We start from the raw sequence: 144,179 nt of genomic DNA, 5'->3' as shown, positions 1-144,179 counted from the left end.
CAAATCACAACAAAAGCACGTCGCCCAATCACCGTAGATCTGAAGAAGGTATACAAATTGTACTTTAGCTGTCCAGTGGGTGACCAGGATAAGTCTTGGGCTCCACATAGCATCTGTACCAGTTGTTACAACAGACTTTGTGACTGGCTCAATCAACGAAAGGCAATGATGTCATTTGCAGTCCCAATGATATGGAGGGAACTGCGAAACCATATTAAAGATTGCTACTTTTGCCTTGTGAACACAAGTGGATTCTCAGCTAAAACTAAGCACAAAATTATATAGCCGACTCTGGATTCTGCTATTAGGCCTGTCCCTGTACCTCCACAAGATGGAGGTACATCTGTGGAACATGATAAGGAATGTGATGATGATGGAGCAGTTGGTCACAATCCAGAATTATCTAATCCAGAGCTCAATGATCTTATTCGTGATCTAAATCTTTCAAAAGAAGAAGCAGAACTTCTTGCTTCAAGGCTTAAGCAAAAGCACTTGCTTACAAAAGATGCTAATATAACTCATTACAGAAAAAGGAATCATAACTTAACAACATTCTTCACTGTAAATGACTCATTGTGCTTTTGTCATGACATCAATGGGCTCTTCCATGCATTGACAAGTGCATTGTCCAGATGAATGGCATCTCTTCATTGATTCTTCACAGAGACGCTTGAAGGCAGTGTTACTGCACAACGGAAATTCCAAATCAAGTATACCAATTTCCCATTCTGCTCATCTAAAGGAGTCTTATGAGAATAAGAAGAATTTATTAGAAGCAATTAGTTATAAAACACACCAGTGGAACATCTGTAGTGATCTGAAGGTCATTGGCATTCTAATGGGAATGCAATGAGGATTCACTAAATACTGCTGTTTCTTGTGCTTGTGGGATAGCACATTTATAGCTGAACATTATGTCAAGTATGTCTGGCAGCTGATGGATACCTATAACCAAGGGACAAGTAGTGTGAAACTTATGCCATTGGTGGATCCTCATAAAATATTTCTTCCACCTCTTCATATCAAGCTGGGGTTGATGAAGAACCTGGTAAAGCAAACTCACCAGGTTTTCAATATCTTGTTAAGAAATTTCCAAAAATCAGCACTGCAAAACTGAAGGAAGGGCTATTTATAGGTCCACAGATCAAGTCCGTTATGCAGGATGAAGATTTTAAACAATCACTCTCAGCAGCTGAGCTTGAAGCATGGGAGGCATTCAAGTGGTTAGTGGAAAACTTTCTGGGCAACCATAAGTCGTTAGGTACGTTAGATAGATTGTGAGCCCACCGGGACAGAGAGGGAAAATGCTTGAGTACCTGATTGTAAAAACCGCTTAGATAATCTTGATAGGCGGTATATAAAATCCTAATAAACTTGAAACTTGAAACTTGATAAGTCCCCTTCATACAAGGAAGAGTTCAGAATCTCCTTGACTCATATCAGAAACTTGACTGTCACATGTCATTAAAAATACACTTTTTGTACTCACATCGTGATTTTTTTCTGGAAAATCTTGGTATGGTGAGCAAGGAGAACGTTTTCACCAGGACATTCAGTTAATGGAGTGTCGGCTACCAAGGTTTCTGAAATGAGAGTATGATGGCTGACTACTGCTGGATGTTGTGCCATGACAATCCAGACACAACTCACAAAAATAAATCATACTCTAAGCATTTTTGAAGAAATATTGGTTGATAAGTGACACAGTCCAGTATAATTGTGCTATGCTGTGTGCTTATTTGACTTTGGACCAAAGATACTGCAACCAGTGTTCCCTCTAAGCGGGCGGGTGTTGTGAGCAAACTTTTTTCACCGTGAGCCAAAAATATCGGGCGCCAGCAAGTTATGAGCCAACTCGCCCGATTCTCCTCTCGCCGCCCTGCCATCTGCCGTACGCCTCTTCCGATCGTGCGCTGTGACGAGAAACGTGTGCGCTGCGATGTAATATTTTGTGCGCCAGCGCACGCCAGCGCAGCTTAGCGGGAACACTGGTTCAAATGGTTTTATTTATTTCCCCAAATTTATTTTTGTTATACGCATTGAAAATATTTGATATTGCGTTTAAATCAAAATCTCAATAAACTTGAAACGAGTGCCCGTGAGATTGTGGGAGGGTTAAATACTCAAAACTTAGAAGTTTTTGCTACGCCAGCTTTCTGGTATCTTTACATACAGTGGCGTACCTAGCATATGTAACATCCGGGGCCCATCATTTTTTGACACCCCCCCCCATCTGTAAGAAAAACATGATTTTTAGTAACAAACCACACGTCACACATGAGTACCTAGGAAAAGGCAGCATCTTACATATTGCAGTGAGCAGTACATCAATACACCCATTGTAAAACTAAACAAGCCAGACCAGCACAGATCAATCCTACACCGTCAATCCTAACAGAAAACCATGTCTTTCGAACACACAGAACACAGAAAACACCTTCGCCTAGTAAGGAATATGTAATCACAAACTAACCCCTCCCTCTTTTACAAAACTGTAGTGTGGATTTTAGCTACGGAGGTAACAGCTCTGATGCTCATAAAATTCTGAGCATCAGAGCTGCTACCACCAAGGCTGGTGCTAAAAACGCTTCACAGTTTTGTAAAAGGGGGGATAAAATAAAAATACATAGACAAAGGTTAAATTGAACCAGCAAGAAGCTGGACTCTGCATACAATGCTTCACAGAAACAGTGACACATGTCTCCTAAAGCAATAAATAAATAGAAATTTTTTTCTACCTTTGTCTTCTGTGGTTTCTCCTTTCCTCATCTTCTTGTAACTCTCTTCCTTCCATTCACTGTCTGCCGTCTCTCTTCCCCTATATGGCATCTTCTCTCCTTCTATGCCCCTTCCAGAAACTGTATGCCTCCCCCTTCCATCTCTCCTTTCACCCCATTGGTCTGGCATCTCTCTCCTCGCCTTCCCTCTCCCACACCTCTCCTCATAGTCTGGTATCTCCCCTTCCCTGATTCTCTGGCATCTCTCTCCTTTCCTTTTCTTCCATCTTTCGTTCCCCCTCCATGCTCTCACATCTCCCCCTTCCTTTTCCCTTAGACTGGCATACCTTCCTCCTACGCTCCAAGCCCTGGCATCTCCTTTAATTCCCTCCCTCATCTTCCTTCTCCCTCCAGCTGGGTACCGCAACACTCTTCCCTGCAGCTCTGCACTTCCCCACAATTGCCATGCTTCGGTTCCTCTTCTTCCTTCCTTCCTCCCCCCCCCCCCCGCGGGACCCTGCGGCACCATCAACTCTTACTCCCTCTAATGTCGGCCCTGCAGCTCCAGACTTCCTCGCACCTTCTCCCCTCCCCCTTTGGATCGCTATTATTTTAAATGTTATAGCCGCGGAGCTGTATCCATCAGTGGAGATGTCTAACCTCGGCCTGCCCCGGAACTCTTACTGCAGCAGCCGCCCGTCTAGGCAGGAACAGGAAGTCACTGTTGCAGTAAGAGTTCCGGGGCAGGCCGAGGTTAGACATCTCCACTGATGGATACAGCTCCGCGGCTATAACATTTAAAATAATAGCGATCCAAAGGGGGAGGGGAGAAGGTGCGAGGAAGTCTGGAGCTGCAGGGCCGACATTAGAGGGAGTAAGAGTTGATGGTGCCGCAGGGTCCCGCGGGGGGGGGGGGGGGAGGAAGGAAGGAAGAAGAGGAACCGAAGCATGGCAATTGTGGGGAAGTGCAATCCCCCCAATGCGTCCCCTTACCTTACCTCCCCTTACCTTTGCGACGCGTGTGTGCGCTGTGAAGAGAAACTTTGCGCTGCGATGTAATATTTTGTGCGCGCGCGCAGGCCAACGCACCTTAGCGGGAACACTGACTGCAACATTTCTTTAAGTTTATGCTTCAATTCTTAAAACCTTACATGCTAAAACGCTATAAACTAACATTAATCATAACTTTAAAAGTTTACGTGACTGAAAAAAACCTAACAGATCTGAAATCAGCATGAAAAACTGATTTAGAAAAATGTGCTGAAAATGATTCTGAAAAATGTTTTTTTGTGTAATAAAAATGGTTTTTATGTAATCAATAAAAATTAATAAAATACAATAACAGTGAAATATAATAATATAAAAACAACCCATAACACCACATTCACATGAAACCAGTCATCTTTTAAAAACACTTATTATTTAAGAATGCTCAATACCACAATTAGATTAACTGCTCAAAACCTGATCTTTCAAACCCACTCTCTCGGTCCTACTGCAATTGAAAATCTATTCACTAACCATTTGCCAAAAGCCCTCGTTATATTAGGGAAATGCTTTTATCCAGGACTTCAATCTTGTCTTGAATTTGAGGTAAGAAATTTCCAACAGTAAATCCAAAAGGAAGAACAAAAGAAGGAATATTAATTTCTATATATAATAGAGGAGGAATCAACAACAAATTTCCCTGAAAACAGAGAAGGTATCAAGTAAGGGGCTCATAATAATAATTTTTAAAAAGTCCAAAAACCGGCCTAAGTCGGTATTTGGACGATCAAAAAGACAGGTCGTCCAAGTACCGATAATCAAAACTGGTTTTAGACGTATTTAAAACCAGCTTAGGCCTTTTCACTGCCTCTGTGCACCCAAAGTGAAAAGGGGCAATTTTCGAGGAGTGGCTAGAGTGGGAGGTGGACCAACTTAAGACTTAGTCATCTGGCAGCCATAACCAAAAAGGTTTGACAGGTTGCCAGACAGAACTTATACGTTTTGACTTAGACGAAGTCAAAACAGGCATAAGTTCCGGATTGGGCTGCTGAGCTGATTGCAGCTGCTGCAATCAGCTCAGTGGCCCAGGCAACCCATCCCCCTGCACCCATAACGATTGGGGCACGAGAGATGCCCAATCTCTCCTACTGCCATCCACTGCGACCCCCCTAACACATCGTAGAAGGAGAGATGCCCAATCTCCCCTGCCGGAACCCCCTCGAACTGGCGTGCTCTTCACCAGCAAATCAAGCCCATTTGGACATGGGAGGGACCAGAATCTTAAAAGGATTGGCCACATAGACATGCCAACAGGGCAGTCAGGCACCTTAGGGGGCACTGCGATGAACTTCACATAAACAGCAGTAGGTACATATTTCACCAGAACTCCCTTTTAGTGTATGGTGAGCCCTCCAAAACTTACTATACAGCACAGTTACTTACCTGTAACAGGTGTTAACCAGGGACAGCAGGCAGATATTCTCACAAATGGGTGACATCATCCACAGAGCCCCGCTATGGACAGTGCAAAAGTGTATTGTCACTTTAACTTCTTTAGAAGTCTCAAGACCATCCATACCGTGTATGCACGCGTGCTTTCCTGCATAACGTTGGCTTGCGGGACCATCAGTTCATTAAAAAAAAAAAAAAAAGCTAAGAAACCAACTAGGGAAGGTGGGAGGGTTGTGAGAATATCTGCCTGTTTTCCCTCGATAACACCTGTTACAAGTAACTGCTTTATCCCAGGACAAGCAGGCAGCATATTCTCACAGATGGGACTCCTTAGCTAATATGAAAGGGATGAAGGGAAGCTGGTGTCTAAATGGAGAATAAATTTTGTAGAACTGCTTGGCCAAACTGACTATCCTGTCTGGAATGAGTCTCCAGACAGTAATGGGATGTGAAAGTATATATTGAGAACAAGGTGGCTGCTTTACAAATGTCTTCAATAGCAGTGGAATGGAGAAAAGCTACTGAAGCTGCTATCACTCTTAACATTATCTGCTGTGATACGACCTTCAAATGGTAGCCCAGCCTGAGCATAGCAGGAGATACAGTACACCAACCATGTAGAAATTGTTCTTTTAGATACAGGAGTTTCCAGTCTGTTAGGATTAAATGACAGGAACAACTGAGGGGAGACTCTGTGAGGCCATGTCTAATCTAGGTAATAAGCTAAAGCACATTTATAGTCCAATGCAGCTTCTCCAGGATGGGAATCTGGTCTTGGGAAGAAGACAGGCAGAACTATAGACTGGTTGAGATGAAAGTCCGAGACTACTTTTGGTAGGAATTTTGGATGAGTGTGAAGGATAGTTTTATCATGATGTATAAGGTGGATCTGAGACAAGTGCTTGGAGTTCACTGACTCAGCATGCTGAAGTGATGCAAATTAAGACCACTTTCCAAGTGAGGTACTTGAAGGATGAAGATGCAAGTGGTTCAAATGGTGGCTTCATTAAAGTAGAAAATATAATGTTGAGGTTCCAAGCAACTGGAGGCGGCTTGATTGGGGGTTTGGAGTCTAACAGGATTTTCATGAATCTGGAAACCAATGGGTGTGTAGCCAGTGGTTTATCGTTGAGAAGTATGTGAAAAGCACTGATAGCACTGAGGTGCACACTCACTGAAGTAGTCTTTAGGCCAGAGTTAGAGAGATGCAAGAGAGTTAAGAGAGATGTAAGAGGTAATCTAGAACTGATGACAAGAGGACATGTATCTGGAAACAATGTTTATTGGTTACACCACAGGGTAAACGGGGTCCACTTGAAATGGTAACAGCATTGTGTGGACAGTTTTCTGGAAGCATCTATTATAGCTGATATAGGAGCAGAGAGATGGAATTGATCTATCTGTTGGGAGAGGTAACAGGCTGTGAGAGCTAGTGAAAGTAGATTGGGGTAGAGGAGGGACCTTTCATTCTGAGTCAGCAGAGTTGGAAAAATCCATAGTGGAATGGGTTCCTTGACACTGAGTTGAAGGAGAAGGGAAAACGAAACCAGGGTTGCCTCGGCCACCTTGATGCTAGGAGAATCATGACAGATGGCTCCTGTTTCAGTTTGAACAGAGTCTTTCCAATTAGAGGAATTGGAAGGAACATATACAGAAACTTGTTCATCCAATCTAGGAGGAATGCATCCAACTCCAGACGATGAAATGAGTATAGTCTGGAGCAAAAGTATGGAAGTTTGTGATTGATGAGAGACACAAAAAGATCTATCTGAAGGGGCCCATGTTGAGAAGATTTGACGTACTATTGTTGAGCTCAGTGACCACTTGTAAGGTTGAAGAAATCTGCTCAGTATGTCTGCTAGTGTGTTCTGTTTACCTGGACAGCCTTGAGAAAGATGTTTTGTGGAATGGCCCAATTCCAGATTCATGTTGCTTCCTGGGAAAGGAGGTAAAAGCCCATCATGCCCCCTTGGTTTGTTGATATAATACATGGCGACTTGATTGTCTGTGCATATTGTTATCACTTGGTTGAGAAGGCGATCTTGAAATGTGTGAAGCACCATGTGAATTGCTCATAGTGCTAGAAGATTGATGTGAAGACATCCTTCCTGAATAGTCCAAACTCCCTGAGTGTGTAGACCATCTAGGTGAGCTCCCTAACCATACATGTCGTCAATATCTTCTGATGTGGAGGTATATGAAACTGTAGGCCCCTGGATAGGTTTGTTGGGTTTAGCCCCCACTGTAGGGATTGACAGAGTAGGGAGTTGACTGAGTTGAAGGGAGAGTGGATCTGTGGCTTGTGATCACTGAGAGGCAAGAGTCCATTGAGGATCTCTGAGATGAAGATTTGCAAAATGGGGTTACATGGACTGTCGATGCCATGTGTCCTAAAAGTCGCATCATCTATCATGCTGTGATGGAGAGTAAATATGTGCTTGCAGAGGTGAAGCAGAGTGTCTAGTCTCTGCTGAGGAAAGTAAGCAGGAGACTGAGTCGTATCCAACAGCACCCCAGTGAATTCGAGGTTCTGGGTTGGCTGGAGGTGGGATTTCTGGTAGTTGACTGCAAATCCTAAAAACTCTAAGAGACGTATGGTTGAGTTCATTGCTGATTGAGCAGCTTCAAGTGACAATGCCTTTATCAAACAATCGTTCAGATAAGGGAATACATGAAAGACATAAGAGCAAACTACAACTGAAACATTTTGTGAATACTCTGGGTACTGATGCTAGGCCAAAGGGTAACGCCCTGTATTGGAGATAATTGTAGGTACTTTCTGTGGGCTGGAAGAATGGGGATGTATGTATATGCTTCCTTGAGATCCAGAGAGATAAAGTCAGTTGTTCTTTACTAGAAAGGGGTTAAAGTGCCTAGGGAGAGCATACAAAACTTTCTCTTTGACTAAATATTTGTTGAGAGCTTGGAGGTTGAGAATTGGGTGCAGTCCTCTGGTCTTTTTCAGTATGAGGAAATATTTGGAGTAGAACCCAAGGCACTGGTTTGATGGCATCGAATCGCAGGAGGGCCAAAATTTCTTGTTGAAGAAGGGAAGTCTGCTGAGAGTTAAGAGAGTACTCTCTTGGAGGATTGTTTGTAGGTTTTTCTTGCAAGTACCGATAATCAAAACTGGTTTTAGACATATTTAAAACCAGCTTAGGTCTTTTCACTGCCTCTGTGCACCCAAAGTGAAAAGGGGTGATTTTGGAGGAGTGGATAGGGTGGGTGGTGGACCAACTTAAGACTTAGTCATCTGGCAGCCATAACCAAAAAGGTTTGACAGGTTGCCAGACAGAACTTATATGTTTTGACTTAGACAAAGTCAAAACAGGCATAAGTTCCGGATTGGGCTGCTGAGCTGATTGCAGCTGCCGCAATCAGTTCAGCAGCCCAGGCAACCTGTCCCCCTGCACCCGTAACGATTGGGGCACAAGAGATGCCCAATCTCTCCTGCTGCCATCCACTATTACCCCCCTGACACATCATGGCAGGAGAGATGCCCAATCTCCCCTGCCGGAACCCCCTCGAACTGGCGCGCTCTTCACCGGCAAATCAAGCCCATTTGGACGTGGGAGGGACCACAAACTTAAAAGGATTGGCCACACAGACATGCCAACAGGGCAAATCCATGTTTCAGTTAGAGCAAGTAGGTGGAGGGACTGGGAGATAAAGAGGTCATGAATGTATGGCAGTTTGTTGGAGGCAGAATGAGCATTCCATAGGGCACGAGAAAGGGAGAGAGGAAGATTGAAGGAGAGGAATAGGTATAAAGTTAGGGCGGTTACACACGTGGGGAAGCAACTGGCATGGAGGGCCAGGGTTTGGATTCACATCTCCAGCACAGAGCAGGAGTAAGAGAGTGCGTCAAAGCAAAAGGGAATAATGACGGCAATGACGAAGACGGGAGGTGCTCAAAGAGAAAGGAGATGGATGAATGGGAGAGGGAATGTTTGAGCTTGAGTGCAGTGAATAAGGTAGATGACAAGATGGCTGGTGAGCGAATAGGAAAAGGATATTGAGGGCTTATGGTATGGAGGGGAAAGGGAATAAGATTGGGGAGAGTATTAGAAGCAGAAAGTGAATAGGGAGCCATAAGGAGAGGAACAGAGAATGGAAATAGAGCTATACAAGAGAAAGCGAAAATATGGAGGCATCCAAAGGAGGCACACAAAGGAGCAAGCCACCCAGAAAGGGTTCAAATTAAATAGCAAGGCTAGTGAGGTCACCTGAGTGCTTGCTTGGGAGGGGCTATAGACAGCCAGTCAGAGGCAGCAGGGGGAGGGCATAGCTGTGGACTGCAAGAGAGATGGGGGATGGAGAGATCAATCTGCTTGCTGACCACCCAGTTGCTGGAGGAAAGATGAGGCCAATCAGGACAGAGGCAGATAAGTCTTCAGGACGCTTCTGCAGCGAGCACAAGAGTCTACCCGATGCTCAAGACCAAGGCACTGAAGATGCCAGTTGTGTGGGTCGGTGACTGAGATGGTCCTGTTGTACCTAGTACACTTCTTGAAGCCACTAGAAGGCTTGGACATCGATGTAAAAATAGCTGCAGAGAGGTTGAAGGACTCAATTTTCCCGGATGTGGTAATGAATGAGTCTGAAAAAGGTTCGATGCCACTGGCCTGAAAACAGGCTGATGGGGGTCCAAAGGCCCAAAAAATGAAAACATAAAAATAAAGTATAACAAGGTAATGAAAAAAACGAGGAAAATAAGAAATTTTAATGATGGAAAGGCATGAAAAGAACAAAAAAGTGCACTTGGAGAGACTCCAAAATATACAACTTCTTAGCTCCGTGGAACTGATGATCCCGCGAGCCAACATCAGGTGGGAAGGCACTTGGCACATATGTGGTGTGGGCAGTCTCAAGACTTCCAAAGAAGTTAAAGTGATAGCACACTTTTGCGCCATCTGTACTGGGGCTCCATGGATGTCACCCATCTGTGAGAATATGCTGTCTGCTTGTCCTGGGATAACCACCTGTCTACCACCCCAATAGCCCTTATGGCTATATGATAGTACAGATTTTAAGTGGCCTCATACTTTCCACCATAAATGTAGTGGGTAGTGTGGGATATGGGCCTGGAACCCCCTCTCTCTATGGTTCACTACATCGCACACCAGGCTACTCCAGACAACTGTTTGCAGCTCTACTAGAACTAGTACTAGTAGTTATGTCCCATAACTACAGTTGTCAAAACAGCTGGCATGTACTATTTTATTTACATCTTTAGGGGGTGAGAGGGGGGGTCAGTGACCACTGGGGAACTATGGGGGGCCATGCTTTCATCCCTCCAGTTGTCATATGTTCATTCTGGGTACCTTTTTGGCACATAGACACTTTGAAAACAGGTTTAACTGAACATCCAAATGATACCCTGGACGTTTTGAAAGAAGGTTTGATTATAATTAAACCTTCTTTCAAAACATCTAGGGTGTCATTTGGACGTTCAGTTAGACCTGTTTTCAAAGTGTTTAGTGCCAAAAAGGTACCCAGAATGACCAGATGACAACTGGAGGGATGAAAGCACCCTCCCATACTCCCCCAGTGGTCACTGACCACCTCAAAGTAAGCATGACGTAGGCTTTAAGTTAGGCCCCTACATCGGTATGTCTAGCCAGTGGAAGTATTTAACAATCAAGTAAGAGGCTAAATTGACACTCAACAACTCTTAATTAGCACTGATTTGAGTTAACTGAAAGTTAGGCGCCTAACCTGTTAGGCGTTTCTACACCAGTTAGGCGCCTAGTATAAAGTGCATAGTTAAAAGTGGGTGTAGTTAGGGGCAGATCATGGGTGTGTTTTTGAGGTAGGAACCTGAGTGTACCCATGCCATTTGCAAAAGTGACAGGGCACACCATATCCTAACTACAGTGTGCAGTTCATGCCCATTCTCTGCCCACAATTTGGCCAGTTCCTGTCCCCTCACACAGGATTGAGTTAACAAGTAAATTAGTACATCATGTCATACCACTGTGGTAACAGTGACTGTGATCATGTAGTCTAAATATTTGGTGTTCTCATTAAGGAAGGAATCCATGAAAAGGCATTAAGTGTGCGCTAATTGCTACAGACATCCATTATATTCCTATGGCCATATTTAGCAGTTAGTGCATGCTAACATGATTGAGTGTGCTAACTTGCTCAATGCCCTTTCAGGGGGGAATTTATGCCATTAATTTTTAAAAAAAGATTATTTTCATTAGTCAGAAACATTTTAGAAAACAAAAAAATACTGCTTACTCGATACAACATTAATAATAATATATTTTAATGAAAAACTGTAGCTTCATGTCTTTATCCAAACACACTCAAAACTAACATTTTTCCTTAATTTTGACCTATGATGAGACCAATTTTTTTAGATTTTAAAACAAGTTGTATTTTTTTTTTGTTTGCATTTTTTAAGATTAAACAACTAGGCTAGCAAAAAGTACCCAATGCATACTTCTCTTATATCAAACAAACCTATTATTTCAGTACAGTGTAACTATACAGAATATATACATGACGCATATGATCACAAAAAGCAAACATTACAAGGCTCAGAACGGAGTTTAGAAAAAACATGATATTCACATTGACTACAATAACTCGTAAAATGATTGTAACATCGGAACGGCACTTTTTTATCCAAAAAAAATGGTCACAAAAATAGATAGCCACCAAGAACAACGGGCTCTTGTAAAATACTAATAGCCAGATACTAGTATATAAAATGTTAACTGTATTTAAAATTTTGTATACATTTAAAAGAAAGTCCAGGAACATGCTGAATATTCAAGCAGTGGCCACTGCTGAAAGAGATGAAACTGCTGGACTGAGTTAGTGAGCTGAGAGCTTAAGGACTTACAAAGGGATAGCTAAAAAAAAAAAAAAAAAAAGACTAAATGCAACTGGATTCCTTTCTGCCCTCCCCATTACGCTCCCTAATCAGTAGTCGGATGTGTTGGCAAAAATCAGTCAAGTGGAAAGAAAAACATAACTGTGGAATTCCAAAGGGACAATTTTGCAGCATTCAAGTATAGAGTAGAGATCCTAATTGACCTACCACCACTTCATAAGAATTATTTTTAAGAGGCAGCAATGGTTGAAAGCTTTATGGTGGGTAAACTGGCTAGGATTTTGTTACTGCATGATGTGGTACTACAGCAGATAAGTCCATCTTTCTTTATAGGAGTTGGATCAATACATGACGGCTGTAAATTAATCTGCCGCAGTATGACATCTGAATGCAAATTAAAATAGCTCATTTTCTTTGCTACTCTGCTGGTTTTAGGCAGTATTGTTACAGAAGTACAGCAAGCCCCAAGTAGGAAATAGCTGGCTCAACTTGTAAGAGTTTTTTTTTCCACACTTTTGAATTTTGCAATATTCAGGCAACAAATGAAGTAACTTTAAAAAAAAAAAAAATAAAGCAACTGCTGGCATTTTTGCAGTCATCTATGCTTGCTTGGACATTTCAAATTATATTAAAATAACAACCTTATGGAGAAATAGGTAAACATTTTCAATCCCTCATCTAAAATGATTAAATAAAGTTGTGTGTTAGTCCACTTAAACATGCAACAATAAAGGTCAGAAATTGCTACACAGGACCTTTATTTTAGTGCTTTGTGACTAGGTTTTGAGAACTACACCTCTCCTTTAAGTACAAATTGCAATTTTTTTATTGACTTTTACTGTTACCTAACTGGGTAAAAATGGGCCCCTAAGAGCTGTGTGAATCCAACCAGAACTATAAGTACAGAAGGCCCAATGGACACACAATACATGAATTTGGCAATGCCACCAGTTTTAACACAAGATTTTAACATCACTTAAGGCCATTTCTGATCAGGCCTTAAAAATGAAAATAAGGCCGCAACAAAGACTAGAGGAATGCATATTTACAGACTGCTGAATTTCATGGCTCTCCTGATTACAATGTGTAGCAAGACAGCATGGAGGAAAATTAATGATGATATATGAACAACTGACACGTAAATTGTGCTGTTTAAAATTAATGTGTTGCTGGGGAAAAATTCTAAAGCAAGGAACTTGATGTTCAGCCCTTCATCTTTTCTCCATTATGCAGTTATTAGTCAATGGCAACATTATAAAATCTAATATTAAAAGGTTTCCCTATTAAAAATACCTCTTGTCCCTTAAAAAAAATGAAGACTTATTTCTGATAATCCATTTTCTTTTAAATTCTGCTAAAAGAAACTTGCTCCTCCTGCCAGTCAGCTTGTGGAAGCAAAGGAAGTATGTACATCTTATTTCAAAGAACAGCCATCTTGTAGAGAGTACAGGAGTCGTGTACTTCTGAATCTCCTCTTTTTTATAAAGGCTCACTAGTAGCTGAGTACTCAAGTTTTCCCCCCTGAAAAACTAGTCTGTTATCCCAGCACATGGTAGTAACCACTAATGGTACAGACTAGTAGAAACACTGTAGACTATATACTATACTAGAATGCATTGACTGAAAACTTGGGTAAAACATGCTTTGACACTATTTGAGCTCAAGAGTATAACGTTGGTGCGAAGCCCCAACTCTTCCAGTCCACTTGCTGACAGTAGGCATAATGAGCGCCTGATTTTTGGGCAAGGTTGCTGCTTGGACTTAAATTAATGCTGGTCAATCTTTCTGTGGCTGCAATCCCATTCACATGGCCACAGAAAGATTGCAACTCCCTGGAGGTGCAAACCAATGATATGTTAATGGAGAGCCCACCAGGGTTCACAACCCTAAACATGGTTTTGCAATCCCATATTCCTTTGTTAATGTATGCCATGCACAGTGTATATATAAGTATAATACCATCACTTAGCACTTGCTGCTTTCCTTAGTTCTAATGTAGCTTACTGCTTCTTCAAACATTGGGAAAAAGGTTTGCCCTGGTTAATTAATGCTGTTTCTTATTGCACTTAAGAATCTACTAAATGAAATAGAGGTTGGGTTTAAACCAATTTCATGATTACATGAGGAAAAGAATATAATGAATGATTTAGTATTAGGACTTCACAGTCAACTCAAGTGCTTTTCTGAGGGTATACAGTGCTATTTTATTGTACTATCCACTATTAACAATTTGAAGAAAAAAAAGTTTATAAGTTTATTTTAATTAGTTAAGTATTTATAATACTATACATCCTCAGAGAATCATACTTGCCTTCATTCTCTTATACCACATAGAAACATAGAAATAGACGGCAGATAAGGGCCACGGCCCATCTAGTCTGCCCACCCCAATGACCCTCCCCTACCTTTCTCTGTGAATAGATCCCATGTGTCTATCCCATTTGGCCTTAAAATCAGGCACGCTGCTGGCCTCAATAACTCAAAAGCAACATTGCTCATGAGTAACAGGTGTTCTGTGAACACAGCAGTTTACTGGTCACATTTGGGTTATGAAATGGAATAGCCATAGGTGAACCACACACCTCTCTTGCCTCCCTCTGCCTTAGTTTTGGAGACACACCTGTGCCCTATCTTGTCAGCAGGTGATGTCAATATCCTCACTGCCTAGGGTCCACCCACATTAACCCTGGCTCTGCTACTGGGATTATGCAACTATATTTGGCATTAGATTTCTTCAGATTTTCTGGAAAAGTATAAAAAGACTTATTTGGCTCTATTTGGTAATTCTTGTATTGTCACAGCTCCCCTCAGTTTAATTAGGAAGAGGGGAGGAGTTTTGTGTGACTGTGAACAGCATTCTTCAGAGAACATTTGTAAGCAGCTTTGGTTTCTCTGAAGACAACCATTTCACAGAATCACATACATGGGACATTCTAGCAGAGGGTTATTTTAAATAAAAAGGGTAACAAGACACCACTAATGGATAGAATTTTTTCTGTAGTTTAAAAAGCCTTTTCTTATTTTGCAATTTCTTATTTTTTAAACCTAATTTTTACTGCAATCTGTTCATTGTTACAAAAACCCAATCAAATAACAAAAATCTAAAAATCTTGCTAAAATCCATTAATTGTATCCTTCAAGGAATATAGAAAACAGATAATCCAAATCTACTATACCTTTAGGGAGACTAGATAGCAATAGGATGGGAATAAACAAACTCACAACCATATACATCTCCTTAATGGAAGTAGATCTTAAATGGAAAACTGATATCGACATGGTCCTAACATCATACGAGTCTTAACACCTTCTCTAGGATGATGCAATTTCCTATCAAATTATATAATGGTATATATTATGCTTATAAGGATCAACAGAATAATTAAAAAAAAATGACTAGGTGGTTGCTCCCCTTTTTGTATTTTTATTAAAGATTTATTTTTCTGTTTATTTGGCCCCTATAAATTGTGTACTACATAATGATTGGTTTTCTTAAGATGGTAGTGTCTACCTTTAGATTTTCTTGATATTCTTTATCTATATTCTAGTTGTATCACATGATGCTTGTTTTGTTTGTTAAAATTAAAAATTAAAAAAAAAGACTGTGGTCTTTCTATTAGCTTGTTGTCTGTTCTAGGTAAAAGGTGATAGCTGTCTTGCAATTCTGAAAATGGCCTTTTCATTCTTATGGAAATTAATGATTAATATTGGGAGGAGAATTGACTAAGGTTATAGGACACCACCATAGTTAGGAACTTGAGATGTGCACAAAATATTACCTTACTGTGATAAATCTAAGACTGATAAGTGAATAGGACCTGGAACTTGACACTGAATTTTCCAACTCAGGTTCTTAGGCTCAAACTGAAATCAGCTGCATGAGAATCACTACAAAAAGCTTTCCAAGTTCAGAAAGAAGTTTCTTCCTATATGATCATGAGCACCAACTGCTCTTAGATGAGCCTTCTACATATCTCAAAGCCTGGCCTAAAAACTAATTGTACTCTCACCTAAGATATTCAAGCAGTTTGTGTGAAGTTAAGAGAAGCATGCTAGATTGTACCCCATACTAGATGGTAAATTTCCTTAAGTCTGTACGACTGCACGGTATATTTCTTTCTAAAAGAGAGAATGATTTTAGACTCTTTTTGGAAAAAATGAGACATTGCGCTATGTTATTTCTATCAAATGAATGCCAAACATTAAAGACTGGGGGGTGGTGCAACATTTCCTGGTTGTATGTGACTAGAGATGAGCAAGTTTCCAACTTGACTGGCTTCCTCAAAGTCAAATTACAATTATGGTAAACCTGTCTTGGCCTGAAAGGCATGATGGAACATAGTTTTTTGGTCACTTCTATGTCATGCTAAGGTTTTGGCCACAGAGATATGGGACTATATATGTAAGACCTGCTCCTCAATGAAGGACATACAAAGTACGAACTCTGCCCAAAATATCAGGAAATGTAAAAGAGCAGAGATGACCAAACAAAATATATTACTGTGCCAGAACATATTTATTAAAAGTAAAACATATACATTACATCCAAAAGGATTTGACACGGGTCATATTTAGGTATGTCTGCCTGCACCAGGGGTCCAGCATAATCTGAAATGTACATGTTCAATACAAACTGATCAATTGATGTAAACAGCAGCATAATAGAAAATACATAATGCAGTTTCCAGCAAAATGCCTAATAAAATTCAGTGGCTTCCACCAAAAGTTTAGAGTAATAATAATGAACTTTTGGCGGGGCTGCTGAATTTCATTAGGCATTTCTCTGGAAACTTTGCATTATTTTTTTTCTTTGATGTTGTTGTTTACAGTATGTACATCAATTGATCAGTTTGCAGTGAACATGATTTCAGATTATGTTCTTCCCTGATGCAGGCAGGCAGACACACTGACATATGGCCCTTGTCGAGTCCATTTGGATGTAATGTAACTGCTACATTGATAATCACCACAGTAGGACATTTTGGTCGGTCATCTCTGCTCTTTTATTCCCCAGTGAAGGGCAACACAATCCACTACTAGCCTGCCTACTGATCTTTTCCTAGTGCAGAAGATTTGCACATTCCTATCCTGGGCCGTTGCAAGCATCTACCTCAGATTCTCTAGGCCACTTTCTGAGCCAAAGGACCACTTTCAGTGGTCAGGGGTGTCCAACCTCAGCCCTTGTTAGGTTGGGTTTTCAGGATTTCCCAAATGACTAAGCATGAGATCTATTTACATACAATGGAAGCAGTGCATGCAAATAGATCTCATTCAAATTCACTGGGGAAATCTTGAAAACCAAACTGGATTGTGATCCTTGAGGACCGATTTTGGACATCTAGATTTTGATGGAGTGCAACTGTCAGCATATTATCTGTTCCTGGCAGGTATATGGTTCTTAAAGAGTCATCTCATAAAATATAGCCTTATTCTACACCTCGATGACCTTCCATGAAGCTAGTTATTCTCTATTCCAACAGATTACTACTAAAAGGCTAGCAATTTGACTTGGAGGGTCCAAAGTCCTGGGGTGAAATTTTTGTGGCTGAACTCTTCAACTCGGACTAGACGTATCTAGAGTTCAGACAATTTGTTATAAAGAGATTTTGAAAGGTACATGCTGGGTAAATATGGAATTGGAGAGCTTTGAGGGACAGAGTCTGAACTCCCCTATGACAGAAATACACTCTTAGAAATCTCCGTGTAGCTTGGATCCACTGGGATGTGTCTACTAGACTTATCTTATATGGTGATATGTCATGGGAGTTACATGAACTGTGGAAGCCATAAAGCCCAACATTCATAATACAGACCACGGAGATCTGCAACTGAGTTACCCCTTCAACTGTGATAACCATATTGCTGGATATACTGGTTGGGAGATAAGCCCCTGCTTGAATTATGTTTAAAAGAATCTCTATAAAATTCCAGAAATTATGGGCTCAAATTGAATTTGACAGTAACAAACTGTAGTGGCTGCACCACCTAGATGCTATTATACATGAATTCACCAATTCCTGCCCTTTATGTACATTTGACTAATTAATCATCAAAGTAGGGAGACACATGAATTCACCAACTTTCATAAAAATGCCACAATATCAACAAAGAGATACTGCAAATACTCTCGGTCCTGAAAGTAGGTCAAAAAGGTGTTTTCTTCCTATTCATCTGAGATATTCCCTCTAACTGGGTTATATCTGAATGTGCAGGTGTATCTCATCCAAAGAGTGTAAGTTGCCTTTGCTTAAAATGAGAATTAAAGATACCAGAGTAAACATCTTGAAATTTTAATTTATCCAAGAAATTTGTCAATGGTCCTTAGGGGATGGGACCAAGATGTACCTGGAATAAAATCCCCCCACTCTCTCTACTGTGGTGGGACAGATTCAAGTCACTCTCAGCAGCAAAGAGCAAGACTTTCCTTTGATATGATTCTGTTTTTGAGTGAACCTCAGTGCTTCAAAGGTCTTCCAAAACAGAACCTGGGATTCTCTCTCTAGGTTCAATGAAAGGCCCATCTTAGCTCTGACTGGAGGAGCTTTAAGCTCCATACAGCCACTCAATTTCAATAGCCCATGGTGAGTTAACTGGAACTTGTCAAATTCCTCGGTTGTTTAGGCATGATATTTCATAGGATAAGGTGGTAAACACAAAGTATAGATTCCGTACAAACATAAGGAAGTTCTTCACCCAGACAGTGGTAGAAAATCGGAACGCTCTTCTGGAGGCTGTTATAGGGGAAAACACCCTCCAGGGATTCAAGACAAAGTTAGACAAGTTCCTGCAGAACCAGAATGTATGCAGGCAAGGCTAGTCTCAGTTAGGGCACTGGTTTTTGACCTAAGGGTCACTGCGTGAGCAGAATGTTGGGCACGATGGACCACTGGTCTGACTCAGCAGCGGCAATTCTTATGTTCTTATTTGTGTTTGTGTGTGTTTTTGTACACAATGGGAGGTAGGAGAAGACCTTCATCCTCCTGTACTGTACATCCTGGAAAAGAAGGTGGACAATTACTGCAAACAACCTTTTATCAGGCATCCAGGTGATTTGAGGCATCTGAGAAGTGTCTTGGTTGTCACCCTTCTCCTGCAACTCAAAAGAGGATGGCTTTAATCATCTTATGGACCACGTCAAGGAAGGAAAAGTCTTCATAGCTTGCTGTATGACATCAGTTGAATCTCTCTCTTTGGAACATAATTCTAAGACACTGGACTCAGAAAATAGTGGTTGAATGTATGACTGATAATATTTGGAACTCAGAGCTTAGAATCTATGTAGCATAAAACTCAGCTTTTTGAGTACAAAAGATGATGTTGACCGATAGGAGAAACTTCTTGCTCCAAACCTGTTCAACTCTGACTCAACATGAATTCCACTAAAGCAGGCTGCAGGCACTTTTCACCTGATTGGGGATGAAATGCTCAGTACTAGAATCTTGATGCAACTGGCATGCAAAACAAACACTTTAACAATTCTGTCTCCAAGTCTGCCTTAAAGAATATGATGACTAAAAACACCAACATAAGCTTCATAAAAGAGTATTGGGCTGAGAACCAGCAAAGCCAGATTTAAATCCCACTGCCACTCCTTGTGATCTTAGGAAAGTCTCCTAATCCTCCAATGCTTTAAGCCTTCCAGCAACAGAAAAATATCTATTATATCTGAATGAAACTCACCTTGAGCTACTGAGAAAGGTACAAGTTTGAATCCCTAATACGTGTTATTTGAATGCTCCGAAATGGACCACTAAAGGATGCCAAAGCTTTTCTCCAGATGCAAATATTTTGGATGAGGCCGTATCTTCCTACTATTGAAGCCATGAATTAAAGCAAAGTGTCAATGCTTGAAACCTCTGCTTGAGGCTCAAGTGATCCAAGACATGGACTTGACTCAAATGTAAAATTAGATTTCTTGATTCCTAGCCCTATTTTTGGACTGAGGGCCCCTCCGGCACAGCCTAGTTGCCAGGAATCAGTTCAAGCAGCTGGTAACCAAATCATTCCAATCCTGAACTCCTTTGAGTGATATCTTCATGAAGATGTCATAGCTGGAGGCATCATGACCTTGTACTTATAATAAACTATAACCATTACAAAAATGTACATGTTTTTGCAAATGGGGTAGAACTTGATCAAAGAAAGAAAACACACATCTGATGGCCTTGGTGGTCAGGATGCACTGAGAAAGCCTTCAGGTCCTGATAGCTCAAAAATTATTGTGCCTAAGCAATGGAAAGTTTTTATACCTTTTTAGAACGTTTTAGAATAAATTTATCCATTTAGCAAAGGGCAGTCGCATAATGTATGCCTAACTACATTATACTGTCCTGTCTCCCTGACTTCTACATATTTCATATATTCACCAGCTGCACTATATACAAGATGTACATGATAGAGCAAACTTCTTTTGTAATAATAAAAAAATTGCTTTAACACATCTAAAAATGCTAAAACCATCCGAAATGAAGCAAAGTAACAGGTTTTTCCTCTTTTTTAGTGAGCATTAATGAGCCCCTGCACTTGAGTATCCACTTTTAAAAAAGAGCAACAGATACTAAGGAAAATTCCAGAATGCTGCAATATTTACAAGTTCCTTAACTGGCAGGACTAGGTAGTATGAGCATAAACCAAAATTACTTACCTGTAATTATTTTTAAATAACAGCAGCTCCATATTTACACACATGGAACTAGGTATTTTGCTCTTACCTCATAAGAGTTGGAAAGCTTAAAGAACACTGCAAGGTCTTTTATAAGAAGCCCCACATGAAGAATGCCTGCATAAACCTGACCAATAAAAATTGGAAAAAAAATCTGATTCCCTTTCACAAACTGGTGGTAACAGCCACTACAGTCAACAATAAAGAAATTGGACCCAATCCTGAAAACTATTAACCATTCCTAGAGCACATTTTCAGTGGCACTTAACTGGTGAGTACGGCTGAATATCTACTCTGACTCCCATGGCACTCTCTGGTTAGTGCCAGGGTGGTCTGGAGGCAGAGTTGGGACAGACCTGAAGTTATTAGAGAACTGTCAACTGGCATTGAGTGCCTGGTTAACTATCCAGGCAATTAGGACCATAGAAAACAGTTGCTCTAACTTGCGTAGATAGTTGTGTCTGGCATGCAAATAACTTCTGGTGGCTGGGAAAGACCTGGATATCTAATCTAATCTAGAATTTGGTTTATATACTGGGTCATCTCTCATTGGAGCTCGACTCAGATATTCATAAGAACATAAGAATTGCCACTGCTGGGTAAGACCAATGGTCCATCATGCCCAGCAGTCCGCTCATGCGGCGGCCCTCTGGTCAAAGACCAGCACCCTAACCAAGACTAGCCCTACCAGCGTACGTTCTTGTTCAGCAGGAACTTGTCTAACTTTGTGCTAGTGCCTGGATTAGGATGGAAATTAAACATCTAAGGTCAAATCCATGGTGGTCAGCACCTTAAAAATTACAGCTGAATATCGAGACTGGATATTGGCTTTCTAAAAAAATTTTTTTAACACACTTTGAAAGTTGTAGAAGATATTTAAACATTTTGTACGGGACAAGGAAAATACTTCCCCTCACACCAATGGCATACTGCCTACATTTAAGCCCAAAAGCCTACTAGAAAGATTCTTCCCATGAGAAAAAAAAGGATCAAAATCATCAGCTCAGGTACACATGAACAAAATTTTTTGAACTCTGCATTGAAATTGTAGCATCTAGTATTAAAACTGCAGTGTCTAACAACTGCAGGTGTAAGGAAACAACAAGGCAAATGATCTACTATATCCCTAGTGGAACAGAAAACAAGCAAATCATAGGAAGAAAAAGCTTGTGTTTAATCAAATGCTTCCAGCAATTTGCCCACATGGCTGCGTTAGGGGCATACAACCAGCTGCTGTCAAAAACAGCTTCCACCAACGCTGAAGAAATAGTCTTGGCAATTGTTACAGACATAGTTTTTTCTTCATACAATCTGCTTGTTGTCTTCTGTTCTGTGTATAACAATTGTCTTGCAAAATAACTGTGCATGAAGCGTATTTTTAAAAGGAAATTCTCCACAGACTGTTCCTTTAAAAGCCAGATAGCCGACTGGTGCCACAGGACCTTGAATGCACAATTTACATGGAGTAAGCCAGCAAAATCAAGTGCAGAAACAGCAAAATGAAATCCTTATATCTACATTTGTTGTCCTGCCCTAAACTAATCTCGCTTGTCAATGAAAAATCTATCCACACTAAGGGCTCCTTTTACTAGGTGCGCTAGGGCTTTAACGCGCGGAATAGCGCGTGCTACATTGCCGCACACACTAGACCTTAACGCCAGCATTGAGCTGGCGTTAGTTCTAGAAGCTTAGCGTGCGGTAATTTCCTGCATGCGCTAAAAATTCTAGCGCACCTTAGTAAAAGGAGCCCTAAGTAATGGGGGAATGCAGGCAATCCTCAAATGCATTCTCCACGAGTAAATGGATATTTACCCATGGATAAGAACCCTTTGAAAATTTCCTGGACATTGCCTTTTCAACATTTAGGCTGTGAAAGCCAGAAAGTAATGTGTCTTTATTCCAAATACATTTTAGAGAGATCTTAGCCTAATTGCTTCTGCGTTGGATATCTCCTGCATAAGAGGAAGCTACATCTGTCATGACAAATACACTACTTTAAGAATCAGAGACTTCCACATCTGAGTATTAACCAAGCCTTAGCAATAAGAGGCAGAGAAATAAATGCACACAGCAGTACTTTTCCTCAAGGAAGGGAGAAGATACCTAATGCTAGACTGCCTTGTGATCTTTTTCTGTTCTCTCCTTCCCACCCCACCTTTCCCCATGAGATTGTCCTTAGTGTTTTTGTTTCAATTACATATTCTGATGTTATCTTTTGCTCATTTCTGACCTGAAGAAAGCAGCATTTTTTGAAAGCTAATCAAATAAAAATGTATTGTTAGTCCAATCAAAAGGCATCATTTTATCTTTTTTAAAATTTCTGTTTATTTCCTGAAGCAGAAAACCAAAAAGTTTTCTATTATTTCCGGTCATAAACAGATCCAATTCAAATAAGTGCTACTTGAGAAATATCATGTTTGCTAGTTCCTAATCCAGGGATTACTTGAGAGGGGAAATCACCATCTCTCATCCCATTTGTTTATTATAACATTTTCTTTTTGTGCTAGGTAGACAGCAACTGTGGTAAAAAAGGATTGCTCAGTTCAACTCTATATGGCATCCTGACACAGCAGGGCCCATTTTCCTACTTGTTAAGACAAAACAGGACTATCTGATTGGATGGTCATTTTCTCTACCATCATTTACTAGAGTTTACAAGTTCCCTGTTTTAGGAGAGAGACTTTTTGGCCACTGCAGGTTTTGAACTTACAATGTGGTATTTACAGCCATCAAAACAGGGTTGCCCGATATACAGGACTGACAGATGTCCTTGCTGGACTCAGGTAACTTGGTAGATTTACATTTATGTTACTATATAGCATAATGCTATTTCTAGACATCATGAGTGCTAAGTATGTATTCCCTAAAGAAACATCTTCATAAAGGCTCATATACCATAATTGTTTTAATATTAAGAGCATGCTAACTCAAGTGTGACAGATTAGAAGAGTTTCTATGTCAGGAAGACAACTAGCTTATGTCTGACCTGAAACTAGCCCTACAGCTCCTGATGGCATGTTTTAACTTCAGTGTCCACTAGGTTTACATAATCTAAAGATGTGTTGTGGGATTAATCTGTACTGTGGTTGCCATCTGGTCTAGTCTGTGATTCTAGACTCCTTGGACAGGGAAATGTATATTCACTCTAATCCTGCCTAGCACAATCCTAATAAATTCCAACTGGAGTAGTGGGAGGAGACCGGATTTGGCAAAGCTGATCACAAATACTGATGATGACAATTCATGAGTGATGATCTACAATTTTTTTGTTCCTAAGACATGCTCTTAAGCAGCTCAAATGTATAAATGATATGTAAGGAGGAAGTACTCAGCAAATAAAGTTCTAGAACAAGCAACTTAAACAAGTGGAGACTCAAACACTAAAAAATACTGCAAGGGTGGTAAATGAATGGCATGACCTCCCAATAGAGATGATGGAGGCAACAATAGTAGCAGAACTTAAGAAAGTACAGAGCATCCATAGTTAAAAAGTGAATAGAAAGCCACAGATAATTTGAACTGTAAAAGGAAACAAACTGACCATTATAGTAACAGTAAATGACATATTGAATATTTCTGTTTTATAATCCATGGAGTCCCTAATTAATCTTGCTTTCAAAAACAAAGGATGTCCGATTAAAAAGCTGAGCAACTCTAAGGAAATGGGATAATTTGTATTTCACTTACATTATTGGTTGGTGCTACATAAAGTAATATGAGTTACACTAGATCTCTCACAGACAAAAGAGCAGATAAACACAACCAGCAGATAAAAGTGCACTTATTTCTAGAAAAATGGGCTTCTTCTAAGAAACCTTAATGTAAACTTAACAGCCATCCCCATTCCCATTTTTAGCTGAGTTTTAAAAATTCCTTTGAATTCAACTGAAATAATTTCAGCTTCATTGACAGGGAAAAAATTATTGGGAAAATTTACACCGATATCAGTTTAGGGAAAAAAAGTCCTACCTGGTAACAAAATTTTAAGCTTTGAAGAAGCCAATTAGAAAAAGTGTTTGAAATGTCATTTTATATCAGATCAAATCTAGTCTAGTTAGATATTTAAAGTTTATGTAAGCAAAAATTGTCACAAAAACCGTATCATCAGAGCTTTTTGCTTATCAACATGAAATTGTTGATCTGCTGTTAATGTAAACTATCACTAAAATCATTCATAGCACCTGAAGATTGGAGGGTGGCCAATTATGCCTATTTTTAAAAATGCTTGGAGAAATAGCACAGTTACTTACCGTAACAGGTGTTATCCAGGGACAGCAGGAAGATATTCTTGACTGATGGGTGACGGCACCGACGGAGCCCCGGTACGGACAATTTTAGAGTGATTGCACTCTAAGAACTTAGAAAGTTCTAGTAGGCCGCACCGCGCACGCGCGAGTGCCTTCCCGCCCGACAGAGGCGCGCGGTCCCCAGTTAGGATAAGCCAGCTAAGAAGCCAACCCGGGGAGGAGGGAGGGACGCAAGAATATCTGCCTGCTGTCCCTGGATAACACCTGTTATGGTAAGTAACTGTGCTTTATCCCAGGACAAGCAGGCAGCATATTCTTGACTGATGGGTGACCTCCAAGCTAACAAAAAGAGGGATGGTGGGAAGGTTGGCCATTAGGAAAACAAATTTTGCAAAACAGATTGGCCGAAGTGTCCATCCCGTCTGGAGAAAGTGTCCAGACAATAATGAGATGTAAAAGTATGAACTGAGGACCAAGTAGCAGCCTTGCAGATTTCCTCAATAGGAGTGGAACGGAGGAAAGCTACAGATGCTGCCATGGCTCGGACTCTATGGGCCGTGACAGAACCTTCCAGTGTCAGTCCGGTCTGAGCATAACAGAATGAAATGCACGCTGCCAGCCAATTAGACAACGTACGTTTAGAAACAGGACGTCCCAATTTATTCGGATCAAAGGACAGAAAGAGTTGGGGAGATGATCTGTGGGGCTTAGTACGGTCTAAATAGTAAGCCAGAGCCCTCTTACAGTCCAAAGTATGTAGAGCCTGCTCTCCAGAATGAGAGTGAGGTTTCGGAAAGAAGACAGGCAGAACAATGGATTGGTTGAGATGGAATTCAGAGACAACCTTCGGGAGAAACTTTGGATGTGTACGCAAAACCACCTTGTCATGATGAAAGACCGTAAAAGGTGGATCCGCCACTAGTGCATGTAGTTCACTGACCCTCCTGGCAGAGGTAAGAGCAATAAGGAAAAGTACCTTCCAAGTGAGGAACTTGAAAGAAGCGGTAGCCAAGGGTTCAAATGGAGGCTTCATTAAAGCGGAAAGAACTACATTGAGATCCCAGATAACAGGAGGGGCTTTAAGAGGTGGTTTCATATTAAAAAGACCCCGCATGAACCTGGATACCAAGGGATGAGCTGAGAAGAGTTTTCCATGGACTGGCTCATGAAAAGCCGCTATAGCACTGAGATGGACTCTGATTGAAGTGGACTTGAGGCCAGAGTCTGACAAAGAAAGAAGATAATCCAATAAGGTCTCCACTGCAAGGGCAGTGGGATTATAATGACGAAGAAGACACCAGGAAGAAAACCGTGCCCACTTCTGATGGTAACATTGAAGAGTGGCCGGTTTCCTGGAGGCATCCAGAATTGAACGAACAGGCTGAGACAAAAGCGTATCATGAGAAGTCAGCCCGAGAGATACCAAGCTGTCAGGTGCAGAGACTGTAGGTTGGGATGTAGAAGGGTTTCCTGATGCTGTGTAAGCAGAGAAGGATACAGTGGCAGAAGAAAAGGTTCCCTGGAACTGAGTTGAAGTAGAAGGGAGAACCAATGTTGCCTGGGCCACCTCGGAGCAATCAGAATCATGGTTGCTCGATCCCTCTTGAGCTTGAACAAGGTTCTCAACATGAGAGGTAGAGGAGGGAAAGCGTACAGGAACAGATTGGACCAGTCGAGGAGAAATGCATCCGCTGCTAGACGGTGAGGAGAGGAGAGTCTGGAGCAGAAAAGGGGCAGCTGGTGATTGTGAGGAGCTGCAAAGAGGTCTATCTGAGGAGTGCCCCATTGAGCGAAGATTGATTGTAGAGTTACAGGATCGAGTGTCCACTCGTGAGGCTGGAGAATTCTGCTGAGCTTGTCCGCTAAGGAATTCTTCTCTCCCTGAATGTAAATAGCTTTCAGGAATAGATGGTGATTTATGGCCCAAGACCAGATCTTCTGGGCTTCCTGGCATAAGAGGCGGGAGCCCGTTCCACCCTGTTTGTTGATGTAGTATATCGCAACTTGATTGTCTGTGCACAACAGGACAACTTGAGGAAAGAGAAGATGCTGGAAGGCCTTGAGGGCATAAAACATCGCTCTGAGTTCCAGGAAATTGATGTGATGCTTCTTTTCCTGGGCTGTCCAAAGGCCTTGAGTTTGGAACTCGTTCAAATGAGCTCCCCATGCATAAGGAGAGGCATCGGTGGTGATGACTAGTTGATGAGGAGGTTGATGGAACAGAAGACCTCTGGATAGATTTGAGTATACCAACCACCATTGTAGAGACTGACGAAGAGATGACGTCACAGATATGTGACGTGAGCAAGGATCCGTCGCTTGGGACCATTGAGTAGCAAGGGTCCATTGAGGAGTGCGCAGGTGAAGACGTGCGAGGGGTGTGACATGAACTGTGGACGCCATGTGACCCAAGAGAATCATCATTTGCTTTGCTGAGATGGAACGCTGTGGAAGCACCTGCTGACATAGAGATTGAAGCGTTTGAAGACGGTTGGATGGCAGGAACGCTCTCATGAGGACTGTGTCCAAGACAGCTCCTATGAATTGAAGTCTCTGAGTGGGGATGAGATGAAATTTGGGTAGATTGATCTCGAACCCCAGAAGTTGAAGAAACCTGATGGTTTGGTTGGTGGCCAGGAGAACAGTCTGAGATGTATTGGCCTTGATTAACCAGTCGTCCAGGTAAGGAAAGACCTGAAGGTGGTGAGATCGTAGAAAGGCAGCCACCACAATCAGACATTTGGTGAACACTCTCGGAGAGGAGGCAAGACCGAAGGGCAGCACCTTGTATTGGTAATGACAACGATTGATCATGAAGCGTAGGTATTGTCTGGAGGCCAGATTGACCGGTATATGAGTGTATGCTTCTTTGAGATCGAGGGAACATAGCCAGTCGCCTTGATTTAGAAGAGGATAAAGAGTGGCCAGAGAAAGCATTTTGAACTTTTCTTTGACCAAACATTTGTTGAGATCGCGGAGATCTAGAATGGGTCTGAGATCTCCTGTTTTTTTGGGGACTAAAAAGTAACGGGAGTAGAATCCCTGCCCCTTTTGATCTAGAGGAACCTCCTCTATGGCGTTCAGAAGGAGGAGGGATTGCACCTCCTGGAGAAGAAGGAAAGACTGAGGAGAGTGCAAAGCAGACTCTTTTGGTTGACTTGGAGGAGGTAGAGTCTGAAAGTTGAGAGAGTAGCCGTGGTGGATGATGTTCAGGACCCACTGATCTGACGTGATAAGTTCCCAACGGCTTATGAAATAAGTAAGGCGTCCTCCTATAGGCTGTGGAAGGTGGGTAGAAGGAACAAGACTGGCTATGTTCTGGAGAACCAAGTCAAAAGGGTTGTGTAGACTTTTGTGAAGGTGTAGGTTTTACCTGCTGCTGTTGTTGAGGCTATCTAGCAGCTGGTCGTTGTTGTCTCTGATGTCTAGGGTGTTGTGCAGCTTGAGGCAGAGGACGAGCCACAAATCTACGTTGGTAGGAAGATTGTGGACGGAAAGGCCTGGTTGGTGGAGGCTTTTTAGTTTTAAGAAGCGTGTTCCATCTGGTCTCATGAGCCGATAGTTTCTGAGTAGTGGAGTCCATGGAATCTCCAAACAGCTCATCCCCCAAGCAGGGTGCATTGGCTAGCCGATCCTGGTGATTGACGTCGAGTTCTGAAACTCGAAGCCAGGCTAGCCGTCGCATGGCCACTGACATGGCTGTGGCCCTGGAGGTCAGCTCGAAGGTATCATAAATGGATCTGACCATAAATTTACGAAGCTGTAAAAGAGAGGAACAAGTTTGGTGAAAAGCAGACTTTTTCCGATCAGGAAGATATTTCTCAAAAGCAGTGAGATTTTGAATCAGCTGCTTAAGATAGAAAGAGAAATGAAAGGCGTAATTTCCTGACCGATTGGCCAACATTGCATTTTGGTACAGCCTTTTTCCAAACTTATCCATGGATTTGCCCTCTCTGCCAGGAGGGACTGAAGCATATACACTAGCTCCCTTGGACTTTTTTAAGGTGGACTCAACCAAAAGGGACTCATGAGGCAATTGGGGTTTGTCAAACCCAGGAATAGGAATGACCTTATACAAGGAATCCAATTTTCGGGGAGCCCCAGGAATAGTTAAGGGAGATTCCAGATTCTTATAAAAAGTTTCTCTCAAGATGTCATGGAGAGGTAACTTAAGGTATTCCTTTGGAGGCTGGTCAAAATCCAAAGCATCTAGAAAAGCCTTGGATTTCTTTGACTCAGCCTCCAAAGGAATGGAGAGAGAGTCACACATTTCCTTTAAAAAGGAAGAAAAAGAAGACACTTCTGGTCTAGAGGAGGGTCCTAAAGCAGACTGGTCCTCATCACCAGAAGAGCATTCTCCCTCAGAAAGAATAGGATCCTCTGAGTCACCCCATAAGTCAGGATCCCGAACCTGAAAACTCCTGTCTCGAGACTCCGGTGTGGAAGGCTCTAAATGACGGGATTTGCGAAGAGACTTCCCTGACCTGCCTGACTCGGTACCAGGAGATGTCACTGTACGTACCGGAGCCGAAGTCTGTACGGCTTGATGGTGAGCTCTCGGCTCCGGTGCAAGAATCGGCATGGACACAGAGGAAACAGATTGTACCGGTACCGACAAAGTGGACGTCGATAAAATAGGACGGTCCATTATCGGTACCGGTGGCTCAGACCGAACTGGTACCGGCAAGTTCGGTGCCAGGAACGAAGGCAGGAGGTGCTGCAATTGTTCTTTGAGTTGCGCCTGCAGAACAGCAGCTATACGGTCCTCGAGGGAAGGCACCGGTACCGTTTTTTTTCTTTAATGGTACCTGCGGTGCCGCTCTACGCCCCGAGGATGAAGACCCCGATGTAGAGGGGCTCACCTCTATTGGGGCGGAGCGCTTCCGTGGGCGCCTCGAGGTCGGCAGGATTGGGCTCGCTGCCATCGAGACCGGAGGACGCTCCAACGGGGAAGGCTTCTTAGCCGGCTTACCTGCAGGAGTCGACACCGACGTGGTATCGCGTGGTGTCGATGAAGTGGGTGCCGACTGCGCCGGTGCCGATGTCGGTGCCGGTGTAGAATCAGACATTTCGGCACCAAACAGTAATTTCTGTTGAATTTCTCTATTTTTAAGAGTTCTCTTTTTTAAAGTAGCACAGCGGGTGCAGGTAGACGCTCGATGGTCGGGACCAAGACACTGGAGACACCAATTATGAGGATCAGTTAGTGAAATTGGTCGTGCACACCGCTGGCACTTTTTGAAGCCGGGTTGAGGGGGCATGAATGTAAAGACGGCTTCAGCCAAATCGAAGGCCGAGGCCTCGATGGTGGCTAAAGGCCCCGCCGGGGCAAAACCGAAAAAGAAGGAAAAAAACAATTGTTTTTTGTTTTTTTTTTTAAAACAAAGAAAATAAAGAAAAAAGGAAAGGAAATAATATTTCCTCAACAAGTTTACGCGAGCGGGAAGTTACACAAAAATTCTCTCACAACGGCCGTTGAAAGAGACGCGTCTTCTTAGCTCCGTGGAAACTAAGAAACTGGGGACCACGCGCCTCTGTCGGGCGGGAAGGCACTCGCGCGTGCGCGGTGCGGCCTACTAGAACTTTCTAAGTTCTTAGAGTGCAATCACTCTAAAATTGTCCGTACCGGGGCTCCGTCGGTGCCGTCACCCATCAGTCAAGAATATGCTGCCTGCTTGTCCTGGGATAATAGATAGTTCTAAATCTAATAGATGCTGGCACTGTCATCTAGACATAGGGACACGGAATCATCTGTTGTTCTATTGTCCTTTGATACTCAACTTTTGGAAGTCAATATGGGGACAGATTAATATCATACTGGCGTCATCGATTCCATTGACATACGAGGTAGTCATATGTGGGATGATATTGCATCTTAAACCCTCATTGGATAGATATAAATGTCGGCTTTTCCTTATTATGACCGGGATAGCCATGCAAATGATTACTCGTAATTGGAAAAATTGGGATTGTCTTAGTTTTACTTTTTGGTGGGCAAATTTATGCTTAAGTTATAAATATGAGAAAATGAATGCTGACATGCTGGGGCATAATAAGTTATTCAAATTAGTTTGCGGTCCATTGACGTCTTTTGTAGAGTTGTTATAGTTATTTTTTATTTTTATTTCCCGTTGTTTTAGCAACCACACATCCGGGGGGGGGGGGGTGTATATTTTTTGTTTGGTATTATTCCCTGAAGGAAAATGTTGGATGGGAGAGGGAGTTTTATTTTTGTATTGATACTGATTGATTATAAGTGCTTATTTGATTATTATTTGTATGTATATTGCATTGCACTTTTTGTTGGCTTTGAAAACTAAATAAAGATTTTTTTTTAAAAAAAAGCTCCCAGATGTGATCCAGGAAATTAGAGAGTAGTAAGCCTGACTCAGAAAAGATATAGCAGAATTAGAAATGGTTCAAAGAAAAGCGATCAAAATGATAAAGGGGATGAAATACCGTATTTTTCGCTCCATAAGACTTACCTCACCATAAAATGCACCCACCTGTAGAGGAGGAAAAACCAAGGAAAAAAAAATTTTGAACCAAATGGTGTGCCCTGTACTTTGTCCTCCTTCTGGTGGTCTAGTGGTAGGCCGGGACAAGGTGTGCACGTGTAGTGGCAGCCAGCCCACCCCAAACCAGCCTGCCCCCCCAGCCTCCCCCCATATCTTTTTAAATCATCCCTCCCAGTATTTTTAGATCAATCATCTACCCCCCAGTACTTTTAGATAATCCCCCCAGTATTTTTAGATCATCCCGCCCAGTATTTTTAGATCAATCATCCCCCAGTACTTTTAGATAATCCCCCCCCAGTATTTTTAGATCAATCATCCCCCCAGTACTTTTAGATAATCCCCCCAGTATTTTTAGATCAATCATCCCCCAGTACTTTTAGATAATCCCCCAAGTATTTTTAGATCAATCATCCCCCAGTACTTTTAGATCAATCATCCCCCAGTACTTTTAGATTATCCCCCCAGTATTTTTAAATCATCCCCCTGTACATAAGAACATAAGAATTGCCTCTGCCGGGTCAGACCAGGGGTCCATCGTGCCCGGCAGTCCGCTCCCGCGGCGACCCCCCCCCCCCAGGTCAATGACCTGTAAGTGTTCCCTACCTAACCTAAATATCCATACCCTATTCGCTTAATGTCCTGGTGGTCCAGCGTGTAACCCTCCCTCGCTAGCGGTGCACAGGTCAGGAGCGCGGACGTCAGCAGCAAGCTTTCCGTGCTCCCGCTTGGGCACGCGCTGTTTTCTAAATGGCTGCGTCAGTTCTTGAGAGTCCCGTGAGAACTGACAAAACATTTAGAAAACAGAGCGGGCACAAGCGGGAGTGCGGAAAGCTTGCTGCTGACATCCGTACTCCTGACCTGTGCGCCGCTAGCGAGGAAGGGACACACGCTGGATCACCAGGGACTACAGCGACGATGACGAAGGAGGCAGCAGAGGGCGGGTAGCTGTTTTAAAAGGAGCAGCTACGGTGGCGGCAGCGACGAAGACGGGTGGGTAGGTGGGTGTTTTAAACGGTATGGCACCAGGGAGTTTTAAAATGGTGTGGCTACGGCCGGCAGGTAGGTGTTTAAAACGATGCGTCAGTGGTTTCAAAATTGTACCTTCGCTCCATAAGAAGCACCGAGATTTCCACCCACTTTTGGGTGGAAAAAAAGTGCATCTTATGGAGGAAAAATACGGTACCTCTTATACGAGGAAAGACTAAAGAGGTTGGGGCTCTTCAGCTTGGAAAAGAGAAGGATGACGGGGAATATGATTGAGGTTTACAAACTACCGAGTGGTGTAGAATGATTTTTCAACCTTTTAAGTACAAAAAAACAGGGGACACTCAAAGAAATTACATGGGAATAACTTAAAAACAAATAGGAAGAAAATTTTTTACCCAAGGAATAATTAAGCTCTGGAACTTGTCAGAAGATGTGGTTAAAACAGTTAGCGTAGCTGGGTTTAAAAAAGGTTTGGACAAGTTCTTGGAGGAAAAATCCATAGTCTTCTATCGAGATAAGCACGGTCGAAGCCACTGCTTGCCCTGCATTGGAATATTGCTACTATTTGGGTGTCTGCCAGGTACTATGACCTGGATTGGCCTCTGCTGGACAGGAAACTGGAAGAACCCAGTATAGCTGTTCTTATGTAACTTCAGGATCAACTTAATTTTCATTAAAAATTCCCCTTACGATAAACTTTTCTCTTGACTTTCTATTTTATATTGGGTTGGGGGGGGATGGGCGATTGTTATAGTGGACATGGCAAAATGGAAAGCAATTACAGCGAGAATATTCATGTCTAATTAAAATAATTCTGATATGATAAAGCACAGTTACTTACCGTAACAGGTGTTATCCAGGGACAGCAGGCAGATATTCTTAACGTATGGGTGACGTCACCGACGGAGCCCCGGTACGGACCTTTTTAACTAGAAAGTTCTAGTTGGCCGCACCGCGCATGCGCGGGTGCCTTCCCGCCCGACGGAGGAGTGCGTGGTCTCCAGTTAAGATAAGCCAGCTAAGAAGCCAACCCGGGGAGGTGGGTGGGTCGTAAGAATATCTGCCTGCTGTCCCTGGATAACACCTGTTACGGTAAGTAACTGTGCTTTATCCCAGGATAAGCAGGCAGCATATTCTTAACGTATGGGTGACCTCCAAGCTAACAGAGAGGGAGGGGGGATGGTTGGCCATTAGGAAAATAAATTTTGTAACACAGATTCGCCGAAGTGTCCATCCCGTCTGGAGAAGGCATCCAGACAGTAGTGAGTAGTGAACGTGTGAACTGAAGACCAAGTGGCCGCCTTGCAGATTTCCTCAATAGGCGTGGAACGGAGGAAAGCCACAGAAGCAGCCATAGCTCTGACCCTGTGGGCCGTGACAGCTCCTTCCAGCGACAGGCCGGCCCGAGCATAACAGAACGCAATACAGGCAGCAAGCCAATTGGACAGCGTTCGTTTAGAGACAGGACGACCCAGACGGTTGGGATCGAAGGTCAGAAAAAGTTGAGGAGAGGAACGGTGAGCCCTGGTACGGTCAAGGTAGTAAGCAAGGGCACGTTTACAATCCAGTGTGTGTAACGCCTGTTCTCCAGGATGAGAATGGGGTTTCGGGAAGAAGACAGGCAAAACAATAGATTGATTGAGGTGAAAAGCCGAAACCACCTTGGGAAGGAATTTAGGATGGGTACGCAGAACCACCTTGTCATGGTGAAAAACAGTGAACGGTGGATCGGCGACCAGTGCATGCAGTTCACTGACCCTCCTGGCAGAGGTGATGGCAATGAGGAAAAGCACCTTCCATGTGAGAAGTTTGAGCGAAGTAGTAGCAAGAGGCTCAAAGGGAGGTTTCATGAGGGCTGACAAAACCACATTTAGGTCCCAGACGACAGGAGGAGGCTGTAGAGGTGGTTTGATGTTGAAGAGGCCTCTCATGAACCGGGAAACCAGAGGATGAGCCGTGAGAGGTTTTCCGAGGATAGGCTCATGAAAAGCAGTGATGGCACTGAGGTGAACTCTGATTGAGGTAGACTTGAGGCCAGCATTGGACAGAGAGAGCAAATAGTCCAGTACGGTCTCCACCGCCAATGAGGTGGGATTGTGATGATGCAGGAGGCACCAAGAGGAAAACCGGGTCCACTTCTGATGGTAACATTGGAGCGTGGTGGGTTTCCTGGAGGCATCCAAAATGCGACGGACAGGCTGGGACAGATTCCCTGGAGAGGTCAGCCCGAGAGAAACCAAGCTGTCAGGTGGAGGGAAGACAGATTGGGATGCAGTAGAGACTGATGCCGCTGCGTAAGTAGAGTAGGAAACACAGGAAGAGGAATGGGCTCCCTGGAGCTGAGCTGAAGCAGGAGGGAGAACCAGTGTTGTCGGGGCCACCGGGGAGCGATGAGAATCATGGTGGCCCTGTCCTTGCGGAGTTTGAATAAGGTCCGCAACATCAGAGGCAGTGGAGGAAAGGCATAGAGGAACCGATCCGTCCAGTCGAGCAGGAATGCATCTGGGGCCAGACGATGCGGAGAGAAGAGTCTGGAACAGAACTGGGGTAGCTGATGGTTGTGAGGAGCTGCAAAGAGATCCACCTGCGGAGTGCCCCAGCGAGCAAAGATGGAGTGGAGTGTGGGAGGGTCCAGAATCCACTCGTGAGGTTGAAGGATGCGGCTGAGCTGGTCGGCCAGGGAGTTCTATTCGCCCTGGATATAGACCGCCTTGAGGTAAAGATTGCGGGCCGTGGCCCAGGTCCAGATACGGAGGGCCTCCTGACAAAGGAGACGAGATCCGGTGCCGCCTTGCTTGTTTATGTAGTACATGGCGACTTGGTTGTCCGTGCACAGGAGAAGAACCTGAGGGTAGAGGAGGTGCTGGAAGGCCTTCAGGGCATAAAACATGGCTCTGAGCTCCAGGAAATTGATGTGATGTTGACGCTCCTGAGGGGTCCAGAGTCCCTGGGTGCGGAGATCTCCTATGTGAGCCCCCCATGCATAGGGGGAGGCATCTGTGGTAATGATCATGGAATGAGGGGGCGGATGAAAGAGGAGGCCCTTGGAAAGATTTGAGGAGTTCAACCACCATTGAAGAGATTGCTGAAGAGACGATGTCACAGAGATGGGATGAGAAAGAAGATTCGTGGTCTGGGACCATTGGTTGGCAAGGGTCCATTGAGGTATCCTGAGGTGGAGTCGTGCCAGAGGAATCACATGGACTGTCGAGGCCATGTGGCCCAGAAGGACCATCATCTGGCGAGCAGGGATGGATGGATGGAGGAGCACCTGCCGGCAGAGGTGAAGCAGAGTCCGGTGCCGGTCGGCAGGAAGGAACGCCCTCATCTGATTGGTATCGAGAACTGCTCCGATGAACTGAAGGCGCTGCGTGGGAAGCAGATGCGACTTGGGATAATTGATCTCGAACCCCAAAAGATGGAGGAAAGAGATGGTGTGATGAGTGGCTTGCAGCACAAGTGGGGATGTAGTTGCTTTCACCAACCAGTCGTCCAAGTAGGGGAACACTTGTAGGTTGTGGGACCTGAGAAAGGCCGCTACCACAATCAGGCACTTGGTGAACACCCTGGGTGATGATGCGAGACCAAAGGGCAGCACCTTGTACTGATAGTGATGATTCTGTATCTGGAATCGGAGGTAGCGACGGGAAGCCTGATGGATTGGAATGTGAGTGTAGGCCTCCTTGAGGTCCAGGGAACATAGCCAGTCGTGTTGAGATAGAAGAGGATAAAGCGTGGCAAGGGAGAGCATTCTGAACTTCTCCTTGACCAAACACTTGTTGAGGTTCCTGAGGTCGAGGATAGGACGAAGATCTCCCGTTTTCTTGGGTACCAGGAAGTAGCGGGAGTAAAATCCCTGACCTCTTTGGTCTAGTGGAACTTCTTCGATGGCATTGAGGAGGAGAAGGGATTGGACCTCCCTGAGGAGGAGTGGAGTTTGGGAGGAGTGAGAAGCAGACTCTACGGGAGGATGATCTATGGGAAGAGTCTGGAACCTTAGTGAGTATCCGTGACGGATGATGTTGAGAACCCACAGGTCTGATGTGATGGCCTCCCAGCGTTGGAGAAAGATGGTGAGGCGGCCTCCGATAGGTTGAGGAAGAGGCATGGAAGGTTGGAGACTGGCTATGCCCTGGAGAAAGGAGTCAAAAGGGCTGAGGGGGTTTAGTCAGAGGGAGAGGCTTGGTCGCCTGGTGAGACTGAGAACGAGCCTGAGTGTGTTGTTGTTGTTGGCGAGGCCGGCGGGATTGTTGCTGAGGAGGATTCAGCGGTCTGGCAGAGAATCGACGTTGATAAGAGGACTGAGGCCTGTATGGTCGCGCAGGTGGAGTCTTCTTTTTAGGCTTAATGAGGGTGTCCCATCTGGTCTCATGAGCCGAAAGCTTTTGTGTTGTGGAGTCTAGAGACTCCCCAAAAAGTTCGTCCCCAAGGCAGGGTGCGTTGGCGAGGCGGTCTTGGTGGTTCACATCAAGGTCAGACACTCTCAGCCAGGCTAGGCGTCGCATGGCCACAGCCAGTGCGGAAGCTCGAGAAGTGAGCTCGAAGGAATCGTAAATCGAGCGCACCATGAATTTTCTGAGCTGGAGGAGGTTGGAAATCTGTTGTTGGAAGAGTGGGACCTTACGCTCAGGAACATATTTTTGCAGAGCAGAAAGTTGTTGGACCAGGTGTTTCATATAAAATGAAAAATGAAAGGTGTAGTTGTTTGCCCTGTTAGCCAGCATGGCATTCTGGTACAGGCGCTTTCCAAATTTGTCCATTGTCTTCCCTTCTCTGCCAGGAGGGGTGGAGGCATAGACACTGGAACCCTGGGATTTTTTGAGAGTGGACTTTACGAGGAGGCTCTCATGGGGCAATTGGGGTTTATCAAATCCCGGAATAGGGATGACCCGGTATAAATTGTCCAGTTTTTGGGGGGCACCCGGAACAGTAAGGGGATTTTCCAAATTTTTATAAAACGTTTCCCGTAGGATATCATGTACGGGCAGTTTGAGAAATTCCTTGGGAGGTTGGTCGAAGTCCAAGGCATCTAAAAAGGCCTGGGACTTCTTAGAGTCGGACTCAAGTGGTATCGAGAGAGCCGCAGACATCTCCCGAACGAATTTGGTAAAGGAGGATTGCTCAGGCTTGGAAGTGGTTTCAGTCATGGAGGGTTCCTCATCTGTAGAAGAGGCATCCTCCTCGGTACCGAGTGGGGATTGTTCCCATAAGTCTGGGTCCCTGATGGCAGGCTCAGTATGGCGGGTTTTAGAAAGGGACTTGCCAGAGCGCATGGATACGGTGCCGGGAGATGAAGACCGGCGTCGATCCCTGTCCCGGGAGGAATGGTGCCGATCCCGGTCCCGGGAAGACCGGAGTCGATCCCGGGCTCGGGAGGGGTCCTCTGCCGAGCAAGTCTGAAGTTCAGGCTGTGCAGATAAGACCGGCATGGAAGTGTTCATCGGTACCGAGGGGGTGGACACCGATGGAATGGTGCGAGGCTCGGGCCAGTCTGGTACCGTAAGGAGCGGTGCCAGTATAGTCGGAAGGAGCTGTTGGAGTTGCTTTTGTAGCTGCTCCTGTAGTTTGTCCTGGAGGATGGCCGAGATGCGGTCCTCCAATGGGGACACCGGTACCGTTTTAGTTTTCTTCGGTACCATAGGTGCTGCTCGACGCTCCGGCGATGAGGAGGCCGATGACGAGGCACTCACCAAGATCGGAGCGGAGCGTTTGCGGGATCGGCGGGACGCCGGAAGGACCGGAGTCGCCGCTGTACTTGGAGGGCGCTCTAGGGAAGTGGAAGGCTTCTTAGCCGGCTTACCTGGCGCTATCGACCCCGAAGAAGGATCAGGCGGTGTCGATGTGGTCGGTGCCGATTTAGGCGGTGCCGTCGACGTCGGGGCCTGATCCATGGCAGAACCGGTGCCGAAAAGGATATTTTGTTGGATTTGCCGGTTCTTAAGAGTGCGTTTCTTTAGAGTAGCACAGCGGGTGCAGGTGTCAGCCCGATGCTCTGGACCCAGACACTGAAGGCACCAATTGTGTGGGTCAGTTAGAGAGATCGGGCGTGCACACTGCTGGCACTTCTTGAAGCCCGGTTGGGGGGGCATGAAGGGAAACACGGCCTCCGCGAAATCAAACCCGGAGGCTTGTATGATTACAACAGGCCCCGCCGGGGCCGGCTGCAAAAAACAAAGAAAAAGACACGAGGTTTTTTTTTTTTTTTTTTTTTTAAAGGAAATTAAAGTCGAAAGACAAAATATAAAACAAAAAGGGATCAAAAAATCGCGAGCGGGAAGGCAAAAATAGAGTTTTCAACGGCCGTTGAAAGCACATGCGTCTTCGCTCCGTGGAAACGAAGAAACTGGAGACCACGCACTCCTCCGTCGGGCGGGAAGGCACCCGCGCATGTGCGGTGCGGCCAACTAGAACTTTCTAGTTAAAAAGGTCCGTACCGGGGCTCCGTCGGTGACGTCACCCATACGTTAAGAATATGCTGCCTGCTTGTCCTGGGATAATAAAAATAATCACAAAGAAGCAAGTTCTGATCTAATGCTGTGACCAAAGTCGGCCTTAAAAAAAAACCAACATCTGCTGCATTTATCCATAATGCATTGAACAGACTGACTAGAACTGATATTGACAAAGAAAAGAAAGAGGGTCCACTCTAGAAATGTAGACAGCAATAACAAAACGGTGAAGAAAGCTAGAGAAAAACAAAAACAAATAAACACCTCACATTAGCACTTAAGTGTATGAATTACAGATAGTGACAATCATCACATAAAGCAGAAATTAAAACATGAATCGCAAAGAAATCAAGTGGGAAGGATGAGATGTCTCCAAAGTCTTTTATTGAGAGCAGGGATACAATTCTATAATTTCACGACTCAACACTGCAAGCTTTTCGGTACTTTTACACATTTTTTTTCTTTCTGAAATAGTAATTTTTAAGAAGTGTTCTTACACTATCCTGTAGAGGTGGAACATTCCAGAGTCACTAAACATATTTTTCATAATACCAATTCTAGAATTAAATACATTTTTGAAGATCTGAGCTCTATTCAGATGTACTTCTCTATTACATTCACTTGCATATTTTAGTCATTTGCATGTATGCCTTGTAGTTATTTTTGTTCCTAGCTTTTATGTATGCATTATCACATTTACATATGTATATTTTATGTTTGTCTATAGACCTTACAGTGTTTATCTTGTTTTCATTTTATGATGTATGTTTTATATTTTAACACTTTTAATGTTTTTATATTTGGTACTTCTTGTTCATGTTGTTGCATATGTATAATTATATTTTTGATTTGGTTGTAGACTCCTGAAGTTTAGCTGTACTGAAATGCCTGCAGCATTGGGTCATGAATTATAGAAGTGTATCCCTGCTCTCAATAAAAGACTCCCCAACCCTTTTACGAAGCTATGTTAAGCTTTTTTTATTACCAGTCGTGGCAGCATTAGCTCTGATGCTCATAGGAATTCTATGAGTGTTGCGGCCGGCGATAATAAAGCCTAACATGGCTTCGTAAAAGGGGAGGGGAGGGGGTTGATGGAGACATCTCGTCCTTCCCACTTGATTTCTTTGTGATTTACATTTCTGTGGGAACTGTACATTGCTTTTTGAAGTGAAAAACTTTTTTTGTGCTACGTAAACAGAAAAAGAAATGCTGCTGCAAGATGCTGGTAAAAGCTAAAGCAGCATCTCTAAACACCTGTGAGCATCCTGAGTAAAACCAGCATGTCAAGTTTTAAGAGAAGCTCTTTCAGTTATGGTTAACAGTGGCCTGCACTAGCATTTATTAAACAAGGCTTACCTTACTTTTGTAGCTAGGTGAATAAGATTCTTTATGAATATCCTATGACTCCTGACACAAAATATTGTTATTAAATACGCTTAACACGGCCATACTGTTGGTTGGATATGTATTTATATGGTTGTTTTAAATATTTATAACTAATACCCTTTATTAATATGCTTTTCTTCCCAGCTTCCTTCATTCTTTTACATTTTGCACATTGCTCTCTAGCCTTTCGCTTCCCCAGCTGTATTATATATGTAGACAAATAGCTTTCCCTATCCACTATAATCAGGCAACAGAGATACTAAACTTAATCATTACATAATAAACCTTGTTGTCAAAGACAGAAAAAGTTCATTCTGAGTAAGGTCCAGTATTTGTAACAAGTTTAAAACTAACCTATACAAGTTGTCAGCAAATTGCTTACTTGCATTGCACACACTAGCCACAACTCTGGGGACATCAGTGCATTGGTCTGGCAGTGCTTTTAAATATTTTAGAAGAGGGACATATTGGTTATAGTGCTGTTTTAATAAACCAACTAGTTTTGGCTTTTACAAAATAATTTCTATTTCCTCTCATTTAAATCACACTACAGTAATAGCTGCCAATGGTTCAATGTGCATTATGCAAAAAGAGATTGTTATACAGCGAATTCTGCCTCTGAAAGTGTTTCATTAGCAATGTATTTTGTATTGCTGATATTTCAAGTTCCTACAAGGTTTCTGATCAACAGGAATAAAAAAACTATGTAAAATGGGAGAAGGGAATAAAAGCATTCAACTCTAAACCCAAAAAAGAGAGGAAAAGAAAAGTTCATAGTAAAAATGTACAGTCACAGGCCAGAAAAAGTGACATTCTACACAAAAGATTCCTTTCAAGAGAGCTTGCTAAGAGAACAACAGTTACATGGCCATGGAGCTGGTTTGTATAGTGTAATTAAAATAGTTGACTATGTCCATGCTCAATTTCCCTTGCAAAACAATCATAAATATAAATGCAGATAGGGAAAGGTTATTTAGTTCAAAGGCTTTTGAGCTCTTTCCAACCGTAAGCCCATTAAAAGCCAACTCAGTGCCCAGAAAACAAGCTTGTTCGAAATCAACACTTTTAAAGAAGTTTTTCAGGCTTTAAATGATATAAAACTAAAGTTTCAAAATTTCAGTTCAACTAAGGCTAAAACCAAAAGTTTGTTTTTAAACCTGCAGTAGACAAAGCTGTTTCCCTGCCCACCAACAGATAAGATTACTGTTAAGTGTCTTTACAGGTCTCCAATCACAGTAAGAGAACCAGTGAGTGAAAAAAAAAGGCCTATTTCTATTTGAGCTGTACAATCTTTTTGAGACATGTCTATTTTCATCTCACCAAGAGCCCTTTCTGTTGACTTAGAACTGTCTGCACTACATTTAACCTGTGACATAGCATTCCTTGTAGACCAATGATCAATATCTACTCAGAAAGCCTTCCGGTATCACATTTCTGGACACGTGCTGCTTGAAATACATGGATAAAATTAGGATTTCTTCTCTCTCGGAATCTACTGTGATGTAATATGGTAAAAGAAGAAAAGATTCATGGTTTTTAGCTTGGTGTTTGTTAAGAGGAACAAGTCTGTCACAGCTTCAATGATTTGTCTAGGGAAGATTGTTGTGCATTCTGTCTTCAAAAGGTTTTTCCTCCCAAAAAATCTAAAACTTTGAAAAAATTAAACATTAAAGTTTTCTGTTTCATTACATAGCTTAAAAACTTCTTATTTTTAAAGTCAACATTTTCTTTTTTTCCTTCCTCATTTATAAAAATTAAATTAAAATGTACAGGACCAAACACAGGCACTTTCCAAAGAGCCAAAAGAATTATTTAAAAAATACAACCAAACTGCCACTATTCGAGGGCAACAGACAGCTCCGTTTTTGGGGTGTCATCTCTAGGGTTCTCCGAAATGGCACTAGGTTTTGGCTGCTCTGGTAATTCTTCTTCTTCTTCCTTTTCTACCAGCCCTCCCAGAGACACCAAGGGGAAAGTGTTTTCGCAGTTCTGTGTTGAGGAGACTTGAGAAATGACGGGCATTTGGACAGAGGCATTGCTCTCAAAACTATGCTCCGCTAGCTCATAGTGCCCAAGGGCCTCCTCCTGCTCCTGGTTTAAGTAATCCGGCACTAGGAAATCACTAGGAAGAGAAAGGGTAAAGGATAGGGAAGAGACAGAGATTACAATTCAATACAGCAATAAAAATATTACGGATGACTTCAGCAATATTCAGAAAACTTGCAAACTAATTATATGGAGCTGGACAGTAACATGGTTGAGGTTTTCTGTTTCTAGACACTGAGCATAAATAGAGGAGTACCTAGTGATGAGAGCAGTAGACTGAGAGGCATGAAAGCCTGGGTTCAAATCCTGCTTCCCTTCCTAAAGCCACTTCACAAGTCACTTCACCCTCCACTGCCTGATATTTCAGTGTAGGAACCTATTTACTAAAAGTTTTATCCCATTTTATGTCTTACAAAAATATCTAGTAAATAAGACCTTCAGATTTAAGCCCTCCATGGTGGGGAACTATCTACTGTGCCTGAAATATAACTTGCTTTGAGCTTGAGTTTCAAAAAGGAAAGTAATAAAAATCCAAAAACCCATCCTAAGCATTTTGAATAAATACTACTGTAAATTAATCCTACAAGTAGCAGCAGAGATGACTGATTTTGTAAAGAATCTTTCTGAGGAACTTTTCTTTAGAAAAAATATTTTTCTAGAGATCACTCAGTTTCTGATGTCACTAGGGACTATATGAGCACAGCAAGATCAGATGAAAAATTCATACTGTTTGTGACTTTGCTGTCAACAGTCATATTAGATTTATTGCCTTTCTCTCTTCCTCTGCTACTAAAGCTCCCTTTATGTTTGTCTTAAATATGCTTGAATTCTGCCACTTGCATGCTGTAATTCCCAATCAGAATTTCTATTTTGTAAGGTCTTCAAATGTTGATCCCAAGTTATCCTGTATTCCATGCATCACATATTTTTGCAAAATGCACAAACTGCCTTACACAAACATAAGCCAATTAGTTGATGCTGGGTATAATACAAGTGAAATCACAGACTCCATAAATGAACTGGAAGCCTTTCAATCTGAGCTACCTTGTGATACTATTCTGACAATGCGTGACCCTAAAGGAGCATTTCAAACATAGTAACCCAGCAGTAAAATTTATAATTGAGAAAGAGATCATAGCACTTCTTACTATGTGTACTTTTAAAATGAGACAAAAACCCCTTACTCCAGCCAGAATTTAAAAGGTTAAGAGAAAATAAACTATTTGGTTTGAAATACAGGATTTAGCTCTGTGGAACCCAGACTTCCTGAGAGATTCTCTGGCAGATTGCAAAAAAAAATAAAAAATAAAAAAAATAATCAAGATGATGGATAGGATTATGGAAGCTGGAGCTTGCTCCAAGTTATGGAGGATGTTAGGGTGTGCAGTTCTACAGTTTGGAAATTAGTTCTGGCTTCTGTTTTCCCAATAAAGGCTAGAATATGCCGAGGTTGCACTGAAAAATGGACAGTACTTGTAATTGCAAGACACTCATTTCCTGAAGAAGCTCTTTACATAGAGTGAGAGCGAAACAGAGATCTTCCGTCGTAAGCTGTATCACTTCCAGATGCTTGGGTAGAGAAACTACACCTGAGCTAAGTACTATAATAAAATCTTGGATAAGGGTGCAAAAAAACATCTATTTATATATACATCATCTTTATAAAGCGATTTTCACTGGTGCCCTTTGAGGTAATTTTAATATATACAAAAATGAGATAGAATATGAAATACAATAGAAAAAGTTTTCATACAAAACAAATTTAAAAATTACGTGGACTGATGATAGCCCGCAAGAAGGTTATTAGCCAAGACTTGTTCTAAAGGCAAAATAACCGCTGGCACTTGAGCTCCAAAGTCTCTATTTCAATTTCATTCATACTGATATTCTTGATCTAGCATTAACCTATTTTTAGGAGTTATTAGTGAGTTCTGTTTTCTTAGGGCAGGTATTTCAGTACAACTAAAACACTTGCATCAGCTACAGTCAAAGTGTTGTTCTAATTCTATAACTTTTCTAATCTAAATCATACATAATCTCTACAAATAAGTCTGCTAAAAAAAAATCAAAAACTAAAACAAAATAATAATCAAGGTTTGATTAAAAAAATGTTTCCACTTTTCTTCCAATTTTACTGTGTTTGAAATGCTCCTATACCTTTTTTATTGTTTGAAATGCACCTAAATATATTTTTAAGGACAACTGTTTTTGCTAATGTATATTATCCTATGAACCAAATTCCCTTGTGCAATTAAGGTAGGATGAAGGAAGCCAACACAAGCTTTAAGATCAGGTGTAACCTGATAGAAGCCTATATTCTAAAACTTTTTTACCAGATACTTTTTGGAATAAAATCTGAACCAACCAGCTGGAATATATTTCTCACATTCTACTGCTCTCAGGACGTAGCACTATTATTACAATTACCTTTTTGTTTAGATTGCTGAAAAATGAAACAACCTATGGTGGAACACAAGCAGTAAACCCGGATTCCTACCTTTTAAGACCAGATCCTGGGAGTATCTTGATATTAACAAAATAAGGTGGCTTATACATTAGAATATGAATTAGATGAAGGCAATTTCCAGCGGGCCTGTATATAATATATAAACTGCTTTGGTTGTACCACAGAAAAATGAAGATATTTACCTTTATCAGGTGTTCTCTGATGACAGCAAGCATGTTTTCTCACATGTGGGTGACATCATTCACAGAGTACCAAAAAACTCGGCAAGTTGTATGGGGAGAGAGAAACCTCTCACCAAATAAACCAATGAGAGGAAGGTGATACAGCGTGAAATAATTCTATAACTTTGTTTCATCTAACATAGGTTTTTTGGAAGAGACCTCAATATTGGGGAACTGAAATGAACAAAAAGAAAATTTGCAACAGTATCCCCCGGGCTGACAACTCATATGTGGACTATCACTGCAGCACAAGTTGCTACCTTTTAGTGATGATGTGGAACCACAAAATCCAAATCTAAACAAAAAGTGAAAAAATGTGTGTATTGTTCACCCTCCTCTCATAGGAAAAGTCTTCAATTTTCAATTAGCTGCACATTACTGTCCATTTACACATAAGCGCAATGACAAATTATATGAAATATCCAACACATAAAAACATTAAAGTATCCAAAAATGCTAGACTTATCTGTGTTGAAAGGAAAGTCCGTAGTTCACTTTTTGTTTAGATTTAGATTTTGTTGTTCCACATCATCACTAAAAGGTAGAGAGTACATTATGATGTAAGGAGCGAACTCACTTGGGCTGTAGTGATTGTCCACATATGAGTTGTCAGCCCGGGGGGAATACTATTGCAAATTTTATTTGTTCATTTCAGTTCCCCAGTAATGAGGTCTCTTCCAAAAAACCTATGTTAAGTGAAACAAAGTTACAGAATTATTTCACTCTGTATCATCCTCCTCTCATTGGTTTATTTGGTGAGAGGTTTCTTTTTCCCCATACAACTTGCTGACTTTTTTGGCAATTTTCGTTTTTTTCCTTTTTGCCTTTATCATTCACAGAGCCCAGTGCAGCCACTGCTACGTGTACTGTCACTTTAAATATTTGCCTGTTGAAGTACGGGACCCATCAATACACTAACAAAAAAAAAAAAAAAAGGTTAAGTCAGTAAGAGGAGGTGGGTGGGTTTGAGAATATATGCTTGTAATCCTCAGAGAACACCTGCTACAGGTAAGTATCTTCATTTTCTCCCAGGACAAACAGACATTATATTCTCACATGTGGGACTCCCTAGCTGCCAGGATTATGACTCTAAGAGTTTAAATATTCAATAAATATGAGCCTAAGGGCATATTGATGTAATCCAAAGGGCTGGAGGGAAAGTTGGTGCTTAGGAAGTAAGAAGATGTTGAGAACCGCTTGTTTCTTCTGGAATTCTGTTCCAAACAGAAATGAGAGGTAAATGTATGTATTGAGGACCATGTAGCCACTTTGCAGATTTCCTCAATAGAAGCAGAAAGGAAGTGAACTACTGAGGCAGCCATAGCTCGCACATTGTAGGCTGTCACACAGCCTTGAGGTGTCAGCTCAGCTTGAGCATATGAGAGAGAGAGAGAGATACAGTCTGCCAACCAAGTTGAAATGGTTTGCTTTGTAATTGAGACATTCAGTCTCTTAGGAATGAAAGCTACAAAGATCTGGGAAGACTTCCTATGAGATTTGGTATGGTCCAGGTAGTAAGCCAATGCATGCTTGCAGTCCAAGGTATGAAGCGCTACTTCTCCAGGATGTGTGTGCAGTTTTTCGAAAGTATACAGGCAGGACTATGGGTTGATTAACATGGAATTCTGAGACTACTTTAGGAAAGAATTTCAGATTTGTACAAAGGACTACCCTGTTGTGATAGAATCTTGTGTAAGGCGGATCTAAAACAAGGGGTTGAAGCTCATCAACACGTCAAGCAGATGTGAGAGCTACAAGGAAAACAACCTTCCAAGTAAGAGCAAGATTGAAGCGGTTTAAAAGGAGTCTTCGTAAATACAGAGAGAACCATATTTAGATCCCAAGTAACTGGAGGTGGCTTAAGAGGAGTTTTTGCATGAAACAAAACATTAAGGGATGAATAGATAAATGTTTTCTATCCAATTGCAAATGGAAAGTACTTATAGCACTTAAATGAACTCTTGACTGAATTTGTTTTCAAATCGGAGCTGGAAAGATGTAGAAGTTAGACCAAAATGGATGGAAGCGGACAAGTAATAGGTTCTAGAGAATGTAATGTACACCAGGTAGAGAACTATATCCACTTACAGAAGTAACACTTTTGAGTGGATGGCTTCCTGGAAGCTTGGATAATCTCTGATAATGCAGATGACAGCACTTTGCTGGGGAGTTCCTGGTGAAGGAGGGTCTTTGGAGGACGTTATGTGTGTGCGTGTGTGTGTTCTGGTGACCCAATGTAGGACATAGCCTTGACAACACTGGTCAATGGTAATGAGGGACCAACATTAGTGAAAAAGTAGCAACCTGCCTCCAGTGGGAAGTTTGGGCGGGAGAGGAAAGGCAATGCTCTCTAGGAAAGAGTCAAAAAGAAGGCTATTTCGACTGGGGTTGAGCCTGTGCTTTTTTTAAGCCTTTTGTTGCTTTGCATGAGGGCATTGATTAGAATTCCTAGAAGATGATGGAGTAGGCTGATTATATCAATGCTTAGTATTATAGTAATAGAAGCATCAAGATGGAGCCATATATCTTCTTTAAGGGTGAATCAAAAATTAAAGACAATTGTTAAATTACGTGATAACCAGAACAGAGCTAGTGACATGCAACATATGTACTTGTACATTGCCTGTTTTATAGTTTGTCCATGCACAGTGCAGCACTCGGGCTTTAATCGTGTAGCAGCCAAGAGGTCAAAAACATGGACGCTCCATTGCAAGATTGCACCACTGAAGAACATGATGCAGTAGTGCGCTTTCTTTGGGCAGAGGGAATGAAACCTGTGGAAATTCACTGTTGGATATTGACTCAGTATGGACATAGCACCATGAACCAAGGAAAGATTTATGAATGGGTAAAAAGGTTTAAAGTGGGAAAAGCAGGTATAACTGAAGAAGGTCGTTCTGGTTGCCCACACAAGAGCACATTGAAAGGGCTGATGCCTTGATTAGTGAAGACTGACCGATAATGGTTTCAATTGGCAGCAAATTTGGATATCTATGGATCTGCATTTGCCATAATGAATGATGACTTGGGATACAGGAAAGTCTGCGCACAATGGGTTCCCAAATAGCTTACTGATCTGCACAAGCAACAGCGTGTGGAGGTTGCAACCCAGTTTCTGAGACGGTTTGAAAAAGATCCGAGTATTATGGAGTGAATAGTCACTGGCAACGAGACATGGGTGCATCACTATGACTCGGACAGCAAAAGACAAAGCAAGGAGTATAGACTAGAGAGTTGCGCGAGGACAGAAATCCCACCCGTCCCCGTGAGGAATCCCACCCGTCCCCGCGAGGAATCCCCTCCATCCCCACCCGTCCCCGTGAGGAATCCCCTCCGTCCCCACCCGTCCCCGCGAGGAATCCAGCCATGCTATAATGTTATCATCAAAAGTGGGCTAGGTTTTCTTCCTGGTGTCTTCATCATCACAATTCAACTTCCTTGTCAGTGGAATGGTGTGGATTTTCTACTTCATCTATTAGAGTCCATCTCAGTGCTATTCTAGCTTTTCACCTGCTAGTATAGGGAAAGCTTCTTACGGCTTATCCCTTGGTCTCCAGGTTCATAAAAGGACTTTTCACAACCCCCCCCCCTGTAGTCTGGGACCTTAATGTAGTTCTTTCCAGGTTGATGAAGCCACCATTTGAACCAATGGCCACAGCTCATCTCAAGTTTTTCACCTGGAAGGTTGTTTTTTCTTATCTTGCTCACTTCTGCCAGGAGGTTCGGTGAATTGCAAGTGTTAGTGGAGGATCCACCCTTCACGGTTTTCCACCATGATAAAGTGGTTCTGCGCACCTCCCCACAGTTTCTGCCGAAAGTGGTGACGAAGTTTCATCTCAATCAATTGATTGTTTTTCCAGTTTTTTTCCTAAGCCTCATTCTCATGCAGGAAAAACGGCTCTTTGCATTCTGGACTATTAAGTGTGCTTTGGGTTTTTTACATTGCCAGGACAAAGACTTATAGCACTTCTCCCCAACTCTTAGGCTCATTTGATCCTAATAAGTTGGGGCATCCTATTTCCAAGAGAACCGTTTCTAACTGATTGGCTACCTGTATTTCGTTCTGCTTTGCTCAACCTGGCCTAAACCTGATGAGTCAGGTCACAGCTCATAAAGTCTGAGCTATGGCAGATTCTGTAGTTTTGCTTAGATCTACTCCTATTGCAGAATTCTGTAAAGCTGGTCCCCAGTTCATAACATTTCCTTATCATTATTGTCTAGAGTCTTTCTCCAGACGGGATGGGCACTTCGGCCAGTTAGTATTACAAAATTATGTTCTTGAAGGCCAACACTCCCATCATCCCATTCTGGTTAGCTTGGAGGTCACCCATGTGTGAGAATATGCTACCTGCTTGTCCTGGGATAAAGCACAGTTACTTATCGTAACAGGTTTTATCCAGGGACAGCAGGCAGATATTCTCACAACCCACCCACCTCCCCTGGTTGGCTTCTTAGCTAGCTTATCTTAACTGAGGAGACGCAAGCCCTGCGTCAGGCGGGAAGGCACTCGCGCATATACGGTGAAGGCTATCTCAGACTTTTTAAAGTCTTAAAGTGGCGATGCACTTTTAAAGTGTCCATACTGGGGCTCTGTCGGTGACATCACCCATGTGTGAGAATATCTGCCTGCTGTCCCTGGATAACACCTGTTATGGTAAGTAATTGTGCTTTATGAGCAGTGGCCTGCAGTCTTCATTAAGATTCCACTGCATAAAGTGATGAAAGAGGCACTCTTCAAAAATGGGGAGACTCCTCTTACAGTCCCAGTGGCCCCTCGCAGGATAGACTCCCTCTACAGATTGCAATCACCAATCTTTTGTGGTGGAATCAGCCTTGATGAAATCTCACAGCTTCAGGTAGAGAGGCCAGAACTTTAGACAAGTTCAGTAAGTGCATTTTTCAAGCCACCATGCTTGCTAAATGCATTATAGACTATCAATTTTGTGTGTCCATCTACTTCAAATCCTTGGTCAAACAGTTACCAAACTTTGAGAAACATCTTCCTGCTGACCAGCTCCAGCCTTTCCAACAGGTGGTTAAGAATCTACTTGCCACCAGAAAGCATATAGCTAAGAGTGTCCTTTGATTGCTTTGATGTATCTTCCAGAGTTTCCACTGCTATGTGCCATCTTGCATGGCTTCGCATATCTGATTTTGAGACCTCAGTCCAGGATCATCTTACTAACATCACTTGCAGAGGAGACCATTTGTTTGATGGCCATATTGAAGAGGCTGCAAACAAGATTAAACAATGCAGTCAATGCATGACAGGCCCGTCTAGGTCTCAGTCCAGCCAGCAGTTTAAAACATCCAGGAGGTACTCCAGCCTTTCGCGATGATCCTCTTACGACTCTTCTTGCCACAAATCCAACCAAAGATATCCTAGCCAACAAAAGCAACACAAATTGACTGCATTTCAATTTCAATAGCAGTCGTCTCTTTACCTTCTTCTTTGAGAGCATTATCAATGTCTCCCTCAGCCCTTACCTCTGCTTACAGTTGGGGACAGACTTCTATTTTACCATCACCATTGGGCTCTTTTACCACTGACCAGTGAGTTGATAGTGTCATCTCACAGGGACATGCTCTCAACTTCCATCCATGCCCCCAACCATCCTCCAAAAGAGTTTAGTTTTACACAACATCCAGGAGAAGAATTGAGCCAACCGTAGCCCTTTAAAAGGCCGATGCTGCCTGGACTGCCTCTGAAGTTCCAGAAAAGTAAGAAGGAAACTGACCTCTGATGATCAGATAAACATGATAACCCTTGAATTTTTCCTACCTGCTCTGCCACCGCAGCACACAGCCAACCGGAAGTCTTCCCGATGTCAGCGCTGACGTCTGAGGGAGGGAGAGCTTTGCTTAAGCCCTCCCTTCGACGTCAACGCCGACATCATGGAAGACTTCCGGTCGGCTGTATGCTGTGGTGGCAGGGCAGGTAGGAAAAAGAAGACGATCCTCGCGGCTCGAGTTTGCAATGTATTTAACCCCGCAGGATCCCCGCGACCCTAGGAGGCGTCCCCACGGGATCCCCGTGACCCTAGGGGGCGTCCCCATGGGATCCCCGTGACCTGAAGGGGGAACCCGTGGGAACAGCGGGATTCCCTTCGTCCCCGTTCAGCTCTCTAGTAGAGACATCCGTCTTCTCCAGCAAAGAAGAAATTCAAACATCAGCCTGTGTCTAAGAAAATCATGTTAACCTTCTTTTGGGACATGAAGGGGCCTTTTCTGGTGCATTTCAAAGCACATGGGCAAACAGTGAATGGTGAAAATTACTGTGCATTTTGTGAAATGAACTTAAACCTGCAATTTGCAGCAAAAGAAGAGGAATGTTGTCCAAAACAGTCTTGCTGTACCATGACAATTCACGTCCTCATACTGCAGCAGCGACAGAAGAGACGGTACAACAGCTTGGGTTCGAACGTCTTCACATCCTCCTTACATCCTGGATCTGACACTTACTGATTATTACATCTTTGGTCTACTGAAGGAGAAGCTGCAAGGTCGCAGATTCACCTCTGATGATGAAGTATAGGAAGTGGGGTTCATCTGGCTTCGTAAGCAGGCAAAAAACTTCTCTGCAGGAATGTAGCAACTAATTGAATGATACAATAAATGTGTCGTCTTTCATGGAGACTATATGAAAAAGTGATATGTTCAATTGCTCACAATTACTTTTATTAAAGCCGTTAAATGTATTTTGCATTTACTTTTTGATTTACCCTTATTTAAGATGAAGAGGTAGAGGTCTGTGGCATAGATAAGGTTGTAATGGTGTCTGTATATTTCTTATTTAGGTCAGCTACTTCTTCAACCTTGTTACTGGACAAATTATTGCTTTTATAAGGAATATTAGAGAGATGTTCTTGAACTGAGTTGTCAAGATCAGACATATGAAGCTAAGACAAGTGACACATTGCCACTGCAGATGTGCGAGAAGAAACATCAAAAGCATCAAAGGTTCCTCTGGTAAGAAACCTTTTAGTAGTTAACAAGTTTTGGCCAAGTTGTTGGAAGTCTAAGTTTGTCCTGATAAAGAAATTCATCAAAAATGGCAGATGTTTTAAGATTTATAATAAATGGTGCTCTAGAATTGGTAATACATGATCCTATTAGTAAGCATGGATTCTTGAAAAATGTGTTTGCTTAAGGAGTTCAAAGTTCTGGTTTCCATACCTGGAGGACAAGAAGAGTCACAGTCAAGGAGCTCAAAGAGTTCAGAGTGAGATTCTTTCTTTGTCTCCATCCTAAAATATAAGGCCTGTGCCAGCTGACATTGTACAAAGCCAGAGAAAAATATACTTTCTGGCAGAAACTTACACCTTTGAGGAGGAGGAGAAAGATCAGAAGATATGCCATAGGACTCTTCAGCCAAAACGTCTAGCAGATCCTGATCCGAGTCAGATTCCTCAAAGTAGTCTCTTCTAGGGGAGTCAGGAAAAGTGCGTTGAGAGAAGCATCAACTCTATGGAAAAGCATTGAGGCTGGGGTCAGATCCTCTGCCTCGGGAGATAATTCCTCTGCCAATGGCAATGCTTGTGTCGGATGGGTCCATGCAGACCCCAAAGCTCAACATCAAACAGGGGTGTGTGATTATCTCCTTCATGGATGCTCCAACATAGCCTCGGGATGACCTGAGGTAGACGAAATAGCCTTTTAAGCCAATATCTGTAGCAATTCTGAAAGCTCTTGTCTGAGCATAGTCTGCATCTCCTCCTGGAGAGCAGGAGTCAGTACCTGATAGAACATCGGTCTGGAAGCAGTTTGTGATGCCAGTTGTCAGGGCATGGGAGACCTCAATGCTAAGGCATGCCTGAGAGGAAACATTATCTGTAGCAATGGTGAGTGCTCCTCAGTAAATTGATGCTTGATTGTTGAGGATGATGATACCTTGGAAGATCCTGTGCCATGCCTAGAAGGGGAAGAATGCTTGTGCTTCTTAGCTTTACGTGCAGGATCCCTTGATTTATAAGGCATGGACAACGTGATGCCTGGCACTCTTGATGTGGTGTCAGTGCACTTAGTGTTGATGCCGACGTAGGTTAAGCATCCAGTTCCAAATCCCCCAGCCAAGCTCAATGTCGATGCAGATCCAAAAAGTTTATCACACTGGAGTCTGTTGGCTTTAAGTGATCTCTTTTGTATGCACAAACAGAGGTCACAGCGAATGTCCTGATGCTCAGGACCTAGACACTGAACACACCAGTTATAGGGGGTGGGGCAGAGAGAGAGTCAGAGCCTGAAATGGTCCTATTGCACTGAGCACATATTTTTAAAGTCACTTGGCATTCTCTTTTACATGGAGGAAAAATGGCTGATGTGGTCAAAGGGCTTGATGGCCCAGAGAGCTCGAGTAAAAGGTATACCGAAAACCATTCATACTCCTTGGGTATGAAAAAGGCTTGAAATGGCCTGAAAACCAAAAAAGTTTAGTTAAAATTTGACCAAACTAGAGAAAATTACTAGAAAAGATTAAAAATAAAAAAAATAAATGAAGAATTATTTAGAAAAAAAAGTATATGAACATAAGAATTGCCATACTGGGACAGACCGAAGGTTCACGAAGCCCAGTATCCTGTTTCCAACAGTGGCCAACCCAGGTTCCCAGTACTTAGCTAGATCCCAAGTAGTAAAACAATTTATTCTACGGTAAGGAATTCCAGAGTTTAATTACACATTCTGTGAAGAAATATTTTCTCCGGTTTGTTTTAAATCTACTACTTAATAGCTTCAGTGCATGCCTCCAAGTATTTTTGGAAAGAGTGAATAAGCATTTCACATCTACCATTTCCACTCCACTCAGTATTTTATAGATCTCTATCATATCACCCCTGAGCAGTCTTCTCCGAGCAGAAGAGCCCTAGCTACTTTAGCCTTACCTCATAGGGAAGTCATCCCAAACCTTTTATCATTATCGTCACCTTTCTCTGTACCTTTTCTAATTTTGCTATATCTTTTTTGAGATACGGCGACCAGAACTGCACACAGTATTCAAATTGCAGCCATATTACAGAGCGATACAAGGGCATTATAAGGTTTTCATCTTTGTTTCCCATTCCTTTCCTGAAAATTCCTAACATTCTATTTACTTTCTAAGCTGCCACTGAAACATTGAGGAGAAGGTTTCAACGTATCCTCAACAAAGACACGTATCCTTTACCTTGGCAGTGACTCCTAACATAGAACCCAGCATCATGTAGCTATAGTTTGGGTTCTTCTTTCTCACACGATTCACTTTGCACTTGCTCACATTAAACGTCATCTGCTATTTTGACATCCAGTCTCTCAAGGTTCTCTTGTAAGTTTTCACAATCCTCTTGCGATGTAACAACTTTTAACAACTTTGTGTCATCAGCAAATTTAATTATCTCACTAGTTATTCCTATTTCTAGATCATTGATAAATATGTTAAAAAGCAGCGGTCTCAGCAAAGATACCTGGGGAACCCATTTACCCTTCTCCAATATCAAAGGTTTGATGTGCTGAGAGACTGAAAGACACAGTTTCTCAGCTCCACAGAAAACTAAAGACATCATATATCTAGATTTCCAAAAAGCCTTTGACAAGGTGCCCCCCTGAGCGCCTACTACGGAAATTGAAGAGCCATGGGGTGGAAGGAGACGTACATAGATGGATCAGAAATTGGTTGGTGGGTAGGAGTGAAGGGCCACTACTCAGACTGGAGGAGGATCACGAGTGTGGTCCCACAGGGCTCAGTGTTCGGGCCGTTGCTATTTAATATATTCATAAATGATCTAGAAGCAGGGATGAAGTGTGAGATAATAAAATTTGCGGACGACACCAAACTATTTAGTGGAGCTCGAACTAAAGAAGACTGCGAAGAATTGCAAAGGGACTTGAACAAACTAGGGGAATGGGCGACGAGATGGCAAATGAAGTTCAACGTTGAGAAATGTAAAGTATTACATGTGGGAAACAGAAACCCGAGGTACAACTATATGATGGGAGGAATGTTATTGAATGAGAGTACCCAAGAAAGGGACTTGGGGGTAATGGTGGACATGACAATGAAGCCGGCGGCACAGTGTGCAACGGCCACTAAGAAGGCAAATAGAATGCTAGGCATAATCAAGAAGGGTATTACAACCAGAACGAAAGAAGTTATCCTGCCGTTGTATCGGGCGATGGTGCGTCTGCATCTGGAGTACTGCGTCCAATATTGGTCGTCGTACCTTAAGAAAGATATGGCGATACTCGAGAGAGTTCAAAGGAGAGCAACACGTCTGATAAAAGGTTTGGAAAACCTTTCATACGTTGAGAGATTGGAAAAACTGGGACTCTTTTCCCTTGAGAAGAGGAGACTTAGAGGGGATATGATAGAGACTTACAAGATCATGAAGGGCATAGAGAGAGTAGAGAGGGACAGATTCTTCAAACTTTCGAATAATAAAAGAACAAGAGGGCATTTGGAAAAGTTGAAAGGGGACAGATTCAAAACAAATGCCAGGAAGTTCTTCTTTACACAACGTGTGGTGGACACCTGGAATGCGCTTCCAGAGGGCGTAATAGGGCAGAGTACAGTACTGGGGTTCAAGAAAAGATTGGACAATTTCCTGCTGGAAAAGGGGATAGAGGGGTATAGATAGAGGATTACTGCATAGGTCCTGGACAGCGTGAGCGGACTGCTGGGCACGATGGACCTCAGGTCTGACCCAGCAGAGGCATTGCTTATGTTCTTATGATGATCCCACACGTCAACATTGGGTGGAAAGGCATGTTCATAGTGGGGGGAACTGCCTCAAAGATTTAAAATGATAGTACACTTGGCAGAGTCCACACTGGGCACTGTGGATGACATCACACACGTGAGAAATGCCTGCTTGTCCTCAGAGAAGGCAGTATATCAAATATATGACCCATACTCATAGAGAAAAAGATAAAAGATAAATTACCAATCATTTTGCTACTTTAAGTTTAGTAAAGCAGCAATCAATAACTACTACCATTTTTATGGTGATGTTTGTTTCATGCAACCTGAAGCTTTATTATACAAAATCAATTATCAGTGTTTCCTGAAATGTAATTGTTTGCAGTTAACCATGTTCAAGACATCATAGGCGCAGAAGTTACAAAATAAATAAATAAATAAATTAAAAAAAAAAAAGGGGGGGGTAATAAAAAGCCACCATAACTTTTGCTGAATGGTATCAATTTCCAGTCTAAGCAAAGAGGCTAAAAATTAGCTAGGACGAGAAACCAGCCAATTCATTAGCCCTCCATGGAAAGGGTTGAGAAATGCTAATAAGATAATGAGCAGGAAGCCGGCACTGCTCATGGTCACTGTGCACTACTATGGCATATCTATCTCTGCTATTAGCACTACATTCAATAAAGTATAACCTAATCAAAAAACCTAAAAAGTAAACCAAAAAGATTAAATCTAGCAATTTAGATACAAACGAACACCGGTTATTGTAGTAACCTGGTAGCAACCACAGGTTAACCCAGAAAGCAGGAAGAGATGGTTTTAGTAAAGCAGTTTCCTCAACTAGGATTGGATTTTTTTGGATGTTGTTGTGCACCTCACCTGCTCTGGAAGTAGTTTGCTAGCTCTGATGCTTCATGATTCAGGCTCCTCAGATGCACGATTAAATTTCCAGAGTTGGTGAACATGGCGCCACATGTTTTGCACTCGTAAATCCGAGGCTTGCGGATAATGTGCCGAGAAACCCGCATGTGGTGTTTATATTCCCCGAAGGAAGTGAATGTGGCACTACATATCTGGCACCGGAAACAGCGTTTACCTTCGTGTTTCAGGCGATGCATCTTTAGGGAGTAAGCCCGCGTGAACTTTTTCCCACAGCGGTCGCACTGAAATGGTTTAATGCCTGAAATAAATACAAAATAAATACAGCACAGTTACTTACCGTAACAGGTGTTATCCAGAGACAGCAGGCAGATATTCTCACATGTGGGTGACGTCATCCATGGAGTCCGGAATAGACAAGTTTTAAAAGTGAACCATCACTTTAAGCTTTAAGAAGCTTCGCGACTGCCCACACCGCGCATGCACGAGTGCATTCCTGCCTGATGTAGGTGTGCGGTACCTCAGTTTGGTAAACAAGCTAAGAAGCCAACCCAGGGAGGTGGGAGGGATGTGAGAATATCTGCCTGCTTTCTCCAGATAACACCTGTTACGGTAAGTAACTGTGCTTTATCCTAGGGCAAGCAGGCAGCATACTGAACAGCTTACTGAAATGGGATGGAAGGAGAGTTGGCTATAAGAAAATAAATTCTGTAACACTGCTTGGCTGAAATGACCATCTTGTCTAGAATAGGATTCTAGACATTAGTGAGATGTGAAAGTATAAATTGAGGACCAAGTAGCTGATTTGCAAATTTCATCAATGGGAGTGGAACGTAAGAAAGCTACTTATGCTGCCATAGCTCGGACTTTGTATGCTTTTACATGTCTCTTGAGCTGCAGCTCAGCCTGAGCATAGCATAGCCTGCCAGCCATGTAGAAATAGTCCTTCTGGTTACAGGCTTTCCCAATCTGTTACGATCAAAGGAGATGAACAGTTGAGATGATGTCCTGTGTGGCTTAATCCTTTGTATGTAGTAAGCAAAGGCACATTTACAGTCCAATGTATGAAGAGCTGTCTCTCCAGGATGAGAATGAGGCTTTAGAAAGAATACTTGCAGCATGATAGATTGATTGAGATGAAATTCTGTGACCACCTTTGGAAGGAATTTAGGATGAGTGTGGAGGACCACTTTATCATGATGAAATACTGTAAATGGTGGATCCGTCTCCAATGCTTGAAGTTCACTCACTCTACAGGTAGACTTAAGAGAGATTAAGAAGACTACATTCCAAGTGAGAAACTTGAGATGACTGGAAGCCATTAAGAACATAAAGAACATAAGAAATGCCTCTGCTGGGTCAGACCCGAGGTCCATCGTGCCCAGCAGTCCGCTCACGCGGCGGCCCAACAGGTCCAGGACCTGTGCAGTAATCTTCTATCTATACCCCTCTATCCCCATTTCCAGTAGGAATTTGTCCAATCCTTTCTTGAACCCCAGTACCGTACTCTGCCTTATAACGTCCTCTGGAAGCGCATTCCAGGTGTCCACCACACGTTGGGTAAAGAAGAACTTCCTAGCATTTGTTTTGAATCTGTCCCCTTTCAACTTTTCCGAATGCCCTCTTGTTCTCTTATTTTTCAAAAGTTCGAAGAATCTGTCCCTCTCTACTCTCTCTATGCCCTTCATGATCTTGTAAGTCTCTATCATATCCCCTCTAAGTCTCCTCTTCTCCAGGGAAAAGAGACCCAGCTTCTCCAATCTCTCAGAATATGACAGGTTTTCCATACCTATTATCAGACGTGTTGCTCTCCTTTGAACCCTCTCGACTAATGCCATATCCTTCTTAAGATACGGCGACCAATATTGGACGCAGTACTCCAAATGCGGGCGCACCATCGCCCGATACAACGGCAGGATAACTTCTTTCGTTCTGGCTGTAATACCCTTTTTGATTATACCAAGCATTCTATTCGCTCTCTTAGCGGCCGCTGCACACTGTGCCGACGGCTTCATTGTCATGTCCACCATTACCCCCAAGTCCCTTTCCTGGGTACTCTTATTCAATAACATCCCTCCCATTGTATAGTTGTACCTCGAGTTTCTGCTCCCCACATGTAATACTTTACATTTTTCAATGTTGAACTTCATCTGCCATTTCGCCGCCCATTCTTCTAATTTGTTCAAGTCCCTTTGCAACTTTTCGCAGTCCTCTGTAGTTCGAGCTCCATTAAATAGTTTGGTGTCGTCTGCAAATTTTATTATCTCGCACTTCGTTCCTGTTTCTAGATCATTTATGAAGATATTAAATAGCAGCGGCCCAAGCACCGAGCCCTGCGGGACACCACTCGTGACCCTCCTCCAGTCGGAGTAGTGACCCTTCACTCCTACCCTTTGTTTTCTACCCTCCAACCAGTTTCTGATCCATCTATGTACGTCTCCTTCCACCCCATGGTTCTTCAGTTTCCGGAGTAGACGTTCATGGGGCACCTTGTCAAAGGCTTTTTGGAAATCTAGATATATGATGTCTATGGGGTCTCCTTTGTCCATCCGTTTGTTGATCCCTTCGAAGAAGTGCAATAAGTTCGTTAGGCACGATCTTCCCTTGCAGAAACCATGCTGGCTGGTTATCAGAAGTTCATTTTTTTCAAAATGTTGATCGATGTTTTCTTTTATCAGTGCTTCTGCCATTTTCCCCGGAACCGAAGTCAGGCTCACCGGCCTGTAGTTTCCCGGGTCACCTCTTGATCCCTTTTTAAAGATGGGCGTAACGTTGGCTATCTTCCAATCTTCCGGGATCTCGCCTGTTTTCAGGGATAAGTTGCAAATTTGCTGCAGTAGTTCCGCTATCTCCTCCTTTAATTCCTTCAGAACCCTTGGATGTATGCCATCCGGACCCGGGGATTTGTCAGTTTTTAGTTTTTCTATCTGCCTACGAACGTCCTCAAGGCTCACTTCTATGGATGTTAATTTTTCTGCCTGACTTCCGTTGAAGAATTGCTCAGGTTCCGGTATGTTGGACGTGTTTTCGTTTGTAAATACTGACGAGAAGAACATGTTAAGCCTTTCTGCCACTACCTTCTCCTCCTTCACCACTCCCTTCCTGTCTCCGTCGTCCAGCGGTCCCACTTCCTCTCTAGCCGGCTGCTTCCCTTTAACATATCTGAAGAATGGTTTGAAATTTCTTGCTTCCCTGGCTAGCCTCTCTTCATACTCTCTTTTGGCTTTCCGAACCTCACGGTGACATTCTTTTTGATGCTTCTTGTGCTCCTTCCAGTTCCCCTCAGTTTTGTTCTTTTTCCATTTCTTGAATGATTTTTTCTTATTGCCTATCGCTTCCTTCACTGTTTTGGTTATCCACGCCGGGTCTTTTGTTCGATTCTTTTTACACCCCTTCCTGAATCTGGGGATATACAGATTTTGCGCCTCGCTCACCATGTCCCTGAAGAAGGACCAGGCATGATTTACCGTTAGCCATGTTTTGGAAGTGTTCCTAAGTTTCTTCCTTACCAATTCCCTCATTGCTTCGTAGTTTCCTTTCCTGAAGTTAAAAGTTGTCGCAATGGATCTCTTGCCTTTTGACACTCCTACCTCAACCTTGAACTTGATCATATTATGATCGCTGTTTCCCAACGGTCCCACTACTTCTACTTCCTTTGCAGGTCCCCTTAACCCATTTAGGATTAGATCCAGAGTGGCATTTCCTCTCGTCGGTTCTCTAACAAGCTGTTCCATGAAACAATCCTGTGTAGCTTCCAGGAATTTTGTCTCCCTAGCGCATTTCGAGATTCCAAGCCTCCAGTCTATCCCAGGGTAGTTGAAGTCTCCCATAATAACCGCGTTGCCGCTTTTGCATTCACGCTTCATCTCGGCTTCCATTTCCTCATCGATATCTCTGGTTTGCCCCGGTGGGCGATAAAATAGGCCCATCTTTATTTCAGGCCCTTTCCTTCCCGGTATTTTAACCCATAGAGATTCCGGCTTGCTGGCCGTCTCTGCTGTGTCCATTTGTGTTCCAATGGTGGTTTCATCAAAGCTGTGAGCACTACATTAAGATTCCAGATTACTGGAAGTGGTTTGAGTGGAGGCTTGGAATTGAAAAGTCCTTTCATAAACCTGGCAATTGAAAAGTCCTTTCATAAACCTGGCAACAAGGGGGTGAGAGGCCAGAGATTTATTGTTGACAGGCAGGTGGAAAGCACTAATAGTACTGAGGTAAACTCTGACCGAAGTAGTTTTTAGTCCAGAATTGGAAAGATGAAGATAATTCAGCTCTGATGACAGAGATGAAGATGGAGAATCTTGATGATGGAGAGTACACCATGTAGTGAACCGTGTCTACTTCTGTTGATAACATTGCAGAGTATAAATTTTCCTAGAAGCAGCTATAATGGCTTCAACTGCATCAGAAAGATTAGGATTTGCTGAAGTCAGGCTGAAAAGTATCAACTGTGAGGTGCAGTGATTTCAGATTGGGATGTAAAAGAGACCCTTGATTTTGAGTGATCAGAGATGGAAAAATTTTCAATGTGATTGGATCCTTGGTACTCTGCTGAAGAAGAAGGGAGAACTAAATTTGCCTGGGCCACTGAGGAGCTATGAGGATCATAGTGGCTGATTCTAACTTGAGTTTGACCAATATCTTGAGAATGAGAGGGATTAGAGGAAAGGTATATAGGAACTTGTCCGTCCAATCCAGAAGAAAAGCATCTGCCTCCAGATGTTGAGGAGAATACTGCATGGAACAGTACTGACACAATTTGTGATTGTGGGGAGAAGCAAATAGATCTATCTGAGGAGTTTCCTATAGTGAAAAAATGTGGCATAAGACTTTGGAGTTGAGCGTCCACTCGTGTGGTTAAAGACATCTGCTGTGTTTGTCGGCTAGAGTGCTCTGAGAACCTTGTACATACACAGCTTTGAGGAATATATTGCGAGCAATCATCCAATTCCAAATGTACTGGGCTTCTTGACAGAGAAGGAGAGAGCCTGTTCCTCCTTGTTTGTTGATGTAATACATTGCTGCTTGATTGTCTGTGCGAACTAGGAGGACTTGATTGGAAAGGTTGCTCTGAAATGTTTGAAGAGCATAACGAATTGTTCTGAGTTCCAACAGATTGATGTGAAATGCTTTTTCTTGAACTGACCAACTGCCTTGTGTACGATGACCGTCCAGGTGGGCTCCCCAAGTATACATGGACATGTCTGTGGTGAGCACCTTCTGATGTGGAGGAATGTGAAATAGTGGACCTCTGGATAGATTGATTGGATCCATCCATCACTGAAGCAATGGATGAAGAGATGAGGTGACTAATCTTTTGAGAGAAGGGGTAGAGAGCTTGAGACCACTGAGAGCTAGGGTCCACTGAGCCATGCAAAGATGAAGTCTTGCAAAATGCGTTAAATGAACTATGGAAGCCATGTACCCAAGAGACACATCATTACTTGGCTGAAATGGTTTTTAGAAGAGAGACCTGTTCGCAAAGATGAATTACTGTGTCTTGTCTTTGCTGCGGAAGGAAAGCCCTTTGAAGCACTGTGTCGCGAAGTGATCCTATGAACTGAAGTCGCTGGGAGGGTTGAAATTGAGATTTTGGAAAGTTGGCTTAAAACCCCAAGTATTGAAGAAATGTTTATCATCAGGTTTGTTGCAGATAGCACTGCTTGTGGTGATGTAGTTTTTATTAACCAATTGTCCAGATATGGGAAAACTTGGAGCCCATGATTATGTAGAGCTGTTGCCACCACAACAAGGCACTTGGTGAACACTCTTGGAGAGGACGCCTGACTGAATGAAAGAACCTTGAACTGAAAGTGACGATGAGCCAAACAAAATTGTAAGAACTTTCTGTGAGCAGGGTGTATGGGCATGTGTGGCATGAGGTCTAGAGAGTATAGCCATTCATTTTGATCCAGAAGGGGGTAAAGGGTCCCAAGGGATATAACATGTCAAACTTTTCCCTGACCAAATATTTAAGTTTCGGAGGTCAAGAATTGGACGAAGACCTCCCGTCTTCTTTGGAATTAGGAAATACCTGGAGTAGAACCCCTGACTTTTCTGTGAAGTAGGATCTACTTCCGTGGCATTTAGTTGAAGCAAAGTTTCGATTTCCTGAAGAAGAAGGGACATCTGTTGTGATGTGAAAGAGGAATCTCTTGGAGGGTGATTTGGAGGGAGTGTTTCGAAGTGAAGAGAATAACCCCTCCGTGATGACTTTTAGAACCCAAGTGTCCGTTGTAATGAGAGCCCAACAATGATGGTAAAAATTGCAGACGACCTCCGATAAGCTGGAGAGGAGGTAAGTTGGCTATACTCTCTAAAAGCACGTCAAAAAGACTTTGTTGATTTTTGAGGAGCAGCTGACTGTGATTTTTGAGGACGTTGCTGCTTTTGCCTCTTCTGTGGAGGAAGAGGATGTAGCAGGAAAATGCCTCTTATAAGCATAAGCAGCTGGTTCTGGAGCCGACTTAGATGATTAGGATTTAATTTTGGATCTATTCAAAGAATTCCAGTTTTGCTCATGTTGGGTGAGCTTTTGGGTAGCTGCCTCTACCCTCTCACCAAAAATCTCTTTTCCCAGACACGGAATATTGGCTAGTCGGTCTTGTAAATTGATGTCCATGTCAGAGACTCGTAGCCAAGCTAAATGTCTCATTGCCACAGACATGGCTGATGCTCTGGATGATATTTCAAAGGTTTGAAAAAGACTATGAGTAGTCTGCTGATATTCTTCCAGATGTTGTGTGGGAATGTATTGTTCAAAGTCAGGCAATGTTTTCACCTAATGTCTAAAGTAGAATGACATATAAAAATTATAGTTTATGACTCTACTGGCCAATATTGAATTTTGGTAGAATCGACGTCCAAATTTGTCCATGGTCTGACCCTCAGGACCTGGTGGTGCGGAAGCACAGACCCTGGTGCTGGAGGGTGTAGTCTACCAACAGCGATTGGTGTTAAAGCTGCAGTTTGTCAAACCCTGGACAGGAGATGATTCTATAGAGAGTGTCATTTTTCCTGGGGGTTTCAATAATCACGAGAGGATTTTCCCAGTTATGAAATGCTCATCATAGTCAAAGGCATCTAAGAGCTCTGCTTTGGGCTCAGTGTTTACTTCTAGCTTGACCGGTAAAGCCTGTCCCAACTGTCTGACATACTTAGCAAAAGAGCGTCCTTCTGGAGGAGACCTCCTTAGAGGAGGAGAAGGATTTGATGGTATTCCACAAGACTCTGGAGCAAAGTGGCTTCACACTCAGAATCAGTATGATGCCGAGACAGGTCAGAATCAACCACCCAAATCTCAGAAGATTCTCTAAATGATGATGTATGAGGAGGAGAATGGTGAGACTGGCGAAACGATGCTGTTCGACGTCTTCGGTACCACTTCGATGAGGAGGAAGAAGGAGCGATGGGAAGATCTTTTACTTCCAGTAGGATGGGATCAATGCTTCAATGCAGAGCGTCTAGTCAAAGAACGACGATGCAAAGAAACATGGCGCTGCCTTGAAGAAGAATGACGATGCTTCGATGAAAAGCGATGCTCTGAAGCAGTGGATAGATGTCTTGATGAAGAACATTGATGCACACTAGGTGATCAATGCGATGTTGATCAAAGCCTTGATGGAGATCTGGTACCCTGTGGCCTCAATATGCTATGCTGAGACTGGGCTGGTATCGAGGGAGTGGAAGTTAAGAGCAGTGCAGAATGAAACCTCAGGATGTCTCTAAGCTCCCTCCGAAAAAACTCATTGAGTTGCTCTTTGAAGAGCTGCACTGGTACTATCAGTGCGGCAGGGTGTCTCAGGGTGGGTGACCACGACAAGGACACACATCCTGAAGGAGACAACACCTGTGGAGATAGAGAATGATGACGCCGCTTTTTAGCCTGCATCAAGTGACTCGATGTGGAAGAGGCCTGTGATGTTAGCTGGGAAGAGGATGGCTCCTTAGCTGGCTTCCACAATGCCGGGATGTCATCCGATGCCAATGTAGATGCAGGTACTGATATTACCACCGGGTCAGAATGCTTATTGGCATCAATCGCCGACCCAAAAAGCTTCTATTGTTGGAGGCACCTCGCCTTTAAAGAACACTTCTGTAGGGTAGAGCAGCGCAGGCAGGATTCCACATGATGTTTGGGGCCTAAGCACTGCAAACACCAGCTATGCGGGTCAGTTAAGGATATAGGACGCTGACACCAAGAGCACTTTTTAAAACCCATCAATGGCTTTGACATGGATGGGAAAATAGAGTTCAATGTTTAAACGTAGAATTTCCATAGAAAAATAAAATAAATTCAATGGCTAGAAGCCTTGAGAAATACTTCACACAACAGCAAAGGGGCAAGCCCGCCATGAGATAATGAAAAACGTAACTTCTTTTTTTAAAGAAAAAACAAAAAGAACAAAAAGTTCGAGAGACCAAAATAAAGTCGAAAAGAAATGGCCGAAAGCCGAGAATACAGCAGATCAAAGGCATGCGAACCAGACGAAGTCTAGAACACAGCTTCTTCACTCCACGGAGAACTGAGGTACCGCGCGCCTAAGTCGGGTGGGAAGGCACTCGCGTATGCATGGTGCGGGCAGTCGCAAAGCTTCTTAAAGCTTAAAGTGATGGTTCACTTTTAAAACTGTCCATGCTGGGCTCCGTGGATGACATCACCCACATGTGAGACTATGCTGCCTGCTTGTCCTAGGATAAATAATATAACTCAAAAGAATACTACAGCATACAATCTAATTAAATAATGCCGCTTGCACATTGCTATCATCTCTGAGATTTAGCCTGGGCTTAACATGAATTTATTTGACTCAGACTAATCCTTAAAAAAATGTCTGGCTAAAAGCAAAGCCACCATAGTAATTAAAAAATTTATTTAGTAAAGAATGATTTGGTTCTAGGGGGAAGTAGTAATGGCCAGTAGAGATGTTTTAGGTCAGAAAATAGGTGCACTGATTAATAGCATTCTATGGAACTGTGTAGAGGAAGCATTAATTTAGACCGTGATTACTACTCTCACTGCCAGTTTTCCATGTACTAAGTTTACAGAGAAATTGTATTAACACACATTTTATATTAGAAGTGTATGAGTTTGTGCTCTAGATGCAGTGGATCATGGGACCTGACTATTAATGATTTAAATGGAACAGTGCTGAGCTTTTCCTTACCCGAATGGATGAGCATGTGCTGCTTTAGGTTCTGGATGCGAGTGAAGCGAACACCACAGGTTGGACACTGAAAAGGTCTGTCAGGACCATTTGGACTAGGGCGTTCTGTGCTGCTAGTTGAGGGAGTAATGTAGAGTTGATATGGGTACTGGGCATTCTCCAGTCTGGAAGAGAAAAGCAACCCACAGTTTTGCTACCTATAAGTTACATGGATCATACTTTCACTTGGATTTATCAGAATTTTAATCAGGATTATAAGACATTTGAAGTTAAAATGATCAAACACTTCAAAACTAACAGAAAAAGACTTAAGAAGCTTGGGTTTTTAAACTCACTATTCTGCTTCCTCTTGTCACTTCCTAGTCATTCTGCTAACACTTCAATCTTCTCTCCTCATTTCCCCCCTTCCAAAACTCCTTTAATGTAATCTGACTCAAAATTTATGACATTATCATCTTTTTGCTTTGATCTGATGAAAGGTGGAGAAATGGTCTTACTAGATAATTTTCTTTTCTTTAGTCAGCAACACTATCCTGCACAAACAGTGGGAGAAAATGAGATGCTATGTTGCTCTCTACATTGACAGACTAGTGTTATCCCTTTCTACCAGCAGGCAGAGGTTCAGGAAACTGAATTCTGACAGTGACATCACTGACATCAGGTATAATGCTTCCTGGATGCATCTGTCCAAGCAGCAGAAAGTCCTTAGTAAGGCATGCATACCCATCAGCCACTGCAGCTGCAATGATAATCAAGTAAGCAAAACATTGCAGAGTAGCACTCACTACTCTGCATATACCCCAATAAAGCTATTATCATGGGAACCCTGTTTGGCTGCTAATCACAAAATGATTTTTTTAAGCACTGAAAAGGAAGCACAGAGCACACCCAGAACCCTTGGCTGAGGTCTTCAAAGGACAGGACTACAGAATGGTGTCATCAACTAAAGAAACGAAAATTATTCAGTAAGACAATTTCTCCATTCTTAATGTCAGCGCCACCATTCTGCACTGAAACAGTCTATTGGATGGAGGGAAGACAAGCCCCCCCCCATGACAACTCTGCTTAAAGTCTGAGCAGACTCTGGTCAACATGTCCAGCTTGTAGCGCTTAGCCAAGGAATGGCACGATGACAGAGTCACCGACCTGCAAATGTCTTCAGCGTTCATTGCCTGTGCCCCTGCCCAGGCGGTGACTTGAGCCCTAATAGAATCAACCTTCAGTCCTTGAGGCATAGGATGATTCTTGTTGATGTAGATAGACACAATAGATGTCTTGATCCACCTTGGAATGGAGATCTAGAGGCTGTCTGGTCTTTCCTAGGGACACAAAAAGCACAGAACTGAAATTCATTTTCCTCTCTCAGGTACTGGAGCAGTGTACTCTAAACATCTAGTTTGTGGAGCATCCAATCTCCAGGAGCCGAACCTTCTGCCAAAAAAAATAAAATAAAGAGAACAAGCAGACCTCCTGATTAACATAGAACAGAGACAGCACCTTAAGTTCTCCATGAAGGATAGATACAGGTCCAGGCAAATTAGTGCTTGCAGCTCAGATATTCTATGAGCAGAGGTGATACCAGAAACACCACCCCGATAGTAAAGCCCTTGTTGGACACCAAGCTTAGAGGCTCAAACAGGGACTTTGATAGTGCCTGGATTAACAGACTGAGGTCCCATGAAAGGAAGGAGGGGCATAATAGAGGGAGCAAATGAGTCACCTCTCCATGCAAAGCCAGAAAGATACCATTTACCTTCCCATGGAAACTAGCCAGAGAAGCATGGAACTCAGAACCAGCCCCTGATCCAGGTCTAGCTGAAGAAACATCAAAATATCAGGCATCTGAGTCCAGGAAGACAGGGACCATTCCCTGCACTAGGATTCAAGAACTTGCCAGACCCCGATGTAAGCCAGGGACTTAGAAGGCTTCCTGGAATAGAGAAGCTTAGAGACCACCTTGGGGGGAGAGAACCTATGCATCTCTACTCAATGACCAAACCATAAGCCAGAAGAAATTAGGATCTTCCATGTCTACTGGCCCTTGCCAGAGCAGGGTCAAACCTCTGGATGATCATCAGAAGGTGCATATCACGGCTTGCAAGGCCAAGCTGGAGCCATTAGCAGGACCAGATGAGGATAATGCACAATCCTGTGCAAGAGATGGCCTACTAAGAAGCCATGGAAGGAGGATCCTCACATAGCCATGGTTGAAACAGGGCTCAATCTCCTGACTGACTGACTGAAGAAGCGCTCCATCTCTGCACTGATCCCAGATGTCATTGTCGAACTGTGGAGGGCTCCATTAATCCAAGATGAGCTGAAAGGTCTGTTGTGTCAACTTCCACTTTCCCAGATCCAGGGGAGACTGAGCAAGTCCACCTGTATCTTGTCCTTGACCACAATGTGAACAGCTGAAAGGGCCTGCAGACAGAGAAATGTTGCCTCTAGTGCCACAGCCAACTCCTGACACTGCCCTGCTTCTTTATGTATGCCACCACAATGGAAGTGTCTAACATCACTCTGACCACCCTCCCCTCAAAGAGTGGCTGAAACTCCTACAGAGCTAGGTGGACCACTCAGGACTCCAGATGACTGATGGACCGGGACATCTCCTGGCTCAAACAGGTACCCGGTGCCACCTGACCCAGAAAATGAGCTCCCCAACCAAGAAGACTTGCATCTGTGGTGACCAGAACCCATTGTAGGGGATTCAGAGGAACCCCTCTCAGCAGGTAAACTGGACTGTTTTACCAGGTTAGACCGAGTCTCACTTTGGGCAGCAGAGGATAATGAAATCTCTGTGAGGCCGATGGCCATCAGGACAACAGGGCCTGCTGCAGAAGGTGCATACGATCTCTTGCCCAAGGCACCACCTTCAAGCATAGCGGCCACAGAGCCCAAAAGTTGCAACTAATCCCAAATAGAGGGCTCCGGGAGATTGCCCAACTGGTGCATCTGTGCCTGGAGCTTCTCTACCTGCTCTTCCAGAATAAAAACCATCCCTCTGGCCATGTTGAAGTGGACCCTGAGACACCCCAGCCCAGGGATTCCAGGAGGGAAATGACCTGTGAGATAGCCAAACTGGCCTCCAAAGCCAAATCAGTCAGTTGTCCTGGCGGGGATGAACCCGAATATCTTGATGCTGAAGGTGCACAGCCATCACCCCATCATTTTGGAAAACGTGTGGAGTGCTGAAGCCAGGACAAAGGACAAGGCCCAAAATGGAAAATGGCCCCAACACACAGAAGTGCAAATATCTCTTGTGATGATCTGCAATAAAGTGGAGGTAGGCCTCTGTGACATCCAGGTCAAGTACTCCTCCAGCCGCACTAAAGCAAAGACTAAGTGATGCATTTGAATTTGAAGTGCCGGACTCACATCCATCCCTTTGAGATCCAGGATGGGGTGAAAGGAACCATATTTATCAATGACCTGGAAAAGGAGGCAAAGTGCGAGGTTATAAAATTTGCAGACGATACCAAACTGTGCGGCAGAGTTAGGTCCAGGGAGGAGTGTGAGGACCTACAAAGGGACCTGGACAAGCTGGAAGACTGGGCAAACAAATGGCAAATGTGATTTAACGTGGAAAAATGCAAGGTCATGCATATAGGGAAAAAGAACCCGTTGTTCGACTACAAATTGGGGGGGGCATCGTTGGGAGACAGCAGTCTTGAGAGAGACTTGGGTGTGCTGGTGGATGCATCACTGAAGCCATCTGCACAGTGCGCAGCAGCCTCGAAAAAAGCCAACAGGATGCTGGGCATCATAAAGAGGGGCATAACAACCAGGACGCGGGAAGTCATCATGCCATTGTATCGAGCGATGGTGCGTCCGCATCTGGAATACTGCGTTCAATATTGGTCGCCGTACCTCAAGAAGGACATGGCGGTACTTGAGAGAGTCCAAAGGAGAGCAACGAAACTGGTAAGAGGGCTGGAACACTGCCCGTACGCCGAGAGGTTGGATAGGCTGGGGCTCTTCTCTCTGGAAAAGAGGAGGCTCAGGGGAGATATGATAGAGACCTTCAAGATCATGAGGGGCATAGAGAGGGTGGATAGGGACAGATTCTTCAGGCTGAAGGGGTCAACAGGCACGAGGGGGCATTCGGAGAAACTGAAGGGAGATAGGTTCAGAACAAATGCAAGGAAGTTTTTTTTCACCCAAAGGGTCGTGGACACTTGGAATGCGCTACTGGAGGAAGTGATAAGGCAGAGTACGGTACAAGGGTTCAAACAGGGATTGGACGGATTCCTGAGGGATAGGGGGATCGTGGGATACTGAGAGAGGTTCTGGGATGTAACACAGGTATAGAAAGCTAACCAGGAAATAAGTATAGAAATCCAACCAGGTCGTGGATGTGCAAGACCGGAGGGTTAGGACTTCGATGGGAAGATAGGACTCAATGGGAAACCAAGGTGGCAAGGGGGCCCCTTCTGGTGACTCAGACAGGCCGTGACCTGTTCGGGCCGCCGCGGGAGCGGACTGCTGGGCGGGATGGACCTATGGTCTGACCCGGCGGAGGCACTGCTTATGTTCTTATACCCTAGAGGGAAATTCCATATTCTTTACAATAGTATTAGCTGCTGACAAATGGCAAGTAAATTAGTTTCAATTTTTTTAAAAGTATATGTGTTGTCGAAGTGAACACTTTTGGAAAAGCCTGGTAGCTGCAGAGGGAGCCCATGAGGAGTACACTTAAACAGGGTGAATGGGCAAGAGGGGTGGGGGAGGATGGGGCCTACACACATCAGGCAATGCCCCACAGGACCAAGTCAAAGCCTCACACAACAGTACTAAGAAGTGTGACTAGGGGCTGTGGAGTCAAGCTCTGGAATCAGGTACGGTCCTGAGACTGTGACCCAGAAGCATTTGTTAGGCTCAAGCGCTCTGTGCGGTTGAAGTCAGCAAAGCAGGGAGCAAGGCTAGGACAGGAGTGCTGTCACCATGAACTACCACCTGCTGAAGGTACAGAAAAATACTGGATTGTTTTAGGGAGCACCATAGCTTATGTCGGTGATATTACTGGCAGAATTTGGTATTCTCTACCTCCACGTGCTGGTAAAACGGATAACACATTTGTGGAGAACAGTAGAGCCGATGCTAAGAAAATGCGACTTCTGAAAGCCAAGTCAAAAAATTAATTAAGTCCAATAACAAGGGGTGAAATCATGCACAGTAGGAAGCACTGGCTCATGGAATTCTTTCCCTCTGTGTGCATGTGTGTAGGATGTAATTTATGGGAGTCTATACAGTTGCAAAGGGTGGAGTGGCAGTTACAGGGGGAAGTTTTTGGGGTGGGACAGAGGAGATATTTAGGGGGGTAAAGAAAAGCTACAGGAGGTAGTTTTGGTTGTGGAGCAGTTATAGGAGGTAGTTTGTAGGGAAGAGCAATTTTGACCAGTAGATCAGGTATAATGGAAATAGTCATTGTGGGAGTAATTTTTGAGGATGGAGTTATTTGTGGAGTGGAGTTGTGGAGGGGTATTGTATGCAATTGTGGGTTTTTTTTTTTTGTTTTAACTGGGCTCTCAGGAGTTGAGGAAGGGGAAAGGGATTCGATATACTACCTTTCTGTGGTTACAATATTATATACAGATACTTATTTTGTACCTGGGGCAATGAAGAGTTAAGTGACTTGCCCAGAGTCACAAGGAGCTACAGCAAGAATTGAACTTGGTTCCTGTCGTTCTGCACTAACAATTAGGCTACTCCTCCATTTTTTGTGGTAGGGCAGTTTTTAGGGGATATTGTGTCAAAGTCATATGCAAGGTACTGTATGATCTGCAGGGGTTAGGTTGGGTATGGGAGCAGTATGCTTGGTAGCAGTTTCAGGGGATAGTTTGTTGTGTGATGGGGCAGTTTTTGGCTTGTATAGCAGTTGCAGACAGGATCTGATGTATGGGGACAGTTGTAAGGGAGTACAGAATTGAGCAAACATATTGAAAAATGAATTTCCTAACTGCTATGTTTTACTGCATGTAAGTTTCTATGTCACAGAAGATGGAACTCTTTTTCCCATAGAAATGCATTTTTCTGGAACCCTAAGTCTGATTTAGACCTCTCTCAAACCAGAAGTGTCTTTTTATACGTTTTTCCTTCATGTCAAGTTTCATCCCATGCCATTAAATTTTTGGAGGTTATTTTGCCTCCACACAGACAGATATTCGACTCCTTTTGTATAATTCTTTCCAACTTCTGTTGCGTTGGGAATAAAAAAAAATAAAATAAGAGAAGATTAGGTTCTTACCTTGGTAATCTTCTTTGCTATAGGGAGGGTCAGGAGTCCTGACTATTGGATTATCTCCCCTTATTTACAAAGGCTGCAGAAGGTATCATTTACAATTTTCTTCAACTCCGCCTCCTTGTTTTACTGGGCAGTGCCTCAGTCCCTCAATACATTCCAAAGCAATGGATAACCTCTAGCAAAGACAAATAACAAGGCACTCACACATGTGAAGTAGAGGCACCAGTGGTCACAGGTTAAACTATTGTTCTGCTCAGAAACTACTCCTTAACAAGTTGAACATATGTACAGATTCTTCATAACCCCGAAGGGCTGGCCGGTCACCAAGAATCAGATTGGAGAAACATAAGTAAACTGAAAGCAGGTGCAGGAAGGACAAGGCAGGGAGTCTAGAATGTCTCACTTATCTACTGTACTCACAGAATAGGAAAGTTCGGTGCCTGCATCAATTCTCACTGCAGCTGGAACATGGAGAAGATTTCTGCCACAGACAAGCCTAAAGTTCGTCAGGGGCTTATCTCTGTGGGCTGCCTTTTACACAGACCTCACAGCTCTGGAAAACTTGACTCCACTAGCTTCTTGCATGTCTTTGGGGAGGAGGACGCAACCAGCATTTTTACTTGCAGTCCTCTGGACCAACGCAGGGACATTCAGCCTGCGCTCATGTGCCTGACCAAATTCAGGGTGAGCTGTGCTTCTAGGGGAACCCTCCCTGAGCTGTCCCAAAGTTAGTGCAGGCCAGTGAGGTAGGTGCTTTGGGAACCTCTGTAGCACCAAAAAGTCTCAAGATCAGATTAAAAAAATACTAAAAACAATGAAACAGATGCAGAGCAGGGGAAAAAAGAAGAAGATACCTTCTGAACTCCTTTGCAAAAGAAAAAAACTGAGGGACCGAGGCACTGCCCAGTGACCAAGGAGGCGGAGTTAAAGAAAACCGTAAATGATGCCTTCTGCAATCCTTACGGGTAAGGAACGAGAACCCAATAGTAAGGACTCCTGTCCTTCCTTCACTGGAACGCCTTATATTTTTTGGTTTACCAATTGTTTTAACTTTAAGTATAAGCAGTATTATAGCAATAAAGAAGATAAACAGGGTAGAACTTACCTAGCGCATAGGAGAATAAAAAAATGCCACCATCCGAAACAGATGATTAATAATAATCCCAGCAAATCAAACACTAATGTATGAATTCTCCAGCTCAGTCGTGAACAAAAATTATGACTGCTATATAACTTTACTGCTTTTGTCTTTTTATAAATTTTTAAAGGAACCTTCTGAAGTGCTTTCACTAAGAGGCTAACATTAATTGTCTCTTGGGAGCATATTAGACTTTCCATTCCTTCCAATTGATATCATCATCAGTCCCAATTTTTTAAAAATATATCTGTATTCTTATCAAACTTATTTTCTTCAAAGTCCATTTCAAAAACGTAACACTGCAATATAGAACTTATCTTAAAAAGTTATGAAGCCTTCAGACCCACTGCCGACATGGCCAGTGTTTCAATTGCTGCATCAGGGGAGTGAGTGGTCCACTAAAAATAATTGAAAATACAATCAGTTTCCCCCCCCCAAAAAAAACCAAAACGGTCATAACAAGCATTTAAATAGAGTTGGGGACCTGCTTACTATGATAGATGTTCGCACTTCCATTACTTAAAAAAATAGTAGTGGCGGCGCCTAAACCACTAAAAAATGAAACTAACGTCACATGATCAAATCACCTGACAAGGACAAAAAATGGCAACCTGCAAAAAAAAAAATCTAAATGGACCACCATTCAATCTCCAGGTTAAGTCTATGTAGATGTACAGAGTTTAGTTTAAAAAAAATCCAGCGCTGCTCTTTATAATTCAAACAGTAATTGATATTTTCACCCTCCCACCCAGCTGAATGCTGTCAATCACCCATCTTATATCTTCCCAAGAATGAGATTGTTCAGTCCAATGTTGGACCAGTGGGGCAGATATCACATTGTTAATAATACAAGATTTATGTTCAGTCAATCTGTTTCTGATTGCCCATGAGGTACTTCCCACATATATTAAACTACAAAGACATACAATTTTGTTATTTTGTTAACCCTCTGTATTTTCCCTTAATGTTCTTTCTTTACTTTAAAGATTTGTATTTCATTCCTCCTTACCTAATGTTATGAATATGTTAAATTAAGTGCAATTCTGTCTTTTTTAAAATATTTTTATTTATTGTATTGTCACCTAACAAATGTAAGTTTTAACTTGTACATCGCTTAGAAGTTTGATTAAGCGATTAATCAAGAAACCTAATAAACTTGAAACAATCATATAGATCACATTTTCATATCTTGATTCAAAGTTTCTAATACCAGCTGTTTAACAGAAGTCTGTAAAGAACCCCCCCCCCCCCAGGGTTACTGGGCAGTTTCCTGCATGCTACAGAATCGGACAGTTGTCTATTAGCTTCCAATAAATTTTGTTGCCTATAAAATAGAAACTACTCCCCCTTTATCTGCACACAAAATAACCAATTCTTTATTAGATCTAAAATCATTCAAAGCTTCCTTCTGCTTTCTAGTCAAATTTGAACATTGAGATTTAAAATCAAAGGTCTGTTCAACCAATTCTAAATCTTGCAAAATCAAATTCTGAAAAGTAGAAATATCAGCCAGGTGGATATCAACTTGATTTAGGGTGCTTGATGGAAATATCAGAAGTTGGTGGATGCATAGAAAAATTACATCTGCTACATTATTGTATCTTTCTATAAAACTGATAAAGTACTACCTGAGTTTTAAACACATTGCAAAACACAGTGGGTACAAAATTTAATCCTTTTTCCAAAATTTGTAACTGAGTTTGTGGAATATTCAAATCTGACAAATTTATAGCAGCTGACCCTGTACCATTTTCGTTCTGGTTTGCTGGTTCTGATTACCTTGTTTGCTGGAACTCTGAAACATGACCAAGACTGTTGATCAAAAAAGGCTGGGCACCATTATATTCCAATCGACTCTCCTCTCCACTAGAATCCGAGTCATTTACTGTTCCCTCAAAAACATTGTTCTTGCCAGGTGATTTGATCATGTGACTTTAGTTTCTTTTTTTTTTAGTAGCTTAGAAGCTACCAGTTTTTGAAGTAATGGAAGTATGAGCAGCTATCTTAGTAGGTGTCCAGCTCTATTTACATGCTTATGTCCGCTTTTTTTTTTTCTTTTGGAAGTTGTATTTTCAATTTTTTTTAGCATACTAATCCCCCAATGCAGCAATCGAAACACTGGCCATGATGGCAATGGGTCTGAAGGCATCGTAACTTTTAAGATAAGAGCTATATTGCAGTGTTACATTTTGATAAAAATACAGATATATTTAAAATTTGGGATCAATGATGATATCAGTTATACTACTGTCCCCTGGGACAGAACGAGCAGACAGATATAGAAATGTTTTCAGATACAGTGATACCTTGGAATCCGAACTTAATCCGTTCCAGAACCATGTACGAGTTTCAAAGCGTTCGAGTTCCAAGACAATTTTTCCCATTGAAAATAATAGAAACTGGATTAATCCGTTCCTGGGTCCCACAAACTCAAATTTTAACAGGAAATATACTGGATTTTAAGGTAAAATATTAACAAATATTCTAAAGCAGCATTCAGATTCTGGGGCACAAACACACACATACAATGTGCAGAGTGTTCGGATTTCAAAGTAGAGTTCAGATTCCAAGACAAAATTAACTACAAAAAAAAGTTCGGATTCCAAGTCGTTCGAGTTCTGGAGCGTTCGGATTCCGAGGTACCACTGTATTAGGAAAGCAGGCAAATTGAGCAACAGTACAATAATGGATGATTATAAATTTAGGGGCATCGGTCCTTTCATATTAGTGCCAAAGCACATTCTTCTTGAAATAAAAAATTATAATTTCCTTAATATTGACTAGATAAATGTTTCATCAGGGAGTGCTAAGGAGGCAAAATTCCTAGATGTTCTAAATGACTGCTTCTTGGAACAACTAGTCCAGGAACAGACAAGAAGGGGAGCTATTTTAGATTTGGTCATTACTGGAATGAAGGGCATAGTACAGGAGATAACTGTGTTGGGTGTGCTGGGAAACGTGATTAAATTTGAGCCAATATCTAGAGTGATGTCACTAAAGAAATCTACTGTAGTGGCACTTAATTTTCAAAAGGGCGACTACGATAAAATGAGAAAAATGGTTAAAAAGAAGCTAAAAGGATCAGTGGCAAAGATTAGGACTGTAAACTAGATGAGGACATTATTTAAAAATACAATCATGGAAGTCCAAACCAGATGTATTCCATGTATTAACAAAGGTGGAAAGAAGAGGAAATGAGAGCTGGCATGGCTAAAAGGTGAAGTGAAAGGTTATTAGAGCCAAAAAAAACCCATCTTTTAAAGTAGTGGTTCCCAACTCTGTCCTGCATGAGAGAGATTTGTATATAATGGAAGTGACAAGTATGCAAATCTCACTCATGCATATTCATTAGTTAACCAATTAATACACAATCAGGGATTTCAAACATATAAAATAGCTTCCAAGATAGTATGAACAATGCAAATATATGAGAAGCTATACTTACATATATATATTCTATAAATATTTTACTATATGAATTCAGTTTATCGTGCAACATACAAACATTTATATTTCAGTGGATCACCCAATATAAACCTAAAACAATTTTTTTTATTAAAGTTGAAAACCTGGAATTACTAGTTTTCCTCTTAGACAACTGTCCTATTAGTTTGAAAAAAAGTCCATTCCATATGAATCAAAAATGTTCTTTCTCTATGTTAAAGATGTACTTCCCATATCCCATGTAGCAATATATTGTATCTTGTATCTTTGTATCACTGCTATCACACTAACAGTTTTATCAGTCAGCCTGATACTGCGTTTTGCTAAACCAGCGTCATCAGGAGCTGTAACCGCAGGTTTCCATTTATTCCTGCATCTATATAACAAATAACGATTTATAGAAGTGATCCACAAACTGCATTTTCCTTAATAAATTATTAACACTTCAAAAATGTTTATTACCTGTAATCCTTTAAATTTATCATATGACAGCAACAGGGATATCACTCTTCCATTCTTACTCACAAGGACACAATGGTAAAATACTACAAAATACATACATGAGACCTCACCCCTGCAAAGTATTTATTTTTAATACTGATTACAAAGGATTCCCACCTCCTAACTCTCTTAGATCTAATTACAAAACATTCCACTCTACCTCCTTGTTAAGTCCTACAGGTTCCATAGTTCTCCACTGGTAGATTAAACATAGTAACATAGTAGATGACAGCAGATAAAGACCCAAATGGTCCATCCAGTCTGCCCAACCTGATTCAATTTAAAATTTTTATTTTATTTTATTTTTTTAATTTTTCTTCTTAGCTATTTCTGGGCAAGAATCCAAAGCTTTACCCGGTACTGTGCTTGGGTTCCAACTGCCAAAATCTCTGTTAAGACTTACTCCAGCCCATCTACACCCTCCCAGCCATTGAAGCCCTCCCCTGCACATCCTTCAGCAAACGGCCATACACCGACACAGACCGTGCAAGTCTGCCCAGTAACTGGCCTAGTTCAATATTTAATATTATTTTCTGATTCTAAATCTTCTGTGTTCATCCCACGCTTCTTTGAGCTCAGTCACAGTTTTACTCTCCACCACCTCTCTCGGGAGCGCATTCCAGGCATCCACTACCCTCTCCATAAAGTAGAATTTCCTAACATTGCCCCTGAATCTACCACCCCTCAACCTCAAATTATGTCCTCTGGTTTTACCATTTTCCTTTCTCTGGTAAATATTTTGTTCTACGTTAATACCCTTCAAGTATTTGAACGTCTGAATCATATCTCCCCTGTCTCTCCTTTCCTCTAGGGCAGGGGTGCCCAATACGTCGATCGACCAGTAGCTCAGGAAGGCAACGTGAGTCGATCGCTAGACTCGTGTTGCCGTCCTGATCTACCGGGCCGATCAGTCTTCTTCTGTATTCTCCCTAGAGCCCAGCTGTCATTTGTTGCTGCCGCCGCTGCTGAAAAATAAAAAAAACCCGGCTTGGAGATTTCAGCCCGTAGCGAACTTATGCTCCGGGCTCTAACGTGTGCGTGCCGGCTTCTCTTCTCTTCCCTCCGAAACCGGAAGTTTTGTCCGGGGGGGGAGGGGGGAGAAGGGAAGCCGGCACGCACATGTTGAGAGCCCTGAAGCAAGCATTCGCTACGGGCTAAGGCGGGAGACAGGTTAATGAAGCATTTCCTCTTCCTGCTGCCTACTTTCTGTTTCCGTGAAGGCAGGAACCGGCAGCATTTCCCCCAATAGGTCGATCGCGGTGCTGGTCGGCTGAAGCAGGGAGAGCTTGGGGCGGTGTCGGCTTTCGGGCCTGTTATTGGTGGCGGTTTGGGTCTTGGTCCCCGATGGCGGTTTGGGTCCTGGTCCCCGATGGCAGTTTGGGTCCTGGTCCCCGATGGCAGTTTGGGTCCTGGTCCCCGATGGCAGTTTGGGTCCTGGTCCCCGATGGCAGTTTGGGTCCTGGTCCCCGATGGCAGTTTGGGTCCTGGTCCCCGATGGCAGTTTGGGTCCTGGTCCCCGATGGAGGGACAGTGGCTTGGGGGAGGGCAGGGAGAAAGAAAGAAAAAGGGCAGGCAGGGAGACAGAAGGAAAGAAGAGAAACAGAAAAAAAAGAAAGGGAGGCAGAGAGAAAGAAAGGGCAGGGAGAGAGGAAGGAAAAGTTGGGGGAGGGAATGAGGTCTGGAGGAGAGGAAACATACAGGCTAAAAGAAGGGAAGAAAGATTGGATGCACAGTCAGAAGAAGAAAGTGCAACCAGAGACTCATGAAATCACCAGACAAGGTAGGAAAAATGATTTTATTTTAAATTTAGTGATCAAAATGTGTCTGAATTTAAATCTGCTGTCTATATTTTACACTAAGGTCTCCTTTTACTAAACCGCAATAGAGTTTTTTAGCACAGGGAGCCTATGAGCGTCGAGAGCAGCGCTGGGCATTCAGCGCAGCTCCCTGTGCTAAAAACTGCTATCGTGGTTTAGTAAAAAGGGAGGGGGGTATGGTTGTTACTGAGGTGATAGTGCATAGAGTCATCTGCTTTGACCTCTTTGAAAAACCCTGGAATAGGAATGATAATTAACATTTTCTATGCGTACAGTGTGCTTTGTGTTCTTTAAAAATTTTATTGTTGGTAGATCATTTTGACTTGGTCATTTTAAAAGTAGCTCGCAAGCCCAAAAAGTGTGGGCACCCCTGCTCTAGGGTATACATATTCAGGGCTTCCAGTCTCTCCTCATACGTCTTCTGGCGCAAGCCTCCTATCATTTTCGTCGCCCTCCAATGGACCGCCTCAAGTCTTCTTACGTCTTTCGCCAGATACGGTCTCCAAAACTGAACACAATACTCCAAGTGGGGCCTCACCAATGATCTGTACAGGGGCATCAACACCTTCTTCCTTCTACTGACTACGCCTCTCTTTATACAGCCCAGCATCCTTCTGGCAGCAACCACTGCCTTGTCACACTGTTTTTTCGCCTTTAGATCTTCGAACACTATCACCCCAAGGTCCCTCTCCCCGTCCGTGCATATCAGCTTCTCTCCTCCCAGCATATACGGTTCCTTCCTATTATTAATCCCCAAATGCATTACTCTGCATTTCTTTGCATTGAATTTTAGTTGCCAGGCATTAGACCATTCCTCTAACTTTTGCAGATCCTTTTTCATATTTTCCACTCCCTCTTCGGTGTCTACTCTGTTACAAATCTTGGTATCATCTGCAAAAAGGCACACTTTTCCTTCTAACCCTTCAGCAATGTCTCTCACATACATATTGAACAGGATTGGCCCCAGCACCGAACCCTGAGGGACTCCACTAGTCACCTTTCCTTCCTTCGAGCGATTTCCATTAACCACCACCCTCTGGCGTCTGTCCGACAGCCAGTTTCTGACCCAGTTCACCACTTTGGGTCCTAACTTCAGCCCTTCAAGTTTGTTCAACAGCCTCCTATGAGGAACTGTATCAAAGGCTTTGCTGAAATCCAAGTAAATTACATCTAGCATATGTCCTCGATCCAGCTCTCTGGTCACCCAATCAAAAAATTCAATCAGGTTCGTTTGGCACGATTTACCTTTTGTAAAGCCATGTTGCCTCGGATCCTGTAACCCATTAGATTCAAGGAAGTACACTATCCTTTCTTTCAGCAACACTTCCATTATTTTTCCAACAACTGAAGTGAGGCTCACCGGCCTGTAGTTTCCTGCTTCATCCCTGTGACCACTTTTATGAATAGGGACCACATCCGCTCTCCTCCAATCCCCAGGAATCACTCCCATCTCCAGAGATTTGTTGAACAAATCTTTAATAGGACTCGCCAACTCTCTGAGCTCCCTTAGTATCCTGGGATGGATCCCGTCTGGTCCCATCGCTTTGTCCACCTTCAGTTTTTCAAGTTGCTCATAAACACCCTCCTCCGTGAACGGCGCAGAATCTACTCCATTTTCTCGTGTAACTTTGCCAGACAATCTCTGTCCTTCTCCAGGATTTTCTTCTGTGAACACGGAACAGAAGTATTTGTTTAGCACATTTGCTTTCTCCTCATCACTCTCCACATATTTGTTCCCAGCATCTTTTAGCCTAGCAATTCCATTTTTTATCTTCCTCCTTTCACTAATATATCAGAAAAAATTTTTATCTCCCTTTTTTACATTTTTAGCCATTTGTTCTTCCGCCTGTCCTTCGCCAAACGTATCTCTCTCTTGGCTTCTTTCAGTTTCACCCTGTAGTCCTTTCTGCTCTCCTCTTCTTGGGTTTTTTATATTTCATGAACGCCAACTCTTTCGCCTTTATTTTCTCAGCCACTAGGTTGGAGAACCATATCGGCTTCCTTTTTCTCTTGTTTTTATTGATTTTCTTCACATAAAGGTTCGTAGCCATTTTTATCGCTCCTTTCAGCTTAGACCACTGTCTTTCCACTTCTCTTATGTCCTCCCATCCTAACAGCTCTTTCTTCAGGTACTTTCCCATTGCATTAAAGTCTGTACGTTTGAAATCTAGGACTTTAAGTATCGTGCGGCCGCTCTCCACTTTAGCCGTTATATCAAACCAAACCGTTTGATGATCGCTACTACCCAGAGCACCCACTCGAACATTAGAGATACTCTCTCCATTTGTGAGGACCAGATCCAATATCGCTTTTTCCCTTGTGGGTTCCGTCACCATTTGTCTGAGCAGAGCCTCTTGAAAGGCATCCACAATCTCCCTACTTCTTTCCGATTCCGCAGACGGAACATTCCAGTCCGCATCCGGCAGGTTGAAATCTCCCAACAGCAGAACCTCCTCTTTCCTTCCAAACTTTTGGATATCCACAATCAGATCCTTATCAATTTGCTGCGATTGAGTCGGAGGTCTGTAGACTACACCCACGTAGATAGAAGTTCCATCTTCTCTTTTCAGAGCAATCCATATCGCTTCTTCCTCTCCCCAGGTCCCTTGCATTTCGGTCGCTTGGATATTGATCTTTACATAGAGAGCTACTCCTCCACCTTTATGACCATCTCTGTCCTTCCTAAAAAGATTATATCCCGGTATGTTTGCATCCCATCCATGTGATTCACTGAACCATGTCTCTGTGATAGCAACAATATCTAGATCTGCCTCTAATATCAGGGCTTGCAGATCATGAACTTTGTTGCTTAGACTGCGAGCATTTGTGGTCATCGCTTTCCAGCTATTTTTCAGCGATAATCTCCTTTTTCGTATGGATTTTTGTGTCGTTTCACTTTCCGTTGCAATACTAAGAAATGAGTTGCTGATATTGCTTATGTTGCAGCCTTTACTACTATCACATCTTTTCTTTTGCCGGGGGTGGTCTCTATAATTGTCCTTCGTACATACGCCACCCCCACCTTCTAGTTTAAATGCCTAGAAAAATATTGTCTAAATTTCTCTGCAAGGTTTCTTTTTCCTGCTGTAGTAATATGTAGCCCATCAGTGCAATATAGCTTCTTGTCCTTCCATGTATTTCCCCATCCTCCTATGAACCTGAAGCCTTCTTGATGACACCAGGCTCTGAGCCATCTATTAAAGTCCTCTGTGTTTTTCACTCTTTGCTCTCCCATTCCATATGCAGGCAGTATTTCAGAAAAAGCTAAAGTCTTTACAAAAGGTTTCACGCCCTCACCAAGCTCCCGAAAAGCTTTCTGTGCTGCAAGTGTGGAGTTGTTGGCCAGGTCATTTGTTCCCAGATGGATAACAACATCAGTGTTAAAATCCTTAGTTTCTTCCTTAATTATAGTCAGTATTTGCCTGGAACTCCTGGTAGCTGAGGATCCTGGAAGACATTTCACTATTTTGGTCTCCTCGCTCTGTGTTCCAAGGTTAATGCCTCTGATGATGGAATCCCCCAACAGTAATAGTTTTCTGTTTTTGGCTTTTTTATTTGTACTTAGGGTGCGCTTGTTCTCTTGAGTTACCTTCATTGGTTCCAGTCCCACTTCCCTTCTGTTTTCCTGAGTATCGCAGTGCACTAGTGGAGCGAAGGAATTCTGTAGTGGAAATATTAGTGAAGGTGGATGTTTCTGTGTTACATGTCGCAGTCTTCCTGAGCCTACTGTGACCCATTTATTCCTGGGCTGTTTTATTCTTTGAGGTAGAGGTGGTAAGTTGGTATGATTTAGTGGAGTGATGGAAGCTGCTTTAATTGTATTCAATTCCTGTTTAAGTTTGCAGAGCTCCTCCTTAATACTGGCAAGTTGAAGACAGATGGGGCAAGCCTTAAGCCTCCAAATAGTATGTCTTGGAATTAAAGCACCACAGTGATTGCATAGAATAAAGGTAATCTTGATTGGTTGTGAAGTGACTTGATTTGAGTAGTCCTGATTATATGGGTCTCTATATATGAATAGTGGTCCCTGGGGTTGGTGGGACTATAAGTCTTACCCTTATTCCTATGAAGGGAAAGGGAAAGAGGAAATAAGATTTAAAAGAGGAAAGAGAAAGGTTTATTTTTTTGTGCTTTTTTTTTTTTTTAGTAAGAAATAGGGATGAGAAGAGAAATTAAGCAGATATAATGCTGAAAACCAGTGAAAAGAACAGAATATGAAATGCTGAGTAACTTAGCTTTTAGAAGTTCACAGGACAGCCTTGTTCACAGCAATGTCCCAAAGATAATGCAATTAACCTTAGAAGTAAAACAGAGCTCCTCCCTTCTCCACCTAATCAGCAGAAAACAATGGCTGAATACTAGTAAGACAGAAATATAGGCTCTATACCACCTAAAACACAGTATTTTAAACAAAAATGCAGGTTCTATCAGTGCTACCCTAAAACACAGGATTTACGTAATAATGCTTCTGACACATTCTCCCCTCTAACAAGTTTAGTGTTACCATATGGCTCCAGAAAAAAGGGGACGGATTGAGACATCTTGGTTGCTTTCAATGAAAGTAAAACCCAGATGTCTCAATCCGTCCCCTTTTTTCTGGAGCCATATGGTAACCTTAAACAAGTTTAACCTGAATCAACACCACAAATTGCACGACATCAATTTCATGCTGCGCTTCTACCCAATGACCAAGCAGGGGAGTTTCTAACTTAATTAACCACAAATTACTCAAATGCTGAGCTATTCTCAGCTTAATTTTCCGCTTAGACTGGCCAATGTACCACTTCCCACAAGGACACTTTATACCATAAACCACTTGGCTCATATTACAATCTGTATAAGTTCTTAAATAAAACTCCTTCCCATTAGATGGCACAATGACACGATCACACTTCAAAACATACTTGCAATAAACACACTCATTACACTGAAATGATCACATGAGGTACTTGGTTCTATTTCTCAATCCTGTTTGACAACACTTACATTACCACATGGTGTACTTGGTTCTATCTCTCAATCACGTTTGACAACACTTACATTGCCACATTCATATCAGGCTCAGCAGATTCGTAGGGCTATTAAGACGCAACTGGCATATTCTTTTCTACATCCAGCTTGGGATTTGCCTCGGTTTGCACATACCTGTGGGAGGAATTTGTCAGAACACTTATGACAAATTCTTCCCACGGGTATATGAAAACCGAGGCAAATCCCTCAAAGCTGGATGTAGAAAAGAATATGCCAGTTGTGTCTAATAGCCCTATGAATCTGCTGAGTCTGATGTGAGTGTGGCAAAACACAAGTAACATTGTTATCTTGATTTCGCCTTGAGCGCATTAACAGCCAATCTCTCTGATATGTTTTGCTCTCTTAAAAGCCCTACGGGTGACTATGAGGATATCTATTCACAGGGCAAAGGTAGGGGAGGGACATTAGGGTGGGCAGACTAGATGGGCCGTGGCCCTTATCTGCCGTCTATTTCTATGTTTCTATCCTCTCTGATGAAATCTGTCACTCATTGCCTGAGCCTGCCGGCTAAACTCCTGCAGCTCAGTACATAAGCGCTTCAGTCGCAAAAATTGACCCACTGGAACACTGTCTTTTAAATTTTGAGAGATGATGACCAGCATAATGTAAAACAGTATTCTGACCCGTCTGTTTTCTGAAAACAGATGGTTATTAACTACAGATATCTGAAGATTCAAAAACTGTATACAGTTACTTGATACTGTGGATTAGAAGGAAATATTAGAATCACACGTTTCAAATACTGTAAAAACTTGTGTAAAAAAACTAGAGAACCAGACCATAATAGCAAAACATCATCTATAAATCGCTTCCAAGCCAAAATACTATCCTTAAATGATGATTCCCATATATACAACTGTTCAAACCTAGACATGTAAAGGCATGCAATGGAGGGGGCTACCGTAGGTTTTTTCATACTAATAGGACAATTGTCTAAGGAATACCAGTAATTCCAGGTTTTCAACTTTATTAGAAAAATTGTTTTAGGTTTATATTGGGTGATCCACTCAAATATAAATGTTTGTATGTTGCATGATAAACTGAATTCATATAATAAAATATTTATTGAATATATATGCATATTCATTAGGGATATCATGAAAACCTGGCTGTTGGTTCCCCTGGACAGGTTTGAGGACCACTGGTTTAAAGAATGAAAAAAAGATCCAAATGAAAAAAAAGAAGAAACAAAAAACACTGGCAATTTAGATGCAATGCACCAATAAAGTTAAAAAATAAAGAATATGAAGAGAAACATGCTAAAGAGTCAAAAACTCATAGTAACTTTTTTTTTTTTTTTTAGGTACATCAGAAGCAGAAAACCTGGGAATCCGTGGGACCATTGGATGATCAAGGAGCAAAAGGGACACTCAGGGAGGATAAGGCCATAGCGGAGAGACTGAATGAATTCTTTGGTTGGGTCTATACAGAAGATATAAGAATCTACCTGAAACAGAAATGGTTTTCAAGGGTGATGATGTGGAGGAACTGAAAGAAATCTCAGTGAACTTGGAAGACGTACTAAGCCTAACTGATAAGTTAAAGAGTGATAAATCACCTGGACTGGATGGTATTCATCCCAGGGTACTGAAAGAACTCAAACATGAAATTGCTGATCTGATCTCTAAAATCACCTGTAGTACCTGAAGACTGGAGGGTGGCCAATGTTACACTGATTTTTATAAAGGGTTCCGGGAAGAACCAGGAAATTACGGACCGGTAAGATTGACTTAAGTGCTGAGTAGTAGAAACAATTATAAAAAATAAAGTTGTGGAACACATATGGCTCCTTTTACTAACGTGTGCTAGCATTTTTAGCGCACGCTAACCATGCGCTAAATGAAAAATACTAACGCAAGCTCTATGGAGGCGTTAGCATTTAGCGCATGCGGTATTGTAGCGCGCTAAGCACATGCTAAAACCGCTAGAGCATCTTAGTAAAAGGAGCCCATAGACAACATGATTTAATGGGACAGAGTCACATGGTTTCAGCCAACGGAGGTCTCGCCTCACCAATTTGCCGGACTTCTTTGAAGGTGTGAATAAACAAGTGGATAATGGCGAGTTGTTTATGTTGTGTATCTAGATTTTCAGAAAGCTTTTGATAAAGTTCCTCATGAGAGGCTTCTGAGAAAATTAAAGAGTCATGAGACAGGAGGCAACGTTCAGTTGTGGATTAGGAATTGGTCATCGGCCAGAAAACAGAGGGTAGGGCTAAATGGCCATTTTTCTCAATGGAGGAGGGTAAATAGTGAAGTGCCGCATGGATCTGTTCTGTGACCAGTGCTATTTAACTTATTTATAAATGATCTGGAAAATGGCAAGATGAGCGAGGTGATTAATCACCCCTTCTATGAGCGTCAGAACTTTTACCACTGCGGTCGGTGATAAAAAAAAACGCTAACGTGGCTTCATAAAAAGGGAGAGGGGGAGGGTAAATTTGTACATGACACTAAACTGTTCAAAGTTGTTAAAACGCATTCAGACTTAAAAATTGCAGTGAGACCTTAGGAAATTGGAAGACTGGGCATCCAAATGGCAGATGAAATTTAATGTGGACAAATGCGAAGTGATGCACATTGGGAACAATAACTCAAATCATAGTTATCAGATGCTAGGGTCCACCTTGGGGGGATCAGCGCCCTAGAAAAAGATCTGTGTGTCATTGTAGACAACATGCTGAAATCTTCTGCCCATTGTGTGGTGGCAGCCAAAAAAGCAAATAAGATGCTAGGAACTATTAAACAAGGGATGGTTAACAAGATTAAGAATGCTATAATGCCCCTGTATCGCTCCATGGTACGACCTCATCTGGAGTATTGCGTTCAATTCTGGTCTCCTTATCTCAAGAAAGATATAGTGGCACTAGAAAAGGTTCAAAAAAGAGCGACCAAGATGATAAGGGGATGGAATTCCTCTTGTATAAGGAAAGACTAAAAAGGTTAGGGCTCGTCAGTTTGGAAAAGAGACAGCTGAGTGGAGATAGGATTGAAGTCTACAAAATCCTGAGTAGAGCAGAACGGGTACAAGTCAAAAATTACAAAAGGCTAGGGAACACTTGAAGTTACAGGGAAATACTTTTAAAACCAATAGGAGGAAATATTTTTTCACTCAGAGAACAGTTAAGTTCTGTAATGCATTGCAGAGGTTGTGGTACGAGCGGATAGCTCGTTTTAAGAAGGGTTTGGACAAAGAAAGTTTGGATAGATTCCTAGAAGAAAAAGGGATTGAAGGGTATAGATAGGTATAGACCACTACTCAGGTGATGGGCCTGATGGGCCGCCGCGGGAGCGGACCGCTGGGCAGGATGGACCTATGGTCTGCCTCAGCGGAGGCAACTTCTTATGTTCTTATGTTCTTAATTTCCTAGAAGAAAAGTCCATAGTCAGTTATTGAGAAAGATATGAGCAAGCCACTGCTTGCCCTGGGTCGGTAGCATGAATGTTGATACTCTTTGGCTTATGGCCAAATACTAGTGACCTGGATTGGGGAAAGGGGAAAGACAGATGTCAGACCATAGGAGAAAGAGGGAGGATATGGTGCACAAGGATGTGAGAGGTGGGGAAGGGAAAAATGTGGAAGATATGCTGTTTATAGATAGATGGGAATAGTGGAGAAGAAAGAGGGAGAATATGGTACACATGGAAAGATGGGAAAGGGAGACATGGAAAAGTAGATAGATTTGAGGAGGAAGCAAAAAAATGGAAGAAAACTGAATGTTAAAAGTTAATGCCAAAGATATAGGGCAGAAAATGAAGGAGAGAAAACTAGCAATTGAATAAGGTGGCCATGGAAACACAGTTAAGAGCATAGATAGAAGGAAGTGCAAGCAGAGATTGGGAAAAAATTAGTAGAAAAAGAAAATCACCAGACAACAAAGGAGGGAAAAGTGATTTTATTTTCAATTTAGTGATTGAAATGTGTCAGTTTTCAAAATTTTCATCTGTTGTCTATATTTTGCACTGTTCAGGAAGAAATGTATTTATTTCTGTTTCTCTGATGTTGTACTGCATGCAAAGCCTGGCATTTTAGGGTTTTGTTTGCATATATTAGGACTTAGTTTGTGGTCCTGCATTTGCATAGTGTTTATCTTTGTTCTGTACATGTGACTAAGGCCAGGTGTGCAGGTAGGAATGAATGTCGTGAAGCGTTATTGGTGTCATGGTCCCAAGTAGGAAGATATTTGTCGGCAGTCTGTCCAGGTTTTGGAAGGCCTCTGTCGACATGATGGCATCACATTTTTGCGCACATGCGCGTGATGTCATCGCATCAACGTGCACTCATGCATGGAGGCCCTCTAGACATGGCTCAGAGCACCTTTTAGTAATTTGGGTGTGATTAAAACAGGTCTAGATAAAAATGCCCTTCTTTATACATGTTTCTTCCAATTTGAAAATCGCTTTTGGATGTCCTAACTTTTGGGCCCTCCCTAATCCTGCCCAAAACCACACCTACAATATGTTCCCTTGCTATTTGGATGAAATACAGTGTTAAGCATCCAAATTCTGACTTTCTAAAAATGGGATTTGGATGTTTTTTGAGACTCTGACAATGAGCACCATAGTAACAGAGTAACAGTAATGACAGATAAAAGGCTCACACAGTTAATCGAGTCTGCCCAATAACTTTAAAATTAGCCCAGAAAAGACTAACAAACATTCCTTACTTTAAAACTGTCATTAACACTTACTTCTGGATGTCCCTCTGACATGCACATAAACTAACTTTTTACAGCACCAATGTTTTTCATTGTACATATATACTAAGCCACAGTGGTAAGAGTTGTTGAGCCTATTTTTTTTTTTTTAAATACCTTTATGGAGTCCAAAATACCATGAACAGTTACTGAACAGCAAGAATGGAATGTGTAATGTGAAGAGTGTGTGTATACTTTAAAGATACAAGCTGCAAGCCAATTCTAAATTTTAGAAAGTACTTAATCAGCTGTCAGACCCTAATTTTCATTTTTTCTCTCACAACTAGGAACACATTGCTGGTGAAGGCTATATATTTTAAATGGCAGAAGGCTCTGGACAGGAACTCAGAGATAATTATAGTATGGCACTTGTTGAGGGACAGTTTGCACACTGCACTTGTACATACCGATCATCGTCATCTGCATGAACAGTTGTGCTTGAAGTGCTTTGAAGAGTAGGTAAACCCTCGGTGACCCCTTCATCTATCGAGCCTGCATCAAAGGAGGGGAAAAAACAGAAGACAGACAGGACCATGTATTTTCTAAGCATAATTCAAGTAAATATGCTTGCAACTCAACATCTCATGAATCCCTTAAAGTTGTTTTGTCAGCCTCTATTAAAGACATCAATAAATTATGAATACTGCTAATCCGGTGGTGTCAAGCTGTATCAAGTGCAAACTTTTAAAACACCAAAAGGGGGAAGAGGCTAAATATGGAACTAAAGCAGCCATCTGATGAAGTACTAAAGAACAGCAGACTAGGCTGCTATCCTAATTTTTTTAAAGGCTTTGCGTTAAACCATTCTAGGAGTTCCTTAACATAAAAAGTTTTGAAAAAGGGCATGGAAAGCCAGGACCAACATGCTAGCTTCTTTATAAATATTAAATCAACATAACTATATGAAAACAGTAAAGATATAAACTCTAGTGAAAGTAAAGTATAAAAAGAGGAAAGCTAAGTTGCTTACTTTTAATCGAAGCTTTACAAAGGGCAGAATAAATCAGCTATACAAGTGGATAGCATCATCTGATAGTGCTGATAGAAGCATGTTTATCTGAAGCTCTAAAAGCCAATTTCTAATTATACACAAGTATTTCTGTCCTCCTTTAAATTCTGCTCTTACACTGATCAAGCAAGACTAGTTCATCCAGCTAACTCAGGGGTTTCAAATTCCCTCCTTGAGGGCTGCAATCCAGTCGTGTTTTCAGGATTTCCCCAATGAATATGCATGAGATCTATGTGCATATACTGCTTTCAATGCATATTCATTGGGGAAATCCTGAAAACCCGACTGGATTGTGGCCCTCAAGGAGGGACTTTGAGATCCCTGACTGCTAATTCCTTTTCTTCCAAATCCCGCTCTTTGCCATGCTGAACTCCCTCCTCAAAGTGCCTCTCAACCCCTCCATCTTTCTCTCCCCAGATGATGCTGAATACTTCCATGTCAAGGTTCACAAAATCGCCCTTAAATTTGCTGCAAGTCACATCCTTCTCCCTTTTCCACCAACCACTCTCCTGACCTTCAAGCTCACACCATCCCTTTTCCCTTCATATAAACAACTCAGGATGCATTTACACATCCTCCTCTTGCCTGGTCCCAACCTCTCGACCCTCTTCAACTGCCACTGACTTTTCTTCCTTCTCTAAAATCACAGAGGAAGAAATCGCACATCTTCTGTCCTGAGCCAAGCCTACTACATGCCCCTAGACCCTATTCCCACTCCTTCACATACTGTTATCCCTCCCATCTGCCATATCCTGAACCTATCCATTTCCATTGCAACTGTTCATGATGCCTTCAAACATGCGGTGGTTAAATCGCTTCTCAAGAAACCCTCACTGGTCCTCACCTACCCATCCAGCTATTGTCCTGCCTCCCATTCCTATCCAAGCTACTCAAGCGTGCTGTCCTCTGTCGCTCCTTGACTTTCTTTCATCTTGACAGACTCATGATCCTCTACAATCTGGCTTTCACCCCCTATACTCCACAGAGACTGCCCTCATCAAAATCTGCAGTGACCTGTTCCTGGTCTGATTCAAGGGTTTTTACTCTATCCTCATCCTTCTTGACCTGTCTGCTGCCTTTAATACTGTTAATCACTGTTAATCCTCGATATGCTGTCCTCGCTTGGATTCTGCGAATCTGTCCTCTCCTGATTTGCCTCCTACTTCTCCTATTGCACCTTTAATGCATGTGTTGGTGGGTCCTCCTCTGCTATTATCTCACTAGCAGTTGGCATACCAGGGTTCTGTCTTAGGACCTCTTCTTTTCTCTTTCTATACCTGTTCATTGGTGCCCTGATCTCTTCTGATGACTTCTAGTATCACCTAGATACTGATGACACTCAGATCTAACTCTTTATAACCAAAATTTCACCTAAAGTCCAAGAAAAAGTCTGTTTCTTTGGCTGACATTGCTGCCTAAATGTCTCACCACCATCTGAAACTAAACATGTCCAAAACTGACCTGATCCGCTTTCCTCGTAAAACCTCCACTCCTCTCCCTCAATTCTCCATCTTTGTAAATACTATATCGTTCCAGTCTCCTCTGCTCACAACCTTAGCGTCATCTTTGACTCAGACCTCTCATTTTCTATGTACATCCACCAGACTACTAAAGCCTGTCACTTCTATCTCTACAACAGGGGTGTCAAACTCAGGCCTGTGATTTCGAGCTACCTCACATGTACACATGTGACAGGGAAAAACGAAAACAGCAGCAACCACAAAGCTGAGTGATGGCTATGTCACTGCTAGCAATCTATGGGTGCCAGAAAGGGACATATAATATATGCAGAGCGCTGTGGGACCATCAGACTCAAATTCTACAGTACAGAGATAGGGCTGGTCAGGGACCTGCACTTGCGCTCTGACCATTTTGAAGCTGCTCGGACCATCGTTTCCCTGAAATCGTGGAACCGAGTTTTAAAGCATGACTCGCACCTCTGGTAAGAAGTTGCGAGAGGATGGGCAGAGGCTTGACAGGTTGCTCTTGCCATTTTCTTCACTAGATGAGACAAATGCAGATTGTATAGCTTGAGCAATCCTCAGCTGCCTATGAACAACTTGGCAGGGAGCATTTGGTTCTGGCAAATGAGCTCCCACATGTGCTTTGACACAATTTTGACACAATGTATTTTTTGCTTATTTTCTACTCTGATTACTGCAGGAACAGCCCCGCGGTGAGGAGGAAAAGTCTTTATTTTGTTTACATCACAGAGCCGGCGTAGGTTTGGAGAGATTGTAACCCTATACTTCTACTAAGACTAAGGGGTCCTTTTATTAAGGTGCGCATTTAGCGTGTGCTAATCTTTAGCACACGCTAAATCGGTTAGCATACCTTAATGAAAAAGGACCCCTAAGTTTCTTAATAACAAATTTGGTCTGAGACTTAGTCTCTGTTTTAGATTTCAGCCCCTTATGTGATTGAGTTTGACACCCTTGCTCTACAACATTGCCAAAATTTGCCCCTTCATCTCTGAGCACACCACCTGGACCCTTGTTCACACTCTTGTAACTCCATGCTTAGACTACTTCAATTTACTTTTAATAGGTCTACTGAACTGCCTCTTCCCCCCGCAAGTGGTGCAAAACTCAGCTGCACAACTTATCTTAGAATATAATATAAGAATTGCCTTACTGGGATAGACCAAAAGTCCATTAAGCCCAGTATCATGTTTCCAAGAGTGGCCAATGCAGGTCCCAAGTACCTAGCTAGATCCCAAGTAATAAAACCGATTTTATGCTGCTTATCCTAAGAATAAGCAGTGGATTTCCTCAGGACATCTCAATAATGGACTATGGTCTTCCCTTTTAGGAAGTTATCCAATTTTTTAAAACCCTTTTAGAAAGTTATCCAAACCTTTTTTAAATCCCCTAAACCCCACTAAGCTACATTCTCTGGCAACAAATGTTGTGTGAAGAAATATTTTCTCTGGTTTGTTTTAAATTTATTACTTAGTAGCTTCATTGCATGCCCCCTAGTCCTAGTATTTTTGGAAAGAGTAAACAAGCAATCCACATCTACCTTTTCCACTCCACTCAGTATTTTATAGACCTCTATTATATCACCCTTGAGCTGTCTCTTCTCCAAGCTGAAGAGCCCTAGCCACTTTAGCCTTTCCTCATAGGGAAGTTGTCTCATCCCTTTTATCATTTTCATTGCCCTTCTCAGTACCTTTTCTAATTCCGCTATATCTTTTTTTAAAAAAAATATATATATATAGATATTGCGACCAGAATTGCACACAGTATTGAAGATGCAGCCATACCATAGAGCGATACAAGGGCATTATAACATTTTCATCTTTGTTTTCCATTTGTTTCCTGATAATTCCTAACATTCTATTTGCTTTCATAGCCGCCACTGCACATTGAGCTGAGAGATTTAATGTATCCTCAACAATGACACGTAGATCCTTTTCCTGGGGAGTGCCTCCTAGCAAAGAACCTTGCATCACACTACTATAATTTGGGTTCCTCTTTCCCTCATGTATCACTTTGCCCTTGCTCACATTAAACATCATCTGCCATTTTGATGCCCAGTCTCCCAAGGTCCTCTTGCAATGTTTCATAATCCTCTTGCGATTTAACAACTGTGTCATCAACAAATTTAATTATCTCACTAGTTATTCCCATCTCTAGATCATTGATAAATATGTTAAAAAGAAGCTGTCCCAGCACAGACTCCTGGGGAACCCCACTATTTACCCTTCTCCATTGAGACCATTTAAACCTACTCTCTGCTTTCTGTCCTTCAATCATTTCCTAATCCATAATAGGACATTATCTCCCATCCCATGACTTTTTAATTTCTTCAGAAGTCTTTCATGAGGTGCTTTGTCAATATACAATATCAACCGGCTCACTTTTATCTATGTGTTCATTCACCCCTTCAAAGAAATGCAGTAACATAACATACATAGCAAATGATGGCAGATAAAGACCTGAACAGTCCAAAGATTTCCCTTGACTAAATCCATGCTGGCTTTCTCTCATTAATCCATGCTTATGCATATGTTCTTTCATTTTGTTCTTTATAATAGTCTCTATCATTTTGCCCAGCACCGATGTCAGACTCACCGGTTTATAATTTCCCGGATCACCTCTGGAACCTTTTCTAAAAAATCAGCATCACGTTGGCCACCCTCCAAGTCTTCTGGTACTATGCTAGATTTTAAAGAAAAATTACAAGTTACTAACAATAGCTCTGCAAGTTCAATTTTATATTCTATCAGTACTCTAGGATGCATACCATCCGGTCCAGGCTACACTCACCTTACCCCTCTCCACAAATCACTTCACTGACTATCTAGCCGCCTCTGCATATAGTTCAAACTCCTACTACTAACCTACAAGTGGTTCATGCCGTAGTCCCTCAGTATCTCTCCTTATATGCCTCTCTGAGATCTCTGTTCTCAAATGCGCTGCTTTTATCTGCACCCTTCTTCTCCACTGCCAAGTCCAGATTTTGTTCCTTTCATGTAGCTGCCCTGTATGCCTGGAATAAACTACCTGAGTTTTGCACATCATGCTCCTTCCCTTACCTAAAAGTAGGCTGAAAGCCCACCTTTTTGATATAGCCTTCAATTCATAACCCTACTCCCCACTGCTCACCACCCCAGCCAGCAGATTAACCATCCCCCCTAACTTTATCTCCCACCCTGGCATCCTGTATGTGTGTCTTGTCTGTTTAAACTGTAAGCTCTTTTGAGTAGGGACTGTCTCCTTCATGACTCTTTACAGCACTGCATATATCTGGTAGCACTCTAGAAATAATTAATAGTAGTAATAGAAGAAGCAGCATTTCCATGCAACTGCTACCATATGACCCTTGTCAGCACAGGACAAAACTCTGAACATATAACTTTCAAAAAATGTAGTAGACAGATGGGAAAGTGTGACCGATTTATCTTACTGTCTATGAAAATTTACCTTTACAGTTAAGCAACTTAGCTTTCTCCCTCAATAAGCAAAGATACTTACCTGTAGGTGTCTGTTGAGGACAGCAGGCGTATATTCTCACATGTTGGTGTTGTTATCCATGGGACCCATCACTTTATTTCTTTAGGTAATGTCCATACCATGCACATACTGGTACCTTCCCGCCCAATATTGGCTCTCGGGACCATCAGTTCAGTAGCAAAGCTAAAGAAGCCAACTAGGAGAGGTGGGCGACTTACGAGAATATATGCCTGCTGTCCTCGGAGGATACTTGCTACAGATAAGTATCTTTGCTTTCTCCGAGGATAAGCAGGCATATTATTCTCCCAAGCTGCCAAGATCATGACTCTTGACGAGGATAATAGTTATATAACCATAAACCTGGTGAAACTCAAGAGGGTTGGAGGAAAAATTGGCGCTCAAAGTATAAAAGATTCTGCAGAACTGCTTCTTTAAACAGACCTGAGGAGCAGTGCACACCAGAAAGAAAATCTTGTCCATTTGAAGCGGTAACAGCGCTGAGTGGAAGTTTTCCTAGATGCTTCAATGACAGCAGATTATGCAGACAAGAGGAAGTAAACAATTTACTTGATTGGTGAAAGAAACCATGCTGTCAAGAGTTAATGAGCGGGGGTTGGGATAAAGGAGGGATCCTCCATTCTTAGTCAGCAGTGTTGGAAAAGTTGCAACTTGTACAATTTCTTGGTCAAGAGTGGAAACCAAACCTGGCATGGCCAGTGCGGTGCTATGAGCATCATGGTGCCGCGATCTTGACAAAGCTTGAGTAGACTTTTCCCGATGAGAGTAATGGAATAAATGCCTAGAGGATCCTGCCCACCAATTAAAGAGAAAGACATCCAGCGTAATGCGATTGTGGGCAAAGATCCTGAAACAGAACTGTGGAAGTTTGTTGTTTTGAGGGAAAGGAAACAGATCTATGTCTACATTGTCTGGTGTAGAGAATGACACAGGGAAAAAATTTGTCCCCATCCCTCGAGCTCAGTCCCTATCCCCGCCCCAACCCTGCAAACCATCTGATTCCATCCGCACAAGCCTTGAATAGTTATGATTTTATATTGAACTTAGCTTATTAAAGTATGAAAAGAAACAATATTCTGTACAATTATCATTTTATAAATACAAATACAGAGCAAGGACTAACAAAACCCCTGTTTCTCCCTGCCCTTCACAACTATCTCCTCCACTATCGAGAAAACTGAACAAGCCAAATTACTACAGAATACTACATAGAAAAATCAAGCTAACAGAATACTTCAGTCACACATGGCAGGAATAGTATTAGGGGAGTGCAACTAGGGCAACTGCCCCCTCAACAGAGAGAGCCCTAAGCCAGCTAGAAGCTAAAGAAGCACAGCCTGGATTTTGTGGTCCCCAGTTTTATCTAACAGCAGCTTTAACAGGATACATATTTCAAATGTGATATATTCTAATCACAAAATAGAAAATAAAATTATTTTTTTCTACCTTTTGTTGTCTCATTTTAATCTTCAAATCATGTTGGTCTCAGGCACTGGTCTGTTTTCTTTTGTCTTCTCTTAACTCACTTGCCAGGGTCTCCTGACCATCTGACATTTCTTCTTTCTCCATGCTCACCATCCATTTTTTATCTCTGTGTATGTATTGTTCCCCATGTTCAGTATCTCCCTTCTCTATGTCTCCTATATATCCCTTTCTAGTATTTCTCTTGTGTCATTTTCCCTGTCTTCATCATCTCACCATTCTATGATCCCTTCCCCCTGAGTACAGTATCACTCCTCTATATCCCTAGGTGTGAAGACTGTTGCTACTACCACTAGGCATTCCGTGAAGACACAAGGGGCCAAAGCTAGCCGAAGTGTCGAGATCCAATGCAACAGTGAAGATACATATCCATCCTACCTGCTCATTGAAAGTGAGTGTGGGCCTCCGAGATCTAGACAGCAAAGCTAAATCACCTTTTTCCAGTAGAGGTAGAAGGGTTCTCAGACTATGTGAAACTTCTCCTTCAAGAAATATTTATTTAGGCCCCAGAAGTCTAGAATAGGTCAAAGGCCTTCAGTCTTTTTTGGTGTTGAGAAATACTTCAAGTAGAAACTTGAGCCTCTCTCTTGCAGAGGAAAAGGTTCTACTGCATTTAGCTGGAGAAAAGCTAAGAATTCTTGGTGAAGGATGGTCTTCTGGAGGGAACTGAAAGGAGACTTTTGGTGGTGATTTGGAGGTTTTCTGATCCAAGCACAGGGTATATCCCCGAGTGAAGACTTGAAGCACCCACACAGGTCTGTTGTGATACGAGTCCAACGTTGATGAAAGATTAATCTGCCTCTGATGGGGAGATTGGGAGGAAGAGACAGGGTAATGTTGGCAATGTTTTTGACTCCTTGCATAAGGATGACTGCTGTTTGGACAGAGATTGAGTTTGTGATTTCTGTGTCCTTTGTTGCTTTGCACAGGGTTGTTGAGCAACCAGCCTAGACGATGATGAAAATGGCTAATTTTAGTACCTTTTGGTGCTATAGTAATAGGATCATTTGAAAGAGGAGGAATATCTTCTAATTGATGAAGAAGATGGAGAGGTTTGGGGCTTAAAATCGTCATAGTATGTGTGTGTGTGTTTTTTTTAAATTTCATCTCCAACAGGTCACCTCCCTTACAAGGAACATTCAAAATGCATACTTGAACTGAAGTTTCCAGGTTAGAGATTCTAAGCCAGGCTAAATGGTGCATTGTAATTGCAACAGCATATGTTCGAGAAGAAACATCAAATTCACTGAAAATTCCTCTAGCCAGATTTCCATGCCTGTCACTTCCATTATATACAAATCTCTCTCATGCATATTCACTAGGGATAGCCTGAAAACCCGACTGGCCTGGTGGTCCTCCAGGACAGGGTTGGGAACCACTGGTTTAAGTAAGGATTTAAAATAAATGGATGTATAGAATTGCTTGACAAATGTGTTTGCAAAAAGAGTCTATATGTCCTGACCTTTCTGCCTGGAGGAGCAGAAGTGTAAGATTGTGAGCTGCATGAACGCTTGAGGAAAGATTAGACAACTAATGAATGATGCTGAAGTTCAGCTGATCGTGTGTCAATCATGCATCAGAGTCCTAAAGAGAATCGTGTCTACATCCCTGAACAGACGCCTTAAATAATAATAATAATAACTTTATTCTTATATACCGCCAACAATCTTGCGACTTCTAGGCGGTTTACAATGAAGAGAAACTGTACAGACAGCGAATTACAGAGTATAGCATTGAACATCTAGTGATAGTAACAGAAGAGTTACAGGGTCTGTGTATTACATGGTTTCACAATGAGTAGCATTATACAGTCGACGATATTTAGAGCATAAGTAGGAGAAGAGAAAGGAGATTGTGCTTTGAGTTACAAAGGTGCAAGACTGCGAAGGTGAAAAAGATAACATAAGATGTTGATGAGAAGTACATTTGAACGAAGGACGGGCACCAGTGGGAAAAACTGGTAACAATTAAAGATAGAAATTTTGGCAGAAGCGGGTAGACGGACTCCTTGGGATGGGAGGAGGCTCCAATATTAGTGGAGAAGTCTGGTTAGGTTATAAATTTCTTAAACAAGGTGGTTTTTAGTTCTTTCCTAAAGATACTATATGATTCTCTGGCGGCATCAGTGAAGTAGCCTGTCCAAGTTTGCAGTCTACCTGCTTGGAATTTGAATGTTCTATCAAAGAAGGTGCGATATCTACAGCCTATGATATTTGGGTAGGTAAAGAGGTTACGGTTTCTGGTAGGCCTAATAGAGGAGTGGAATTCGAAGTGAGGTAGTAGGTAGCTGGGGGCCAGTTTATAGCAGAGGCAGGAGAATTTGAATAGAATTCGTGCTTCAATTGGTAACCAATGAAGGAGTTTGTAGAATGGACTAACATGATCGCTCTTCTTTAGTCCGAATATTAGACAGATGGCCGTATTTTGGACTATTCTCAGTTTTCTCACATTTTTTTTAGATATTCCCAAGTAGACAATGTTACAGTAGTCCAGGGTGGATAAAATCAGTGATTGTACCAATATTCTGAAGGATAGCGGGTCGAAGTATTTTTTTATGGTTTTCAGTTTCCAAAGGATGAAGAAGCATTTTTTAGTCACCGAGTTTATGTGCTCGGTCAGGGTCAGGTGGGTATCCAGGGTGACTCCCAGTATTTTTATGGTTTTTAGTATTGGGTGATCATGGCCGTTTACATATATTGTAGTTGCGGAGATTTTCTCGTTTGGGCTAGCAAGGAAAATCTTTGTCTTTTCTGAGTTTAATTTCAGTTTGAAGTTTAAAGTCCATTTTTATATTTCGAGCATGATGGAGGAGATATGTTTTGAGTTGGTTGAGGTCACATTTGTTATTGGTATTAGTATGGAGATGTCGTCTGCGTATATATAATAAGTTAGGCTAAGCTTTTGTAAAAGGTGGCCTAGAGAAGAGATGTATATATTGAACAAGGTGGGAGATAGGGGGGATCCTTGTGGGACTCCCGAGGGGCTTTTCCAGGGTTCAGAGTAATTTCCTTCATGGACCACTTGATAAGATCGTTTGGTTAGGAAACCTTGGAACCAGGTCCACACTCTTCCTGATATTCCCAATTCGTCGAGGCACCTAAGCATAGTTTCGTGGTCCACGAGATCGAAGGCACTGCTGAAGTCTAACTGTAGGATCAAGGCGCTGGAACCTTGATTGAAAAGGTCATATAGGTGGTTAAGGAGAGAGCCTAGGACTGTCTCGGTGCTGAATCCTTTTCTGAATCCAGATTGGTGGTCATTTAGGAGAGAGTACTTATCTAAGTGATTTACTAATTCCAAGCTGACCAGCCCTTCCAGCATTTTGGTGAAAAAGGGGGTGCTCGCTATGGGTCTGTAGTTGGACGCCAGTGTGAGCGAGATCTTCTGGTCTTTGGGTATGGGTGTGATTAGGATGTGTCCCATATTTTCCAGGTAGGTTCCGTTTTTGAGAGAGTAAGTTGCCCAGTTAAATAGGCCCCTCTTAAATTCTGGTATTGCATCTTGCATGATCTTAGACGGACATTCATCTAGTAGACAATTTGATTTGGAGTATTTGTTGAAGAGTGCAAGGAAGTTATTCCAATCTGGGGGCTCGAAGTGGTTCCAGCTCATATCGCCTTTGGATTCACTACTCTGCGTTTTGAGGTTGAATTCAAGATTGGGTGGAGGAGGGGGTATTGAGGCTCTGAGGTCGGTGATTTTTTTCCTAAAGTGGTTGGCTAGGGTGGAGACCTCTGGGATTTGATCGTGATGGTTCTGTAGTATCTGTGTGGTGTCTGTTATTTTGCTTACTAGTTTGAATAGTTCTCTACTGTTTGTATTGGTTGTTCCTATTTTCTGTGCATAACAGTTATAACGCTTTTCTTTGATCCGATTCTTGTAATTTTTCATTTTTTGTTTCCATTTAATTTTATCTTCTACTTTGTCTGTTTTTTGCCATACTCTTTCCAGTTTTCTGAGATCTTGTTTGAGGGCTAATAATTTGGCGTCATACCATTCTTTTGATGCCCTTGTGTTCTTTTTGTATGATTGAACAGGAGCTATTTGATTTAGTGTGTCTTTTGTGAATTTGTCCCATCTAGTGGGGAAGTCTTGCTCTTCCTCTATTTTGGGGTGTAGTTCATAATGGGTCCAGAATTCTGTTGGATTGGTGATGTTTCTGCAGGTGACTGTTTTTTTCAAACTGGTTTTGTTTATATGTTTTGCTGTTGAGTGTTTCTTTTGCCAACATAATTCTTTTGCCAACATAATGTAGGCCAGCATTTTGCAGGCCTACATTAAGATGTCTGTCTCGACTTCGTGCGCAACTGGACGGCGTTCTGGGGAAAAAGCAAGTACTACAGAAGGGATGGACTACACCTCAACAAGGAAGGAGCAAGAGTTTTGGCAGGCAACATGAAGAAAGCAATAGAGAAGGCTTTAAACTGAAGGACAGGGGAAAGCCGACAGTCGACCGCCGGTCGATGGCACGGACAACAGGATGCCCCGACGTAGGAACAAAGGACTACTACTCATACACAAGAGAGGTCGACCTCACAGCCAACAAAGGAGAACAAGCAGGAAGGGACAACTCAGACACAGGAGGGGATGACCACACAGCAAACATGGGAGATAACACAGGAGCAGTAAAGGATACCGTAAATGAAACTGTAAGGACAGCCAAGAGTAGAAGGTCCAAAAAGGTAACACGAAGGGAACTTAGATGTATGTATACAAATGCTAGAAGTCTAGGAAACAAAATGGGAGAACTAGAGACGATAGCAAGACATGAGAACATGGATATCATTGGCATAACAGAAACATGGTGGAATGAAGAAAACAAATGGGACACAGTACTACAGGGATACAAACTATATAGAAGGGATCGAGAAGGGCAGAAAGGTGGAGGTATTGCCCTATATGTTAAGGAAGAAATAGATTCTGTTGGAATGATTACAACAGACAGGAAAGAGAAGCTGGAGTCCCTCTGGATCAAAATTCCTGGTCACAATGGCGCAGATACAAAAATTGGCCTTTACTATCGTCCCCCAGGACAGGCGGAGGTCACTGACTCAGAAATGATGGAGGAAATCAAACAAGTATGCAAGACAGGCAATGTAGTTATATTGGGAGACTTCAATTTCCCAGGAATAGACTGGAAACTAGGAGCCTCCAACTGCGGCAAGGAGGCCAAATTCCTGGAGGTGCTAGGGGATTGCTTCCTGGAGCAAATGGTAAAAGAGCCGACAAGAGGCGACGCCACCTTGGACTTGGTCCTAAATGGTCTCACCGGACCGATAACAGAAGTAGAAGTCATGGTTCCACTGGGAACGAGTGATCACAATGTAATCAACTTTAAACTTGACATTGGGAAAGGGAAACATGCCAAAACCTTAACCACCACCTTAAACTTTAAAAAGGGTAAATACGATTGCATGAGAGCCATGGTAACAAAACGACTCGAGAAGATGGTGAACAAACTTGAAACAGTAGATCAGGCATGGTGCCTATTGAAAAATACTATTGCAGAAGCACAAGATCTCTACATTCCGAGGATTTCCAAAGATCGGAGAACTAAAGGCAAAGGAGAACCGGCATGGCTTACCATACAGGTGAAGGAAGCCATAAAAGAAAAGAAGGACTCTTTCAAAAAATGGAAATGCACGAAGACAACCGAAGCCTGGAACAAACATAAAGATGAACAGAAGAAATGTCACAAGGCCGTGAGGGATGCAAAACAGGACTATGAGGAAAAAATAGCCCGGGAGGCCAAAAACTTCAAGCCCTTCTTTAGATACGTGAAAGGGAAAAAACCTGCAAAAGAGGCAGTGGGACCCCTGGACGACAAGGGAAGAAAAGGGTACATCAAGGAAGATAAACAAATCGCAGACAAACTAAATTCCTTCTTTGCGTCCGTCTTTACAAAGGAGGACACCTCAACAATACCTGAAGCAGAGAAACTGTTTACAGGAGAAATAGAGGACAGCCTCACCACAGTTGAAGTGAACTTAGATCAGATATACTACCAGATCGACAAACTTAAAAGTGACAAATCCCCTGGACCGGATGAAATTCACCCGAGAGTCTTGAAGGAATTGAAGGTTGAAATCGGAGAGTTATTGCAAAAACTTGCAAACCTGTCAATCAGAACTGGTCAGATACCAGACGACTGGAGGAAAGCGAACGTCACGCCAATTTTCAAAAAAGGATCGAGAGGAGAACCGGGCAACTATAGACCTGTGAGTCTTACGTCTGTCCCCGGCAAGATGATTGAATCACTGATCAAGGATAGCATAGTTCAGCACTTGGACACACACGACTTGATGAAACCCAGTCAACATGGATTCAGGAAAGCGAAATCGTGTTTGACGAATTTACTCCAATTCTTTGAGACCGTAAACAAGCAAACTGATAGTGGAAAGCCGGTGGACATAATATACTTGGACTTCCAGAAAGCATTTGACAAAGTCCCACACGAAAGACTTCTCAGGAAACTACAAAGCCATGGCATAGAGGGAGATATACAAAGATGGATAGGCAAATGGCTGGATAACAGGAAGCAGAGAGTGGGCATTAATGGGAAGTTCTCCGACTGGGAGAAAGTGACTAGTGGTGTACCCCAGGGCTCGGTACTTGGGCCGATCCTTTTTAATATTTATATCAATGACCTGGAAAACGGAACATCCAGTGAGATCATCAAGTTTGCAGATGACACAAAACTCTGCCGGGCAATCAGATCGCAGGAGGACAGTGAGGAACTCCAGAGAGATTTGTGTCGGTTAGAAAAATGGGCGGAGAAATGGCAGATGAAGTTCAACGTGGAGAAATGCAAGGTAATGCATTTAGGCAGTAAAAATAAGGAATACGAGTACAGAATGTCAGGTGCAACTCTGGGAAAAAGTGAACAAGAAAGGGATCTGGGTGTACTGATAGATAGGACCCTGAAGCCGTCGGCACAATGCGCGGCAGCAGCAAAGAAGGCAAATAGAATGTTGGGCATGATAAAGAAAGGAATCTCAAGTAGATCGGACAAAGTTATAATGCCGCTTTATAGGGCAATGGTCAGACCCCACTTGGAATACTGCGTCCAACATTGGTCTCCCTACCTAAAGAAGGATATAAAACTGCTGGAGAGGGTGCAGAGACGAGCGACTAAACTGGTGAAGGGTATGGAGAAACTGGAATATGAGGATCGACTTAAAACACTAGGATTGTTCTCCCTTGAGAAGAGGAGACTGCGTGGGGATATGATCGAGACCTTCAAAATACTGAAAGGAATCGACAAAATAGAGCAGAGATTATTTACATTGTCCAATTTGACACGGACAAGTTCAGGACTAATATCAGGAAGTTCTGCTTCACACAGAGAGTGGTTGACATCTGGAATACTCTCCCAGGGGAGATTATTGCGGAATCGACAGTCCTAGGCTTCAAAAGCAAACTAGATGCATATCTCCTTGAGAGAGGCATATAAAGATATGGTTGGCTATAAAATAAGCCAGGTGTATACCTGGCAGGGCCTCCGCGTGTGCGGATCGCCGGACTTGATGGACCGAAGGTCTGATCCGGAGATGGCGCTTCTTATGTTCTTATACCTACAGCGACACGTAAGGATGCTTAAACACGCCCAAGTCCATTTCCACTCCCACATCCTGCCTTGGACTTGCTTAAGCATCCCTACATGTCGTTCCCGCAAACAATTTTTTTTTTGTTTTACATGCATTGCAATTGGTTGCCAGATGCAGTAGGACGCCTACTGCCACCTGCAAATTAGGACGCGTGTTCCGAGAATCAGGTCCATTGTGTCTAACTTTTTAGGAGTTACCTGGACTAAGAGAGGGTTTGCCCAGTTCTTAAAGTATCCTTCATGACATTATGGTAGACACCTACAAAGAGGTCAAAAAGATCACAGCGAGGTTCCTTCTCTGTTTCCATTTTGATGGGTAAAGCTTTGCCCATCTGTCTGACAAAGTCAGTAAAAGATATACTTTCTGGCAGAGGTTTGTACCACTGAGGTGGAGAGGTAGAATCAGAAGGTATACTATAGGATTCTTCTGTTGAATTATTCTGGCAAATCCTCATCTGAATGGTTGGAAATATCCGAGTCAGAGTCCTCAAAGTACTCCCTGGTAAGTGAATCAGGGAGTGTGTGTTAAGGTATAGGCTGATGGTCTGACCCAGGAGAGAACTCTTCTGTCGATGAAGATGAATGTGTCAAATGGATCCGTGCCAACACCAATGCTCAATATCGGGAAGGTGTGTGACATAGTCATCGATCGATGCTTTGATATTTCATTGAGCTGGGCTGAGGCAGGCATGAAAGACTGCATCTGTAGTAGCCCTGAAAGCTCGTCTGAGATTAGTCCAGATCTCCTCCTAGAGAGATGATGCTGTATGAGACATCAGCTTGGAAGCAATCTGCTGTATTGGATGTTGGGGCATGGGACACCTCGATGTTGAAGCACACCTATGAGGAGACATCAATTGAATGAAAGGAAAGCAGTCTCTGGTGCATCAATGCTTGCTATATGTTGAAGAAGTTGACGCTTAGGAGAATGTAATGCCATGCCTAGAAGGGGGAGAATGTTTATGCTTCTTAGGTGTCTTACATGAGTGACAAAGATGTTGAAAACAGTCAATGGTACCAGGAGGAAAAAGAGCTCAGAGTAATGTGAAGGCCAAAAAAATAAAAAAAGTTGACAAAATGTAACCAAATTCGAGTAAAATACTAGTACAGGTTAAAAAGAATGAATTATGAGGAAAGCAATGAAAAATAAGCTCAAGAAGGCACAATCTCCCCTACAACAACTGCTCTCATATACTGTTAGTCACTAATCTCCCACTATGTAACATAGAAACATAGAAATAGACGGCAGATAAGGGCCCACGGCCCATCTAGTCTGCCCACCTTAATGTCCCTCCCCTACCTTTGCCCTGTGAATAGATCCCATGTGCCGATCCCATTTGGCCTTAAAATCAGGCACGCTGCTGGCCTCAATCACCTGTAGTGGAAGACTATTCCAGCGATCAACCACTCTTTCAGTGAAAAAGAATTTCCTGGTGTCACCTCGTAGTTTCCCGCCCCTGATTTTCAACGGATGCCCTCTTGTTGTCGTGGGACCCTTGAAAAAGAAGATATTCCACGACAACAAGAGGGCATCCGTTGAAAATGTAAGTTCTACTCAATTCACGGTCCTGCGGTATATAAACTGCTATTATTATTATTATTATTATTAAAAGAGCACTGAAGAGAAAACTAAAGATACAGCTACTCAACACCATGAAAAATGAAGAACTGATGGTCCTATGAGCTGACGACAGGCATGAAGATGGCATGGGCACTGCCTAAAGATTTAAAGCAGCAGTGCACTTGGTAGTATCTGTACTGGGTTCCATGGATGACATCACCCAAATGTGAGAATATTATGTCTGCTTTTCCTCGGAGAAAATACAGCTACCTAGCTACTAGGCCTAGGAGTGTAGTTAGAGTATACAATGACAACACACCGATATCATTTTTGCACGGCACAAAAGAAAGCGAGTTCTGGCATCAATTATGCAAATTGTTGCTTATGTTTATTTTTGGACAGATTAAATAGCTTAATTTCAGCAAATTTGAGTAAACAACAAATTTAGATAACAAAATCTAGGAGTTCCCTTTTTTTGTTCAATCACTATCTATATTAGAGAATGACACGGGGACAAGCTTGTCCCCATCCCCGCAGGAACTCAATTTCCCCATCCCGTCCCAGTGAGTTTTGTCACTGTCCCTGTCCCATTCCTGTAAACTCTGCCTAAACCACAAAAGCCTCAAACACTTATGATTTTAAAGTGTTTGTGCAGATGAGGACAGAGCTTGCAGGAATAAGGCAGGGACAGGAAAAGAACTCGTGGGAAAACGAGTTCCTGTGGGGATGGGAAAAGATTTGTCCCCATGTCATTCTCTAATCTATATCTCTATGATCAGCACTAATCCAAGCCAGCCTCTAGATTCTGAACCTTATTGCCCATACTAGAAGCATTAGTATACACAGTTTTCCAGCTATTTCCCCTTTTTCGTTTGTGTCTTTAGAGCTCTGTTCACCCATTCTTGATGATCCTAGTTTAAAGCCCTCTTCAGTACATTAAACAGTTTGTAGCGGGAAGAGAATCAGTCCCTTCTTTGACAGGGGGACATCATCTCTGCTCAGCAATCTTTGCAACTTAAGCTCATGACCTAGAAAGTCTAAATGCTCTTGACACCTGCTCAGCCATACATTCATCTCCAGGATTATATGCAATCTCATTTTTATGCAAGTAATCTCATGTAGGCCTTTAAAACCCTGGCCTACATTTCAGGTGCCTAAATTTTTATATAGCTGCCGCTAGCCGCAATTCTGTAAATGGTGCTTAAGTGTAATTGACATGCAGCTGGCACTATTTTTCTAGGCGTCATTTATAGAATCAGTCCCCAAGAATCCAGGTGAAGAATTCTTAATTGTAAATGGACTATTGAAGAAGTTGAGGCCTATTTTGAACTATGGGAGGGTGAAGCATATGAGAAGAGTCAATGGTTCCTGCTTCATTGAGCTTAGGGACACTTCCATTCAAATAAATTTTCCGAGTTCAATGGATCCACATATTGTATTTTAGAGCTTAGGTATGCCGCCACTCAGGGGATGGGGGCAGGAGATGTCACAAAAATAGTAAAGTAATCAAAATCAGGAACGATCTGACAGCTAACATTGCTCTTGATGCTGATAATTTGGAAATTGTTCTGAAGGACTCACCTGCTGCAAGTGATCAGTCTTATACTGCTTTGGAAGCAATTCGGATAACTCCTTCTTCTCTTTCCAGTCCTCACATGTCACATGTGTGTTGTGTCACCTGGATGATTTGCAGTCAGTAGAGGCCTACCTATTGTCATGTAGTGACATCTTGATCAGTGAAACACTTTTCAGGCAAATTGAAGACCATGCATATCCAGTCTATCAAGAATCACTTCACTTTTGTGCAGGTGCCTGGGCAAGGTGCCAAGCCTCTCATGGGGGTTTGCAGCCTACCCTTGAAGTTGGGTGTGAAGACTTTATCCACCACTTCTCTATTGCAGAGGCCTGCAACGGCCCTTATGTTTGGGATCAGATTGCCTAATCAGACTGGGAATTTATGTGGACTTGGTGAATCAAGTAGTTTGGAGTAGAATGCAAGGAAGTCCAGAGGAGTCCCTGATCACGTGTGCCAGCCTGAAGTCTGGGCAAACCATACTCCAGATTTGTGAGGTATGTGCTGCAGATGTAAGAATCCCAGGTAGGGTGCAAGACTTTTCCCTGAAGCTAAGCTTGGCCCCAGGCCAAAGGCTTCTGGACAAGGTAGTGTTCTTAAATTCTCATACTTGCTTTTGGAAGCTGGGACTGTCTACTTGTGCTTTGCCTTGTGACTGTTTCCTCCCTCTACTTGTAGGTTATCAATTCCCAGCTTGAAGATTTTGTCATTACTGCTCAATTTTGGGGGTGTGCAACTATTTTTGACAGTTCATAGATAAGTATGTAGAGATCAGCTGACCCTTGGTAAAATTATTAAAGAAAGATGACCCCTGGATGTGGGTCCAGAACAGGAAACCACTATGCAGAAACTGAAGGATCAGCTTAGTCACTTTTGTTATCTTGCATATTTGCATACCCTGAGGGAACGTCGTGAGTTCTTCATTGACCTGGGATTCTCCAAACACTATGAGCACTGTATTATATTACCAGAATCATATTTCTAAGTGTGTTGTGGCCTACGTTCCCTCTATAGGTGAGCATGTGAGCTATCATTCATACTTTTGGTGAATGTCGTTCAGATTTTACACAGTTGCTCATTTCCAGTGGCAAGAAGAAACACGCATGGGGTTGCTCTGCTCATATGTGTGCTGTCGGCTGTGCCAGTACTCTGCCCTCTCTGATGTCAATTCCTGTTCCAGGATAGAGAACCGGCACATCCAACAGCACACACCTGCGCAGAGAAGTCCCGCATGTGCTTTTTCTTCTTGCTGCTACTACTGCAGACTGAAAGCAGCAGTAGGAGGGAATCTAATCTAGTCTTCAGGTTATATACCGAGTCATCTCCTGGAGGAGTTCAACTCGGTTTACAGTTGATTAAATTAGAATAACATAAGAGCAAGCCTATGAAGTAGAAACAGATTGAAGCCAAGGTAACCCAGGAAGGGGAAGGGTAGGGAGAACAAGGAGAAGCTAGATGGAAGGATGAGGATAGAAAAAGAGGACCCTGGATGGAAAAGGGAGAGGCTCTAGAAGCTCATACTGTGAATCCCATGAGTGGTGCGATTTAGACAGAGAAATACTCCAAGAGAGAATTCTGGGTCCTAGTCTAGCTAGAGCTTAATGATTTAGTAAAGTTCGCTAGACAGTGGTGTAATCCCCTTTGCCCCATGATTTTCCTTCTTTGATGCACTGGAGACAGACCTCGGTACAACGAACACTATGAAGTTCTTTTTGACTTTAGCATTGGTGTACTACCTCCGTGGAGAACAGGAGGCTCAAGGATTGCTTATGGGAGTGGCTCGTTATGAGCATCTCTCTCCTATTTTGAAGAAATTGCATTGGTTTCCCATAGCATTTCGTATTAAATTTAAACTTCTGAAACTCATACACTGGGGTGTTTATGATTGTCTGTCATACTATTTGAAAAAAATGCTCGACGTTGTACATTCCACCATGGAAGCTGAGTTCTTAGAATCACAGCTTGTTGGACACAAAAAGAGAGAATAATATTCATTATGTATGAACAAAGAGTTCCTGTTTCTCTATAGCCAAACCATCGATGTGGAATGCTTTGTCCGGAACGTTACGTTTTTGTGGAAATCTTATGCAATTTAGGAAGTTACTTAAAACCCATCCGTTTGTCCAAGCTTTTTTTAAGTGAATATATAACTTTTTTGAGTTATGCTTTTATTGGAAAGCTGTGTGCTAAACTGAAGAATGATGTTACTTGATAATTGCTCAGATATAGTCCTACTGAATTTGTGATGATATAAAATCGTGACTCTCTATCTTCCTCTACTTGATGTATGTCTTCTTTTAAAATGTTCATTTTATTATGTAAAGAAATTTGTGAGCCGCCTTGGACAAAGGCGGATTGAAAATGTTTTAAATAAATAAATAATCATTTGCATCAATGAAAACACTGAAGCATTATGTGAAGCAAGAATCCACGGCCTCTCAATATTCTTGTTAAGTTCCCTTTCCAAAACTGCAACTATCAAGATGAACAAGGAGCAGCAGGTGAGGGCATATCCACCTTATTTATAAGTATCATTGGCACTATCTATGATTGTTGATGAATTTGAGTGTAAATTCCATCTGGGGACACTTAAAAGGTATGTTCTCTCAACACTGCTCTCTGATGGGTTCTGATGTCGATGCTTCTGAGACTGAAGCAATGCTGTTTGTTGGTAACTTTTGACATCCACTTTCTTCCTCAAGTGAGAATTGGTCAATATCCATTCCCACTGGCATCTATTAATTCTCAATATCAGGTGATCAATGTATTTCCATCATTCAGTACAGTTTCTGGACTCCTTTAGACTGATACTTCCAATGCAAATATCGATGGATCAGCCTTAATGTGCCAAAGATTTTTTACATTACTCTTCACAACTCCAAATCCATCTTTGTCATCTGATATCGTAACTTGACATTAGCATCCTACTCAGTAATAGCTGAGTAGTAAGTTTTTCTTCTTGGTTCGTATCTAGATGCTATCATTTAGACCACATGTGTCAAACACAAGGCCCGCGGGCCAAATCCGGCCCGCCAGGCCTTGCAATGTGGCCCGCACCGCGCTGTCATCACTGTACGCCGCTGCGTTCCATCACAATGACGCTCGGTGACATAGGACGCTTGTGATCTCGCCGGCCGTACTTGCTATCTATCTCCCCCCATCGACCGCCCCCCCCAAGAACCTCCGACCGCCCCCCAGCCGACCCGCGACCCCCCTGGCCGACCCCCACGACACCCCCACCCCCCTTCCCCGTACCTTTCTGTAGTTGGCCGGACAGACGGGAGCCAAACCCGCCTGTCCGGCAGGCAGCCAACGACGGAATGAGGCCGGATTTGCCCATCCGTCTCAAAGCTCCGCCTACTGGTGGGGCCTAAGGCGCCTGGGCCAATCAGAATAGACCCAGGAGCCTTAGGTCCCACCAGTAGGCGGAGTTTTGAGACGGATGGGCCAATCCGGCCTCATTCCGTCGTTGGCTGCCTGCCGGACAGGCGGGTTTGGCTCCGGTCTGTCCGGCCAACTACAGAAAGGTACGGGGAAGGGGGGTGGGGGTGTCGGCCAGGGGGGTCGGAGGTTCTTGGGGGGGGGGCGGTCGATGGGGGGAGGGGGGTTTGCGTCGAGGGCAGGAGGGCCTGGGATCCCTCCTGCCCGTAATGTAGTGTGGGGTGGGGGTCGCCGTGGTCAGGAGGGTTTGGGCTCCCTCCTGGCCCGAACAACTAGCGGGGGGGGGGGGGGGTCGCCAGGGCCAGGAGGACTTGGGCTCCCTCCTGGCCCGATATTGTCGGGGAGTTGGGGAATCGGCGGGGCAAGAGGGCTTGGGCTCCTTTTTGCCCCGATCGTGTCGGGGAGTCGGGGGGGCAAGAGGGCTTGAGCTCCCTCTTGCCCCGATCGTGTTGGGAGTCGGGGAGTCGGCGGTCCTTCGGGGTGGGGGTGCAGGTGCGTGCGAGCGGTCCTGCTTGGGGTGAATCGGACGTCGGGGGGGGGGGGGGAACTATGTAAAAAAAATACACAGCAGAAGCTGCCAGTTCCTGGCATAAAGTGTAGGCATAAAAATCGCAACAGAATCTGCTATCTGTACCCAGCCAGGCATTTATTAACTGACTTTTTCATTCTAATGCAGATTTCCAATAAACTACATCTTTTACTGCCAATATTGATCCCAAAATGTCCAGGAAAAGAAAAGTTGACGGTGAAGGCAGACAATTTAATGACAAATGGGAAAATGAATACATGTTTGTGCTTAGTGAGGGCAAACCAGTGTGTATATTGTGTTATGAGACAGTGTCGGTGATGAAAGAGTACAATATACGTCAACATTATGTTTGGTGTCAAAATGACAAGTATGGCAAATATACTTTGGAAGAAAAACATAAAATTGTTAAAGAACTAAAAGGCAAACTACAATCACAGCAGCAAATGTTTACAAAGGCTACAGCGAAAAATGATGCTGCAGTGAAAGCAAGCTTTATAGTGGCTGAAGAAATTGCCCGTACTTCAAGGTGTTTTTCAGAGGGTGCCTTTTTGAAGCAATGCATGCTAAAAGTGTGTGAGAAAGTATGCCCAGACCAGATACAGAGTTTTCAAACTGTCAGTTTGTCAAGAAACACTATTGCAGACAGAGTTCAAGAACTCTCAGGAAATCTATCATCACAGCTGGCCGAACAGGCATGCAGTTATCTCGCTTTTTCACTTGCTATCGATGAAAGCACAGACAACACTGATACAGCGCAGCTGTCCATCTTTATACGTGCTACGAAGACCGACCTCTCTGTCACTGAGGAACTTTTGGATGTAGCTGCCATGCATGGGATGACGACTGGTAGAGATATATTTGAGGCTGTGGAGAAATCTATAAATAATTTTAAATTACCCTGGGAAAAGTTGGTGGGGCTAACTACCGATGGCGCACCTTCAATGTGCGGAGAAAAGAAAGGCTTGGTTGGACTAATGAAGGAAAGAATGCAAAAAAGTCACTGCCACACACCCTTGATTACTTATCATTGCATTATCCACCAAGAGGCTATGTGTGGAAAAGTTCTGGACATGAATGACATAATGACCACAGTCATTAAAACTATTAATTTTATAAGGGCACATGGCCTGAATCATCGCCAGTTCCAGCACTTTTTACAGGAGGTGGGTGCAGAGCATGGAGACGTGCCATACCACACAGAAGTAAGATGGCTGAGCAAGAGCGCAGTCCTCAAAAGATTTTTTGAGCTCAGAGAACAAATTGCTCTTTTCATGGAAAGTAAAGGAAAGCCCTTGCCTGAACTGTCGGATCCCGCCTGGCTATGTGATTTTGCTATGATGTGTGACATATGCGAGCATCTCGCCCAACTGAATCTGAAGCTGCAGAGACGCAAACAAGTCATCACGAAGATGTCTGACATGATCACAGCATTCCAGCGTAAACTTCAACTATGGAAGTCCCAACTAGAACAGGACAATCTTGCCCACTTTCCCGTTTGTTTGAGTATCTCAACCACTATTTCTGGTACTTTTCCTTGCAGTCGGCTGGCTACCAAAGTTAGCCGTTTACTAAGTGAATTTGAGCGGCGCTTCTCTGACTTTAGAACACAGCACTCATGCTTTGACATCTTTGCAAATCCTTTTACAGTTGATGTCAACAATGTGCCCCATCACCTTCAGATGGAGATAATCGAGCTTCAGTCTGACAGTGGCCTGAAATCAAGGTTTCAGGATGTTGAAATTGAGGACTTCTACCCTCTACTGCCCCCTGACTCAATGCCAGAGCTCCGACTTCATGCTGCCCGTATTCTATCCATGTTCGGGAGCACCTATCTTTGTGAACAGATGTTTTCAATAATGAATCTGAACAAAAACAAGCACAGATCACGCATTACCGATGACAACCTCCATGCTGTTTTGCGGGTTGCTACAGCCCAAGAAATAAAACCGAACATTGACTCATTGATACGGGGAAAACGGTGTCAGACATCTAGCCAGAAAACAAAACAATGAGCATTTTAGGTACATTCCAATATTACTGTTTTGCTTGATAGCATGTGAGTTGGTTAACAGCACTGTTAAGGAAAAGATTGTTCCACTCATTTTAAATTCACATTTCTGGTTAACATTGTCAGTTTATGACTGTTCAGTAAACCATTCGGCCCGCGATTTAGGCTGCATTTTAGATTTTGGCCCCTTCTCTGATTGAGTTCGACACCCCTGATTTAGACGGTCTATCATTCAGAATGTCAGTCAGGCATTGTGCTTGAAAGCTGTTGCATATATTTTTGTAAAGCAATGCTATTTCAATTTGAGATTGAAAGGGCTTATTCTCATTGGCAGGTGAAGTTTTAAGACTCTTGAAATGACTAAGTGATGTTACAATTTTTACAAAGGGCTTTATAAGACACTTGTTTTCTTACCTGAAATATGGTAGAATGCAGACTAACCTCAGCAGAAGGTGGTTCGGATAATCAAAAATCTGGATGATTGGACAATAATATTTTCTCTGGTTTTAATAATTGTTAAAAAAAAAAAAATATATATATATATATATATATATATATATATATATATATATATATATATACTGTCCCCTCCCTCTCCCCGACCTCCTGGACCCAGAGGAAGGATCCTAGGGCTACATTGCTTCCCTGGTGGTTTAGTGGCATGCTGGGGCAAGAGAGATCCTACTTGTTCCTGCCCATGCTCTTTGAGCGACAAAATTAGCTGCTGTTTATCTAACTATCCCATTTCAAAATTTTATCAAAATGAAGGAAAAAACACCACAACCCTCTCTAATTAGCTTTACTGGCTCAAATTATGATATAATCTTTTAAAATGGGGCCACTATATGCATAATTTATGGCATTTATATGTGAACACCTTGGCCTTGATGTTGCATTTCCCACGCAGAACTTAATGCAGAAATAGGACTTTATGGCCCTGATTCTGCAAAGTGCATCCCGGTTGTAGGTAGCTGTAGGTTTCCTACAGCTGTCTAGTCAGCCAATCGTAGGTATGTTTTCTAAAAAAATGCTCCCCAGGCAGGCCGCCTATATTGAAGGTGCTTCCGGGAGCCTTGGGAGGCCCGCAATCCCACCTAATGCTAGGCAGAAGCCTTAGGTGAACCTAGGCGGCCCTACACGTCTCCCTAGGCGTGCCTAAGGTGTTGCCTTAGGCAAACCTAGGCAGCCCTACGTGTCTCCCTAGCAGAGCGGGAGATGCTTACAATGTAGGCTAGCAAAATGCTGGCCTACATGGTAAGTAGACGCGGTCGCTATACTTAATCACGCCCAACCCTTCCTGCCGACAGAACTCGCCCTCCCCCGAAGATTGCCGGCAGGAGGGTACCCAACCCCTCCTGCCGGCCCCCCCCCCAATGACATGCCCCAACCGCCCTCCCCGGACCCCCCCCCCAAAGGCCTCCCCAAAGATCGACGGCAGGAGGGTGCCAACCTCTCTTGCCAGACCCCCCCAACGAAGCCCCCACCCCGGACCCCCCCTCGGGCTTACCTGCAAGTTGGCCGGACGGGTCTTCGCACCGTCCGGTGAGCAGGCCCGCCTCTGTCCAAATGAGGTGGGCCCGCCCCTCCCCTGCCCAACCTACAGGATCCTAGGGCCTGATTGGCCCAGGTGCCTAAGGCCCCTCCCACAATCGACCTTTTGGGCACCCCTGCTTTATATCATGTATTGAGTATAAATTGTGCTACAATGCAAACCATTTTACAAACTTTTACTTAGCATTGTATTTAAGTTTGACATTTAAAAAGTAGGATTTCCAATTCTGCATTTTGTAAAAATAGGATAGCTCTAGGAAGGTTAATGTTTAAGTAATGGTGAGTTTAATTATTAAAAATTTAAGGATGTGGGGCACCTAGAGGTCTGACAGTAAACTGAGGAAAGCACAAAATTCAAAGTTTGCGGAGAAAGCTTAATGCATTTGTACCGGCTTTGTGTGGCTAACATCAGCTCAAAGGGACAAGATGTGGTACTGAAGCTACTGTTTCCTTACAACAGAGTTGGGCGGTCATTTGCAACAACAAAAGAAATGTCAGCAATATATTGTATGATGTTACATGTTGTAACCAAACAAAAACAAGCAGAAAAAACCCCCCAAACACTTCACCTTTTGTATTTTGTCATTCATCAATAATAGTACGCATTAAGTGGAAGAGGGTACAGTACACTATTTCAGAAAGAGTATGTACTTTTTCTCGATAGCAAAACCACTTCACTATGCATACACAAATTATATGTTTCTCCATAGTACACACTATTTCCAGAGAATGTGCACCTATTATCAGAAACTGATAAAATGGCTAGAAAACCATGAAAAAAAACAAAATTCCTGTAAACATGGGAAATGACACAAAATGTTCTGACTGCCCATCCCCAGCTACAAATGGGAGGTATTTCCTGTGCTTGGAATGCATCTAAATGTGGGTACATAACAACCTTGAGACCCAGAGACAATCCCATTCATTTATAATGGGAATGAAGGCATCTAGGGAGATAATCTTGAATCTATTTAAACCCTTAGTTCATGGTATCCTCCAATTTTCCTGACTAAAATACCCTTTATCTAAGAGAAATGTGATCTTATTTTCTCACAACTCTGCATATTAAGGGAGCACCTTGGGAGGGTGATGTGATGGGATTGCCAATAAATGCAATCTATATAGTAGAAGATGACTGAATCTGGGACTTTTGAGCCTTATGCTATCTCTCAAGGGCCAGATTGTAAGCCATAAGGGATTGGGGATCCTCCATCTCAACCGGACCCTGTCTTAGTTGGTCCTAACCCTAGGGGAGAAGGAACAAAAAAAGAATAATTAACCTCCACAGTCACATATCAATCAAAGAAAGAGTATAGATGGCTAAGAGGACGCAAGAAGACAACTTTAGTGGTGTATCATGGAAAAACAAATTTTGTTGGTTAACAGAACATAGGTATGCTCTGGATGAGTGTGGCATTCTTTATTAAACAGTTTGTTCTTTACTCTGTCACATCTCCAATATTGGTGCACTGGGTGCAGGTTTCTCTCGCTTTGAAACATTCAGCGTTCCCTAACCCTCTCTGATACAGGCATTCCCTATATTGGAGTTCCTTTCTACCCTAACTCTTGTTAACCGTGTCGAGCTTTACGAATGTAGAGATGATGCGGTATACAAACCTAAGGTTTAGATTAGATTAGATACTGCCAAAACACAACTCTGTCAGGGGTATGTTTAGGGTGTGGGAGCAGAGGCTCAAACACCAGGTAAACCAGGTCTGCAATGCATACCAGTGCCACCAAGGTCTGGGGTGATCAGAAGCACTACTAAATATGGGCAACGTGCTACTTGTAGAGAATTCTTCTGTTTGGCAGCCATGGAGAGAAAATGTACAGCAGCTCTGGCCTGGGCTAAGGCTTAACCACTCACCTCTGCTGGAGGTGAATTCCAGGAGGTACCAGCACATATACTCATGATGTCAATGGAAATGTTCAGTATCTTTACCTCCTTCTGCTGGCAGGAAAGGGATATAACCCAATGATGTGGTTTAGTTTAATAGAGACAATAAGAAAGCCAGTATTCATTATTGTGATGTTTTCTGTTCTCCCATGAATGTTTTTAAAGTTGACTACCTTTCATTTAATATAAAATTTACTTAACTGATATCAGCTGTCTATCTTTGAGACATTTTACAGGAGTTGTCTTATAATTAAAATCTTACAAAATCTTTCACAACATTTAGCATATTAATTTACTGTTTATTACAAAATAACTATGATTTGCACAAAACTGCATTATTACCCAGAAGAAATCATGTTTCATAGCTAGCCTATACAATCACAGAATTATGCAATCATAATTTTGCATAAAACTGAGAGCATTCATACTTGCATTAAAAAAATAAATCACAATTAACTGTGTAGTGGTTCACACTGCAGGATATTCCCTCCAGAGCACAAAAAGCAAGCAAAGATAGGAAGCACACTGCCACTAGACATTGTAAGCAAAAGAACTGAGGGGAAGAGTCTCAAAACTTACCATGCCCCAACGTTGTTCACTAAACCTGTTCCAACCGGTTTAGCATGCATGTATTTTAGTGGTCGATTATCAAAACGGCTCATTATGGTCTTTTCCAAGCTTTCTAGCAGTCTCAGACTATGCCATGTAAATGTAGTACAACGAGGTCACTAATATAAAAATGAGTACTCCGGACAATTCTCTATCATCGCTGGGCGATTCCCCAACCTCGTTGTAGTACATCTGTGTGCAAATTTTTCTGGCAGGGTCTGAGCTGTCATAGCCTTACTTTCCTATCAGCGTCTGAGCACTGATTGGCTGAAGCACTGACAGGAAAGTAAGGTTTGACAGCTCAGAACCACCCAAATTAAAAAAACCAAACAAAAAACACCAAATCGAAGCTAGGCAGGAAGGATACCCACTCCCTCCCGCCGCCACGGTCAGGCAACCCCCTCCCCGGCAGAGGGAAGGATGCTCACTTCCTCTCGCTGCCATCATCAAGCAACCCTCCCCCTGACGCAGGAAGGATGCCCACTCCCTTCCCTGTCACTGTGCCCCTGACAACCACCTCACCCCCTTACCTTCTTCAGGAAGGTCGGACGGAGGGATGCTTACTCCCTCCGGCTGGCAGGCCCGCCTCTTCAAAATGTCAGGCCTTCTCCTTCCGGGTGCATTCTGGGATGGGGAGGGGCCTAAGGCTCTGATTGGCCCAGGTGTCTAAGGCCCCTCCTATGGGATGGGGGGCAGAGGGATTCTGGAGATGCCTACTGCAGAGGGAAGACAGATGAGCTGTAAGAGAGGATGGAAACTTGATGGGTAAGAAGTGCGTGGAGGAAGGGTGGGAAAAAGGTGTCTTATGGGAGAGGAGCATGGAGAGAAGAAATGGGGTGACTGATGGAAAAGGAGGGGGAGAATGAGCTTGAATGGGAAAGAGTGGGTAAAGGTGCTTGATGAAGGAAAATAAATATTTCTGATGAGGGTGAGTAGGGGGAGAAAATACAGAGAGAGCTCTGTCATCAGGGGGTGTCCCTTGTCCCTACATCCTTGCACTTGTTGCACCACTACAAAATATACATACATGAACTGCAATGAAGGCTGTTAGCTAATTTCAGATTTGCTAAACAGGGATGATATATTCTTGAAAGCAGTAGATACAATTGGAAAATCAGAACTACAAAATCCTTGAATGCAGTGTGGTAAACCCAAGAATAGATAATTCTGGAGGTAAATTGAAGTACATATAAGTAAAATGATCTAGTGAGCTGCATAGACAGCAGTCAAGAACAAAACAGAACAAAACAATCCAAGAAGCTCTCCCACTAGTTATTGTTTCCTACCTAATAATCACTGAATCAGCTCTCAGTTCCCAATCTCTTTTACTTCATGAATAATATTTAGTTAGCTTAAATAAAATGAATATTGTAGTATTACAAATGATCAATACAAGCCTAATAAAGGTGACAATGTAAGAAACAACAAAAAGGACTTCTGACACAAGAAACATGGCACATTATTCAGTAACTAGGTATTTATTTACCTGTTGAGGAAGACTGTGGACTAATGAGAAGATCTTCTTGAACTTGTTCACTTCCAGGGACAGTTTGCTGGTCACTTAAAGAACTCTGGGATGCACTGACAGGCTGGGACACTTCCTCATGTACTTCTTCATCACTTAACCTTTCCACTTTGACCCTGACATCATCTTCCATCACCAAAGGCGAACTGACCTTTGTACTCTCACAGGTTACGTAATCAGTTACCCTTCTAGTTACTTCAGAAGGACCAGGCAATTCTAAAGTTCTAGATTCTACCTGTTTGACCTTCTCAGTTTGAAGTCGTCGATCAATTCCAAATGGAAAGGTCCATGGGAAAGCTAAGGAAGAGTCAACGGGCTGATTCCGTGTCTCTGAATAGGATGTTGAAGGGTTTAGTACCTGGGGGGAGTTTGTTTGTGCGCCACACTTCATTGGGCTTTCTGGAGACATTACGATATAACTTTTACGTTTTCTCCGAGACTCTCTGCAGACAGGAATGGTTCTTTCCACTACACTACATTCAGAAGAAACTGGAGACAAACTGCCATCTCGAAAGTTGCAGTTTGTATTAATCTCCTGTCCTGCATCAAGCATCTTCTCTTGCTGGCTGTTAGATGTATTCCATAAAATGCTGGATTTCATGAACTCTGAGCAGGTGCTGGCAACGCTGAACATTTGCATATAGCTGGCTGCAGCCAACACATCAATAATGTTCTCTGTGTTAATAGAAAGAGTTGCTGTATATGCATACTCCAACAGAGGAATGAACCCTGTGACAGTTACGTGATGCAAGTCCAAAACACACTGGCTGTTCTCATCTGACTGGCCAACAAGTTTAGTGCGGAAGAATTCGCTACAAGCAGCAAGAACCACCTTGTGTGCTCTGAAAATTTTATCCTGGACACGGATTGTTATGTCACAGAAGTGTCCATCATTTCGCAGCATATTTAATTTTCCCAGCATCTCCTGGCTGTGGGCAGCAGAACTATGGGTAAATGTTTTTAACCCCATTTTCCTTGTATATTTACTTTCTCAGAACTGAAATGGTCAGAAGTGCCCTGAAAAATACAATAACAAACTTACTTTCTGTTTTTATTTAAATAAGCTTACAGGTTTTGCAAGCCCTTTTAGTTAAACCAAAATTGTGGAAATATAGTAAAAAAACAAACAAACCCCTAAAAACCTAACCCAAAAACAAACACCCCAAACAAAAAGAATTAACATGAAAATAATTTAAAAATCTAGATATTAGAAGACCTAAATGATTCTATAAAGTTATATACTAGAAATCTCCAAAGTCAGTATTCAAGCAGCACATTGGTGGTAGTCACAACCAACTTTCTGCTTTGCTTGAAAATTTCCCAGGTCACCAAGAAGGCAAAGTCTATAATTGGCATCTACAATTATGCACGTCCGTGCTAAGAAAATTGGCATTTTATAAAAGTAAGCATAACTGGTTTGGTGTATAAGTGCTAGGAGGTGTGCCACCAATTGACACCTGTACTTTAAAGAATCCTGTTAAGTTACATGTGTTCTTGCTGCACAAATGCACCAACAGTTACATCATGTTTGGCTGGTGTAACTGATGGTGCGTTCCATTTTTGGCACACTCATGTTGGCTGGAGCTAGTATTATGTAATAGAATCTTAGTACTAAGGTCCCATTATAAAACTGGCATTGTGTGCGCCAATGGGGTGCCAAAATTGGTGTGTAACTTTATAGAATTATCCCCTAAGGGCCCAATATTCAGCCTGTGGGAAGCAGCAAGGCTACCTCCAGTACCAAGGCCGTATTTGGCCCTAGCATTGAATATTATCTGGGACAAAGTTCAACAGCTTGCACTTAGCCAGCCAAACTGGTTTTCACTGGCTAAGGAAAAATGGCCAAAGACAGATGTACCTTTAGGTAGGTCTGTCTGGCCGCATGCCTTAGCCAGCTGATAAAAATCAACAGTGACTGGCTATGTCACGCAACATAGCTGGTCACTGGGCTACCCAGCTATCTCCCACTGAATACCAGCAGATAACTGGCCAATGGGACTTAGCTGGAGGGGAACGACTCCCAGCCAGCTCAGACCTGCTGAATATCAAGGGGGGTGGGTGGGGGGTAAGATACTTTAAACTTTGACCATAGAAGTCATTACCCCCCTCATTCTATAAAAGGTCACTTAAAGTTAGGCACCAATTCCATGCATTAAAATACTAGAACTTATATGGGTGACTGTTGCAGTTATGTGTGTACATGCTAGCCTGGCAATATTCTATGGCTTATATACACAACTGCCTTAGCATTTAAATATTTTAACATAGGAAAAACTTAAAAATCAATTGTTCAGACAGTCAAAACACACACCACAATGGTATAACACTTCTCCTCATTAGCATATCCAACTAAAATCCCCCTAAATTATTGCCCCACTACCAGCTTGCTTACGGATTACAAAGTGTTCATTGTAATAGATGCAGATAGAATATATGATCATAGTACAGATTTGTCAGGAGTATCACCTTTTTTGAGCAATAAAATGTAAACATATGGACAAAAGTATATTTTCTGCTTTTTCCCCTTCCTCCCCTCCATGATGTCCACCATTTCCCCCCTTATTTTCCTCCACTGGCTGATGCTGTGGAAGGAGGAACAGAGTCCGTCTGGTCATCAGTGTCCCTGAATCACTAGGTCCTGGGTGATAACTCTTCCAGGTGATACCAACATCATCATAGTTGGCTGGTGTGGGGACTTTGAGCATGTGCATTTTATGATGTAGCTTCTTTCAGTTTGTGATTCGCTTAGAACCATGAAGATAACATAGGAATAGAAATCCTAATGTTATGTTATGTTATGTAAAGAGGAATAAAGCTAGCCAGGTCAAATTGAAATTGGTGAAAAAAATTGGAGGGGGGGGGGGGGGAGTCTGGGGAGCTGCAGGAGCCCAGGGAATTTTTACACCCAAACAGGGTGTATGGTCAAAGAAAGTGAGGGTGTGTGTGGGAATAGAGACCCGTACCCCTCAGGCAGGATCCTTTCCCAAAGGCACTAAGAAATGCAAGTGAGGGCTGTGGAGGTTCGTCGGAATTTCCATCTCTCCCGTCCAATTTATCACTGTGAGAGCGACACATATGCGCAGAGCTGGCAGGGGAAACCCAAACAGCTGAGAGGCAGGGGAAGCCCCAAAGCAGCCTCCTACCACTCACCTGTTCTGGGAAGGAAACCTTTTCCTTTTTTTAATGGGCATAGATGCTGTGTGTGGTGTTACACACACACACATACAATATATGCCCCATTAAAAAAGCCCCCCCCCAAGCCGATAATGGCCCTCCCTGACAAAGGGGACCGACCCACACCCTCTGCACCAGTGAAAATCTGCAGAAGGGATGCCCACTCCCCCCCCCCCATGTGAGAAAAAATTAGCAGGAGGGATCAAGCAAAAATGGCACTTATCTTTATAAGATCTCCATTGGTCAGACCTGATGGGAGTGCAGGTGCTATATGTGATAAGTCCAACTGCCGAGGTAAGCCCAATCCGTGAAAATAAGTGTCCAAAAGCAAACACAAAAATCAAAACAATCCAAATTTCAGAAGATCTTTTCAAAAAAGATTCTTCCTACATGAAATTGTGTTTCACTTCAGCTTCCTCAGGAGGAAGAATGCAATCCAAGCAGGATACAAACAAGCGCAAGTTTGATTGAGCACTATTATTAACTTTAGTACACTGGTTTTATGAGTTATTTATGAAGAGATTTTTCTGTTTTTGATATAAATCTTAAACTTTACCAAATCTAGTTTAAATCATGTAAGATTCAGTATACAAATTTTCATCAAAATCCATGATAGTAAGATGGGGCACTTTTCTAAAATTAGACCACTTAACATGGAACAACCCTTATGGCAGTAAACCATGTGAGCTGAATTAATCCTGGATATCCAGCACTGAATATCTGAGTTAGGACAACAATCCAGAAACAAGTCTGAACAACCCTTAAAGACCCCCAATAAATCAAAAAACCTTTTCAAACTAACAAAAAATATACCCACAACATCACGAGACAATCAATATCTTAACAGTGAACTCGACAGGAAAATGCTCTCATACTACTTCGCTGACAAAGTAGACAAAATACAGTCTCACATTGACTCTGCTATGTTACAGACATTATCTCCCTGCAACTCAGGAAAACAACTAAAACCACAACTGGAAACCTAACTAACTTCAATACAGTCTCCCACAATGACATCATTGAGATACTAGCCACAATATGCAGCAAATTTGCAATCTATCCCTGAAAACAGGCATGATCCTGTAGGACTAGAAGATAGCCAACGTTACGCCTATCTTTAAAAAGGGATCAAGAGGTGACCTGGGAAACTACAGACCAGTGAGTCTGACCTCAGTTCCAGGGAAAATGGCGGAAGCACTGATAAAAGAAAACATCGATGAACATTTTGAAAGAAACGAACTTCTATTAACCAGCCAACATGGTTTCTGCAAGGGGAGATCGTGCCTAACGAACTTATTGCACTTCTTTGAAGGAATTAACAAACGGATGGACAAAGGAGACCCCATAGACATAAGAACATAAGAAGTTGCCTCCGCTGAGGCAGACCAGAGGTCCATCTCGCCCAGCGGTCCGCTCCCGCGGTGGCCCATCAGGCCCATTTCCTGAGCAATGGTCCCAGACTATCCCTAACCTACCGCTACTCTTATCTGTACCCCTCAATTCCTTTATCCTCTAGGAACCTATCCAAACCTTCTTTGAAGCCTTGTAACGTGCCTATCACAGCCTCCGGAAGCGCGTTCCATGTGTCCACCACCCTCTGGGTGAAAAAGAACTTTCTGGCATTTGTTTTAAACCTGTCTCCTTTTAATTTTTCTGAGTGCCCCCTTGTACTTGTGGTTCCCCATAATCTGAAAAATCTGTCCCTGTCTACTTTTTCTATACCCTTCAGGATCTTGAAGGTTTCTATCATGTCTCCTCTAAGTCTCCGCTTTTCCAGGGAGAACAGCCCCAGCTTTTTCAGTCTGTCAGTATATGAGAGTTTTTCCATACCTCTTATCAGTTTAGTTGCTCTTCTCTGGACTCCCTCAAGTACCTCCATGTCCTTTTTGAGGTACGGCGACCAATACTGGACACAGTACTCCAGATGCGGTCGCATCATTTCACGATACAGTGGCAGGATGACCTCCTTTGTCCTGGTCGTGATACCCTTCTTAATGATACCCAACATCTTGTTTGCTTTTCTTGAGGCTGTGGCGCACTGTGCCGACGCCTTCAAAGACGTGTCCACCATCACTCCCAGGTCTCTTTCAAGGTTACTTACCCCTAGCAGTGATCCTCCCATTTTGTAGCTGAACATCGGGTTCTTTTTCCCTACATGCATGACCTTGCATTTCCCTACGTTAAAGTTCATTTGCCATTTTTTGGCCCATTCTTCTAGCGTCGTTAGGTCCCTTTGCAGATCTTCGCAGTCTTCCATGGTTTCAACCCTGCGGTAGAGTTTGGTGTCATCCGCAAATTTAATAACTTCGCAATTTGTTCCCGCCTCCAGGTCATTAATAAATATATTAAACAGGAGCAGTCCCAGCACCCACATCATATATCTAAATTTCCAAAAAGCCTTTGACAAGGTGCCCCCATGAGCGCCTACTACGGAAATTGAAGAGCCATGGGGTGGAAGGAGACGTACATAGATGGATCAGAAATTGGTTGGCGGGTAGGAAACAGAGGGTAGGAGTGAAGGGCCACTACTCGGACTGGAGGACGGTCACGAGCGGGGTCCTGCAGGGGCTCGGTGCTCAGGCCGCTGCTATTTAATATATTCATAAATGACCTAGAAACAGGGAAGAAGTGTGAGATAATAAAATTTGCGGACGACACCAAACTATTTAGTGGAGCTCGGACTAAAGAGGACTGCGAAGAATTGCAAAGGGACTTTAACAAACTAGGGGAATGGGCGACGAGATGGCAGATGAAGTTCAACGTTGAGAAATGTAAAGTACTACATGTGGGAAACAGAAACCCAAGGTACAACTATACGATGGGAGGGATGTTATTGAATGAGAGTACCCAAGAAAGGGACTTGGGGGTAATGGTGGACATGACAATGAAGCTGACGGCACAGTGCGCAGCGTCCACTAAGAAGGCAAACAGAATGCTAGGCATAATCAAGAAGGGTATTACAACCAGAACGAAAGAAGTTATCCTGCCGTTGTATCAGGCGATGGTGCGTCTGCATCTGGAGTACTGCGTCCAATATTGGTCGTCGTACCTTAAGAAAGATATGGCGATACTCGAGAGAGTTCAAAGGAGAGCAACACGTCTGATAAAAGGTTTGGAAAACCTTTCATACATTGAGAGATTGGAAAAACTGAGACTCTTTTCCCTTGAGAAGAGGAGACTTAGAGGGGATATGATAGAGACTTACAAGATCATAAAGGGCATAGAGAGAGTAGAGAGGGACAGATTCTTCAAACTTTTGAATAATAAAAGAACAAGAGGGCATTCGGAAAAGTTGAAAGGGGACAGATTCAAAACGAATGCTAGGAAGTTCTTCTTTACCCAACGTGTGGTGGACACCTGGAATGCGCTTCTAGAGGGTGTAATAGGGCAGAGTACAGTACTGGGGTTCAAGAAAGGATTGGATAATTTCCTGCTGGAAAAGGGGATAGAGGGGTATAGATAGAGGATTATTGCACAGGTCCTGGACCTGTTGGGCCGCCGCGTGAGCGGACTGCTGGGCACGATGGACCTCAGGTCTGACCCAGCAGAGGCATTGCTTATGTTCTTAAATAAATTAACCTAGCACTGGCTGATATTCAGACTGATGCTCAGTTAACTTGGTGGATAAAGTTAGGATAGCCTTTTTTGCTGTCCTAATTTTTTCTGCATACTGAGCCAATTAGTGGACTAAATATTACCACTAACCAGCTAAGTACCCCTAAGGAATGGTTGGTTAGAGCTAATATCCAGCAGCACTACATACTCAGCGATGCTGAATACTGGTAGCTAGCCAGCTCAGCAAGGATTCACAAGGCAGGAACCTCTCCTGTCTGGGTTAAACCCCTTTGAGCATGGAATCCTAAATGTATATTCCTGGTGGAATTCTGTACAAAAAAAACAACTCATAAAAAAGTATGCAGAATTTTATTACTGTGTGTGAAAGTTTTGAATAAAATTCACCCATAATAAACTTTTAAAACCAATTGGAGGAAATTTTTTTCACTCAGATAATAGTTAAGCTCTGGAACGCGTTGCCAGAGGATGTGGTAAGAGCGGATAGTGTAGCTGGTTTTAAGAAAGGTTTGGACAAGTTCCTGGAGGAAAAGTCCATAGTCTGTTATTGAAAAAGACCACGGGGGGGAAGCAACATGGAATTTTGCTACACCTTGGGTTTTGGCCAGGTACTAGTGACCTGGACTGGCCACCGTGAGGACGGGCTACTGGGCTTGATGGACCATTGGTCTGACCCAGTAAGACTATTCTTATGTTCTTATAATAAAGCAAAACATCCCCCTCAACTTTATATGTGGCGCCAGCTACAGGTCTCTCTCTCCACCTGTCAATCTTCCTTACTTCTCTAAGGCAGGCTGAACAAAACTACTTTTTTCTGTTTCGGCAAAAACAGAAACTGTAGTAAAACACTTACCGCTTGATTTCATCTGAAACCAAAAACTAAAGTTTGGTTGTGTGAATGCAAACCAGTGAGGCCCACTGAGGACTGACAGAGCTTGCAGTCAGCTGCCCTCTGCTAAACCCACAGGAGATTATTACCTTCCAGTTCCAGGAACTGTACACAGGCTGACAACTGGAAGAACCACTTTAACAAAGACTTCTCAAAAGTTTGGCACATTTCAGTCCCCAAATACATGCAGATATAGTTATATATCCTGTGAGATTATTTAAAAATCATGAGTACTAGCTTTTTATGCTTACCCAAAGTATGCACAAACAACAAGAGAAAAGTAGCATTGAAATGTTTTCCATTTTGTATTTAGTTAAAGTAGTATGATATAGATTCTTACTAAAATAGGGTAAAGGAGTCCAGACGCTGGTCTACACTGCAGACATTATACCAGCCTGATGGACAATCTGGAATTAAAAAAAAAACACATTGATGTTACTGAATGAGGACAATATGCCCTGAAAAATTATAAATCAATAGCAATACATTTCTCAAATTATTTTCTAATATATAAATTTCATTTAATTGTAATATTATTTCCCTACTAATATTGTAAGCTAATCAGTACTTGTGCTTGAAAACAGTGCTTTTACAATGACTTACTTTAATACTGAGTGGCAACTGATGTATCTCAACAGAGGTTAATTCCTAAGGAGCTTATCGTTCTAAAATTACAGATTAAATTCCTTCTAAGCTTTTTTTTTTTTAACAAAAGCATTTGTTTGGAGCACTCTGCCATATAAACTATTATGCAAGATCATAACTGCATTACTTGCAAAACATTACACACATACAAATGAAAAGAAGAATGCAAAGAGTAACTCCCCCAGAATACCCTGGTGTATTCAGGGCCCATGCTCATATTGGCTCAACTCTCAAAATGGCTGCTGTGACCTCTTGTGGCAGTCTTGCAAGATTTGCCACTAAGGGTTAGATTCTCAAAACCGATGAGCTGTTATTGTAGTGATTTCAAAAAGGCAAGTTATTCTCCCAAAAAATACACTTGCAAATGAGGTTGGCGAAGAGTAGCAAAGGTTCACTAAATTTGCATGTGCTTATCACTAGTGATAGCAAAGGCACATGAGCAGAATAAATGCACATAAAGAAAAAAAATATCAAAGATCAGCAGAAGGAAGCCCACTCCTTCCCACTGCTGAAGTCAAGCAATCCCCCCATAGCAGTGAGAGAGATGCCCACTCCCCCCACCGCCAAGCAACGCTTCCCGACACCCCCAGCAGTGGGAGAGATGCTTACTCCCCCCTCATGATATCAGAGGATGGGCGGGACCGTAGCAGAGGAACATACTACAGAGGCCGATGGCAGCCTGCTAGGATGGCTACAGCACCAGCAATCCTCTGCAGGCTGCCCTAATTAGCTGAAGATAAGACTGGGAGGCCCGGGGGGAGGGGGGGAAAGCCAGAGGATTCTACAAAGAAGGTGGGCAAACATGTAGGCCTTTGGAGGGGCCCTGGTGTAGAAGTATACGGAGGGAGGGGGGGAACAAATAATGGGTCTAAAAACAGAGGAGAGGGAGAGAGATGGTCGACCATGGGATTTAGGGAGGTAAGGAACAGAAAGAGAGAGAAGTTGGACACAAGGGATGGTGTGTGTGTGTGTGTGGGGGGGGGAAGATAGAGATACTGGGAGGGTAGTTGGGAAGAGAAAGGAAGAGCTGCTTGATGAAAGGGTAGTTGAGAAAAGGAGAGATGGTGGGGTCCATCGCTGCAGCTGAAAGAATGGAGATGAAAAAAAGGAAAGATGGCAGACCTCTGGGGAAGGGAAGAGAAACAGAAGGGGAGGATAAAGATGGAAGATGGATGGTTAGCACAGAGAAAGAATAAAACGACAAATGGGCAGGAGACCCTGGCAAGCAAGTTATCAGAAGAAGTGTGTCCCAGAGTCTGGGACCAACATGATTTGAAAAATGACCAGGCAACAAGGTAGAAAAAATAATTTTATTTTCTGTTTTGTGATTACAGATTTGAAATGTGTATCCTGCCAGTGTGGGTAGGAGAGGGCAAAGGGGGTGAGTGAAGAGGCTATAAAATAAACCCACCAGGATGTTTGAAAAAAAACAACACCCAATTGGGCAGGAAAATCGATTCAATAGGCTGAATCGAATCAAAATTTATTTTCCTGAATCGGGCAGCACTACTACCTACATGGAACACTCCAACCTTGCACCACACACACAGATGACCAATCCTCCCTGCTTGTCCCTTGCAGCACATTTACTCCTGCTTGTTTCAGCTATCCTTACTCTCCCGGCTCTCTACCACATATCAGCGACATCAGCCCTGTGGCACAGCTACCCACTGCTTGCTCCAACTTCTCCCCATTTCCCTCCCCCCCCCCCGCTTCACTCCTTATTTAAATCTGCTGCTCTTTCCTGCCTCAATCATAGTGGCAAAATGAGACAAATTTCTGTGCATTGGGCTGCACTCTCTCTGTCCTCCTAGGCCCAACTTTATTTTGACCCATGGGGCTGTACAAAGGAGGTACCATGGGGGGGGTCTGCCAAAAACTCCCCTAATGCACCTTCGGGTATACCATTGCTAAAATCGCAGCTGGAGCAGGGCTTGACAGGAGAGGCACAGTTGCACACTATGTAGCTTCCTGACAACGTTCTCTGGTTCCCATACCAGGAGCAACATTTTACCAACTCAGTGGGAAAAGCCATCATAAATAAAAACAAGTGTACTCATGGTTCCCCCATCATAAATAAAAACAACTGTACTCATGGTTCCCCCAATGAATGCTGTAAGAGCAGGAAACGGCAAGAAGTGTCCTCAGTTTATGCACCGCTGGCTCCCTACACAGAGTTCCAGTCAAACTTAGTCATTATGAACATAAGAATAGCCTTACTGAATCAGACCAATGGTCCATCGAGCCCAGTAGCTCATCCTCATGATGGCCGATCCAGGTCACTAGTTCCTGGCAAAAACCCAAAGAGTAGCAAGATTTCATGCTACTGATCCAGAGCAAGCAGCGGCTGCCTGGTTGGGTTTGTTTGTTTTTTTTTGTACAGAGGCAGAAGATTTCAGACAGAGAGAGATCCAGGCAAATTGACCTCAGAGTACTGAGAGATCAGCCCAAAGGGGATGGGGGGGAATTAACTTGAGTGAGGGGAGGAACCTAGTCCCACCAGGTTTACATGGTCGAGTCACATTATTATGACCGTCTGCTCATATCCAGAATAACCAACACTGGCATAACGAACAGCAGCCAGATGCCATAAAAGCGACTAAAAAAGATGTTGGATGGTTGCAAGAAGCATCTGGAGACATGCAGACAGCAGTGCGTCCGACAGTTGCTGACAGGTGCATGATCATTGTAGAACACGTGAATCAAGTGGTCCCAAATGTGCTCAACTGGGATAAGGTCTGGGGAATTCAGAGGCCAGAGAAGTTTCTGGAAGTCTTGGTCATGCTCTGCGAACAATTCTGGTGGTTGTCACAATGTCCTGTTATAAGATCCTATTGACCATAGGAAGACCGTCAACAGGTACAGGTGTAGTTGATCGCCAAGGATGGAAAGATATCGGTTGGAGCACCTTCCAGAGGTATCAAGAGACCCTGATAATAACGCTGCCACCACCAACTTGTGTATGTCCAACAATAGTTGCTGGGTGTTTGTTCTCGGTGGGGTCACTTCTGACACACCAATGTCCAACTGTTGAATGGAGCTCAAAATATGACTCATCGGAGAAGGCAACCCTCTGCCAATTGGTGCAAGTCCATTGTCGGCACTCCTGTGCAAATTGCAGCCATTTTTTTGCGATGAACCCTAATGAACATGGGTGCAGTCACTAGCCATCTGCTCTGGCGCCCCATGCGCAACAGGGTTCACTGCACAGTCGTTTTGGACACATATCTGGAAGCCCCTGGCTCATTTGGATGGCGGGTTGCTCCACGGTAGAGTGCCGATTGGCCTGTACCAACCTGCATAGCCGACGTTAACCTCTCTCATCGATGGTTTATGCTGCACAATTATCATCATATAATTCAAGTATAGAATCTCTCTTCATTCAAATTTAAGCATCAATATAAACCCTACTTTAGTTGAGCGCCCTATTTTTTCATATAAAACGTAGGAAAAACATTGGGGAGTATGTAAATCACAACCTTCTCAGGGACCCGAGACCTAAAATTGTAGGGTGCCACTTACCTTGTGGTAAATGTCAGTGGTGCCCTTACACTATGTCAGGTGAAATATGGATCCACCCTCGCACGGGTGAGTCCTACCGTTCAAAAACTAAAACTAACTGCAATTCTGACCATGTTATCTATCTGATCCAATGTCCCTGTCCTAAATTGTATGTAGGTAGAACATCGAGATCTATAAAAACACGTTTGACAGAGCACAAATCGCGTGTCCATACTAAAAATGAAACGTCCCCTCTGGTCCGACACTGGCAATTATGTGGCCATACTCTGGATGACCTGAGGTGGAGGGTACTGGACTCTGTCTATGTAGGGTGGGAGGGTGGAAATATAGAGAGGAATCTCAATTTAAAAGAATTGCGCTGGATGTTCATGCTAGGTTCTATGGCTCCGGAGGGGCTGAATGAAGCCTCTGATTAGCTAGCTCAGGCTGACGTCTAACTAGCCTGTTAGTATTCTGACAGTTTTGTACTTCTCAGCTGTTCGCTCCCTATTGGAGGTGACGTCAGGGGATGAGTGTATTTATATTGTGGGGTGCACGCCGCGGCCATCTTTTGGTTATTACCGGCATGTTAGTATGAAAGTTAAAACTATGGTAAGTTGTGCTAATTGATTTCTTAATATTTTGCACTAAGCAATTATTACCGTACATTAATGGGTTTTCTTTGTGCTTTATGTTCCCGCAGACTCCCCAGCCTTGATAAAGTTAAGTTAAGCATGGGGGAACATTTACTCTAATGCTGGGACATCACTGGTGAACCAGTAGATCACAGAATGTATACTCGTAAAAGAAGCTAAGTGATCTAAACATTATACTATTGAAAATACTATTTTATTGACAACATAAGTGATAAAATATAAAACAAAAAGATTATAAAAAGTATATAAAATGTTGAAAATATGAGAATATCAGCAGGGATTAATGACGAATGACAGACCAGATGAGTAACTTAAACTCTGAGGTCAAAATCTGAACTCCCGTTGCTATAATTCTCTTGGTGTATTGGTATGAACACTTTTTTAGTTACCCACTACATTGATGTTTATATTGATGCACAATTATCATGTCAGGTCGTCAAAAAAGTTCCATTTGTCCACTCACGGTACACTTTAACAACAGCAACTCGTGAACAGTTCACAAACTCCTCCGTTTCTGAAATGCTACTGCCCTTGGCCTGGTAGCCGATGATCATGCCTTTTTCAATGTCTAATAAATCACACTTTTTTCCCCCTGACAGCCATGGTTGCTACATTGGCAATCTGCTGACATCCCATCTTATATACCCACAAATTCTGTGTGTGACACATGCATTTCTTTATTGGCTGTATGTCCCTGAAGTCAGAGGTAGGCGGTGGTTATAATATTGTGACTGTGTGTACCCCAGGTTTCTGAGGCCTCTCAAAACCCCAATACCTCAACTGAACCTGATGGGCAGGCTAGCAGCCAGATTCAAACCAGAGCTGCATAGGTTATGACCACCCACCTGCTATATCAAACAACCATCACTCCCCAAAACATTCTATGTGTGCATACAAAACAATCAATGTTTATAGGGATCTTCAGACCTCCGCTTGAGTATCTTAACTCGCAGCGGTCCTAATCCTCATTAGTCCCAAAAACATTTTTCTAAATTATTTAGATTATTTTTCATCAATTTTCTTTAGTTTGAAATAGTTTATTAGTGATTACTTAGCTTTTCCTAGTTCATTCATTCCACTTGCTTGCTTACGCATTTCGTTATACTTTATCAAGATAGGGGATACAAGACAAATTCAGTCCTAAAGACTACAAAATAACAGCTGCCATAGGACTTGGGTGTGATTGTATGTGATGATCTTAAGTAGGCCAAACAGGTTGAAAAGGTGACGGTGAAAGCTAGAAGTATGCTAGGGTGCATAGGGAGAGGTATGGCCAGTAGGAAAAAGGAGGTATTGATGCCCCTGTATAAGACTTTGGTGAGACCTCATTTAGAATTATGGAGGCTGCACCTTCAAAAAGATATAAAAAGGATGGAGTCAGTCCAGAGGAAGGCTACTACAATGGTATGTGGTCATCATCATAAGGCATATGGGGACAGACTTAAAGATCTCAATCTGTATACTTTGGAGGAAAGGAGGGAGTGGGGCGATATGATAGAGATGTTTAAATACTGTACCTACGTTAATGTAAATGTGCATGAGTCGAGTCTCTTTCATTTGAAAGAAAACTGCAAAGAGAGGGTATAGGATGACATTAAGAGGCGATAGGCTCCAGAGTAATCTAAGGAAATACTTTTTTTTTTTACAGAAAGGGTGGTAGATGCATGGAACAGTCTCCCGGAAGAGGTGGTGGAGCAGAGACTGTGTCTGAATTCAAGAGAGCCTGGGATAGGTACATGGGATCTCTTGGAGAAAGAGAAAATGGTTATTGCGGATGGGCAGACTAGATGGGCCATTTGACCTTTATCTGCTATCATGTTTCTATGTTTAGACAAAGAGAATACTGGAAGTGAGGCTGCTGCACAGGATACTATAAGGGAGAGCTCTCCATCTTCACCGCTTGGTAGATAGGCAAGATTGATCTATGTGACAACATGGTAGAGGTGTTGAGAAGGAACATGTAAAGGGAAGAAAACTTCTTTGTGACTGGGGTCTTTCTTGCAAAGTACCGTAGTGTGAGTCAAAGAATCGAGAGCTGGTATGTACCTGTGTATCTATGCTTCTGAGGCAATCAGAAGTCAGTTGCTCTCAGTCCTGAAGTGGTACTGAGAGAGGATGGGAAAAATTTCAATGTGATTTCTTTTTTTACGTTCATTTCAAAGAGAGAAGTGATTTAATTAAACTCTCTGAAATTCCAGCACTTACAGAACAGCAGAGGTAAAGGCTCTAATGGGGCTTTTTCATTCTTTCTTCAACACCTGTAAAAAAATTCAGCATCTAAAGTATAGATGGGAAATGAAAGCTGCTGTCCCGGTTACAGCTTCAGCCTCTGTTCAGACAGAAAGCTTGATCCAAGAAGAGAGGACTAGTTGAATGTTTTGAGATGATTTTAGCTTGAATCCCTCAAGAAAGAAGTGCACGAACTGAGACAGAAGAAAACAAGGTTGTGAAGCAGCTGTGACAATGAAAAATACACTGATGAAATGCTTCATGAAACATCAAAGTTCTCCAGCAGAGGAGAAAGAAGCAGTTGTGTAGAAAGAGGACAACTGAACACAGGCAGATCAGAATATGAATAGACTTCTGACAAGTCCAGGTATGTCAATAATTCTCATTTCCAAACAGTCATCAACAAGGATTTCAGATCTCCATGTTAAAACAAAAAACCTGAAAGTGACAGTTGATCTCTGAGGACAAGAATAGGTCTAAAGGAGCTATGATTTATAGCAATGTATTGCAAACTGTGTGCCCCGAGATGCCCACAAGGAGAAGCGCAGGTGCCAGTTGACTGCTTACAGGATATGCCTCTCGCCGCGAGAGGCACAACCTGTAGTCAGTCAACCAGTGCCTCTGCTTCTTCTCCTCACCTCTCCTTCTGCAGTACCCTCCCCCCCCCACCTGGCGGTAATAGGAGGCTCAGGGCCTCAGCTGGAGGACATCCATGCATGTGCGGACATCAATATGATGATGTCACACATGCGTGTGATGTCATCGTGTCGATGTCTGTGTATTTTCAGGTGCCCTCCAAATCGCAGCCCCGAGATTAGTGTGCTAGCAGCTTAAAACATTTGTGACACACTGATTTATAGGAACCACAATATAATAAAGTTAATACAATTGCTTGGCCTATGGTACTATATCTAAAAAAAAAGCCAGCAGATAAACCAAATTTTATTGAACAAAAAATGTTTTCATTCAACTTAAAAAAAAATCCTCAAAAACCGAAGTAATAAAAAAAAAAAAAAAAAAAAAAGGAAAATAGGAAACCATCAGAAAAAAACTCACACCTTTATACCATACTGTTTCTTATATCCCACAATTATCAGCAAGGAATCACTGCGGCTTTATGTAACCAAACTTAGGCACATATTTGGGTGATTTATTTTCAATCATTTAGTTCCTATTAAAATCATAATAAAGTATCCCACTTAGTCAAGTCTATCTCAAAGCTCTTAAGTGACCACAAAACAAATACATATTCACAATTCACTTATATAATGTGCAGCAATATTCTTTAACAAAAAACTTTAAAATTAAGCACTTATTTTAATATGCAATTGTCAGCAGAATCCCTGTCATCTCTCCAAGCCAGTATATCGCAAACGGTGTGCTGCGGAAGATTCCAGATGTGATGTGAGACGCCGGCAAGGAGGAGAGGCATCGGCTAACCACTTAAAGGACGTGCCTCTCATACAGAGAGGCCCGTCCTGTAGGCAGTCAGCTAGCGCTGACAACTTTCCTCCTCGCCAGTGTCTCTCCTCTTTTCTCCGTACCTCCCTTCCGCGAGGATCCTCCACCAGCAAAATGACAAGTTCAGGGTCGCAGTGGGAGAGCCATCTGTGCAATTCCAGATGCCTTCCAGCTACAGCACCGAGTTTAGTGTGCTATGGTGCAGAAAAGTTTGCGGGACACTGCTCCAAGTACATCACAATTCCTCTGTCATCCAACTGCCATGGGTTTTTAATTTTTCAGTGTCAAGAACTAGATTTGAAGATTGGCTACATGAACATGATTCTGCCTTGCAAGATGAAGCAGTTGGCAATCTAAAGTGAAACAGTGCTTTGAATTTTGAGCCATTTTTCAACTCTAATCCTTGATACTAAAAAACAACAGGCCCTTTTGTGGTGCAAGGAAGGCTAGAGTGGAGTGTAGGAATAGCCTAACGGTTCGTGCAACAGACTGTGAGCCTGGGGAACTGGGATCATTTTCCACTGCAGCTCCTTATGACCTTGGGCAAATCACTTAATCCTCCATTGCCCCAGGTACAAAATTTAGATTGTGAGCCAATTAAGGGTAGAGAAAGTAGTAGTACAAATTACAAGGCAACAACTTACATGTTAACTGTGATTCATATGTTGCTTTTTATGACTTTATAACAATGAAAACAGAGGGTAGGGTTAAATGGTCATTTTTTTCAGTGGAGGAGAGTACCGGTAAACAGTGGAGTGACGCAGGGATTTGTACTGGGACCAATGCTATTTAACTTATTTATAAATGATCTGGAAATTGGAATAATGAGTGAGGTGATTAAATTTGCAGATGACACTAAACTGTTCAAAGTTGTTAAAACACATGCAGATTGTGAAAAATTGCAGGCAGACCTTAGGAAATTGGAAGACTGGGCATCCAAATGGCAGATGAAGTTTAATGTGGACAAATGCAAAGTGATGCACATTGAGAAGAATAACCCAAATCAGTTATTGGATGCTAGGGTCCACCTTGGGGATTAGCACCCAAGAAAAGGATCTGGGTGTCATCGTAGACAATACAATTAAACCTTCTGCTCAATGTGTGACAGCGACCAAAAAAGCAAACAGAATGCTAGGAATTATTAAAATGTTATAATGCTCCTGTATCGCTCCTCGGTGCGACCTCAGGAGTATTGCATTCACTTCTGATCTCCTTATCTCAAGAAAGATATAGCGGCACTAGAAAAGGTTCAAAGGGGGGAACCAAGATGATAAAGGGGATGGAACTCCTCTCACATGAAGAAAGACTAAAAAGGTTAGGGCTCTTCAGCTTGGAAAAGAGACAGCTGAGGGGAGATATGATTGAAGTGTACAAAATCCTGAGTGGAGTAGAATGGATACAAGTGGATCGATTTTTCATTCTATCAAAAATTACAAAGACTAGGGGACACTCAATGAAGTTACAGGGAAATACTTTTAAAACCAATAGGATAAAATATTTTTTCACTCAAATAGTTAAGCTCTGGAATGCATTGCCAGAGGTTGTGGTAAGAGCAGATAGCATAGCTGATTTTAAGAAAGGTTTGGATAATTTCCTGGAGGAAATGTCTATAGTCTGTTATTGAGAAAGACATAGGGGAAGCCACTGTTTGCCCTGGATCGGTAGCATGGAATGTTGCTACTCCTTAGGTTTTGGCCAGGTATTAGGGACCTGAATTAGCCACCATGAGAAACGGGCTACTGGGCTTGATGAAAAAATGAAATTCAGTGTTTTCAAGTTTTAAACAGGTAAATTGCAAAATCTGAGTATCCTGATTACAAAAGTTTTATGGAGATAACATTTTCTGTGGGCATGAGCAATTAGGAAATTATACCTAGGGCCAGATTCTATAATGGCACCACTAAACGCGGTTGTCAATCAAAAACAAAAAAGCACCATTTATAGAATCACACCCAGCAACACCTAGGTGGGCATAGGCATTACTAGGCGTCCTAGACATAGGCACGGCTCCATTAGGTCAGATTTTCATTCACCTAACTTGGCGGTGCATATGTCAGATGCTAAGTCAATCATGCCTAATATGATATGATATAAGATATGTATACTTGATCTTGAACTGTCCTTGCCATGTTCACGGCCCAGACTAGAGAAATCTTGGTTCTGGCTATACAGATGTTTAAAAACTTGGAAGGTATTTTTAAAAATATTTTACAAAGAAAGGAAAATGCTAAAACTAGAAGGCATGAATTGAGGTTGCAGGGTGGCAGACTTAGGAGCAATATTAGGAAATTATTTCTCAAAGAGAGGGTGGTAGGTGCCTGGAATTTATAAAAGAGTAGGATGAACATAGAGGGTCTCTAATTAGAAGGTGAATGGTATAAAACAAGCTAAAGGTCAGTGCTGGGCAATCCTGCACAGTCTGTGTCCCATATATGGTGATTTCATTTAGGATGACCTGGGAAGGGCTTTGATAGAAGTGCCAGTGACAGGTTGGTTAGAATAGGCTAGAGTGGACTTCAATGACTACTCCAGCAATGGGAACCTAAAAACAGTATCGGACGGACTTCTATGGTCTATTGCCCAGAAATATTAAAGAAAAGTTAATTTGACCATGAATATACTGTATGAATGTGACTACTGGGCAGACTGGATGGACCCGAATATAAACCAAGGTAACCTTTCCCCCCCAAAAAAAGGAGGAAAAAAGGTTGACTCGAATATAAACGGAAGCTATAATATTCAAGTGTAGTACCTTGTCTCACCCTGCACCCTCCTCCCCCTCCCTCAATGCTCTTCCAGGCTCTGCATCCATCCCCCTCACTCCCTCCCTCCCCTACCAGTCTCTGTACCCTGTCCACCTCACTCCTGATGCCTTACAGGCCTCTACTGGGCCTGCTATAAGTCCTGGTGGTCTAGGACAGCATGGTTCCCTCCCGCCTCCTGTATACTTCTAAAAATTCTTACCTCACTCCCACCTCCCCCATGTAACTTTAGAATCCCTGGTGATCCAGCGGTGAATCATGGCAGGAGTGACCTTCCTTCACTCCTGCCCATGCAGAGATGCTACCCGATTGGCTGCCGCAAATTCTCGCAGGACCTTAAGAACTCATGGAAGCCAATCAGCAAGCATCTCTGCACGGACAGGAGTGAAGGAAGGTCACTCCTGCTGCGGTTCACCACTGGACCTAAAATGTACATAGAGAAGGCGGGAGGGAAGTAAAAGTTCTTAGAATCAGCTGGGACAGGGGTGGGAGAGATCTCTGCTGTCTCAGCCCACCACTGGACCACCAGGGATTTAAAAAGTACACTGGGGAGGGGGAGGAAGAAAAAAGTTAGTAGAGTCAGGAAAGGAAACGAAAGGGATCCTTCCTGTCCTAGCCCACCAGGTCTCATGGCATGTCCGGCAGAGGCCTGCAACAGGTTTGGGGGCAGGGGGGTAGAGGGTGGGTCAGCGCTGACCCAAATATAAACCAAGACTCCCAATTTTGGGCCACTCTTTTGGCCCAAAAATCTTGGTTTATATATATGGTATTTTAAGAAGTCTGATTTTAAAGAAACTTTCTTTTGAAGAAGCCTGTAAATATTTGTTGGCCCTAGAACCAATACAACTAGATGTCTACATTCAGGGAAAAAAAAAAGGTAAAAAAAAAACCACTACATTACCAGAAACCTCTCCTCTATTGTTAACATATAAAAAATAAACAATGCAGAAATAAAGACCTCAGCTCATTCCACTTTTAAAAACAGTGTCTTATGCATCTACACTTTCTATAGTGAAAGTTTTTAATATCCATGGTCATATAAAACTCTGCCAGTGAAAATATATGAAATCAATGTACTGATGACAATCCTAACTTTAAAAAATAGTTCAAGTTTGTTTAATTTATTTATAATCCGCCTTATACAAGGCAAAGTATATCAACACATTCATAAATACATAAATAGACATTTTAATTATTTTACAAAAATTAAAAATTGACAACACCAAATTACATAATAAGACAGACTGACATATTAACATTAACATCATCAAACAACCCTGCCATCCCAAAAGGATCAATTCAATGAGCATAACATGTAGTAGTCATAACAAAGCTGATGAAATCATACTGTGTATTTCAAACAACAGAACAAATGACATTTTAACAATTTCTTGAAAGCCTGCAAACTTTCTTGCTGCTTAATGAAAGAGGTAAACTTATTCCACTCATCTGGACCACTATATGAAAAAACTTTTTCTCTCACTGTCTGAAGGCTTAACTCCTTTCTAGACGGTATAGTCAAGTTCCGCTGTGTTGCCGAATGAAGCTTTTGCATCCCAGCATAAGGTGATATGCAATCCATCAAGTATTGTGAGGCACAACAGCCTTGCACACTTGAATAAACCAACAGCAATAATTTATACTTACTGTAATTCTAAACTCAATTTTTAACTAATACAGCTTACAATAATACTCTGATACATGTTCATTTCTTTGAAGCCGGATCAACACTCGCAAAATAGTTTTGCGCCACCTGCAGAGATTTTAGCACCATCATTGGAACACCTAACAGTACCACATTACAGTAATCAAGAACCGGAAGCACCAACAATTGGAGAATGATTTTAAAATCCCCCCATGACACATAATGATACAGTTTACTTACCAAGTGTATCTTATAGTACACCCTCCTAATCAAATTTAACACATGATGTCTAACTCTTAATTGTGGATTCAGAACCATTCTAAGACCTGGGAATTCTGTGGACACCTGGACAACAGTACTGTATCTAGTACTCAGAGTTCCGGGCAGATTTGCTGTCAGTATTCTTGCCAGATATATCACCTTAGATTTTTGTAAATTTAACATCAACTTATTCTTACACATCCAGTGTTTAACCTTAGTCAAGATAGCATCCAGCTTCTGCTGAGTTAAAACCATTGACTTTTCCAATGGAAGGAAAAACAACAGGTAATAATAAGCAATTGTTTTTTATGTTGTTCAAAGTCTAATGTAAAATACAAACATCCAAAAATCAGAGTAATTTATTGAAAGATTAAAACAGTTTCTTGGGCCAGGCAGGATGAGTAGTTTGTTTTAGTCAGTCTAGGGACATGTGATTGCCTTGGTGTTTGCCGAGCAGCACATGCTAAATGCCAAGCCGCCCATAGGAATAGAATGGGCAGCTTAGCATTTAGCTCATGCTTAGGCATCTGGGCCAATCAGGGCCTTAGGCCTCCTTTCTGGTGGAAGGCCTGCCATTTTGCAGAAGTCACGCCCCTTATATTCCTATGGGAAGGACCTAAGGCACCTGAGCCAATTAGGTCCTTAGGTCCCTCCCCAGTGCATCCCACGATGGGTATTTTACATAGGTGTGCTTGCCAGCCAGAGGGGGTAAGCACCACTCCGGCCACCCTAGCTGGCCTTTCTTTGTTAAGGGTACAGGGCTGGGGAGGTGTTGGGGTGGTCTTAGTTGTCTGAGTGGCGGGCTAGAGGTTTGGGGGAGGTGGCAGGAAGGAGTGGGCATCCCTTCTGCCAGGATACTTTGGGGGGCTGGGGGTCGGGGATTGTGCAACAGCAGCGGCAGGAGGGAGTGGGCACCTCTCCTGCCAAGTAACTTTCTGGGGGAGGTGTCAGGGGCTGTGCAACAGCGGCAGCAGGAAGGAGTGGGCATCCTTCCTACCAGGATACTTTTGTTGGGGGGGGTGGGTGGAGGGGTGGCAACAGAAGGGAGTAGGCATCTCTTCTGCTGATTTCGAGAACACTTGTGGAGGGCTCCTTACTGCAGTCGCTTAGCTGATCGTAGGACTGCTGGCTCAGCTGATCAGGGATTCCCTTGACGTGATCAGCTGATGGCAAGGGACCCCGATTAGGCAGGCGCAAATTCTGTAACTGGTGCCTGTGGCACTGGTTAGAGAATTAGGGGGCTTAGGCATCTGTCAGAAGACGTGATTCTATATAGGATGCCAGCCTGTGTTTCTCAGTGCACACACTTATAGACCTTAATATTTAAACTTTGAAAGGAAAATGGGAGACAAGGAAGATTTGGCATTAATGTAAAGGAGATGATCTTTTTTTCAAATGAAGAAAAACTCCAGAATGAGAGAGTTTAGTATAAATTAAGCAGTTATAAGCTTCTGAATAATCTAAGGAAATATTTTTTTATGGAAAGGGTGGTGGATGTGCAGAATAGCCTCCCGGTGGAGGTGATGGAGATAAAGACTGTGTCTGATTTCAATAAAGTATAGAACATGCATTGTGCATGCATCCTGTGCACATGCCCTGATTAGTGCACAAGCTCTGCTTCAAATCTGCATGTGACTAACTTACTGCATTAGACAGCAAACGTTTGATATTATCTTTATGATAACAGTGGTGAACTCAGCCATCAGTACACAATACAGTACAGTACTAAGTTTTTTGCATTGACTCATGTATGTGTCTATAAAGCTCTTTAATGGAAATGTTCATTGTAAATTATTTTTAAAAAAAGACATTTCTCCCACCCATAAAACAAATACCACTTTTGTTAACTTTCCTATAAATTAAAAATAGAAATGGACAAACACACTGAAATAGAAAAGGTAAAAGCAAAGCCGATAAAACCAAAGCCATGATTACAGTTTATACAATAAAAAGTACTTAACCGCAGATATATCAAATCACACGCATTCAGCTGCCCTCACACTCTCATATATCGAACACCCCTCTTTACACGCATTCGGAGACCAGAGGACCGGCCTCCCCTTTCCGTGGTCTACCAACACTCCCCCAATCTAACAAGTCTTCCCTCTCTCCTCCCAGTCCTTGATCCAGCCAGCACATCTCCCTGAAAACCCCTTCCCCCTGTCATCGTCAAACCGATACCTGAGATCGCCCAATTCCGCAGCTTTCCTTTTTCGGGGACCCGTCCCCCTCTAATCTCTCTCCCTCGGATGCGTCTCGACTTGCCGGAAACAGGAAGTTACGTCAAGAAGGGCGGGACGCTGGAGAATTGAAAACAAGTTTGCACCAGAGGAAGGCGGGAGCCAGAGAAGGAAAGCCCAAGGGTTTGTCGCGGGCGATCTTAAAGACAAGTCGGAAATAAACCGCTGTGTTTACGTACGAGCGTAGGAGCCTCTCGATGATCAACTACGTAGTACGTACCCAGGGGGTCTTCCAAGGCGTCCGAGTACCGCCTACTATTCTCTTCATAAATTCAGCGCAGGCGCTCTTGCTGTCTGTCCGGGCTGATGTAGCTAGGCTCACGCTGACACGTGCAGGAGCCAACAGCATCAAAGGTCACCTGATCAACTAGCGCATGCGTGTGGCGACCTTCACCTGCTGCTAGATTGCTGCACGAGGAGGTCGGCTCGCCCAGTAGATTAGGAGTTGACCGCAGATGAGGTCACTGCAACGACTTACTTACTACACAGTTCTACTTAACGGTGGTTTATCACTAAAGCGGTAAGTGCTAAATAATGCACCGGAAGTTATAAGAATTGCCACTGCTGAGTCAGACCAGTGGTCCATCATATACGAACGGCACCGATGCTGATGCGTTGTCTATTTTTATTTTGTTTTACAAATACTTTTATGTGAAAAATGCATGTATAGAGTTGAAGGTGGAGTTAAGAGCAGACGGAGGCCAGCATAGGTTATAGGTAGAGCATGGGATTAAGCTGTTCTAAATATAATTTAAATCAGCTAAATAAAAGGTTTGCCTTATTTTCATGAATGGTGACAAACTAAACCATGCCGAACTCTATCTTTATGGAGAGGATGCGGTATATAAACTTAAGGTTTAGTTTAGTCTGTGGATTATGTAAGTCTAATAAATAAACATATCACCTTATTCTTTTTGTTTGGTTTTATTTATTAACATCTGTTTATCGAAGCTGTAACAGGCAATCGCACCACTTTCTTCATGTATGCTGAGCGTAACAATTTAAATGAATGGAACCACTCAATACGAACACAGAGTTAGGAGCTAGTGGTACAAAAAGAAATCATTTATAAAATGACAATAACAGTAAAATGCCTAGTGGTGCTACTGTGTTTTCCTGAAAATAAGACAGTGTCTTATATTCCCAAAAAAGGCACTAGGTCTTATTTTCGGGGTATGCACATGATCATCTCTCCCTTCCTCTCCTTCACCCCAATTCTTCCTCTTTCCTTTCTTTCCTCCACATCTTTCCGCAGCATCTTTCCTCCCCTCCCTCCCCCCTGTGCAGCAGATGTTTGCCCAGCTTCTATCCTTCCCTCCCTCCCTCCCATCCCTCGTGCAGCATAACCCTTTCCCAGCTTCTATCCTTCCTACCGTCCTTCATGCAGCATAACCCTTGCCCAGCTTCTATCCTTCCTTCCCTCCCTCCTGTTTCTCGTGCAGCATAACCCTTGCCCATCTTCTGTCATTGCTTCCCTCCCTCCCGTCCCTCGTGCAGCATAACCCTTGCCCAGCTTCTATCCTTCCTTCCCTCCCTCCCATCCCTCGTGCAGCATAACCCTTGCCCAGCTTCTATCCTTCCCTTCCTCCCATCCCTTGGGCAGCAGAACCCTTGAGCACCCCCCCACTCACCGCGCAGCCGAACCCCTCCATCCTTCCCTCCCCGCCGACCGTGAGTGAGCCTTACTTTCAATCGAAGCAGCGTTGGGCCGGCAGCACTCTAAACAGGCTGCTTTGGTCTTGTCCATCAGGGAATTCAATGTGCCGCGTTATTGATGACATCATCAGTAACGCAACAGAGTGAAATCCCCGACAGACAAGACAGAAGCAGCCTGTTTAGAGTGCTGCTGGCCTGCCACTGCTTCGGTTGAAGGTAGGGCTTTCTCTCAGGCGACGGGGTGGGAAGGATGGAGGGTCAGCCAATCATGGACTTCCCTAGACTCCTCCCTAAGGAAGTTCCTGATTGGCTGAAGTGCCCCAGGCCCCTCCAAAGGGAAGAGCCTGAGGCTCCTTTGCCAATCAGGGCCTTAGACCTCTCCCCGTGCATCAGATGATGTGCTGGGGCAGGGCCTACGGCTGCTATTGCGCAGCGGCGGCCCCGGGGAGCAGGAAGACTTTACTCCTGCTCCCGAAGATCGTCGTAGGAGGGTCTGGGCACCCCTCCTGCTTCCAAAGATGGATTTTCTTTTGCGGCGGAAGGAGCAGGAGGGTCTGGGCACCCCTCCTGCTCCCGAAGATGATGGTGAGCCTTGGCAGAAGGAGCAGGAAGTACCAGGCACCCCTCCTGCTCCCAACTTTTGCAAAGGTACCGGGGTGGGTGGGCCGGCCCCGATCTCCTGGGCCGACCAGGGGTAGGCCCGAGGATGGGAGGACTAGGAGCGGGAGAGACCAAGCACCCCTCCTGTTCCCAACTTTTTCATGCTGTGGGTGGGTGGGCCGTGCAGGGAGGGGGGGCGAGGGATGGTGTCGAGTAGGGCTGGTGTGTTGGGCCGATGTCCGATCTCTCTTCCCTGCTCGCCAGACTCTCCTACTCTCTGCCGCCATTCCCCACAAGCAGGCCCGCTTTAAAACCACGGGCTTGCACTGCAGGGAACGGCGGCAGAGAGCAGAAGAGTCCGGGAGCAGGCAAGGGAGATCAGGGCAGGCAGGAGAGCTCGGGGCACGGGGGGGGGAGGGGGGTCGGGTAGATCTCTCTTGCCTGCTTCCGGACTCTCCTGCTCTCTGCCTATGTTCCCTGCAGTGCAAGCCTGTGGTTTTAAAGTGGGCCTGCACTGCAGAGAACAGCGGTAGAAAGCAGGAGAGTCT

General features: G+C 42.8%; 1 protein-coding gene across 6 annotated transcripts; it reads right to left on the bottom strand.

Annotated features, from left to right (window-relative positions):
- Window positions 1–40,938: 40,938 nt before the first annotated feature.
- Window positions 40,939–141,683, bottom strand: ZBTB44 (zinc finger and BTB domain containing 44). 6 transcript variants are annotated; one of them, XM_033917516.1, is made up of 7 exons: window positions 141,596–141,683; window positions 126,316–126,382; window positions 118,301–119,356; window positions 88,980–89,064; window positions 65,702–65,865; window positions 56,535–56,835; window positions 40,939–42,374 (listed from the first exon to the last, which is right to left on the bottom strand). In XM_033917516.1, exons 3-7 carry the CDS (start codon window positions 119,307–119,309, stop codon window positions 42,089–42,091), a joined length of 1,845 nt encoding a protein of 614 aa, XP_033773407.1. In that variant the 5' UTR covers window positions 119,310–119,356; window positions 126,316–126,382; window positions 141,596–141,683; the 3' UTR covers window positions 40,939–42,088. The 6 variants fall into 6 exon arrangements, with proteins under 6 accessions (XP_033773407.1, XP_033773406.1, XP_033773408.1 ...); XM_033917515.1 differs by lacking the exon at window positions 141,596–141,683 and adding an exon at window positions 141,317–141,478; XM_033917518.1 differs by lacking the exon at window positions 141,596–141,683 and adding an exon at window positions 141,317–141,478 and having other exon boundaries at window positions 42,232–42,374; window positions 56,752–56,835.
- Window positions 141,684–144,179: the final 2,496 nt, after the last annotated feature.

This window comes from Geotrypetes seraphini, chromosome 13, assembly GCF_902459505.1.
Source record: "Geotrypetes seraphini chromosome 13, aGeoSer1.1, whole genome shotgun sequence".
Taxonomy (NCBI): Eukaryota; Metazoa; Chordata; class Amphibia; order Gymnophiona; family Dermophiidae; genus Geotrypetes; species Geotrypetes seraphini.
This window is presented reverse-complemented; position numbering and strand designations above follow the sequence as displayed.

Excerpts from the sequence above, each read along its gene's own strand:
- ZBTB44 (XM_033917516.1), bottom strand. The coding sequence starts at position 119,309 with ATGGGGTTAAAAACATTTACCCATAGTTCTGCTGCCCACAGCCAGGAG. Across the intron at positions 56,836-65,701 it reads GCACATGCTCATCCATTCGG|GCATTAAACCATTTCAGTGC; the intron begins GTAAGGAAAAGC and ends TATTTATTTCAG. Across the intron at positions 42,375-56,534 it reads GCAAACTACTTCCAGAGCAG|TGATTTCCTAGTGCCGGATT; the intron begins GTGAGGTGCACA and ends TTCTCTTCCTAG.